Consider the following 132,849-nt stretch of genomic DNA (forward strand, 5'->3'; position numbering starts at 1 on the left):
AATGAGAAGACACTCAATTTTCAATTTTTTTTTTGGAATCACACAAACTTTTTAGTCAGTTTGGTGATTTCTGAGCCTGGCTCATTCTGCTGGAATGCTCAGAGCTGGAGGTCCACAGTTTTTCCCTTTTTCCTTTCACTTTCTGATTTACAGGGGCACTTTCTTCTCCTGAGACCTCTGTGACAGAACTTAAAATGGAGGTGGAAGCAAAACCATGTCCCTAAAATGTTGTGCTGCCTCCAGAGCAAGCATTGCTACCAGCCTCGCGCATGAGATCCAACCTGGACAAGAGAAAAGTCCAGAATTTACAGGACAGAGCATGGTAGTTCCTACCAGCAGAACATGGGCATGCACACAATCCTCCCCCACACTGGGAACACCCCTGCATGGAGATGTGTGTGCACACAAATGCCTTGTACACAAAAATGTGTGGTTTATGGGCATATTTCAGGGTACATAATTCAGCGTGTTACACCTGTAACATGTGCTTACACACACATACAAGGGTTTCACCTGGATGTAAGTGTGGAGTGAGCCACAGGCAGCAGGTGTGTGAGGGGAACGAGCAGTGTGTGTGCGTGAACGTCCTTGTGCATTAAATGCACATTTATGGCCATTTAATGGGGCACACCCAGCCAAGTGCCTGTGTTAAAGCTTGCCATGGGATGTGTGTGTGCCCTGTGGAGCCACCACCCATCACATCCCAATACAGACAGACACCTCTTAGAAGAAGGAATATCCCAAACTGCCTCGAAGGAGAACATCCCAAACTCTCAGGACTCCCATCACCACACAACAGTGAAAAAAGAAAAAAAGCCCAATTCAGGACACTGTTCTACAGCATCGCCAAAATGAGCTGCATGAAACACAGCAGTGGGTGGGTTCTCCTGCCCTTAGCTTTACTTTTCCCCACCTTTTTTTTGTGCGCACCTACAGCACAGCCACCACAAGCTCCAACCCCCAGCAGCTCCACACCGGGTCCTGTGCAGGGGGGACCTGCCCCTCCCAGCACCTCCCTGAGCTTGAACTACACATCAGGAAACCTGGATGCCAAAACCAAACTGAAAGCAAAAATTTCCCTTCCCAAAGTGCCTGGGCAAACTCCCAGGGAGAGCTCCAGCAGCACCTTACCGGCTGAGTCAGTGGATGAGCCATCTCCTTGTGCTGGGTGCCCCATCTGCCGAGTTTAGCCGCAGCTGAGATCTTCTGCTGGTAGACCCAGAAAGGGGAGGTGGGGGGAAAGAAAAAACCTTCCCGTAAGGATCCCAGAGCCAGAGAGAAAATCCCACAGGATATAGTGGGGGGTGGAAAGGTCCAGCCCCGGTGACAAGGCAGCGGTGCCACCACCCCCCAGCCCTCGCCGCAGCCGTGGCCATTGCCAGAGCTGCAGCGCGATGAGGCTCGGCGGGAGCCTCGCATCCCTCCGCATTGTCCCTCTCCAGTGTGAGCTCCGGCAATCTCATTTCATGGGAGACATCTGGTTTGATTCAAAGAGAAGAAAGGGGCGAGGGGAGAACGGCGCGCTCGCACACTCACCGCCCAGCCCGGCTGTCTGGGAGCTGGGGAGCGATTGTCAATGCTTCCCTCCTTCCTTCCGCGCTGAATCCTCCTCATTTCAATGAGAAAGGCCAGCCCGGGAGCAGGGCTGTCCCACGGCCCCCCCGGCATTCCCAGTCTGCAGGAGGGGGCTTTGCTGGGGCACAGAGCCAAGGGTGGGGAGCTGAGCCCCAGCAGCCTCCCCCAGCCTGGCTGTGCCTGGAGCCGCTGCAAGGCCTTGGGGGGCTGGGGGGCTCACCCTTCTTGTTTTCCATAATTCCCAGGCCTGGTGGGCATGCAGTATTGTCCATCAAATGCTTGTGGCTGTGTCAGGGGTCTGACCGTTTCAAGACTGAAGTCCTCATGTTTGTGGGGAAGCCTTTTGGAAGGCCATGTCCTCCTTGACAAGGACGAAGCAAAGAGCTCCTTGTCCATGGGAGGGGGGTCCTGCCTCATCGTGCCACCATTCACCCCGCTGACCCTGGTGCCCTGCTAGCCTGTACCCAAGGTGTCCCTGCTGAGCCACCACTCCTCCCAGGGACCCCTGTTGTGCCTGTGGGTCTCTGGATGGATCCCAGCCCTGGACACCTCTGCAGCACCCCTCATGAGTGGGCAGCAACAGGTCCCCACACAAACCCTCCTTCGTCCATGACCCCTCCACGGTGGGGGCACATGATGGGTCCCCACACAGACCCTTTCTACTCATGACTGTCCATGCTGGGTGCACCCAGTGGATTCTCTCACAGACCTTCCTTTCCTGTGACCCCTCTCTGCCAGGGTGTGCACAGTGGGTCACCCATGGAACCCAGAGTGGGTCTCCATACAGCCCCTACACCTGTGTCTCCGTGGGTCCCCACACAGCTCCCTCCACCCACCCACTGCATGGTGGGTCCCAAGGAACCCCCTCCACGTGTGACACAGGGAATCCCACGGCAGCCCACTCCACCCATTGCACAGTGGTGCCACCACAGTCCCTTCCACCCATGGCATGGCATGCCCGATCCCCTTGCACCATCCTCCAGCCGAGTCACAGTGGCTTCCCCAGCAGTCCTCTCCACCCGCTCACTGCACGGCTGGTGCCCTCGCACCTCCCTAACCCGTGTCACAGCAGGGACCCCCACCCCTCCCCCATGTCATGGCATGTCCCTCTGCAGCCCCTCCACCGGTGACATGGTGGATCCTCCTGCATCACCCTCCCCTGGTGGCACCGCGCGGTCCCCCTGCAGCCCCTACGCGAGTGACACAGCGTGTGCCCCTACAGCCCCTCCACCCTCTGCACGATGTGTCTCGCCACAGCAGCCCCCCCTCCGTGTCCCAGGTGGTCCCCACGCCACCCTCCACTCCTGTCACCGTGGGTGCCCGTGCAGCTTCTCCACTCGTGTCACCGCGGGTCCCCTGGAGCCCCCTCACCCTGTCCCGGCCGGCTCCCCACACCCCACATCCCACATCCACTCGTGTCACAGCGGGTCCCCACATCCCCCTCGCAGTGTCACAGCGGGTCCCTCTCCCCACACTGCCTGCCCCCGCGCCCTCCGGCCGCCGCCGCCCCGCTCCCGCCGCCCCGCTCCCCGCCGCCGCGGGCGGGGGTGTGCCGCCACCGGACTACATCCCCCATCAGCCCGCGGGCCGGGCCGCTCCCGCAGCGCCCAGCCGCCTTCAAACAAAAGAGTTTCCCCCCGCGGGGCCGCGCTCCGCTCCGCGCCCCCCGCACCCCCCGCACCCCCCGGCGGCGGCGGCCGGGGGCGGGGGCGTCGGCGGGGGGACCGCGGTGGAGGCGGCGGGCGCGGGGCTCGGGTTACACGGGAAAGGGGCTTGGCCAGGCGGGGGGCGGGGGGCGGAGGGTCCTTTTCTCTCTCTCGTTCTCTCTCTCTGCCTTTTTTTTTCCCTTCTCCCTCCCGAGCTCTTTGTGTCCCCCCCTCCCCTCCTCTCGCCCCCCCCCCCCCAGCCCCCAGCCCCCTCCCAAGCCTTTGTTAGCCATGCCTAGCCTGGTAGTCCCAGGGATAATGGAAAGGAACGGGGGTTTCGGCGATTTAGGCTGTTTCGGTGGGAGCGGCAAAGACAGAGCGCTGCTTGAGGATGACCGGGCGCTGCAGCTCGCCCTGGACCAGCTCTGCCTGCTGGGGCTAGGCGAGCCTTCCTCCTCCTCCTCCTCTTCGGCCGTGGTGCTGGTGGAGGACAGCAACAACAACAACAATAACCCGCCGCCGCCGCCGCCGCAGCAGCCCCCGCCGCCGCCGCCGCCGCCGCAGCAGCCGCCGCCGCCGCCGCCGCCGCCGCCCCCGGCGGCCCCGAAGGGCTCGGCGGCGCCCAGCGCCGGGGCGGCGGAACCCAAGTTGTGCGCGCTCTACAAGGAGGCCGAGCTGCGGCTCAAGAGCAGCTCCAACACCACCGAGTGCGTCCCGGTGCCCAGCTCCGAGCACGTGGCCGAGATCGTGGGACGGCAAGGTGAGCGCCGGGCCCCCGGTACCCCCGATCTCCCCCGGTGTCGCCGCTCGCCGGCCCCGGGACACTCCCCCGCTGCCGGGGGGCCCCGCCGCCGCCCCCGCCGCTCCATCCCGCCCATTGTTCGGGGCCGGGGCCGCTCGGCCCCGCCGGGGACAAAGACCGGGGCTCCCGGGCTGTGGGCGGGTGGCCGCGCTCCCGGCACGGAGGTTCTGGGGAAGGGTGGGATGGGGCTCTGTGGGAATGCTGCGGGGGCTTGTCCGGCGGCCGGCACCGGAGCCCCGCGCGCCGCTCTCCGGTTCTGCCGAAGAGCCGATCTCGACCGCGCTCTCCTTAAGAAAAAAAACTGGGAATAAGGCGGGGGAAGGGCGGGGGGTGCAGTCTGAGCCCGGCCCCGCGCCTCGGAGTCCCCCTTTGTTGGCCGGGCGGAGGGGGTGTGGTGGTGCCGGGCTCTGTCCGAGCGGCCGGTGAGCGGGTGGGAGCCGAGCTCCTCCCGCCGCCCCCGGGAGCGGGGGGACCCCGGAGCGAGAGGACCCCGGAGCGGGACCCGCCGTCCCGCGTGGGCCCCCCGCAGCCGCTGCCCGCGCGCCGCCACAGTGATGCTTTTGTTCTCACGGCTCCGTTCGGAGCGAGGTGGAATGGAGGAGGGCTTTAAAAAAAATTACATATATATATCTATCTATATATATAATATCCCCATACCACACCCACTCTTAAGTCACCCCTCGCCCACCCCCACCACTCCCGGGTGTGCGGTGCGGGGCCCCGCTCCTCCCGTGGGCACTGCGGGAGTCGGGGCACGGCGCTGCTGAGAGAAGTTTTGTGTCGCTACAGAGAAAAAAAAAATAATAATAGTGCGGCAAAGTGTTGGGCTTTTTTTTTTTCTTTCTTTCTTTTTCTGAACAAGTAACTTGACGCTCTGGAAGTGCGATGGGCAGAGCCTGCGGCTCCATGGGCAGATGCTCCCCCGTGGATTGGGATCGAAGGGCCCTGAGCAGGGGGTTTGTGGTGGGAGCCGGGGGGTGATGACCCCCAGTGCCCCGAGAAGGGCTGAGGTGGGCAAGGGGAAGCCACGGGGAGAGGGACACAAATGGCTCCTTGCTGGACATCTCTGACGCTAGGGCGTGCAGTTGGAACAATGGGGCCTGCGGAGGCTCTGCTTGCTCCCGGCCCTGGAGCAAGGGTCCGGTTCCACGGACCGGTCCCGGTTCTCCAGGATGGAGAGTGAGCAGGACTCCAGGGGTGCTGACCTCCCCAGAACTCGGGGCGTCTGCAGCTCTTGCTCTGGCATTCACACTGGGATGGGGGCCCCTCACTGGGGACCTGGGGAGACGGGCAGGAGGGGGTGAAGGTCTGGCCCGGGAGATCCCACTGGCTCCCATCCTGATCCTGATCCTCCCTGTGCTGCCTTCACATTGCCGGGAGGGGAGCGCGGGCAGGCCCGGTGGGGCTCAGCACCAACTCTGCACTAGTGCGTGTGAGGCCATGGAGAATCAGGCCCCCTTTGTTTAATAAAGTTGGGAAAGAGGATTCGGCAGGCGGAACCAAGGGGAAATGTGCCAGGGCTGTTTTCTTCCAGGATCTCAGCGCTGCCCCAGACTCCTGAGAAGGGGGTGTGTTTCATGTGCTCAGAACACAGCACGTGCCTGTTGTGTCCAGAGCGATGGAGAGGAACGTGGAGACCTGGATTTTTTCCACCATTTTTTGTGTGTTTGAAGGTTTTCCCACATGTGGGTAGCTGAAATGTCAGTGTGCTGGAGCTGTGGGGATGCTGTGCTCTGTGGCTGTGCTCCTTTGGCTGGTGGGGCAGATGGTGCAGTCTGTGCCCCACCATGGAGGTGGGTGGGATGGATCCTGTGCTGGGGATTCCTTCAGCACAGTCCCTGGAGCTATGGCTCTTCACTCCAGTACAGATCATGGCCCACACTTGTTTCTAAAGGCCTGCAGGAATGTCTCCACTGTCTCCTGTGCCTTGTTTTTGTGTAGAAGGCCGGATTAAGAGGGCCTGGAGCTGGGTGTGGGGCTACCAGGGGGATTGGCTCCTGGACTCTCATGGATGCCTGACCAGGAATCCCAGAATGCCAGAGTGTCATCTCTTGGTAGTACTGCTCCTGTTGCACATGGTTTTCTAGGAAAACAACTGTTTTTATGGGTACCTTTGAACGGGGTGGCAAACATCTTGAAAAAGGGAGGGGGGAAAAAAAGTAATAATGAAAAAAAAATTATTTCACAGCTTTACTTGGTAACAGGGTTTAGCTTTTTCTTCTACTTATTACTTTCTGAAGAAACACACTATCCCTTCAGATTATTTTATAATAATATCAGCCATCTATTAAAGTGTTCCTCACAGGCAGGTGAGGCATGAGAGGCCTGGGTCTGGGCTCAGGGGCCCTGGCCACAGGAATTCCACCTGCTATCAGGTCACCCCTCACTTTGCCAAAGGACTGAAAAGACACCTAAGTGTAAATAAGGCTCAAGCCTGATGTATTTTTATTGGAATGCCTGTAAGGGTGGTTTGTGAAGAGGTGTAATCGTGGCAGAGGGGGTGGCTTCACTCCAAGCAAGGATGCTGCAGGAACTCAACCTGAGCTTGGCAGCTCCTGTTTTCCCCAGGAGCTGTGAACGTGCCCTTGAGGAGCCAATGGCCTGCTGGAAGCCCTGCTCCAGTTTGTGCTGGGGCTGCTTTGTGCTCTGAATTTGAGCCACGAGCTGGCTGGGCTGGGGGACTGGCTGGGGTGAGGTGGTGGGTGGGCTGTGGAAAGGGGGATCGGTGGGAACTGGCCAGGCTGGCTGCTCCACCTGGTGCCCCAGGGTCCGTGGCAAAAAGCGGGGTGGCTGGTGGGATGTGCCAAGGGCTGCTTTGCAAACTGGAGGACAGGAAACTGGAAAAGGAAGAATGAGGGAATGAAGTCACAAGAATCCCTCAGACTGGTGCCCCTGGGCACGGCTGGTAGTGACACTCCTTCCCTGGCTGGAGGGGGAGCCATGACCTCCATGCCTATGGGACATGTCAGGGGCAGGGGCGAGTCTGCCTGAGTCAGGGCTCCTGCAGGTCATCCCCCATTGCCCTGGCACATGTATGAACTCCAGCTGGGCTGAGTTTGGGTGACCAAACCTCCTGGCGTGTGCCATGGCACGGACAGTTCTCCCTGGGGCCTGTGTAGCACATCAGGGAGCTTGGTGGCCCTTGTATTCCTCCTGGCCCCGCTCATTGTGGGTGTCCTGCCTGCAATAGCCTGTCCGTGGCTGTGCTGGCTCTCACGGCCATGCCGGTGAAATTGTAAAGACAAAGCACTGGAGGGGTTTGCAGCAGGTTTTTTTGGAGATGGTGGGACATGGAGGGATGTGGGTTGAGGTGGGGTGTGGGTGCTGGGAGCAATGGAGAGTGTCTGAAGGCCACTGTGTTTTGGTTGTGCAGACTGTGAAATTAGGAAGGGGCAGAAATCGTCAGGTGCTGCAGCTCTTCCCTAGAAGTGACCCGAGGTGGGTGTGGATTAGTCAGATCAAGATTTGTATCCAACTTTTCTGCCTGCTCCCACAGACAGGCTGGGCTGCTGTCGGTGGAGCCAGGGGAGAGGCTGAAGGGCACATTTAAGGCCAGATGTTGTGGTTAGGGAGACACGGTGCTGGTTCTTTGTGTGCCTGGTGTGTGCAGGTGTTGGGAGAAGCTGTGGGGTTGCTTTGGCTTCGTGCTGCGCCCACTCCCAGATAAGACTTTCCCTGTAAGGATTTTTGGACTCTCTAGGAATTTTTGGTCCTTCTAAGGGTTCTTGGTCTCATCACAGTAATAGCATCCATTGTCACCTGTACTCACAGACACCCTTTGATGCAGCATCTTCCAGCCTGCTCCAACCAGCCTGTTGTCACCAGGAATGAGATTATGCGAGAGAGGATCTTAACATAAATTGCTCTTTCTTGGCAAGGTGAAGTCAAATAACAAGAGGCTCCACTAAACCCAGGTGATTGGGTTCTTTGTGTAGCTCCAAACATGCTCCAATGCTTTCAGCATTTAAAAATAGTCCGAGGAAGCCTTTTCCATTGAGGAAGTCTGATGATGGCAGCTCCCCCACCCACCCTGTGGAGGTGGATGTATGTACAGCATCCGAGGAGCAGCGAGGGGGGCAGATCTTCTTGTCTCCTCGCTTCATGGAAATCTTGGATCGAAAGCCACCCGATCTGGTGGCGTCTGAAGGCACCCTCCGTTCACCGCTCCGGCGGCTCTGGGTGGGCCCGAACGGGAGAGAGAGATTGCAGTCGGTGTCGGGTTGTTACAAAGTGTTAATGAGAATTGGTCTGAATTTACACCGGGAAAAGTGCGGAGCGGGATCGACTTTGTGCCGTTTGAGCTGGAGGTGGGAGGAGAGAAGGGGTCTGGGGGAGAGACAAAGGGAATTTTCTCGGGAGACACGCACGCTCCCCGCGCCGGGCTCGGGCGGCCGGTGCCGCGCTGACCGAGTGAACCGCGCCGCAGCGCAGCCGCCCGGAATCTAGGGCAGTGGGAAAGCGTGCTGTCATTGGGTGGGGGCCCCCGCCTTTGTCTGGCAGCCCCCTCCCTCCCTCCCCGCGTCCCCCTGCGCTCGCCATGCCCCGCTTCCCCCTCTCTGCCCGGCCCCGGCTCGGCTCCGGCGCGGCGCAGGACCGAGCCGTGCCACGGGCACACCCACTCCGCGCCGGGCATCGCTGCCGGGGCCGGGGGCTTCGCTTCCCAACTTTCCTCCGCCGCACAAGGCGGGGATTGTCTGTGCCGCTGGGCTTGATTCTGTTGGGTGTTTCAGTGGGGTTTTTTCCCCTTTTTCTTTTTTTTTTTTGGTTTTTTTTTTTTTTTTTTTTTTTTTTTTTTTGGTTTTTTTTTTGTTTCATAAACAACTTTCATCACAATGTGAAAAAGCGTAAAATCGCCGCGCTGGAACGAGGCAGTGGCTGGTTTTCCTGGCATGGTGTGTTGGGTGGTGTTTTTCCCCTTCTTGTAAACACAACTTGCATCATCAGGACAATAAACCCTCCGTGCAAAGAGATTTAGTTGGTTGGTTGTGGTCCTTTTGTGTGCATTTGTGTTTTTTGACACCACTTTCATCGGGTTTTCAATGCAGCAAAACCTTACCCCACAGGCCGTCAGGAGGGTTTATTTGTGAAGTTCTTTGTGTGCTTGTCTTTTAACGAGGCTTTCATGTTAACGGGGAAAAGAACGCCCCACCTTACCCGAGGTAGCTGAGGGTTGTTTATTTTATGATCCTCTTCAATTTTATGACTACAATAGAAAAAAAGACCAAGTTCTAATTTGCCCTTAGACCCTCTTGCACCCCACTAGCAGTGCCAGAAGGGACTGCGTGGGGTATTTGCAGGTGTAATTTGTATCTGTGCAGTGTAACGTGCCTTGCCAGGAAGGAGAAGAGGGCTTAAAAAGCTTTTGTCTGTAGAGATTACTTTGTATCTGATGAAAACAAGAAATATCAGGACCTGGAGTGATTTGTGGGGAGTGTTTTCCAAAATAAAACCACAACGCAGTCAATCAAACAAAAAGATCCACCTTGGGGTTGGCTCCGAAGCTGTTTGCTGTGGCTGGTACAGCTCCTCTGGTGTTTCCAGGGTCAGGGTCGTGCTCCTGGGCTGGAGGTGCCAGTTGGTTGCAGGTGGGAGTCTCCAGACTGCATCAGTAGCAGAATATACCTGTGCAGGATCTGGCCTTGTCCCAGCACTGAGGAGAAGGTCATCAGCAGGTCTAACTCTGAATTTAGACCAAAGTGAAATTATTTGAGGGATCTGCTCCACAGGCAGAGCTGCGTGTGCCACTGCACTGTCCTGGTGGCATTGTCACCGTGGTGCTGTGCTGGGCACATCCCTCCCATGCTCTGATCATCCTCTGCCCACTGATGGAGCAGCACCTGGGAGCCTTGGGGTAAACCCTGCTGAGGTCCCTTGAAAACACACTGGTTCGGGGCTGCTCAGAGGGAGAACATTTGGGATGGGTTCATGCCAAGGAAACAACAGCTAGATCAGATGCATCCAGCACCCTGGTGTCCCTTGTGAGCAGCTGTCTTTGCTGGAGAGGTGAACCTAGCTCCTAGAGCCTTCTCTGTTAATTTTGATGGATTCGTTGCCCTGATGCAGGGGAAAGAGAGAGAGAAGGTGGCTGTGCATCCAGATCTCCCCCTGACCCCCACCACCCATCTTGGCAATGTCTAGACTCCATTTATTTCTCTGTTTTCAGCCAGAGATGGCTGCTCTGCGGATTAATTCCAGTTAGCTGACTGGTCTGGGCACCAGAGGCTCTCCACTCCTCCAGGGTTTGGTCCTGTGTGGGAATGTTTGTGATGTACTCAGGTAATTTGCAAACACGTTTACTTTGAGTCAATTGGTAATCAGTAAAATTAAAGAGAAAAAAGGGTGAGAGGAGGAACTGAGCTTATAGCCTCCTTCATGCAATGCTTTGGGATCTGCATTATTGACAAAACCAGGATAATAGAAGGTAGGCTGTGGAAACACAATGAGAAAGGGCTTAATTCTCTGTTTAATATAAAAATCTAAGTGGCAGGGGTCTGCCAGGGATCGACACGCTGATGTCTGTGTGCTGCCACAATGAGGAGAACATACACCAAGTTATGTATTAGTGCTGCTTTCACGAGTTCCTTTCTTCCCTTGGCTTCATTTTGACACCACTGCCAGGCCATTCCCTCCCTTCCACCTCCCTCCCCTTTGAATAATCCCTTGAGTAAAATGCTTTGTTACACGGTGTTTTCAAATTTCAGTTATCCATGAAGGGAAAGTGTCAAAAAACCACCTTGTGCAGGAGAAATTTTGTTTGGAAAAAGGACACTGGAGTGTGCTGCCCATCTGGCTGGGATGTCACGGGCCACATCCTGATCCAGCTGTGCTCCATCAGAGCAGGGTGATCTCAAAGGAGGCTCAGCCCCTTTTTAGTGTGCAAAGCAGTCAGGGATGGGGCTGAGATGGGCCCGGGGCCTTGGCACTAAGTGAGTAAATCAATTTAAGCCCAGCCTGGTTTCAGCTGATGTAAACCAGTGCAGCACCCCTGGAAGTTGTGGAGTTCTCTGGATGTGGGCTGCTGATGGTTTGGCCATTGTCTGTGCCAGTTCAGAGCTGCTGGAGGTCAGGGCCACTGAGCCTGCTGGGCTTGCTGGAGTTGGTCTAATTTCCTGGGAGGTGATTTTCTCCTGTTTTTAAGCACAGGATCCCCATCTGTCTGTCTCCACAAAGCTGGCTTTCCCGTCTGCAGGCCTGCACAGAGACCCTCCCTCCTCCCCCCCTTCTCACACCACCGACTGCACCACGCGTCCTTTTGTCCGTTCCACATCCTCCTTCCCCTCCCTCTCGCCGTGCTCTCTCCTTGCCCACCTTCCTTTTGCCCTTTTGGGGTGTCCTGGCTTTGCTCCCACACGCCTCATTCTCCTCCTCCTTTGGAGGGATCAGGGTGTGCCTCTCCCTCAATTTCCACCACCTTTGCTCCATCCCCAACTCCCTCCCACTCCTCCAGCTCGTGTAACGTGCTTACATTTGCCCTCATTCATGTGGATTCCTTGCCACTGCTCCCTTCCATCTGTCCCCAGCATGAAGCCCTGGTCCTTTGTCACAGCTCTGCCTGCCTGACCCTCCCTGTCGGCTCTGTGATTGTTTCCTGTCCTGCCGGGCTCAGATCCCTGTCCCCCACACGCTGTCATTGTCCCACAGCTGACAACAGCGTGGAGCCCAGTGCCAGCCCCAGTGCCAGCCCCAATGCCAGCCCCAATGCCAGCCCCAATGCTAGCCCTGCCACACGCCTGCCCGAGGTCTTTTCTGCACAGGAGAGTGAGCCTGGCCCCAGAGGCAGAGCGCGGGTCACTGCGGAATTCCACGGAGCTCCTGCAGCCCGGGGTGATGCACGGGGAGGCATTTTCAGCTCGATGCTTGCTGTGAACACCCCCTGTCTTTTCCATGTGATGCTCTGGTGATATCCCTGGGGAAATGGTGGCATCTCGGTTAATCTTCCTAAGATGGAATCTCCCTCTTTGGAGAGGGAGGGAGCAGCACAGGAGAGGGGCAGGGAAATGTCTGCCAGCAGTGGGTCAGGGACAGCCCACCCTGCCAGGGCTGCCAGAGGGCATGGGTGACCTCTTAGGGTTTTATCCAGCTCTCCTTGGGATGCACCTTTTTTATGGATTTTGCCTGCGTGGGTTTATCCTACAGTTGAGTTGTGCCTGGCTCCATCAGGTCCTGTTCTTTGAGTTTCCTGGGAGCTGATAGCACAAACTGGGTGACCACTGGTGTTTGGAAACTTTACTCAACAAAGCATCACAAATGTACCTCACGGTGCAAACTCCGGGGAGTAACCCGTGAGCTATGCTGCATTTGGCAGGGGGTGGATTTGGTTTGGATGTGGGGATTTTCCCAGATCCTTCTTTGTGCCAGATCTGGCATTTCCATTCCCCAGGAACATGGAATTCCTGTTTCAGAGATGGGTTGAATGCAGCAGTGCTGTGATGTGGAGCACTGAGAGGAAATTTTGCAGGAGCACAAGGCAGGAGACAGCGATTCCTGCTCCAGAAATGGGAAATGAGGCTCCGGGAGCTGAGGTGGCTCCGAGGAGTTAAAAATCACAGTGGGAGTTGACGGTGAAGTTCTGATTTACTAGCGTGTGTCCCCTGCTCCTGCCAAGACCCTCCGAGGGGCACTGGGCTCACAGCTGTGCCAGGGGCCGTGTGTGCCTGCGCTTGGCCAGGGCTGTGCCCGGTGCCCATGCTGTGCCATGCCTGCTGTCCCTGTGGTGCCGTGCCCATGCCGTGCCATGCCCAGTGCCCACGTGGTGCCATGCTGGGTGCCTCTGTGGTGCCATGCTCCTCCTGTGCCATGCCCGGTGCTCATGCGATGATATGCCTGGTGCCCACATGGTGCCGTGCCCCTAGCCCCTGTGGTGTTGTGCCCATGCCATGACCAGTGCCCACATGGTGCCATGCCCTGTGCCCCTGTGGTGTTGTGCCCATCCCATCCCCGATGCCCACACAGTGCCATGCCCCGTGCCTCTGTGGTGTTGTGCCTGTGCCATGCCCAGTACCCACACGGTGCCATGCCCCGTGCCCCTGTGATGTTGTGCCCATGCTGTGCTTGAAGCCCACATGATGCCAGGCCCCATGCCCCTGTGGTGTTGTGCCTGTGCCATGCCTGGTGTCCACACAATGCTCTGCCCCATGCCCCTGCTGTGCCGTGCCTGGTGCCCACACAATGCCATGCCCCATGCCTCTGTGGTGCCATGCCCAGTGCCCACACGGTGCTGTGCCCCATGCCCCTGCTGTGCCGTGCCTGGTGCCCACACAATGCCATGCCCCGTGCCCCTATGGTGTTGTGCCCAGTGCCCACATGATGCTGTGCCCCATGCCCCTGTGGTGTTGTGCCTGTGCCATGCCCAGTGCTCTCACAGTGCTGTACCCCATGCCCCTGCTGTGCCGTGCCCAGTGCCCACACGATGCTGTGCCCCATGTCCCTGCTGTGCCGTGCCTGGTACCCACACGATGCTGTGCCCCATGCCCCTGCTGTGCCGTGCCTGGTGCCCACACAGTGCCATGCCCCATGCCTCTGTGGTGCCATGCCCAGTGCCCACACGGTGCCATGCCCCTGCTGTGCTGTGCCCGGTGCCCACACGATGCTGTGCCCCATGCCCCTGCTGTGCCGTGCCTGGTGCCCACACGATGCTGTGCCCCATGCCCCTGCTGTGCAGTGCCCAGTGCCCACACAGTGCCAGCACTGTGGGCACGGCTGCCTGGGCTGAGCGTGCTCCACACCGGGCACTGCTGGATGCAGCGGCTGCCGCGGTGCCTGTGAGCCCAGGGAGCCGTTTGTGCCAGCTCTCGTGGCACCAGGCTCTTTCCAGTGCCACAGCTGTGGGCTTCAGTTCTTGCCAGCAATACGGGGTGCTGGCATTCCAGGGAGCACCCCGATGTCACCAGCCTGTGTCTCACCAGAGGGGCTGTGTGTGAGTGGCAGCCCTGAGCTCCCAGCCTGAGAGGGGCTGTTATTTATCAGGATCTGCATAAATAATAATGTCCCAGCCCAGGAGCTGAGGAATCTGCATCTGGTGGTTGCAGAGGCATTGTTCTCAGGTCATTGTGTGTTGAAGTGTGTGTCAGTGCAGTGTGTGGAGGAAAGCCTGCTGGTGTCAGGTAGTCAGAGGAAAAGTCTTTTCTGAGGAGGGACAGTGGGGTAGGAGGTGCTGGGGGGATCTCACAGAAGTCCCAGTGCTGTGTCCCTCTCCTCTGGTTCTGTGAGCCCTGCATCAGCCACCCAAATCCTTGGGAAACCGCATCAAAGTGCTCACCTCACTTCATCTGCACTGGAGAGTCACAGGTTTTAACTTTCCTTTGAGATCTGAGCTCAGAGCACACCTCCTGCAGAGGAGCCCCCAGGGCTTGGTGCCAGGCTTTAGAAATGTCTTGGGGCACCGAGTGAGGCTTTTTGAGAGAGGGTCTGAGGGGCAGGACAGCAGCACGGAGGGGTCCAGGAGCAATTTAGAGAACTGTGCCACATCTGTAAAAACTCTTAGTTGCTTGATGGTATCCTGGTGTCATCTGGGTACCTGAAGCCAACCAGCTGGGTCAAGACCCTCCAAAAGATCATTTAGAAGCCAAAACACACTGGAAAGTCCTTTGTCCTTTTTGGGAAAGCAGAAGGCTGTTTTCTGAGCTGTGAGGCGCTGGGGGAATGGGCTTGGCTGGTTCTAGGATTTGGGGAATGGGCTCAGTGTGCTCTGGGATGTGGATACTGGTACACAAAAGCACCACTTGGCCAGTGATCTCAGGAGAGGATCTGAGCACCTGGAGCAGGAGTCTTTGCACAGCCTGCTCTGGGGCTCACAGGAGGGCAGCCCTGCCCCATTTCTTGCTGTTTCAGCCCCACAGCAAATCCTGGCCTCCTGCTACCCCGGCCATCTAGTTCTGCTGGCATTTGCAGTACTGCCATAGCTGCAGTGGGGAGCCCCAAACTGCTGCATCTCTGCAACTCCCCTCCAAACTTGTCCCCCTGAAGTTCATGGTATTCACCCCAAAACCTCCTCAGTAGTACCAAAATCCTCTGTCTCTCTGGAGTCATGGCAGGCGACTCCCCAGGTGGCCAAGGGGCTCCCTGGGGCTCTGGGGACAGGCCTTGTCACAGAGACCACTGACACCTGGGGTGGATCCCCCATTGCTCCGTGGTGTTAGGGTGGGTGGAAGGGAGATCTTAGGGACTGCTGAGGGAAGGCAGCCGGGGGGGGGATGGTGTGGTGGGCTGCAGCACACAAAATGGGGATCCCCGTTTTGGGGGATGGGGGAGCATGGCACTCCTGAGGGTGTGCCATGCTCTGGGAATGGTGAGGGTGGACTCTCTGGGAATGGTGAGGGTGGACGTCCCTCTGGCATTTCCCCTCAGGGTTAGGGGGATAGAGCCTTTCCCTTGTTCCACGTCCTGCACGGTGTCTGCCAGGTGGCACAGGAGATTGTGGCCACTCAGCCCGGTGCCCTGCAGAGCAGGGTGAGTGGCGGGGCAGCCTCATTAACTGCTGTGCCTTCTTCTCTCTCTTCCCAAGGCTGCAAGATCAAAGCCCTGCGGGCAAAGACCAACACCTACATCAAGACCCCGGTGCGGGGTGAGGAGCCGGTCTTCATGGTGACGGGGCGGCGGGAGGACGTGGCCATGGCCCGGCGGGAGATCATCTCGGCGGCCGAGCACTTCTCCATGATCAGGGCCTCCCGCAACAAGGCGGGCACCACCTTCGGCAGCGCGCCCACCCTGCCGGGGCAGGTCACCATCCGCGTGCGCGTGCCCTACCGCGTGGTGGGGCTGGTGGTGGGCCCCAAGGGAGCCACCATCAAGAGGATCCAGCAGCAGACCAACACCTACATCATCACACCCAGCCGAGACCGGGACCCCGTCTTCGAGATCACCGGCGCGCCGGGCAACGTGGAGCGTGCGCGCGAGGAGATCGAGACGCACATCGCGGTGAGGACGGGCAAGATTCTGGAGTACAACAACGAGAACGACTTCCTCTCCAGCAGCCCCGACTCTGGCATGGAGAACCGCTACTCGGAGGCTTGGAGGGTGCACACGCCGGCACCGGGCTGCAAGCCCCTCTCCACCTTCCGCCAGAACAGCCTGGGCTGCATCGGCGACTGCTCCGTTGACCCCGTCTACGAGACCCCCCGGCTGAACGACCAAAACGACTTCAATTACGGTTACCTCTTCCCCAACTACGGTGTGAACAAGCAGGATTTGTACTACGGGGTGCCGGAGTCAGGGGCCCCGATGTGGGCCGGGCAGGAGAACACCAACCCCGTCTCGGTGCTCTTCTCGAAGCAGCAGCGCTCCAGCAGCACCGGCGCCATCCATCCCAACTCGCACCGCTCACCGTCCTCCTCCATCCCCGAGCCCGGCCTGTCCGGGCTGCCGCGGCGGTCGCAGGGGGAGCCGCTGCAGGGCTTCTCCAAGCTGGGCACGCCCGCCGCCGCCCGGACGTCGGTGGGCAGCAGCCGCGAGTGCATGGTGTGCTTCGAAAGCGAGGTGACGGCCGCGCTGGTGCCCTGTGGCCACAACCTCTTCTGCATGGAGTGTGCCGTGAGGATCTGCGAGAGGACTGATCCCGAGTGCCCCGTCTGCCACGCGGCAGCCACTCAGGCCATTAGAATATTTTCCTAAAGAGACAGAGCAGGGCATTGGGGGGGGTGGGGGTAGAAAGGGAGAGTGGGGAGGGGTCCGTGAGAGAAAAATGATGATGATGATAATAATAATAATGATAATAATAATAATAATAATAATGACATCTGAAGAACAAAAAAAAAAAAGAATGAAAGAATAAATTAATTTAAAGAAGAAAAGAAGAAAAAGAAGAAAAGAAAAGAAATTATTTTACGAGCAATGTATGTTATTTTTTAAAAAAATAATAAGTGAATAATAAAATTAAAATGAATAGCAAAGCCAGAAATTTTGAAGGGCGAACAATGCTCCAGCCTGCAATGTCTTTTGTAAACCAAGTACTCAGAACGCACACTCGGATCTCGCAAGCAAAGCAGTTTAGTTCAGTTTTTTTTGGTGGTGAGATTGGGACTTCTTGGTGATGACCAAGCCAGGCCACCCGGATCAACCGGGGAGGGAGCAGGGATGCAGGGAGGGCCCTGCCAGCCTTTCTCCAGCCACCTTCAACCTTTGTCTTGGCCTGAAGCCCCCACTCTCCTCCCCCCAGGGTTGTCGGCCCAACTGGGAGCTCAGAAAGAAACAACAGAAAGAAAGGAAAACGGATGACAGGGATTTGGAAGAACAAGAAAGAAACCATCAACCTCTGGGAACCTGTTAGAACGAGGGCACAACTGTATTACCTCAAAGATTTAAACAAAAAAAAAATCACAGCTAAAGAACTTTTATTGTTTTCCTTTTTTTCTAAAAAAAAACCGAACAAAAAACACAAAAAAAAGAAAATCAAAAAAAGAAGGTGAAGAAATAAAAACGACGCCAGTGAAACTGAAGAAGGTTTTGAAGAACCTACTGGGATCACACCAGGCGACGAGCATTTATTTTGTTATTCTGAGCCACCGTGGAGTCTGGAACTTTGTTCTTTTTTCCTTATCCAAGCAGGGATTTGTTCATCAGTCCAATCAGGAGTCACTAACAGGGTATTTCCAAAGCATTCCCGAGTTCCCGTCCATGGGGGGAGTGCATCGACTTCCACGTTTCCGTAGGTCACTCTTCATTCTTTCCTCCAAGTGATGCCAGCTGCAGCTACACACACCACACACACACACACAGAGAACATTGTGCTTTTCTTTTCTTAAAAAACATACCTATTGCACCAAAACCTAAGAGAGACGATCATGCAATACAGGCAAATGAGCCCATATGAAACCAACATGCATCCCAACAGAGAGCAAAAAAACCCCCGAGTTTATAGAGATAATTTTGTTGTCATTGTTTTTAAACTGGACCAAAACTTTTGTTACCCAAACCAAGTAGGGGAAAAAAACAAAAAAGAAGAAAAAGTATTTCTTTATGGACCAAAACCTCTTCAGCTGTCCTTTTCCTGGATCTTCCTGAGGTTGGCCTCTTTTATATATTATATTTTTTTCAGAACGAAACAAAACAGAAAAAAAATTGCCTTGTTGAACATCCTTTAATCATTTCAAGACTCCTGGTTTTGTTAAATGAGATACTTTAAAACCATTGGGAAGTGGGAGAGGATGGGCTTCAGATCTGGCTCCCGTGCCAACGCATGCAAGGTGCAGGCCAGCACCTTCACTCCATCAGGTTTGTTCAGCTGGTCTGTGGATGCCAAAATACTGTGATGTTAAAAATGTGTTGGATTGACCTATTGAGTACCAGTACACCCAGCTATAAATATATGTGTGTATATATATATATATAGGCACTTAATTAATCAAGCACCTATATATATATATGTGTATATAAACTCATATATATAATTTTTCTCCCACTATCACCACTTCCCCATTTCCTACCCCTCAACTTCTGCTCACAGATCCTGGACCCTGATTTAGAACTGAACTAACAAGTTTTACAACTTGGCAGAGACAGTTCTAACATCAAAAAAAAAAAAAAACCAACCAAAACCCAAACAAACAAGCAAAAAAAATCACCTGAGATTTTTTATTCCCTTCAGTTACAGGAGACTTTATTTTCATCGTGGTAATGTTCCTGGGAACATCCTCCCTTCTGCTTGGTTTGCTGCCTGTGCCCTGGCACAGCGGGCTCGGGCCAGCCGTGGCTGCAGTCACTGGAGGGCTGAGCTCACTGTGCTGGGGCAGGTGCTGCTGGTGCTCTGTGCTGACAAAGATCCACTTTTGATCTTCAGATAGCAGTTGAAGGGTTGGAAATGATGGTGGGATGATGGGATGCCTCCACTGTTTTGCATCGACAGTAATAGATTCCGTAGGGGCAGACTGGAGGGGTGCACAGTGTTCCCAGGCTGTGGTAGATGCTGATGTTTTGGAAACAGTAAAGACAAAAGTAACAATGCTGTGCAAAGGGGACACCATCAGGCAGGATTGGTTTTCCCCTCCTCCCCAAAGCTCCAGGAAATCCCTGGCCAGGCGATTGTCCCGGCCCTGCAGCACAGCCTTTCACACCAGCAGCGGGTTGGGACGCGAGCACTTCCCGGGGGAAGGCTCCGTGTTTTGCACCCTCTGGTGTGGGGCCTGTAGGGTGATGGGGGGCTGGGGTGCTCTGGATGAACCCCCAGAGCCCCCATGTCCCGAATTGTCCTGGGGCACAGCCGTCCCTGCCCGTGGCAGTGTGGGCTCAGCAAAGGAGCCCTGGCCAGCACCGGCCACATCCTTCCTAAAACTGACCCATTCTCATTCAAAATCTGGCCTCAGTTTGGTCCCAGTTAAGGGAAGGGAAGGGCAGGGAGAGGGGGACATTGCTGTTCTCCGGGAACCTCTCCCCTCCCCAGTGCCACCTCCTCCATCCTGCCCTGCCCTCCCCACCCCAGGGCTGTATTTTATCTGTTCATGGCGCAGAATTCTCCCGCTGATGTAGAGAGAGTGGTTGAAGCACGAGCTGGGGGGGGGGGGGTGGGGGGGGGGGTGGGCAGGGGGATCAGCCACCCTTCAGAGGGGCGTTCAGAAACGTTGGTGTTGGTGCTGGAGGGGCTGAGCTGGAGGCTTAGCCGCGGTGGCCGCTGTGTTAGTGAGTGAGTAGTCGTTCTTGGCCGAGTGGAGTCTGTTCGTGGTAATGTGAGCAAGTTCTTGATCAATGTCTTTATTTGATGCCAGGTTGTGAAGAGGTGGGTGGGAGTGGGGAGGGGGGAAGGAGACCCCTGTGTTGGGGACCTGGGGTGGGGGGACCTGTTCTAGCACTGACTGTAGGGGGTGGGGAATGGGGAAGGTACAGGGGGCTCACCTCTGCTCCTTGTACCTCCTTCCCTCACCTTAACAAGCGAAAACGATGTAAAAGCCTCCTGCATGCTGAAAAAATGTTAGAGAAAAAGACAAACCCCTTTCTTTAAAAAAAAAAAAAGAAAAAGAAAAAAAAAGAAGGGAAAAAAAAAAAAAAAAAAGAATCATGACCCAAACAAACGTGCAGTGCTTGCTGTTGGGAACCGGAGTGGGGCTGTCCTGCGGGGGCTGCCCCTCTCTGCAGATGAGGCTCCTACTCAAGTCTCCAAGTTGGCCTTTAATAAAATCTTCAGTTCCAATAACCTTTATATATATATATATATATATACACATATATATATACATATACATATATATTAAAAAAAAGCTTGATGTAGCAGTTCTAGTTTAAAATGAATAGAAGTATTTCGGCCCCTGTTTTATTTTGATTTTTCCCTGTCCCCTGCTTCCCGCTGTACCCCCCACCGACTCCATATTTTGATGTAGCAACTTTGGAAGAAAGAAAAAACAGGCGCTGTAAATGCACCGAGAGCTACCTCTGCCTCGAGTGGGGGCTGCAGGGAACTCGGGGGGCTCGGGCCTCTCCCTGGCCCCGTGGGGCACCCAGAGAGGGGCAGCCCGGGCCCTGCCTGTTGGCATCCATGAGGAGCCCGGTTGTGGGGCTTAAACAACAAATTTGCGTAATTTTTTTTCCTCTTTTTAAATATATGTATATATATAAAAATCTTTAAAAAAAAAAATAAAAACAAAAAACAAGAAAAATGCCCATGACCTTAACTATTTGCTCTGACTTGTATCTTCCTTGGTAGGTGACTAAAAATGGCTTGTTGGTCTAATTCACCAGCAATAATGATAACTAAATACAGCCCCCTCCTCCTGCACCCATCCCTTTTCTGCAGTGCCCACCGAGCCGGGTCCTGGCACTTCTCCCCTTCCTTCCCACCACGAGGATGCCCTTGGTGACCCCTTCTTGCAGTGTGAACCAACTGGCCTGAACCTCGCTGGCTTCAGCTGCCCCACGACCGCTCCCAGGCTTTTGGGATGCCCCCCTTCGGGTGCTGAAGTCGTGAGGACACCCCACTTGGGCTGGAGGGAGGCAAGTGGAACTGGGACCCCATATGCCAAACTGGGTCTTCTTCCCTCTGGATCAGGAGCAGCAAAACCCTTGTGGGAAGCCTGGGCCCCTGAGACCTCCACCCTGCAAAATCACCTCCCACCAAAGCAGGGTGGGCTCCTGGGAGTGATGACAGGGCACGGGCACCCCCGAGGGGGGCTGATGCCAGAGGGTGCTGCTGGTTTCCCCTCGGCCTGGCTGGGGAATGGGGAGATCCCCGGGGTTTGCATCAGCCCAAGGCGCCACTGGAGCCGGGGTGAGGACTGAGGTGACCCGTGCCATGCCATGCTGTGCCGTGCCTGTGGTGGTGGTGATCTTTGCAAAGCAGTGACATGAGGGCACAAGCAGTGGCATCCAGGCCAGGTGCCCAAAACCCAGGGCTGGGAGCAGAGAGGGCAGAGCTGTGCTGAAAGGCGCTGAGCTGCTGGCAGGACGTGTCCCGGTTTGGGCAGGACGTGTCCAGGTTTGTTCAGGATGTGTCCAGATTTGTTCAGGACATGTCCAGGTTTGTTCAGGATGTGTCCAGGTCTGGGCAGGACGTGTCCAGGTTTGTTCAGGACGTGTCCAGGTGTGGGCAGGACGTGTCCAGATTTGTTCAGGACGTGTCCAGGTGTGGGCAGGACGTGTCCAGATTTGTTCAGGATGTGTCCAGGTGTGGGCAGGACGTGTCCAGGTTGGTTCAGGACATGTCCAGGTTGGTTCAGGACGTGTCCAGGTGTGGGCAGGACCCGTCCAGGTTTGTTCAGGATGTGTCCAAGTTTGTTCAGGACGTGTCCAGGTTTGTTCAGGACGTGTCCAGGCCCAGGCAGGCTCAGCCCCACAGGGGGACAGAGGTAGCTGGGTGTGCTCCCAGTTCAGCGCTGGGATTTCCACTCGCGCTTTGCCAAACTGCCGCCAACTTTGGCACTGGCTGCACATAGGGAGCGGGGGCTTGGAGCTGTGCTGGGTTTGGGACTCATCCTGGGACTTTTCCTTGTGGATGTGACCTCCTGGGTCCTGGAAGGGAGCCGTGACAGGGCTGTGGGAGCGAGGGCTGCCCTGTGTCGGGGTCCTGCCGTGTCCCCAAACTCCGTTTTGAGAGCTGCCATGGGGGGACAGCACCTGCTGGACAAGGGATGGTGCAGGGGAGCAGGTGACAAAACATAACAAAGGGAAATGGAGGGATAAAGTAATATCATGCTGTGATGTCATCCTCATCAACATAAATTATATAGAGAATAGTGTGTATTATAATGCATAACAAAAGAAAGAAAAAAGAACCAAAATTGGATTTATAGTTAATGAGGAGATACTATAAAAATATCTTGTCCTAGCTCCCATTTGCAAAAGTATTTTTCAGCTGGAGGGATATCTATTATTTTTTTCTCTTTTCTTTCTTTCTTAAAAAAAAAAAAATCTTCATACATACAAAGGCTCAGACTGTTAATATTGTTAATCTCTGAAATCAAAATACTCCAACCTGTTTTGTTTGGTGTTTGAAGGGTTTATTTTGATGCATTTCCTGGTGTTTTTTAAAGAGAGAGAGAGGAGGGAAAAGATTAAGATTTTTAAATTAGAACATTTCTTTATAATTTAATATTCTATTTTAATAAATGCATTTATTACATGTAAATGTAGCAAGGAACTGGGCTAATAAAAATACTTTTTATTAGGTAATTTATTATAAGAAAAAAGGATATTTTATTTTATGATAAAGTGATCCTTAAAAGTTTAGAAGGTTTAGAATATATGTAGGTTAAAAAATACATTTGTATCCAGAGTATTGCTTAAAAAGTGTTTTTAATATATGTTTCATTTTTCGTGTGTGCGTGTGTGTATGTAAAGGTGATAGTTATGGTGCAGATAGCCCTTTCCACAAATAAGAAATTAACACAGTTGGATGTATTTAAACAAAACAAAACAAAAAAAGATTAAAAAAAGGTGATTAAAAACAGAGAAGTAGAAGAGAAAAAACCACTATAAATCCAAGCCTGTGCCCCTATCCTGGGCTGCTCCATCTGGGAACCCCCTTGGAAAGGGTCGAGGTCTGGGTGGGTTTTGGCTTGGGGCCGGCTCTGGGGCAGTCCTTGGGTGGCATCGCCCCACACTGGCCCTGGCCAGCCCTGGCCCTGCTGTGGCACAGAGGAGGCTGTGGCACAGCCCCTCCTGGGCACCCTGAGCATCCATCCCAGGCTCCCACCCCATCCACCCCCCGGGTTTGGGAGCAGGGTTTGCTCCTGCTCTGGTTCCCTGGGGCTTGTGGGGAGCTGGGCGCTCGCAGGGCAAAGCTGGCACTGCCAGCCCCCTTTCTCCTCCTCCTTGTTGCCAGCACTGCCAGCCTGATCCCATCCCAGGGAGCCAGAGGAGTTTTGTCCTTGCTCTGGTTGCAGAGAGCCCAGTGTGATGCCAGGATTTGTGGTCCTTTCCACAGCCTGGGCAGGACTGATGGTCACTGCTGGCACAGGCACCCTCTGGACACGCTCCTGGGGGCTCTGGGTGGTCTCTGGTGCCCCCCTTTAGGCTTTGGCTCCGTCTCTTCCTGTGCTGGGTGGGTTGCAGGGACAGGAGGGTTTGGTGCCAGTGTTCAGGCCAGGCAGGACCTGAGAACATCCGTGGTCATTCCTTTGGAGGTTGTGCCACTCCAGAGCTGTGCACTTGCTGTGCTGCTTTGACCAGCCAGGGCTGAGCTCACACAGAGCTCCTGGCCAGCTCCAGCCCATCCTAGGTGGGAACAGGTCACCCCATCTGCTCCCCAGTGGGGCAGTGTGGGCACAGCTCCTGCTGAACACCCGTGGCAGGGACAGCCAGAGCAGTGGGAGTGCCCCTGGCTGGGTTCTGAGCTTCCATGAATCCAGGAGAGCACTTCAGCATGGCTCCAGCATGTCCTGAAGTGTCTCACAGGACCTTGTCCCAGGGCTGCTTTAGGGATGTGCTGAGCAGCCAGCACCTCCTGTGGGCTGGGGGTCCCCCTGGCACCCCAAATCCAGCCCATGCCCTGCTCCCCCTCCCCAAGCAGCAGGATGACAGGGTGATGTTTCTGCTCTGTTGCCTTTCAAAGAAGCATTTTAAAATAAGATTTTTTTTTCTGTTTGTTTGTTTGTTTGTTTTTAACCAAAAATGAGAAAAAAAAAAGGTTTGCTTTGATGGGTATTAAAAAAATGTTAATAATAATAAACACTCAAATTTATTTCATATAATCCTAGAGTAAAGATTAAAAAAATTAACTAGTTCAAATAGTAGATGCTATCCATATTGTTTAATCTATAGTAGATCCAAGTGATCCCAGACAGAGCAGAATGTAAAATAAACTTGTGAACACGATCATTGTTAACTTCCCCAGGAATTCCATCTTTTTTTGGTACTATTTTTCTGAAGCAAACAAATATATGACCGAAAGCCTAACAAAATAACAACCACCAACTGGTACCTTCTGTCAATCAAAGTCCTGAAGTTATTTTTATAGAGGGGAAAAAAAAGACAAAAAAAAGGGATCTAATAATATGTATTTTTTTAAAAAGATACGTTTGGGTGTTTATGTTGCTTTTTTAATAAAAATAGACAGATTTGGCTAGTCATGGAACAAAATAAGGAAGTTTTAGGCCATTAATTTTTGCCTTATTCTGACTTCCAGCCTTGGGCTTGGAGCAGGAAATTGCAGAAAAATGTTCAAAGTTGCTGTTACTTTCCTTGGGCTGTTCTTGGTTTTTGAACTTCTCCAAGCACCAAAGGTGTGGGAAGCTCCTGGGCTGGGCAGGTGGGACCATCCCAGGTGGGAAGGAGAAGGAAAGGAAGATTGGGTGATCTCCCCTCTGTAAGGTGACAGACAGAGCTCGAGGGCAGCGAGGTGCCAGGAGGAGGCTCTGCCCTTGCACTGGGCAGTGTCAGGGCATTAGGGTTGGTTTGTTCCCTCTTTGTTTTCTTTCTTTTTCTTGGTTCTCTCTCACCCCGGTGGCGTTGCCCCGGGAGAGGCTGTGCACCTCGAGATGAGCTCGCTTGTTCAGCACGTGGCATCTTCCAGGAGATCTGGTTTGTTGGGTGTTTCTTTGCTTGACCTCCAAACATCAGCTTTGAGCACTGGAGCTGTGGGGGAGATGTTTGGAAAAGCCCCTGCTGGCCCCAGAGGGCCTTCTCACAGCCCTGAGGGGCCACGACATCCCTGATCCCCCAGCTTTGCTTCCTGGCAGCTGCCCTGGCACTGTCCTGCTCAGGGGACAGTGGCACTCGTGGCACACACCTGGGTTTTGGCTGCAGGAGCACAGAGGAGGCTGGAGGCTGTTCTTAGCCAGCACAGTGTGTTGGCTGTGGATGGATCTGAGTCCCTGCAGTGCCGAGGGCAGCAGCGAGGGCTCCTGGAGCTGGCAGCAGGCAGGGGGTGATGCGATGGCAGACCCACTCTGAGCACTGCAGGGCAGGGCAACGCAGTCCTGGCACCAGCACTGGGGCAGGACATGGCCCGTGCCCTTGCCAGCTGCTCCATCCATTCCAGAGAGAGGCCAGCACTTCTCTCTGGAGTACTGGTGATGCTTTCGCTGCTTAAAGGAGAGAACTCAGAAAGAAAAAATCTGCTTAAAGGAGAGAACTCAGAAAGAAACATCCAAGAGACAACGCTGTCATTAGCAAAGCCAAGTGCCGCAAAGAAAACGCCCTTGGAAGTTGCTTCCCTCTGGGTTTAGCCTTTGCTCCTCTCCTCTGAGCTGTGGCTCAGCTGTAGCAAACCCACGGATCTCCTGCAGCTTGGGAGCATCCTCACAGATGCCTTCGAGAAGCGCGGTGGGCGCCCCTTGTCCCCTGCCCGCCTCGGGGGGCCGGGGTGGCCTTTACCAGCATTCATCACTCAGCAAAGCCATGCAATAGGTCAGGACAGGAATGAAGACAGTTCTCATTCGGTTTCTGAGTATAAATAGCACTGTGAATCTGAGATCCCTCCCCGGGACCCTCCTTGGTGCTGGGGTGTTTTGGGCAGCAGGGCACGATGGCTCCTGCTCGGTGAATCAAGCGCCTGGTCCTGCCCTGCCGGGGTGGCGAGGCGGCCTGTTTGCTCTTTCAGTTTTGTTTTACCTCATTTTTTTTTTTTTTTGATTTGATACTTGAAGAAGCGTCAGTGACGGACATTGTGCAGTGGTGCCCTGGACTGGAGAGTGGTTGCACTTTATTGTCACTTGTGTGTCACAGTGGCTCCATCCCACCCATGCGAGCCCCAGCGAGGTGTCCTTGGTGGCAGCAGAGCCAGCACGGGCTGGTTCTTCCAAAACCCCTTCTAGGATGTTCGGGAGCAATCTCTGTGTTTTAGTGTGGGTTTTCACATCCTGTAGAAACTTGAAGTCATGTTCTGCTGTCAGCTGACCCAGTGAAAATTCAGCTGGCATTGTGCTAGGCAGACTGGGGTTTGCCCGTGCCATGCCAGCAGGAGACAGCAGAGGTTGGGCAGCTCCTGCCTCCCTCCTGTGTGACTCCCCTGTTCCAGTGGTTACTCTGCTGGAATCTGGAGTCACTGCAGCCCTGGCAGGCTGCAGCATCCCTGCTGGATCTGCTCCAGCATCGCTTCAGGGCTGCTAATGGAGCAAATTGAAAGTCACCCCCAGTAAAGTGACACTAATGTAAAATCTGGAGTAGTTCCACTACTGTCTATGTGAAAATGAAGTACCCCTCCAATGGTGGCACTGGGTTGCTGACAGCAGGATGTGCTTTCTGGGCTTATGATGATGCTTTTGAAACAACTTGCAGAGAAACGGAGCGGTGAGAGGTAGCAGTGTGGTGTGGCATTGAGAGCTGCTCTTGGCTCCTAGGAGCTGGGGCACAAGACGTGGTCACAGGCTGGTTTGCTTATCTGTGGAACCATCAGCATTCTTTTTCTCCTTTTTCTTTATGAATTCTGTTCAAGATAATCATAAAAAAAAAGGGTGGGGGGAGAAAGACCAGGGGCTGGATCCTGTTGTGCAGTATGGGATTTGCTCCTGAGTTAGAAAGCAGTGTTAAGCAAACATGAAAGGCAATGGGCACGAGGGCTGGCAGCTCTGGCAGAGCCGGCTCTGATCCCAGCCCCAGGCAAGCCAAGGAAATCCCCAGGGATGCCCAGAGCATCCCCCTGCTGCTGCAGAGGACTTCCTCTGGCTCTGCCCTGGTATCAAAGACACCCAGGCTCCAGATGCTGCCTCGGGACTCTGGCAGAGCAGCTCCAGTGGGATTCCCACTAAAATGAGCCCCAGGGCACGGGGTCCCTGCAGAGCTGATCTCCCCCAGGGCAGCACAGCCCTCCCCAGCCCTTCATGGCTTTGCTTGCACAGCACCACGTTGGCTTCCTTTCCTCAGACTGATGCACAAGTGGGTGTGTGCCCACTCTCCCTGGGCTCTGGGGCTGGCACAGCTCCTGCCCCACGCTTCTCCCACCTCATGCTGAGCCAGCTGGGCACGGAGTCCCCTGGCATTGCCACGCTGACTCCGCCGCCCTTCCATTCAAAGTCCATTCCCTAGGATTTTTATTTTGTGTTTGCCTTTTTTTTTTTTTCCCTCTTTTCTTTTAACATCATAGGAAACCTGTAGTCGGGATTGTTACTATTGGAAACCGATCACATGTTCCATCCAGGTATTTTCATCTCTCTGGCATTACACAAAAATAAAAGGCCTGAGAGAGAGATATAACCGAACATAGAAGTAGAGTTAGGCTTGTTGTCTGAGTTTTGAGGCATATAGTATAATGGGAGAAGGAAAAAAAAATTAAAATAAAATAAAATTAAAATAATGATGTTGCACAACTTGTAGAAAACAAAGAAGGGAAAGGGTTAATGTATTAAATGTGCTAAATTACATTAAGAACTTAATTTTATTAAAGTATTATTACTTAAGAAACTTGGTATCTGCTCTTGATTTGTGTCTCTTCACACTTTAGGAAGGGCCAGGAGCAGTGGTTGGGAACAAGGCTGAGCTCCAGGGCAGTGGGGCTGGACCTCCCTCTGCCACCCCTCCTGCATCTCCCACCAGTGCCACGCTTTTGGCAGCACTTCTTGGGGTTCATTAAAGCCCTTGTGAGATGAGGAGCCTCCCGAGGCAGCTGCTTCTCCCAGAGCTGGGACTAGCAGGTCCCACGCCTGTGAGCCACCCCTGTGCCACATTTCACCTTTCCCACTTCTTCATCCCAGCAGAAAACCCCAAAACTGCAAAGCCTGGAACAAAACTGAGTTGCCGAGACCAAAGGTGCCTCTGTGAGTCTAAATGAACTCACCAGCCCTGTGTCCCTGCCAGTGCCTGGCTGATGGCACATCCCATGGCAGCGGGGCCCGAGGGACACTTGGCACAGCCCTGTCTCTTTGTGGAGCAGCATCCCTCCCCCCCGTGCCCACCTCTCCAGCCCCCGGGGCTGACATCACCTCTTGGCACCGTGCTTTGCTGTGGGCAGATGGTGTGGGAGGAGGTGCTGCTTGGCACTTCCTGCACGTTCCCAGGGCTTTTCCAGCTGAGGTGGGCATGGGGTAAAGCACAGCCCGTGGGGCAGTGGCAACCATCCCCCTGGGGACAGCTCCCAGCTGCAGTCAGAGCCAGGGCGTTACACCAGAGCCAGCTCAGGGATCAGGCAGTGCCATGGGGTAGGGACATGGTGCCAGGGGGCTGGAGCCAAGGTCAAGGTGCTGCCAGGGCTGGGGTGGCTGCAGTGGGTGGATAAAAAGGGGCACCCATAGGGTGTGGTAGCTTCTGCCCCCTGTTTGTGTATCCCCCCACTGCCCCTGTGCTGGCAGCAGGATCGCACCTGTTCTAATCCTGAATTTCAAGCTCTCCCCTCTGGCCTCCCAGCAGGACACCCCCTTGCCCAGGCTACAGTCATATCTGCCTCCCAGCCCTCCTCCTCCTCACCCTCCATTGCCTGTCAATGGTTCCCAGCTGCCCCATCTGGGGCTGGCACTGCTCTTGCCTCAAGGAGAGACCTGGCAGAGAGAGAAAAGGTTTCAACAGCAGCTTTATTTGGGGATTTTGCCTCAGTTTCTGTTTCATTGACAAATCATGCCCCAGGGGGGAACCATGGCCCGGATCCTACTGGCACAGCCGAGAGAGATGCAGAGACTGGGGGCAGCTGTGGACCCAAAACCCCCCTGACAGGGGCCCCAAAACCCTACTGACAGGGGCCACACTCCCAGCACTGGGTCAATAGGGCAGGCCTTCCCACCTGCACCCCTTGATTGACACCTGCCAATCACCCCAACAGCAGCACAGGGCTCAGCAGAGCGTGTCCCAGTACCCTGGGGGATGGCTGCTGTCCCCCAGGCAGGGGACAATGCCACTGCCACCCTGCTGCTGCAGCAGGCACTCCATGCAGTGGTGGCCTGTCCCCAGGCTGGGCCACGCAGCCACCAGCCACAGTGGCCAGACATGGGAGCAAGGCAGGACCAAGCTATGCCAGGGGCACCTGAAAGGGGTCCCCAGTGCTGACCCTGGCTCCCCCCCAGGGAGCTGTGCACAGGGACCACGTGCCTACCCTCAACACCTCATCCCTGGAATCCCTGGTGTCCCCTGTCCCCTCCTTGGGGCTTCCCAAAGGCCAGGGCCCCCCAGCCCCTGCTCCCATCTCTTTCCATGGAAGAGTCACAGCTTTTCCCTGTGCTGGGGTCACAACACAGAAAGTGTCAGCCCCACACCCCTCCCTGGGTGCCCCAGCAGCGCTCAGAGGCACTCCCAGCTCTCGGTGCTGCAGGGACAGGGCTGGACACTACAGGACACATCACTGCTGGCTTCACCAGGCAGGAGAAGGATGCACCCAGTGTCCCCTCCACACCCACCCCACGGGACAGCACACGGGGTGTCACCAAACAGGGACTCACCATGTTTGGGCTTGTTCAGTGCCACCCAGTGACTGTGCCTGCAGACTGTGCCTGCAGGGCTAAAGGGAGCAGGGACACAGGATGGCATGCCCCAGCCTTGGGGACAGAGGGGAGACTCCCTGCTGCTCTGCCTCCCCTGTTTTTGCCAGTCCTGCCTAAAGCCAGGCAGAGCAGCACCAGGGCAGGGCGAGGGTGCACCCAGCAGCGGGCAGAGCTCACTGCCCTGCCCAGGGCTGCAGGCTGAGCGAGACACGGTGCCACCACGTGCTGGGGGGGCACGCTGGGGGCAGCCCAGGGGCTCAGATGTTCTGGCAGCAGGGTGCCTGCCGGCCCTCCTGCTGCGTGGGCAGCACCTGGATGGGTTCAATGGAGGTGGAGGGGCCGAACTCAGACTCTGGCTGTCCTGTGATCTGCCTCTGTGACACGATGCGGTAGATCTCTGCCAGAGAGAGGGGAAGGGGAACAGCTCTTTAGGTAAGTATTCCAGTGGGGGATCTGCTCCCTCCACAAACACACAGCTCCAGAGGTGCAAATGCCCATCTCTCCCCATGCAGGGGAGCAGATTCCAACCCAGATCCCACCCAGTACAGCCAGTCCCCCAGGGGTGTCCTGAGAGGACACAATGTCCAAAGCCATCTCTACCCCTGTCCCTCCCTTTCCTGGCTGCCCCTTACCCGAGAGGATGTTGTGGAAAGCTGTCTCCACATTGGTGGAATCCAGGGCAGACGTCTCAAGGAAGGACAGCCCATTCTTCTCTGCAAGAACACCATGAGTTCAGCAGTGGGTGCCGGGAAGGGACTGGAGCAGGGCAGGGCCAAGCTATGCCAGGGGCACCTGGAGGGGATCCCCAGTGCTGACCCTGGCTCCCCCCCAGGGAGCTGTGCACAGGGACCACGTGCCTACCCTCAACACCTCATCCCTGAAATCCCTGGTGTCCCCTGTCCCCTCCTCGGGGCTTCCCAAAGGCCAGGGCCCCCCAGCCCCTGCTCCCATCTCTTTCCATGGAAGAGTCACAGCTTTTCCCTGTGCTGGGGTCACAGGGAGGGGCTGCACAGGACGGGGGAAGATACCTGCAAAGCTCCTGGCCTCGTCGGTGGGCACAGCCCGCAGGTGCCTCAGGTCACTCTTGTTGCCCACCAGCATGATGACAATGTTGGCATCAGCGTGGTCCTGCAGCTCCTTCAGCCAGCGCTCTGCGTTCTCATACGTCAGGTACTTGGCAATGTCATAGACCAGCAGAGCTCCCACTGCGCCTCGGTAGTACCTGGGGACAGGGAGGGGACGGGGAGGGGACGGGGTCACGGCAGGGCTCGGGCAGGGCCCCGGGCTGGGAGAAGGAAACTCACGCGGAGGTGATGGCGCGGTAGCGCTCCTGCCCGGCCGTGTCCCAGATCTGAGCCTTCACTGTCTTGTTGTCCACCTGGATGCTCCTGGTGGCAAACTCCACCCCGATGGTGCTCTTGCTCTCCAGGTTGAACTCGTTGCGGGTGAAGCGGGACAGCAGGTTGCTCTTGCCCACCCCGGAGTCCCCGATGAGCACAACTGGGGGGGGCACAAACACGGTGTCAGCTCCCCCAGGCAGGGCACCCACCCACAGCCTGGCAGGGATGGGAACCCCCCATCTACCCCCCCACTTGCCAGACCCCACCTCCATCTCAGCCAGGAGGAGCTGACAGGTGAGGGGTGAAGGTGCCTCCACCCCTCCCAGCAGCACCACTGCTGCCTGGAAATACCCCTGGAGAAAATCCCTGCCATGGCTGGGAAGTGACCAGAAGTTTCTGTCCCTGGGGGATGGGAAGCACCATATGCACTGATGTACCTAAAATGGGCCAAAAAGCAGGGCCAGGACTGGGCAGGGAGAGCCAGGCCAGAGGCCAGGCAGAGCTGGGGCTCCTCTTGCCAAGCCTGTGTGCCCTGCAGCCCTGAGGGCACCCTGGAGGACTGAGAGACAGGGTTTGAAAGGAAGCATCCTCCTCCTCTGCTGCTGCTGCTCCAGCCCATGAGCTGGGAAGTCCCTGGGTGTGGGTTAAATGCATTTTGTGCCTGTCCCAGATCAGGCTGGTTCCTGTAAAACCTGGTGAAACAGGCTCTGGGGAGCTTTATCACACACCTCCCCAGTCAAGCCTGTTGAGTTTATGACTCAACAGGTTTTGGTTTTATTTTTTAAGTTATATTTAATTCCTTCACTGCCTATCCTGCTCCTTCCCCAGGTGCACTCAGACACTTCACCCACCAGTGGGAGTTGTCTCCCCAGCAGGGCTGAGATCACAACCACCCAGTGCCCAGGCTGGGGAGGGCACAGGAACAGCAGCACCAGTGAGGGCCCCGGGGATGCCCCACACTGCAGGAGCCTCAGCAAGGCACTGAGCCCAGGCTCAGCAGCCACCATCCTGCAAGGATGCTGTTGCAAAGCACAATGCACACTGCAGCTGTGCAAGGCCCCCCTGTGCTGCTGGAGGGGCTCAGGATGCCTGAGGAGCAGCTCTGGGCATGGCTGCTCCTCAGACCCTTCCTTGAGGCCCTGGGGGAGCTCCAGGCTGTTTCCATTCCTGCAGTGAGACTGGAGGATGGCAGTGAGGACAGAAAGTGCCAAATGCTTTTGTGCCTGGGCTAGGGGGTGCTGCTCCAGCTCCTGCAGCCATTCAAGCTCAGGGACAGGGGGCTCATCACCCCCACAGGCTGCAGCACCCACCCTGCAGCCCTGGTGTGGCCCAAAGCCCTCTGGAGCCTGCCTTGGAGCATGGCACTGCCAGGATGGGCATTGTGGCAGTTGGGGAAGCAGCTGCTCCATGGCCTGGGCAACTCCTTCCCTGCAGCTCATAGATGTGGCTCCCCTGCATGGTGCAAAGCCTCCACCAGTACAGCCTCTGACAAAACCCTCAGTGCAGGGCAGCCACCGAACAGGCTGGTGCCAGGAAACCCAGCAGGAAGTGGAGCAGCTCTCTGGGATCACTGGGGGAAGCTGGAAGAGCCCTGCAGGCAACCACTGTGTCAGGACAGCCAGTGAAGGAGGCAAGGGCAGCTCCTCCACACAATGGTTGGGGGTCTGGGACTGTAAAGCCCATCTTGTTCCACCCCTTGGTTCACCATCCCAGGCTGCTCCAAGCCCTGTCCAGCCTGGCCTTGGACACTTCCAGAGGTGGGGCAGTCACAGCTGCTCTGGGCACCTGTGCCAGGGCCTCACCTCCCTCACAGGGAAGAATTCCCTCCCAGAATCCCATCTAACCCTGCCCTCTGGCAATGGAAGGCCATTCCCCTGTCCTGGCACTACAGGCCCTTGTCCAAAGTCCCTCTTCAGCTCCCTTGGAGCCCCTTTAGGCCCTGGAAGGGGCTCTGAGGTTTTCCCAGAACCTTTTCTTCTGCAGGCTGAATATCCCCAGCTGCCCCAGCCTGGCTCCAGCCCTTCGAGCATCTCTGTGGCCTCCTCAACTTCTTCAAGGAGCTCCACACCTTTCCTGTGCTGGGGGGGGGGGTCTCACCAAAGTGGGGCAGAGGGGCAGAAACTCCCCCTCACCCTTTTCCCAGCTGCTGGGGAGAATTCTCAGCTGCTGCCCACTGCAGGGAGGTCTGAGAGGACCACAGCAGCCTGGACTACCCTGGCCAAGGCAGCAGGAAATGCAGGCCAGGTTCGTTGGCACTTTCCCAGCTTCGAAGTTTTGATCGGAGCTCGGTTTTTTTACCAACAGGAAATTGCTGCTTCCCCAGCCCAACTGCCACAATGCCCATCCTGGCAGTGCCATGCTCCAAGGCAGGCTCCAGAGGGCTTTGGGCCACACCAGGGCTGCAGGGTGGGTGCTGCAGCCTGTGGGGGCGATGAGCCCCCTGTCCCTGAGCTTGAATGGCTGCAGGAGCTGGAGCAGCACCCCCTAGCCCAGGCACAAAAGCATTTGGCACTTTCTGTCCTCACTGCCATCCTCCAGTCTCACTGCAGGAATGGAAACAGCCTGGAGCTCCTCCCAGGGCCCCAAGGAAGGGTCTGAGGAGCAGCCATGCCCAGAGCTGCTCCTCAGGCATCCTGAGCCCCTCCAGCAGCACAGGGGGGCCTTGCACAGCTGCAATGTGCATTGTGCTTTGCAACAGCTGATGCTCCCATTTCAGTGGATAATGCTGCTTCCAGCTGTGACAATCTCCCTTTTCTCATGGGGGACAGCTGCTGGACCCTGGGAGCACTGGCCCCTGAGCACTGCATTCCCCTTTGACTTTGCTCCTGCTTTGCAAGGGATGAGCTGCCCTTGCATTGAAATCTGAGCTCTCCTACTCTTTTAAGGACTCCAGAGACCACCCTGAGACCCAGGAGGGGAATGAAGAGTGTGTGGTGAGCTGCTCCCAGCCCTGGCTCCTGCAGAATGACAGGGCATGGACAGACACAGGAGCACCACGTGCTGAAGGCCCCTCAGAGCCAGGCAGCTCACACAGCACCACTGGGAAATGCAGAACAAAGCGTCTGGGAGAGCTCCTGCCTGGCCATCCCACTCCAGGCACCACTCAGCAGCAGTTTCCCCCACACCAGGTGCCAGAGTCACTCCAGGCAGGAGGATTTTCCTGGGCAGCAGCCAGAGGAGGTGAGCAAGGAGCCAGGGGCTACCAGAGCATGGCTGGCTGGAATTACGTCCTGTCGGTGGCTGGAATTACTCGGGGCCTTGCGGGCAGACCCGTGTGGGTAGGCTGACTCACAGCCACCCACTGGTGAGCTCACACCCTGGGTTTTACAGCTCAGGAGGCTGTGGAACTGCCAAGATGTCCCTTTGCTTCCCCAGCACCTGCTTTGGCCACAGCAGAGTGCAGGGAAGCCTGGCACACACAGGGATGGGGGTGCTCAGAAATGCCAACGTCGTGTCTCCAAGAGCCTGTCCCTGTCCCCCACCCTCCCCGGGCACAGCAGTGAGGTCAGAGCACAAACAGCACCAGAAAGGATCCCTGGATCCTCTCCCTGCACTGCAGCTGGGAAGCAGCACGGCTTTCTCTCCTGGGGGAGATCCCTCAGCTCTCAGCTTCACCCAGCACCACAGAGCTCTGTGGGTGCTCAGGGGCTGACACGGCACCCAGAGAGTCCCACAGGCCAGCTCTCCCCAGCACCCTGCCCTGCCCACAGTCACCCTGCCATGACCACAGCCACCCTGCCATGACCACGGCCACCCTGCCATGGCCACGGCCACCCTGCCATGGCCACGGCCACCCTGCCGTGGCCACGGTCACCCTGCCATGGCCACGGCCACCCTGCCCCGCCCACAGTCACCCTGCCATGGCCACCCTGCCGTGACCACAGCCAACCCGCCATGGTCACAGCTACACTGCCATGGCCACAGCCACCCTCCAGGGCGCTGCACACTCCGGCTGGGGCTGCAGCCCCTCCCTCAGGAGTCAAGAGCTGCTGTAATGAGCATCGGGACCACAAACCAGGAGCTCTAGCAAACCCTCCAACCACCTCAGCCTCATCAGCACCCACTCTCCTTCACAGCGCAGTGGAACACCACAACAAGCCCCCCATCCCATGCTGTGAATTGGGAGCTGAGTGCTCTATCCCAGTACAAGCCCCAGCTCTCTGTCCCATAAACTGGGAATTGAGTGTTCTATCCCAGTACAATCCCCTCTCCCCCATCCCCTGGATTGGGAATTGAGTGTTCTATCCCAGTACAACCCCCTCTCCCCCATCCATGAACTGGGAATTGAGTGTTCTATCCCAGTACAACCCCCACTCCCTCCATCCCCTGGACTGGGAGCTGAGTGTTCCATCCCAGTCCAAGCCCCAGCTCCCGGGGCTCAGACCGGGCACGGGCAGCAGACCCACCTTTGAAGAGATAATCGTACTCATCGTCCTTGGCCCGCATCTCGCCCAGCACGACAGCCCCGCTCCCACTGGGCCAACTGGGATTTCCGGCCCTTACCCAGCCCTGCCAGGGGCTGTCCCCAGCCACCCAGTGGTGGCCACAGCCTTTCCTGCTCCGCACCCATTGGCGGCCGGGGCTGCCCGTCACACTCAGGTGTGCTCACCTGGGCCAGGTAAGGGCGGCAGGGACACGCCACCACCTGCGTGCGCTCCTGATGGGGACAGTGCGCCCCCACAGAACCGTGGGTGTGACACGGAGCGGGGCTGGCACGCCGGCTGTGGTGCAAAGGGAAATCGGGTGAAGTCGCGGAGAATCCAGCGGGAATTATCCCGATCCCGAGGGGTTTCAGATAACCGGCAGAGGCTGCGTCATCCTTTGAACTAATAAAGTTCAAACAAGGGACCTAAACTGGGAAAGGCTGCATGGGGAGGGGGCACAGGGGGCATGGCTTTAGGGTGGGAGAGGGCACAGGGGGCATGGCTTTAGGGTGAGAAGGGGCACAGGGGGCATGGCTTTAGGGTGAGAGGGGGCACAGGGGGCATGGCTTTAGGGTGGGAGGGGCACAGGGGGCATGGCTTTAGGGTGAGAGAGGGCACAGGGGGCATGGCTTTAGGGTGAGAGGGGGCACAGGGGGCATGGCTTTAGGGTGGGAGGGGGCACGGGGGCATGGCTTTAGGGTGAGAGGGGGCACAGGGGGCATGGCTTTAGGGTGAGAGAGTGCACAGGGGGCATGGCTTTAGGGTGAGAGGGGGCACGGGGGCATGGCTTTAGGGTGAGAAGGGGCACGGGGGGCATGGCTATAGGGTGGGAGGGGGCACAGGATGAGCCCAGCCTCAGGGTGGGAGGGAGTGCAGGGTGGGAGGGAGTGCAGGGGGGCCATGGCATCGGGATAGGAAGGGGCACAGGGAAGCCGTGGCATCCTGCTGGGCTGCTTTGGAGGCCATGATCTTCAGCACATTATGAAGGTGGGGACCCAGGGCGTCGACCACAAACACGCAGGAATTCCAGCTCAGTAAATCTGCATTTCACAAGTCCTTTAATGATTGCGTCACGCCCCTGCTGGACACAGAGCTGCTCCCTGCCCCATGGCACCGGGCCCTGCTGGGACAGCCAAGGGCTGAGTGCTGCCACTTCACACCCGAGAGCAAGTCCCTGACGGGCCACACACCTGTAGTCAGCCTCATCCTCAGTGCACGGCACAGGGTGGCCCTACAGGAGCAACCCCAGGGCCAGAGGTACTCAGAGAGGCTCCTGTTGCTGGCATCATCCTTCCCAGAACCTACTGACTTCTTCCCCAGAGGTGCTTCAGGGGTGTCCTGGTCATTTTGCCCTGCAGGTCCAGAGGGGCTGAAACGGTGCGTGACAGTGGCGATGCTAATCAGGGCCCAGCAAAAAATGCAACAGAGAGAGAAGAGCTCTGGGAACTGGTGCTTCTCACTGTTTATGGCACAATTTGGCCCCTGTCCAGGCTGCTGGACCCCACTGCACCAGGACAGGGGTGGCACTGCAAGCAGGGTGACACCAGCTTGTGGTGGTGGCCACTGGTGTGTCCCGGGGTTGTGGGGTTCCCTGGGGACTTCCTGGGGTGCTCAGAGGGCCACGCAGCACGGGCGCCTCTCTGCCTGTGCTGGGGTTGTGCTTGCAGGGTTCTCACTTGCAAGTGACACCGTGTTGCTTTGGCTGCTCCTCTGCTTCTGCTTCTGCACTTTGTAGAAGATTTCTGCAAAAGAAGAAGTGCTGGGGTGTCTGTGTGTCAGCCAAAGCCCCCTGGGCATGCAGGGACAGCCTCAAGCCTACAGCCCCCACTGCTCAGTGTGCTGGTGGCTCTCCTTCACCTCTACACAGCACAGGGGTGACTTGAGGGTGGCAAGGTGTGGAGGGATAGAATGTAAGAGAAGGGTGCAGAAGGCAATCTCAGCCCTGAGAAGCTGTAGCTGTACTAATTACCAAAGATCAGGAGCAGGCCTGCCCTTAATAAGCCACAGCTGTGCCCAATAAGGAGGAGTGCTATAAAAGAGTGGGTTAGATGGTCAAGAAGACAGCTGGAGTTTGTTGGCCGTGCTCTGAGGAAGAAGGAGTCAGTGCTGTGAGTAGCTGCCCACGAGAAATCACCAAGAACGTATGGAACTTTTGCAATAAGATAAAAACAGCAAGGGACAAGGCGTGCATCCCTGCGGCGCTTGGGGAGCACCCTGTGCTTGGGCCATTTCCTCTTGCCCAACCTGGGATTAGTGCTTCACCCTGTGCTGGGGCTGGCAGCTCACAGGGCCAGGCTGGCTCGGCATGGCATGGCATGGAATGGCACTGCACAGCTTGGCATGGCACAGCATGGCATGGCACACCTCACTGCTCGGATGCTGCTGGCTGCCATTCCTGGAGAGCTGCTCTTGGACTCCATCCCTGGCCCCCCAGGTCCCCACAGCTGGTTTGGCAGGATGCTGGATACACTAAGTCATGAGCCCAGGACAACAGGAAGGAGACTGGAGATTACGGGGGAGAAGCAGCTCCTGGGGCTTCAGGGATGCCCAGGGGCCGTGAGAACAAAGCTTCGGGTGTGGGGAGTGAAACACCCAGCACCAAAGGCTGAAAACCAAAGCAGACAGAAAGACAACACCAAGTAGAGCAGGGAGAGAAGTGCTGCACATCATGTGCCCAGCCCTGCATCCTTGGGAAAGGGACCCCGCAATGCCCTGGGACATGGAGCACCATGGCACCAGTGCCTGTACCCTTCAGGATGGTCTCAAATGCCTCCTCAACATTGGTGGAGTCCAGCGCCGAGGTCTCAACGAACAGCAGCCCGTTGTTGTCTGCAAGGAGAGGAGACCCCTGAGATGATGCAGACCCCAGTGAGGATGTGGCTCCAATCTGGAGCACCTTTAGAAGTGTTCAGGTGCCTGCATTGGTGCAGTTCCATGCTGTTGGGGAGGTTCTCAAGCCCCCAGCCCCGTGGGGGGTGCCAGCCTGTACCTGCAAACATTTTTGCCTCCTCCATGGGCACCTCTCGAGCCTGTGCAAGGTCGGTCTTGTTCCCCACCAGCATGACAACGATGCTGGCCTCAGCATGGTCGTAGAGCTCCTTCAGCCAGCGGTCCACCACATCATACGTCTGGTGCTTGGTGATATCAAACACCACCAGGGCACCCACAGCCCCCCGGTAATACCTGTGACAGAACCCCACCATCATTCCCTGCTCCAGATCCTCCCCTGCATCCATCCTCACCCATGGGGCTGCAGCCCAGCCCCAGGGGAGGCAGGCTCAGAGTCCTTACGCGGAGGTGATGGCACGGTAGCGCTCCAGCCCGGCCGTGTCCCAGATCTGAGCCTTCACTGCGGCGTCCCCCACCAGGATGGTGCGCGTGGAGAACTCCACGCCGATGGTGGTGCGGCTGTCGTGGTTGAACTCGTTGCGGGTAAAACGAGACAGTAGGTTTGTTTTTCCCACCCCAGACTCCCCAATCAGCACAACTGTGGAAGGAAGGAGAAATCTCACTGCCCTGCCCCAGCTACCAGCACTGGTTGCATGGGCATTGCTCACTGTCCGGTGACCCTAGAGTGGTGGCAGAGGCTGGGCAGATGCATGCGTTTAACCCCTGGTGGGGTCACTCATTCAGCAAACAGGGTCCCTGTGGGAGCTCAGCTGTGCTCCCTAGTGCTGGTCGGGGGGGGTCATGGCTACTGGCCTCTGGACAGCAGGAGCAGGGCAAGGATATTGTGAGCCCTGGGTCACCCTGCTGCAGTGGGCACCCAGGACAGGTGGCACACCAGAGCCTGTCTGTCCCCACTTGCCCAAAGGGAGCACTGAGCCCCAGCAGAGTCCAGCCAATAGTACCTGGCAGTGACCAGGAGGGCCCAACGCACTCAGCATGGGAGGTGTGAGGCTGTGCCCCCATTTCTCCAGCTCAGCTTTGACCCCCATGTCCTCTGCATGTGCCACTGCTCAGGTCACTGCACTGAAATGACTTTTCAATACCCACTTCTCTTGGAGCTTGCAGGCTCTCGTGGCATTTGTCTCACACACTCAGCCCCTGCTTTCACAGCCCCCCTATCCCATAAGAGCAATTTTCCTGGCACTGCACACCTTCAGCCTTGGGGTGAGTGTGGATCTCCCCGGGTCTCTGCGGACCTTGCTGCCCTCACCAGCCCTGGCTGGCCTCGCTGCTGTCAGCAGACCGTGCCTGCCCCCAGTCCCCTGACCCTCCGTAGCTCCCGGTGCCCACCACAGCTGCGGGGATAGTCAACAATGCCCCAGCTCAGGACACAGCCGCCCTGCGGGAAGGGCACCCTCGTTCCCTCCCCGCAGCCCCTGGATTTCTGCTCCCCTCCTTCTGGGTAAGGAGGGCTCGCATGGAGCGCAGGACTCACCCTTGAAGACAAAGTTATAATCCTCCTCGGCGCTGCCCATGTCGCCCCGGCCGCCGCCCGCCCTGCAGGGCCGCCCTGCCTTTCCTCCTTCCCGCTGCCAAGCCCCGAGCACACGGCGGGGCGGGCCGGGCTCCCGGAGGCACCGAGGGAGGGCACGGAGCGACCGAAGGTTCCTCTCTGCCGGGAGCGAGGGGTGTCCGGGACAGCGGAGGGTCCGGGACAGCGGGGCGAGAGGCCGAGCTGGCGACAGCGCGGCCGCTTGACTCAAGGGGTGGGACTGGGTGTCGCAGCGCAGGTTGGGCAGGTAGTGTCACCCATGGGACCGTCACGGGGCGGCTGGAGGAGGAGCCAGGACACGATCCGGTGTGCGGGCAGGCTGGGGCGGCGAGGGCAGCACCGGCACCGGCAGCACGGGCAGAGTGGGCACGGAGGGTGCGAGGGCAGCACCCGCAGCACGGGCAGAGTGGGCACGGAGGGTGCGAGGGCAGCACCGGCAGAACGGGCAGAGTGGTCACGGTGGGTGCGAGGGCAGCACCGGCAGCACGGGCAGAGTGGGCACGGAGGGTGCGAGGGCAGCACCCACAGGACATGGAGGCATCACGGGCAGCGCTGCAGGGACGGTGTTGCCCTGATTTTTTAAGATTTTCTAAGCCTTCTGATGTTTACATTCTTGTAACAAACTTTCTCACACACTTTCTGTAAATAACTTATTGTTTTGCATTCTTTATGGAGGAGGAGAAATTTGATGGATTGTTGCATTGTCCAGTGTCATTGGAGAGGTGGCACTGTCACCCTCCAATCCACTGTCACTTTTGGAAATCTATAAATTTGAAGTCAGAAAATAAACGTCCCTTTTTTGCCTTGAGAACAGCGGTGTGTGCGTGTCGTGTTATTTGGTGTCCTATAGTGACAGGGAGGGTGCGAGGGCAGCACAGGCAGGGCACACGGGACACGGGGGGCATCACGGGCATCACAGGAGGGTGGCACAGCCGGGACGGCAGCATGGGGAGGGAACGGGTGCGATGGCATCGGGGGCAGCAATGGCAGCAAAGGCAGAGCAGGAGCGGGGGGCACTGCGGGGTGAGGTGGGATGGCAGCGAGGGCAGCTGTGCCAGGAGCAGAACCCCCGCTCAGCCCGGCTCCTGCCGCTCTGAACGTTCCCTCGCCTCTGCTGCCATCGTGTGAAAGCCAGGGAAATAGGGATGGGAAGGAGCCCCCACCACCCCCAGCTATCCCAACGTGACCAGCAGGGCTGTGCCAGGGCTCGGCTCCCTCTCCTTTAACAACAGCCCCTTGCAACTTCTTGTCTTTCCCCGGGGCAATGGGCACCCCCCAAACACTGCCCAGTCCAGCTGTGTTACGCCTCAGCTCCCCCAAACAGACACAATGGACACAAGCATCAAACACACTTTATTCACCCCAGCTTCTGCATTCCTGCCACCTCATTTTTCAGACCACACTGGAGCCCTGGGATGCCCGTGGGGCCACTCATGCCCAACCCACGGTGCTGATGGTGATGCTGTCAGAGCCCAGTGGCACCTCAGGGCCCTGCTCATGATGCAGCCACCTGTGTGAGCGGCTCCTCCAGGTACTGGACCAGAGCCTGTGCCTGTAAGCAGAGAATGGCGTGAGCCACGCTCAGGTGGGTTTTGCAACACATGTGCCCACTGCCCACTTGCTTATTGCAATTTATGTTTCAGTTTAGAACCTTAAAAAGGTGTCATGCAGTGCCTGGGCAGGCACGACGGACACAGGAGTCTCTGCAAGGTGCAAAGAGTGGCCCAGGCACCGCAGCTGCCTCCAGCCCTTCCATCCCAATGCTCCTCAACAGCTCCTCCCCACACCAAAGCAGAGATGCAGCCCTGCAGACTGCCCAGCCCTTACCTTGGCTTTCAGCATCCCAAATCCGACTGTCTCCTTGGCGTACATGCAGAGCAGCAGGTTTGCCACCCGTGTGATGGCCACTCGCCCCTCCTGCCCAGGGAGAAACAGCACCTTTGCACCCCAGCTTGGCCTGGAACCCAGCAGGGTCCTGGCACCACAGGCACGTCCCCAGGGAGGGCAGGGCTGGCTCCAGCCCCACATACCATGCAGTCCATGAGGATGAACTTGAGGTTGTCCTCATTGAACGCCTGGTGCCCGTTTTTGTCGTAGGCCACCCAGATGTTGCTGGCGATGGCCGCAGTGACCCTGGCATCAGTGTCCCCATAGCCCGAGTAGGCAAGCAAGGAGCCCTCGTTGTTCAGCAGCCTGGCAAGGATATGGTAGGGCAAACGGATGCCTCTAACACCAGACCTCCTTTCAGCACCAGGGGAAGAACAAACTCCCCCACGACCAGTCCCAACACACTCCCACTGTGCAGGGGTTTGGCAAGGGGTGGGGGGCTTCAAAGCCAGAAAGCTCTGCAGTGTCCCCAGGCCTGAGCAAGGCAGTGCAGGGCTGTGGTGGATCTGTCTGTTGAAGCAGTAGGACCTGCCACAGGCTGGCATGAGCCTTGGGAGACAAAGACTGTGCACAGCCCCAGTTCTGTGCATGGCCCTTGCATTCTGCACAAGGCATCCCAGCACCAGACATCAGGAGTCCCACACACTGGGCACAATGCCAGCAGCATCTGTAGCCCAGCTCCATGCAGGGTGCGTGGTCCTAGTCCCACACCTGCCTCTGGAAGGGCCCAGCCCCTCGCCTTCCTCAGGCAGGGACAGGGAGCATCCCTGGGCAGGGGCAGGGGCAAAGAGCATCCCCGGGCACGGGCAGGGGCAAGGAGCATCCCGGGGCAAGGAGCATCCCCGGGCAGGGGCAGGAGCAAGAAGCATCCCCAGGCAGGGGCAAGAGCAAGGAGCATCCCCCACCAGGCAGGGGCAGGAGCAAGGAGCATCCCCCCCCAGGCAGGGGCAGGAGCAAGGGAAACGAGCATCCCCAGGCAGGGGCAGGAGCAAGGAGCATCCCCAGGCAGGGGCAAGGGAAAGGAGCATCCCTGGGCAGGGGCAGGGGCAAGAAGCATCCCTGGGCAGGGGCAAGGGAAAGAAGCATCCCCGGGCAGGGACAGGGGCAAGGAGCACCCCCGGGCAGGAGGCAGGAGCAGAAGCAGGGGCTGGGGAAAGGCAGGCAGAATCCTTGGGCAGGGGCAGCATTCCCAGGGCAGGAGCAGGGAGCATCCACTGGTGCAGGGACAGGGGCAGCATGGCCGAGGCAGGTTCAGGGACATGGGCAGGAGCAGGAGCAGGGTCTGGAGCAGGAGCAGGGACGGGGGAATGGCACGCAGCATCTCCGGGCAGGGGCAGCATCCCCTGGGGCACGGAGAGCGGCAGTACCTGGTGGGTACTGCCTACCATCGGGGTAGGTACGAGGGAAACAGTCCCGAGCAGGGAAAGCATCTCCCCGCAGCGGCGTCACCCCGCATCACGGAGCGCCCGGTGCCCGCTCGGGGAAAGCCGCCCCCCACCCGGCCCCCCGCACTCACAGCGTGCTCTGGACGCCGCCGGTGTTGGCCTGGCTGAGCACCTGCGTCAGGGCCTTGGGCCGCAGCATGGCCGCCGCCGGCACCGCGGGGCGGGGGTGCGGCCGCGCCGGGCGGGGCCGTCACGGGCCGCGCCGGACCCGGAGCATTCTGGGGGCTGTAGTCCCGCCCGGGCCCCGCTGCTGTCCCCGCGGGCGCCGGGACTCCAGAGGGGCCTCGGCAGCAGCAGGGAGGGCGGGGCAGGCGCGGGCCCTCGGTGACCGCGGGGATCGGGGATGGGGCCGGTGAAAGAGGGGTCGGTGGAGGCACCGGCGGGGCCCTGCAGGCTGCACCCCCTCCCCAGGCTCTGGCCGCCTCTTTCCGCTCCCGTTCCGCCTTCGCGCTCCGCTCCGTCCGCCCGCCCCCGCGCTGCCGCTGTTCCTCCGGGCCGCCGGGAGGCGCTGTCTCGGGCCGAGGAGGCGCTGTGGCGCCGCTCCCGGCTCTCTGTGGTGGCGGTGGCCCGGGCTGGCGGCGGGCGGCGAAGATGGCGGAGCCGAGTGGCGGCGGCGGCGGCGGCGGCGGCGGCCCCGGCCCCGGGTCTGGCGGGGAGGGCCAGGCAGGGCCCGGCGGGGCGCTCATCCGCGTAACCGTGAAGACCCCCAAGGACAAGGAGGAGATCGTCATCGCGGATGGCGCCTCCGTGCGCGAGGTGGGGGCGGGGGCAGGCCGGGGAGGCGGAGAGGCCTGGGGGGCGCTGCCGCGGGTGCTGAGGGGCGGGGGCGGCTGGTCTGCGGGGGCTGAGGGATCGAGGGGTGCGCTGAAGGGTTTTTGAGAAGGGACCTGAGTTTGGGGCCGGGGAGGAATTTTGGGCGCGCGTGAGGAGCGGGGGGAAGGGTGCTGTGGGCTGGGGGGCGGTCAGAGGGTCCGAGGAGCCTCTTGGAGACCCGGATCAGGGCTGGGGCTGCGTTCGGGGGCTTTTCGGGGCAGCGCGGGCCTTTGGGCCTTGCTGGAGCCAGGGTGGGAGGGAGCGGGGAGATCTGAAGGAGGGCGGGTGCTAGAGGCCTTTGGAGGGGTCTGGAGGTGGTCTGGGGGGGCTCACCTGCGGGAGGAGTCGTAGGTGTCGAAACCACAATAGTTGAGGGACTCGGAGAGCGGCTTTGGGGATGGTGGCAGTGGGAGGGATGTGAAGGACCGGGTGGGGTCTGGGGGCGGGGGAGAGTGTTCCTTGAGCGGAGGGGTGGGAATAATGCTGGGATTGTGGGCAGAGGTGCGGGGGGGCTGCCGGGGGGACATCTAGGGGTCCTGGCGTACATCTGGACTTCTCTGGATGCAGATTCCGCGGGCGAGGGGCCGGGCAGATGTTTGGGGCCAACGTTGGATGAGGTGGAGGAAAGGAAACATCGGGTGGGCTGGGGTGGGGGGGTTGTGCACCTGCTAGGGAGCGGGAGAGGACTGGGATTGCCAAGAGCTGCGTTTAGCAAAGGCTGGGATTGGCAGGGGCGGGCTCTAGGGCTGGTCCTGGCATTGAGGAAGTGGCAATGCCCACTGGGACAAGGTGTCATGGGCTCTGCGTTTGTCTGGCTGCACACTTTGGTTGGGCGTAGGGCACGAGGTCGGTGTGTGAAGGGCCTGGCAGGGATCTCTGGGCAGCAGTTCATGCTGTGGGCAGGGGCTGTGCACGTGGGGCCCTCCTGATCCTTTCCCTCGGGGAGTCCCTTGGTAAGGGGGGTGTGGAGTGATGGCTTTGTGGAGGGAGGGCACAGACAGGGTGATCTGGGGCCAGGGCTGTCTGTGTCCTGCCTTACTTTTAGAGTTCTGCTGCAAAGACTGCGAGCTCTGAAACCAGCATGTGTTTCACTCTCCATCCTGGCCTTCCCCTCTGAATTCCCTTTAGTTTGTGTTTTCCAAGTGCAGGGCTTTATTTCCTCCAAATCAATCTGGGAATGCCCCAGCAGGGCCAGCAGTGAGAGTCTTGCTTGCAGGTGTAAATCCCAGCACAGCACTCAGTAAGAAAGAGGTGTCCATGCCCTGTGGCATGCTCACAGGGAATTCAGTTGCAGAAATAGGAATTGGAGAAGACCTAGTTTATTTCCATTGGCTGATAAAGGATTATTGCCTTTTCCATAGAGCTCTGTCCTGTATTAAATCAGAGTTTGGCTTTCCTTAGGTAGAAAAAGAGCTCAAATGAGCAGATGAAACCAGTTCAGTCATTCAGCATAAACGGTGTGTTTGGGTTAGGCCTGGAGCACAACTGGTCTGGCTTTGGAAGCCTTCAGCTCTTCTAAAGGAATGGCTCTGTTTTTTCTGAGATTACACAATAGTTTGTGATTTCAGAGCTTGTCTTTGCTTTGGTTTGGTTTTCATTAACAGCTCAGACATCATCAGCACCTGGTGACTGTGTGGTACCTTCATGGGCTCTGAGGGCTGGCCAGTTCCTTGGCCTGCTCCCAGAGTGGATGTGAGCCCTGGAGCTTTATGCTGCTGGTACCAGTCCTTTGCCTGAAAAATGCTGTTTCTTTTTCAGTTCAAAGAAGAGATTTCTAGACGGTTTAAAGCTAAACAGGATCAGCTGGTTCTGATCTTTGCTGGGAAGATCCTGAAGGATGGAGACACGTTGAATCAACATGGGATCAAAGATGGGCTCACTGTTCACTTGGTCATTAAGACTCCGCAGAAGTAAGAGCTTGGTCTTGGGGAGGCTGGGGTCAAATGGGGGTGGGAATAACTGATTGTGATGATCCTGGTGAGCTTTCCCTGCCCCAGCTGTGGCACACAGCAGTGGGGTTTGTCACTAACCTGTCCATGGATGACACAGCTGTAATGGTGTATGGCAGGTACCTGGAGGGGCTGTTCCTTCAACATACTCGTGTGTGTGTGTGTGTGTGTGTGTGTGTGTGTGTCTGCCTTGGAAGAACCCATCAGAAATGGATGCTGGTTCTAGCAAACCAGCAAAAGTTCTAGGAAAAGTTGCTGATACGAGAAATCACTTTCCCAGTGAATTTGTGTTAATACCTGGGTTTTCTGTCACCTCCTCAGGCTCTCTGAGGTGTTACAGGAGGCACACATGCCCTGTGTGGCCCCTGCAGGCACAGCTGCCTAGGCTGGGGCAGGCAGTGGATGCTGTGCAGGCACAGGGTACTATGGGGTTCACTCGTGGGTACACCTGGGCAATTCCCTGTAGGGATGTTGCTCAGGAGCACCACAGACCTCAGGATCCTGCAGGTTTAGCTCTTCCCAGCACTTTCCAGAAGGGTGGTGGGCATGGAAGGCTTTTGGGAACAGCTGCTGTGCTTTAGTTGCAGCCACATTTCATTGATCTTGGAAGGCCCTTCTCAGCCGTGCCTCAGGCTCTGGGCACAGTGAGCCCCAGCTCCCAGGAGCTCCAGGGCTGTGTCTCTGTGCAGTTCTGCTGTCCCTGGAGGAGCTGCATTAATCAAGAGAGGTTCCCCCCCCTTTTTTTTTTCCCACCTGTTCTTTTACAACCACAAGGAAGTTTGCTGCCAGGTTTTGCAGCCTCTCCTTGGATTCTGCCTCTCCAGGTAGCCTGAGAGCCTGGTGCTGTTTCTGCTGTCTCCACTATAAATGTGGTATTGGTGAACCATTTCAAAGAGGGAGTCATAGCTGTCCTGGGCTGCTCATTTTTCTCCTGCTAATAGTCCTAGAAGAGTGTTTACTGAAGACATTACATTCCTGTGGGAAGAGGCTGAGTGAAACCAAGTGCCCTTTCTCTGGCTTCCTTCTTCCTTTCTTGTTCAGCTTCCCATTTGCTTTGTTTCCCTACTCTTTGCTTCTCTCAGTGGCCAGTGATTTTCAGCAGCAGTCAGGTTAGTCTGGACAGTGGACAGGGGCCTTCAGGGTTGATTTTTCAGGTTCTAGAAGAGTGAAAAAGGAAAGGGAGATAGAGAAAAAGAACAATTATTGGTTTGGGAAAAAAAAATCAGGAAATAATTGTTCTTACTGTCAGAGGTATAATAGCATTATTGAGGTGAGTAAAGTGAATTTTGTGGTCTAATTTAATGAAAGCTCTTCAGCACTAGTCCAGGGCTCACTGTCATGACTGCAGAGGCTTCAGAAAATCTTTAAATGTACTCCTCCAAATTCCTGTAACACTCTTGAGGAGTAACTGTGGTAAGAAGGTACTAACCTGGGTTGGTGCATTCAGCAAAGCTGATGTCCAGCACCTCCTGCGTGGTGGCTTACAGCACAGTGTCTGTGTGGGTGGGTTAAAAGAAACTCCAGACAACTTGTGCTGGAGCAGGAGCCTTGCATCAAGGTGCAGCCAGTGGCAGAGCTGGGAATTTGGAGTCAAGCTGGCCAGAAACTTTCCATGGCTTTGTGAGACAGGTGCTGGCTGCCTCGTGCCTCAGTTTCCCTCTTTGTACAGTAATGCTGATGCTTCTTTTTGCCCCAGAAGCACTGATAGGAATATTCAGAAGTGAACATTGTTGTTTACCCCAAGCACTAGCCCTGCTGTAACCTCCTGTGGTTTCTGTGGGAGCAGCAGAAGGATTTTGCTGTTTGAAGCACACTCATTGTTAAGGATATGGCTGCAGTAAATAGTTCAGTGGGATTCAAGGAAGAGCTGGATACAACTCAGGGTAAGACCCGTCCAGGCGCTCTGCGTGGGCCAGGACATGTCAGGGGCTGCAGTGCTTCAGGATGGGAGGCAGATTCCAGCAAATGGAAGGCATCTGGGAGCACAGCTGTGCATCAGTGCAGGCAGACGTGGGGTGGAAGCTGGGCTGGCTGCTGTGCTGGGAGCCCGGTCACCGTAGGGTGCACATCCAGTGTCCCTGCAGAGAGCTCCCCTTGCCCTTCCCCAGGACCAGGAGTTTAATACTTTTTATGCTTTGCAGGGTCCAAGATTCAACATCTGCTTCTTCTGCCCCCAATGCTGCTTCTGCCCCCACTGCAAGCCCTTCTTCTCCTGCTGCCCCATCTCAGCCCTCCACATCCAGCAGTGCTGGTCCGGACGCAGGGAGCGGCAGCAGACGGAGCAGTGGGTCGGGGAGCGTGGGAGGTCCTGGAGATGGAGGCCCCAACAGTGCTGCATCCATCCTGTGTAAGTGGGCACTGGGAGAAGGAAGAATTTTCTGGGATTAGACCAAGGAGTTGGGGTTCTTGACCCCTGCTGTTGTCTCTGCCTGCCATGGGCTTTGCATGAGTCACTCCCATGGCACACCTCTGTGTCCCTGCTCAAGGTAGTGCCACTTGGTGAAGAGTGTGTGTGTAGGGATGTCCTTACTCAGAGCTCATACAGGGTACCTCATACAGGGTACCCCTGCATTTGTGGGGATGCAGTTCAGCTGCTGTGCCTGTCCTCTTCTGCAGTTGCTGACAGTTACTGACTCATTCTTCCCGTGTGTTGTTCCCTCTCCAGCTGGCTTCGGTGGCATCACTGGGCTGGGCAACCTTGGCATGGGCTCTGCCAACTTCATGGAGCTCCAGCAGCAGATGCAGCGGCAGCTGATGTCCAACCCGGAGATGCTTTCCCAGATCATGGAGAATCCCTTGGTGCAGAACATGATGTCTAACCCTGACCTCATGAGGCAGATGATCATGGCCAATCCCCAGATGCAGCAGCTCATGGAGCGAAATCCAGAGATAAGCCACATGCTCAATAACCCAGAGCTCATGAGGCAGGTGAGTCACACCAGGGCTCAGTAAAGAGTGTTGAGGAGAGTCTTTGTGGACCAACATCAGTGTCTGCACTGCAGAGGAGGAGTGGGAATGCCAGAGCAGTGGTTTTGGAGATCTTTTCCTTCCTGCTGTGAGCTCCCCACAAACAGATGGTGGTCTTGAGTTATGTGAATACTAAATACTCAACCCACATCCTTGCAACTCTTTTCTTCCTTCCAGAGCTATTGAATTCATGGTGTATTGGGAAAAAAAGGGATGCTGGGATTTTCCTAGCAAGGCTACTGTGTTGTGATTCAGGAATGGGAGTAAAAACAGTGCTGGAGAAGTGAAGCTACTGCAAAAGCTCTTTGTTTCTCTCTAGTCCTCTTGACAGATTATGTAGAGACTCCAGAGCTGTACAGTGAATGTTTCACTACCTGTATCAGTGGGGAGCATTAGTGTAGGCTGGGATCCCAGAGGGCTGTCATTTTTCCCTGAGCAGAGAGTACCCATGTCCAAGAGGACTGACTGTCAGGAAGACCAAAAGTTCATGGTAAGGGAATCCTAAGGTGTCAGTGAGAATCTGGGTGTTAATAGCCATTAACAGGACTCTGCTCTTTACTGGGAAGGCTTGTCAAGAGGGCTGTGCTGAACAGGCCTCGTTTGCATCTGCTTCTCAGTCCTTCTGCTTTCAGCTGTGTTGGCCATACATGAAATTCCAGAGCTGCAGGACTAAATTGTGATTAATCTGTACTTGAGCAGTTTCTCAAATGAGACCTGGATATTTTTTGTTCAGGGGAGACCCATCAAAAGTCTGGAGAGGGTGGAAGGATCCACCTTCCTAGTTGTTGTATGTAGTCCATCCAGTCTGAGTGGGAACATATGGGTGTTGGGTGTTTGGATGTCCTGATAGTGCTTAGGAACAGAACAGTCTCGTCGAGCTGAACTGAGGCTGAGAAGGAAGAGAGCTGAGCAAGGCTGGGGAGGAGCCTGGATCCCTGGTCTCTCTTTGCTTGGACAAATGATCTCTTTGCTCTCTGCCTGTGAATTGGGTTTAATTATCCTCTCTCTCTCCTGGGAGAGGAGCTTGAGCTTTCCACCTTTTCGTTCTTCTCCCAGACGATGGAATTGGCTCGTAACCCTGCCATGATGCAGGAGATGATGCGGAACCAGGACCGTGCTTTGAGTAACCTCGAGAGCATTCCAGGAGGATACAATGCCCTGCGCCGGATGTACACGGACATCCAGGAGCCCATGTTTAGTGCAGCCAGGGAGCAGGTATGGCTGTGTTCTGTGAGTGGGGTGTAGTGTGGGAAGGGGGTCTTTCCCTGTCCCCTCTGCTGATGGGGCAGTTTTCCTACAGCATGGCTCCACTCCAGGCAGGCATTGGCCAGAGAACATGGTGCAGTGCCTCTTGTGACATGGGTTGAGATGTCAGAGGAGAGACCTGCTCTGGCTCCTCCAGTCCCCCAGCAGGCTGGATGCCAGCCCTCACTGATAGGCAGGCCCTGTCACTGTTAGCCCAGCCCTCTGCTCACTGGATTAGCTGGAGCCTGACGCCTTCAGAATGGAGCTGGCTCAGGTCCAGCTGGCTGGTAGTGCAGGAGGAGGGAGCACAGGCCTGGCTGCAGAGGGCTGTGCAGACATACTCCAGTCCAGCATTACCTACTGCTATGTCAGGGTGCTGGTTTTACAAGGGCATTTTGAAGCCCTGCATTTGGGAGCTGAATCTGGGGCTGTGGCCACTCCTGAGCCTGGTCTTTTTCTGAGTGAGGTGTGTTGTGGATTGCAGATTTCTCAGGAGGCGGATCATGGCGCATGTTTAGCAAATTCTGGACTTGGCTGAATATGATCGGCTGTTCCCCGGCTTGCTCAGTGCTGGGGTTGGTCTGCTGGGACTAACTGATTCCATCTGTTTCTTTTTTTTTTTTTTTTTTCTTCTCCCTAGTTTGGCAGCAATCCTTTTTCTTCCTTGACGGGGAATTCTGACAGCTCAAGCTCTCAGCCTTTGCGGACGGAGAACAGAGAGCCATTGCCCAACCCCTGGAGCCCCACCCCCCCTGCTTCCCAGAGTCAGGCACCCAGCAGTGAAGGGAGCACGGGCTCAGCAACCACCCAGGGCACCCCAACTGTGTCCAACCCCTTTGGGCTGAATGCTGCCAGCATCGGCGCTGGTACGTAAGGGAGGGAGGAGCTGGAGGGTGCTGCTGGCTGAGCAGGTCACCTAGGCTTCTTGGAGGGCTGGTTCCTCTGGCATTTGAGCCCTGTCTGTGGCTGTTATCCAGAGGAATGGGTCTAGCCTACTTGCAGACACCAATTAATTATTCTGATGCACTTGTTGGATGGTTCCTTTGGGAACTCTGCTGTCCCTGAAGCTCTCAGGAGCAGGAGAATGGCCAGCCGAGCGCTGCCATGGCTGTCCACAGCCCTCTTTTGCTGCTGGCCAGGAGTACAGGCAGTGCTGTCGCCTGTCACATTGTGTTCCCGGCAATGCAGTGGTGCTCAGGCTCATCAGAGGTTTTCCTTTGTCTTCCCTTCCCCTTGCAGGCATGTTCAACAGCCCAGAGATGCAAGGACTCCTGCAGCAGATTTCTGAAAACCCTCAGTTGATGCAGAATATGATCTCTGCCCCCTACATGCGGAGCATGATGCAAACTCTTGCCCAGAACCCGGACTTTGCAGCACAGGTAAAAGTGTTGCAGTTATCTGCTGTTGCCAGGCAGGCCATGAGCTCAGTGTGAGGTGTCAGTCTGCTGCTGGGGTCCAACTGGTTCCTCCTGCAGATGCTGGAGCAGAGTGAATACACAGTTTGGTTGTATTTCTCAATAGCCAGAAGGCAGCCCCAGCTCTGAGCCCAGTGTGTTTTGCAGAGCCCCTAACACAAGAGGTGGCTCTCAGAGGGACATTGGAATGGCCCTTCTCTTTGCCTGTGGCCAAGTGGCCCGTGTTCAACGCTGCTGTCAGGAATTGAGCTGTCCCATTTTGATTCCTCCATAGCAGGGGAGCATGTTGAAAGCCCAGGGAGGGAGTCAGGGGCCCCATGAGTGACCTGTTCTTCATGGCTTAGTTGCATAGGGTTTAACAGCAAGTGGCAGCAACCCTCTGACCCTACCTACATGTGCTGTCTCTTGCTAGATCATGGTAAATGTCCCCCTCTTTGCTGGGAATCCACAGCTTCAAGAACAGCTCCGCCTTCAGCTCCCTGTCTTCTTGCAGCAGGTAAAGGCCTCTGGCTGGCCCTGTGCTGCCCTCAGCCCCTGGCTCCAGAGCTTCTCCCCACTGTGGGACAGGCAGGGTCTCAGCTGCTTGGTTCAATGCACTAGGAAGCATGTGGGCTTGGGGGGCTGGGCTGAGGAAGGAAGGGGGTTGCACAGGGGAGACAAAGAGGAAGAACATGGTTAGAAAAGGTGGTCTGAATTAACTCATCTGAGTTACTGAAAGGTGGACTCCAGATTAGGCTTGTTAAGCTACTTGGAACCCCTGTGTAGACAGTCTCTCACTGTGTTGAGTTTACAAAAATGACACAGTTAATTGCACTAGAGCAGCTGGTTCTTAGGTAAATCAGAATGCAAAGGCACGTGTCCCCAGTTCTAATCTGATTCAGCCAATTCATTTAGGAAACCTGATGTGAGCTCTGTGAGTGTCCCTGCAGGTGAGCCCTGCAGTCTGGAGCCTCGGAGGAGGATCCAGACACGAAGGGCAGCGCTGGCTGCGGGCAAGAGGCGCAGCTTGGCGCCCGCCCGGGTGTGACAGTGCTGGAGCTCTGGCTGCCTGAGCTCTCACTGGTTGGTACCGTGGTGTGTCTCTGCCTTGGTCCCCAGATGCAGAACCCGGACTCGCTGTCCATCCTCACCAACCCCCGCGCCATGCAGGCCCTGCTCCAGATCCAGCAGGGACTCCAGACGCTGCAGACGGAGGCCCCCGGATTAGTGCCAAGGTACGGAGCGCTCCAGAGCAGAACTGCCGTGCCCAGCACCAGCAGGCAGAACTGGCTCTGCATTCATCCAGGAGATCTGCTTAGGGCGGTCTGTCATGGGGACTTGTGCTGGTGTGTGCCTGCAGGCCCCTCTGAGCCAGCTAATTGGCACTTGCTGCTTGCTTGTCCTTCACTGGGAAGTCCTTGACCCTTTGTTTTTGGAGAAAAGGTTTGGAATGCACTTGGTCCTTCCCCCATCCTTTGTTTGCTGCATTTAGTGTGGACTGAACTCAAGAGCTTTATCTCTGGAGAGCAGTATGAGATGGACAGACACACACAAGGCTGGGTGGGTGTGCTGGGGCAGGCTGATCTACCGGCAGTCCTCAGCTCTCTGCTTACTGTCACCACGGGTCATGCTCCATCACAGCAGTTCTCTGCAGGCTTCTGTTAGTTCTGTTCACTCCCAGTGCCATGTGTGACCAGAACATGGATGCAGCTGGTTCAGTTTGCAGAGCTGCCCTGTAGCAGGGCCCTCAGTGAGGGCCAGCCTGGTCATGCCTGCTGGCTGCCCTGCTGCCCCACTCTGGGGGGAAGCCCAATGCCAGCATCCCCCTGAGCATGCTCTGCCTTCCTCTACAGCCTTGGCTCCTTCGGCATGCCCCGGATGCCCCCGTCCTCCACAGGAGGAAGCACAATCCCGGAGAACCCCGTTCCCTCTGCTTCGACGCCGGCCAGTGCCTCTCCAGCTGGGGGTGGTAACCCTCAACAGCAGCTCATGCAGCAGATGATCCAGCTGCTGGCCGGAGGAAGCTCTCAAGTACGTAACACCCAGGGGGTGCTGGCATGGGCAGGGAGGTCTCCAGGGGGGTCCCCACCTCACCCCACTCAGGGTTGTGGTCCCCAACAGTCTCTTGTGGCTGTGGTGCTCTAGGCCAGGTTTGGTGTTGGGGTCTGGCTGACCCTTTGGGGTGTTGAACCCTTCAAGAGGTTTAAGCTCAGTGTGCTGGGGATCCTTCTGCCTGCACTGCTGCCACTGTTCGTACTAAACCAGGACTGACTCTGGTGTGGCTGCTGTGCCACATCCCAGGGGGACATGGAGACTGTCCCCACATGACCTTGAAGCTGAGCTCAGGGTTCCTGCTTGGACTGCTGGCAGTGTTCTCTGACCCCAGGCTCTGTGTGTGCTCTCTGTGTGCTCTCTGACTCCAGGCTCTGTGTGTGTGCTAACTCCAGGCTCTGTGTGTGTGCTCTGTGACTCCAGGCTCTGTGTCCTCTCTGACTCCAGGCTCTCTTTGTGTTCTCTCTGACTCCAGGCTCTCTGTGTGTGCTCTATCTCCAGGCTCTGTGTCCTCTTTGACTCCAGGCTCTCGGGGTGTGCTGACTCCAGGCTCTCTGGGTGTGCCAACTCCAGGCTCTCTGTGTGTGCTCTGTGACTCCAGGCTCTGTGTGTGCTCTCTAACTACAGGCTCTGTGTGCTCTCTGACTCCAGGCTCTCTGGGTGTGCCAACTCCAGGCTCTCTGTGTGTGCTCTGTGACTCCAGGCTCTGTGTGTGCTCTCTAACTACAGGCTCTGTGTGCTCTCTGACTCCAGGCTCTCTGGGTGTGCTAACTCCAGGCTCTCTGTGTGTGCTGACCCCAGGCTCTGCGTGTGCTTTCTAACTCCAGGCTCCGTGTCCTTCCCCTCACAGGCGCAGAGTCCCGAAGTGCGATTCCAACAGCAGCTGGAGCAGCTCAATGCCATGGGCTTCATCAACCGTGAGGCCAATCTGCAGGCACTCATCGCCACCGGTGGGGACATCAACGCAGCTATCGAGAGACTGCTGGGCTCCCAGCCTTCCTAAACTCTGTCCTGCTGCCCCACAGACGTCAGCACATGCATCCATACACATGCACAGGGGATCTTTCCGGAAAGCCCGCCATCATTTTCATATCTGACAGCTGTCCATGTATTTAAAACAAAAAGATACAGCTTAACCCTGACCTTCCTACTAAGTTAAGATTTCATGTTGAAATGCTCTTTAACTGGCTTGTATGTGGATTCCAGTTCTCATCGTGGCCACAGAGACTTCAGATGTGTATTTTTTCCTAAATATGCCCTGTCTCAGACACTCTTCTCTCTCTCTCTAGATGGTAGAGGCGATACTTCTAGTTACTTACCTGAATGATTGTGTTTTGAGTAGCTTGATTTTAACTGTACATGATTCCTTCCCCTAGCCCTCCTTTAAGGCAAATATTTAAAAAATTGAGCCAAGTTTGGGGATTGGTTATTTCTCTCAGTGTCTTATTGGGAATGGATCAAAAGAAAAATTGAAATTACCTGAGAATTTCTGATGTCATTTGTCTTAATGTTTCCTGGGATGAACCGAGCCCGTGTCCCTCACTCACAGGTGCCTCCAATCTCCTGGTAGAGGGTTAGTGGGTGAGAAACCTCCATTTGAAGTGTGGCCTCTTTACACTTTGGGGGTGGTGTAGTGGAACCCGGGGCTGTGCAGCGACCAGGTGTGCTGTTCTTGAGCTTGAGTTGAAGGTGCTGTGCAGAGGAAGGTGTTTGGAAGGTGTGTTTCTGCCCAAGTTGTGTGGTTCCTTGTCAGAGGTGTCCAGGGGCATTGACTCCTGTGCTCAGTGGGCTCAGTTGTACAAGTGTGAAAACTAAAAAGGAAATGGAAAAATGAGCTAACGGTCTTTTCGCTTCACTGGAAAATGTTGAAGTTCATGTTCTTCCCAGTTTAGATCCATCCTCCGCCCCCCCCTTCCATTCTGGTGTGTTTGAATGTTCAGGCTGTCCAAGAGCCTCCCCAGGACCAGCAGGGTGGTATTTCCCAGGAGCCTCCATGGCTGTGTAATTTGCATACACCATTTTTATCAAAAGAAAATAAATGCGCACAACCATCTGTCTCCCTGCATCCCTGTCTCATCCTTGCCTGGGCCACTTCCCAGTTACTTGGGATGAATCTGTGCTGTCCTGTTCCCCGAGCTCAGCTCAGTGCAGGCACGGGGTGTCCCTCCCTCCCTCCTGGCCAGGAAACCTCTGACACTTGAGGAATGCTGCCGTAGCTTCCCAAACACCGGCCCTAAAGTGCCTGGTTGGGAGCTCCCTTTGAACTAGAATTGGCAATTAGCAGCTGTTGGAACTGTTGAGAGCTGGGAGTCAGTGTTATTTGAGTGTTTTGAGTTTCTTTCAGTGTGGGAGGATTGGGCAGAGAGGGAACAGGAGGTTTGCTGCATACCTGTAAAACCTGCTGCACCCAGCTGGAACTGGGATGGATGGGCGTTGGTGTTGCTGAGAGTGTAGGTGGTGGTGGTGGAGAAAACATGGGGCTGGAAACACTCCTGCCTCTGTGTGTACATCCTAATGAGACTGCAATCCCTTGGAGGAGGATTTAGAAAGCAGCTTTAGCCTCTTCTGGAGGCTGTGCACAAATGTGTGCAGTGCTTTGTGCAGCGTCTGCTCACATGTGGGAAGTTTGCACAGAGCTGGGTAGGGATGGGACTGGAGCTCCCCATTGGCACTGGCGAGGTCAGAGCTCTTCCCAAATCTACTGATTGGCCCCTTTGCAGCTCAAAAGAGGCTCCTGAAAGTGCCTGTATGAGCCTTGGGATCTCCTCAGGGTCCCTTGTTGGCACTAAAGTCTGCACAAGCCAGCTCTTGTAAGGAATGTGCTTGTGGGATGGATGGATGGATGGATGGATGGATGGATGGATGGATGGATGGATGGATGGATGGATGGATGGATGGATGGATGGATGGATGGATGGATGGATGGATGGATGGATGGATGGATGGATGGATGGATGGATGGATGGATGGATGGATGGATGGATGGATGGATGGATGGATGGATGGATGGATGGATGGATGGAAGGTGCAAGCAGGGAAGGGAGGGTGTACAGGGTCACAGGGAGTGGGGGTATAGCCCCATGGTGAGTTTGAATCCCTGAGGAGCAAAATTAGTCCCAGCAGTGTTTCTGGCCAGGCAGAAATGGTCCTTGCACCCCCTCAGTGTGTCAGCAAGTGTGACGTGGTGGTGCCAGTCACCACAGTGCAAGGGATCTGTATGTGTGCTGGAACAGGGCCTTGGAGGGATGGAGCAGGTTGGTGACTCCAAAGCTGGCTGGAAATAAGTCCCTGCAAGGGGGAGGGATCCTGCTGCAGTGTGTGCAGATGGCTGTGAAGCACTGAGGGGAGTCCACAGGAGTCTGAGAATCCCAGAAAGGTTCGGGTGGGAAAAGCCCTCATAGCTCATCTCATCCCACACCCCTGCCATAGGCAGGGACTCTTTCCACTATCCCAGGTCGCTGCAAGCCCCATGCAACCCAGCCTTGGACACTGCCAGGGGTGGGGCAGCCACAGCTGCTCTGGGCACCTGTGCCAGGGCCTCCCCATCTTCACAGGGAAAAATTTCTTCCCAATATCCAGTGTAAGTCTTTTGGTTTAAAACCCTCTTTTTGGTTTAAAACCATTTCCCCTTAAGTCATCCTTAACTATCCATATAAAAAGACTTTGTCTATCATTTTAGCAAGTTCTCTTTAACTCCTGAAAGGCCATGATGAGCCCTCAAAGGCCATCCAGGTCTTGGTGTCTCTTGCTTGGTTAAGTGGGAAAATAAATTTATCCTGTCTCTCCATGTTGTAGCATCTGCTCTTGTGCCACTTTGGGATGGTTCCTCCCCTGCTGCCAGCCCAGCAGCCAAGATGCTGAAATAGAGACACAGGGCAGGCTGCAGCCTCTGGTGCCTATCCAGTGCCACCTCCCCCTGCAGCTGGTAGAGCTGCCCATTCCACACCGCTCCAAAGGGCTTTGCTGCACTGCTCTGTACAGGAAGGAGAGTTGGAATCCCAAACCTTTCTGGGATTCTCAAACCTTTCTGGGCCTGCAGCCTCCTCAGGGGTGGGACAGCGAGCCTGGGATCACTGGCACAGGGCTGGGAGGTGGATGCAGCTGGGTCTGGTCTTTGGTACCCACGGGGTGCAGATCCTTCCCAGGCTCTGGAGGAAAAGGAGCTTTGAAGGCTGGTGGGAAGGAGCCTTTGAGTGAGATGTTAATCCCCTCCAGAGCTTTCCCTAATCCCTGGTAATGTGCTGTTCAAAGGCCCACTTCCAAAGGAACCACTGCACTTTCTCACTCCCATATCTCTCCTTCCCCAGGGAATTGCCCAAAGGTGTTCTCACCAACTGTTTCCTCTCATTTTCCTCTGATAAGTAGAATTAATTCTTTTAAAGCATAATGAATGAAGCAATTTCTGGAGCAAGTAGTGGGAAATCCAGCTGATTGATTGGGAGAGATTTCTGCTGTCAAGGATATATTTGTACTTCATTCCTCCCTCTTCCCCTGGAGGGGATCCACAGCCTTTCCCCTCAGTGTCCCAGTGCAACACTTCCAACTTCAAAATCAAACCTCAAAAATGTGGAGGAGAGAACAGTGGCAGGAAGCCAACACCTACATTCCTTTCAATAAACTGGGTTTTTGTTACCAAGTCCCATGGTAGGGGCAGCTTCCTGTGGCCACAGCCCTGACTGTGGAGGGGCAAGTTCAAAGCGACTCAAGAGAACGTCAGTAGGGAAAAACCCTGGGGTTAGGAGGTCATGGGCTAGGGCAGCTTGGAAAATGTGTGTCTGTCTGTCTGTCTGTGTACAGGTCAGCTTTGTGTGTGTCTGTCTGTCTGTCTGTGCACAGGTCAGCTTTCTGTGTGTGTGTGTCTGTCTGTCTGTCTGTCTGTCTGTCTGTGTACAGGTCAGCTCTGTGTGTCTGTCTGTGTGTGCACAGGTCAGCTCTGTGTGTGTGTGTGTCTGTCTGTCTGTCTGTGTACAGGTCAGGTTTCTGTGTGTGTGTCTGTCTGTGCACAGGTCAGCTCTGTGTGTCTGTCTGTCTGTGTACAGGTCAGCTCTGTGTGTCTGTCTGTGCACAGGTCAGCTCTGCGTGTCTGTTTGTGGCACACCCAGCAGGGTTGTGTGCAGGGCTCAGCAGGTGAGGAGGGTGGGAGTAGGAGGTGTGTAGGAGGGGTGGGTGTAGGGTGTGTTACATTCACACACACAAGTGTGCCTGAGTGTGCCCACGTGCCTGTGTGTGACACGGCTGCAGCTGTGGGTACAGGTATGTGTGCACACGTGTGTGCACGGTTTTGTTCGTGTGAGCACACCGACGTGTGTCCGGTGTCCGTGTGTCCCCACGCCTGTGTATCCCACGCCTCCATGTTCATGGGTCGCATGTCACCATGTCCCCTATGTCCCCGCGTTTCCCCTGTCCCCATGTCCCTATTCCTGTCCCCATGTCCGTGTGTCCCCCTGTACCTCTCGCTGTCCCCACGTCCCTATCCCCGTGCCCCGCCCAGCTTTCGGCGCATACTCGGCCCCGCCCCTCGCGCATGCGCACAGCCCTCCCCGGGCGGCCCAGCCGTGACTCCGCCCCGGCCTCGTGTGGCGGTGCCGGGACACGCCGGGACCATCCCCGGGACACAGCGGGACACGCCGGGACCCTCCGGGCCATGAGCGCCCCGGAGCCGCCGGGCCGCGGGATGCTGTTCGCCGAGACCCAGCTGAGGCGGCACGGCTGGCGCCGAGGTGGGGCCGGGCGGGGATCCCGGCCTGTCCCGCCCCATCCCGGCCCCCCCTGAACGCCCCTGGCTGCCCCCAGCCTCCGATCCCCCCGAAAGCCCCCTGTCCCTCCGTGCTCCCCAAGCCCCATCTTCCCCAGCTCCCTCCAGGCCCCAGTTACTCCAAGCCCCAGGACCCTGCAACCCCCCGGTCCCCACCCGAGACCCCAGTGGTTCCAGAGCCCCGGGACCCTGCAGCTCCCCGGTCCCCACCCCAGACCCCAGTGGTTCCAGAGCCCCGAGACCCTGCAGCCCCCCGCTCCCCACCCCAGACCCCAGGGGTTCCAGAGCCCCAGGACCCTGCAGCCCCCCGGTCCCCACCTCAGACCCCAGTGGTTTCAGAGCCCCGAGACCCTGCAGCCCCCCGGTCCCCACCCCAGACCCCAATGGTTCCAGAGCCTGCCCCTCGGCCCCCGCCTTCCTGCAGGATCCGGTCTGGACCTCTCGCCCCCCTCGGGGTCCTACAGCCCCCCAGGCCCTGGTGCCCCGGGCCGTGCAGAGGTGACGGTGCCTTGTGTGCAGGGCAGGGGCTGGGCAGGCGGGAGGACGGCATTGCCGAGGCCATCCGGGTGAAGGTGAAGTGCGACACGGCGGGGGTGAGTCCCGATCCCCACCCGGCCCTGGCCCGGTGCCCGCTGCCCTCCGCAGCCATCCCGGCAGCTCCTCTGCACCCCGCAGGTGGGACACGACGCGGCGGAGCCCTTCACCTTCCACTGGTGGGACCACGTCTTCAACAAGGCGGCTGCAAACATTGCTGTGGAGGCCGGGCAGGTTGGAGGGCTGGGAGGACAGGGACGGGGGTTGAAGGCAGGGAGGGTGTTTGGGTTCCTTCGGTGACTCCTGTAGTGCCACCATATCCCCCAGGCCCTGTCAGGAAGCAGCACCTTGCACAGGGGCTGTGGTGGTGGAAAGGTGCTGCTGGAGGGGTGAAACCCCTTGGACGGATCATTTTCAAGCCTTTGCCTTTTCTTGCCTAGGATGGCATCTCTGTGAAGGCACTTTCTGAGCAGGGAGGCAGCATCAGCAATAAGAAGCCGCACAAGGCTGGCAGCAGCGGGAGCCTGCTGTACGGCCGCTTCGTGAAGGTGACTGGCCCCAGGAGCCTGGGGGCTGCCTGGCCCCCAGCTCGTTGCTGCTGTGGCCCCCAGTTCTCCTTGTTCCCCTTTCTCACAGTCCCTCTGTGTCTGTGCTGCAGTCAGCCACGCTCACAGCCTGTGGGGAGGAGTCTGTAACAGCCAGCTCTGAGAGCAGTCAGGAGGAGGAGGAGGAGCTGGACCTCTCTTCGGTCAGGAGGTGAGGCTGAGCCCCATCCCTTGGCAGGGAGGGACGAGGGCTGAAAGGAGCCCTGCTCCACACCGTGTTCCCCCCACGGATGGTGACGGGTCTTGTCTGTGTCCCCAGGCTGACGGACGAGGAGCTGGTGCAGGCATGCGGGGGCCGCACGGCACACAAGTGAGTGCCCGGGGGGTCAGGGCTGCCCCTCCGCACAGGGGCTGTTGGGCAGGCTGGGCTGGGGAACCAGTGCCAGTCCTCGCTGCCTGGGGTCATTGCAGGGGTGCTCGTCACGGCCTGACCATGAGTGCCAAGCTGGCGCGCCTGGAGGAGCAGGAACGAGCCTTCCTGGCCACGTACCGGCCACGGGAGCAGCAGCAGGAGCCCCCAGAGAGCAGCCAGGGCAAAAAGAAGAAAAGGAAACAGTCCAGGGATGGAGCTGAGGTGCCACAGAGCCAGGAACCAAACACAGAACAGGAGGAGGTGTTGGAAGAAGAAAAGGTTGTGAAGAAGAAGAAGAAAAAGAAGAAAAAGAAGCAGGGGCCAAGCAGAGAAGAGGAGCTGACAGGAGAGGAAGAGGTCATGAGGAAGAAGAAGAGGAAGGTGATCATGGAGCCATGTGGAGAAGAGGGATCAGGAGAGGAGGGGAAGGTCATGAAGAGGAGGAAGAAGCCAGAGCTAAGCGCAGAAGAGGAGGTGGTGGACGAGGATGGGAAGGCTGCAAAGAGGAGAAAGAAGAAAAAGAAGAAGCAGGAAGAGGAGGATGAAGAGCCAGCTGAAACAGATGTACCTCTACAAGATACAGATGAGCCAAACTTGGGACACAGCCCTACAAAGAAGAGGAAGAAGAAGAGGAGGAAGAGGGAGCCAGAGTGAGCAAGTGACATGGCTGCCATGCTGTGCAGCTGCCAGTCCCACCTGGCTGGAAGGGTTGCGATCCTGGTGCTGGTGGGTGCCATGGGCTGCTCTGAGCTTGTTCCAGAAGGAGCCCAGCACTGTGACCCAGGTGCCTGGGAATGCTGAGCTAGGAAAAGTTGGTCTGGAGCTGGATCAAGCTTTACTTTACCACCTGAACTTTCAGCAGTGACCCTGGTTCCCCTCAGGCCCTGGGGCAGGGACCCATTTGCCATGGGCCTGTCACAGGACACAAGGACACACCCTGCAGAGTAAATAAAAAAAAGTATTTTTCCAAGGGCATGAATAAATCTTTATTGTGATCAGATTATCCCATGTGAGTGGTGCCATAAGTGGCAGAACCCCAGATCACCTTTACACCTGTAACACCTGCATTAGGCAGCAACCCCAAAGCGAGCTCCCCCTGCAGCCCCTCACTATTCCCACCTCCTGGGCCTTTCCATCCTGCAGGCTCACACCGAAGCCCAGTGAGGTGCTGAGCACCCTCCTAGCAGAGGCTTGGGCAGAATTTGGCCCTGGTGTGCAGTGCTGAAGCCGGGCCTGGCCCCCCCAGCCCCTCTGGCCCCAGTTCTAGGTGAGCTGCAGGACACAGTCTGTGCCGGGGTACGCTGGCAGGTTCAGGGCATATTTCTCCTGGAGGGCTGGGGGCACAAACCTGCCCCCAAGAAAGTGGTACCGGCCCGTGAAATGCATCGCTGCCTTCTTGGGTGCCGTCAGGGAGATGAGCATGTCAGGCTGGAGGCCATCTGCCTTCCCCTTCTCCACGTCCCAGCCTGCAACGAGCCATGGCCAGGCTGGAGCTGGGAGCACCCTGGCCGGGCACCTTCCTGCGGCAGGTGCAGCCACAACTCACCTGAGGGGATGTCGATGCTGGCGATGGGCACCGTGACACGCTCCAGAGTGCTCAGGATGCTGCCAAAGGGCTCCCGCACTGCTCCCGTGAAGCTGAAGCCGAAAATGGCATCCACCACCAGGCCGTAGAGCTCGTCAATGAACTCAGCCTGCGTTGGAGATGGTGGCAGGTAAAGGGCAGTCCTGGCCACAGCTCCAGGGGCAGGTGCTGCCAAGCTGGGGGCTGCTCCTCACCTCAGTTGGGAACTCGGGGAGGAAGGGAATATCCATCTTTTTGCATTGGGTGGTCAAACCTTCAAAGAGGGGCTTGCTGGAGGGCTTGGGGTAATACACGGTTGGCTGGTAGCCCTGCAAGAGCAGAAGGAACCTGAACTAATCCCAGTCTGGCATCAGCAGCAGTCTGAGGAGTGGGACCCTGGAGCCCACAGGGGTACAGGGGTGCACAGGGACCAGCACCCTCACAGGGACCCAGTGGCTGCCTGTGCAAGACTCACAAACATCTTCAGGTGCCGGGCGCAGACCAGCCCATCACCGCCGTTGTTCCCTGGCCCACAGACCACCAGCACAGCAGGCTGGCTCGTGGTGAAGGAGCTGGGTGGGTAGGCCTGATAGAGGGCAAGAGGCACGGGGTTATGATGGGGAAGTCGGCCCACACCATAGGGCCAGGATTCGCAAGACCCCCAACTTGGGACTGGTATGCTCATGGGACTGAGACGATTCCCAGGATCACCATCTGCCTCCCTGGTGCCCATCCTTGGTGGTAGCATAGCTTGATACACTCTGCTAGAACCCCCAGGACCCTCCCTTGGCTCCCAGGGTCCCCAGCTTGTCGATGGTGGGGATAGCACTGCCTGTAGTGCTGGAACTCTCCCTCAGACCTCCACCCACCTCCCAGGCACCCAGCCTGGCAGTGGCACAGCTCAGCCCACAGTGCCAGGACCCCCACCTTGGCAATGGCAGTGGCACAGCTCAGCCCCGCCAGCTCCATCAGCTGATCCACGCTGAACTTGTACTCAGTGAAGAGCTCCTGGTCGATAGCCTGGGCCTCCGCCTGCCTAGGGTGGGACATGGCAGCCCTGGGTACTCCAAAGCCCAGCCAGGCCCAGCCCGGGGGCTGTGATCTCCTCTTTGCATGAGCCGGGTGGGGGGGACACACAGAGCCGAGCCCCGTGTACATCCGCAGCCCATCCCCGACCCCTCCGCACCCCTCAGGCCGCCCGTACCCGGCCCGGTGCCCCCTCGGCCCCTGCGGGCCGCCCGCCTCCTCTCCCGCCTCCCTCCTTCCTCCTACCCGAGGAAGCGGAGGCCCGTCGGGCCGGCCCCCGCGCTGGGGACGTGCATGGCGCGGCGGGGAAGGCACCGGCACCGCTCCCGCTCCCAGCCCCAGCTCCAGCCGCGGTCCCGGCACCGCCCGCCCGCCCGCGCCGCCGCCACCAGCAGCCCCAAGCCCAGCAGCGCCCGCGGGCCCGGCATGCGGCGGGCACGGCCCGGTACGGCACCGGAGCGGGCACGGCCCGGTACAGCCGGAGCTCCACGGAGCAGGCGCGGGGCCGCCCCGGGGCGGAGCGCCCTTCACCGCCCGGGGAGGAGCCACGCAGAGGCCACGGTCCTTGCGGGCCCCGCCGGCACTCCGCCGTCACTCCAGCCCCTTCATTTCCTCCCCAGCACCCCGACATAGAAAGGATGGCGGAAACGGAGCGGGGTCACAACCGTGTTGGCTGAATGGCCCACCCCCCCTCCGGTTTGGGCCTGCACAGGTCCCCCGAGAAGCGGCGTTTCCCCGGTGTCCTCCTGGTCACACGAGGCTGCAGACGAGGGACAGAGTCCTGGTGCCCGTGCGGGGTCCCCGGCGGGACCAGCAGCCGGCAGCAGTGGCAGTGGGGTCATTGTCATGGCTGCAAGGTCACGGAGGTGTCATGGCGAGTGAGGGTGTCCAGCAGAATGAAAAATGGAATAATCAAATCACGGAGTCACTGACTGGTTGGGGTGGGAAGGGATCTTAAAGCCCATCTCATCCCACCCCCTGCCACGGGCAGGGACACCTTCCACTATCCCAGGTTGCTCCGAGCTCTGGCCAAACTGACCTTGGACACTGCCAGGGATGGGGCAGCCACAGCTTCTCTGGGCACCTGTGCCAGGGCCTCACCTCCCTCACAGGGAAGAATTCCTTCCCAATATCCCATCTTTCCCTGCCCTCCGGCAGTGGGAAGCCATCCCCCTTGTCCTGTCCCTTCAGGCCCTTGTCCAAAGTCCCTGTCTATCTCTGTTGGAGCCCCTTTAAGCACTGGAAGGCAGAAGTGGGCAGGAGGTTCATACCAGTGGACTGGAAACCACCCTTGGATCTGCTGCCCCATCCCTAGGGCACGGTTTTGGTGTTGGCTATCAGGTACCAAAATCCCCAGCCCCTGTGACTTTTGGCTTGTGGTCATGTCCATTCCAAGAAACAGCCCTGCTGGGGTGTCCACTCATGAGCCCTCCCCTCAGAGGACACTCTGGAGCCCAAACCTCCCTTGCCCAGTCCCCCAAGGCATCACCTACCTCTCTGGAGGCCTCTGATGGAGGGCTTGGTGGGTTTGGGGCCCTGTGGGATGCAGTGTGAGACCCTCAGGCCTGGGCTCACTGCAGAAGCGATGCTCTGGTTGTCTGTGGTACTTATGGAGCTGGAGGCTGGCATGGGGCAGCTTGGCCAGGGGCAGGGGGCTGGTGGTCCTCGTGCTGAGAAACAAGTGAACCTTGTGTGGGGCTTCTGGACAGCTCCCTTGTCACATCGTGGCTGGACCCTCCCTAGGATCCAGCTGGAATGATCCCAAACACACTCCCAGAATTATGTATCTTTAAAAATCTCTGGATTTTCACCATTAAACAGGAGAGGTCCCTTGTGCTGCAGATGTATTTGGGTGCCAGGGGCTGTACTGAGGTGCCCTTGCCCACCCACCTGTTAGCCTGGGGCTCACTGTGATACCCTGGAGCTGAGCTGGGACCATCGTCATCCTCCCCAGAAGTGCCCAGGAGGCCACTTGGGTCGCAAGGCTCCAGTGTGAGACCATCAGTCAGGGCCACTCTTGTGCCTCCAGGACAAACAAGCAAGAACACAGTATCAGACTGTGCCAAAGACTCAGCTCCACCAGGAATTGCCTGATGGCTCAACCCCACATTAATTTGCAGCCTCTCACCTGAATACCTGGGTTGTGCTCCTGGGGTACACCAATACAGCTCATCCTCAGTCTGGGCTTTCTCCCTGAAGGACATGGAGTGAAGGAAGCCTTGTCTCCTGGTTGATCTGGAACCTCATTCCAGAGAAAGGAGAGGATGGCAGCTTTCCTACTCACACCTCTCTCCCCTGGAGCTGTGTTCTACTGGCTCGGGGCAGTGTGGAGCAAAACCGCAGCTGGCTGGGCTCCTGATGGGATTAACATGTGTTAATCTGCCCCGCAAAGCCCTACTGGGGTCCCAGTTCCCAGCCCTCCAGAGTGTGCCATGCCGTGGGTGATGCTCACCAGGGCTGGGCTGGGTGCCCAGCTCCCCTGGTAAGAGAGGTGGCTGAGGTGGAGTTGGTGCTGGATGGCATCTGTGAGCTTGTGCACGACCCGTTTGTGGGCAGCTCTGGGGCTGTCCTGTGGTGGAGAGAACCTGTATGTGTGATGGGCTAAGTGGGTGTGCCCCTGGGCTGAGGCCAGTGCCCCATGATGCACGGGAGGGTCGGGCCCTGGGGGTGCCCCTCATGCCTTACCTGACAGCGGGAAAGCAAAATCAGGGCCTCCTGATAGTGCCCGATGGCTTTCTGGGGGTCTCCCAGGTGCAAGCACACTGCACCCAGCCCCTCGCACGCTTGCCACTGCCCCTGTAAGTCCCCTGGGAGGCAAAGGGCTTCGTCGGTCCCTGCACTGCTCAGCCGAGATCCCCGGCAGGCAGGGTTACCCATCCTGAGCCCGCTTGGCTGCGGGATGCTGCGGGGGCACCTGTGCCTCCCCTCACCCGAGTCGCGGAAGGCTTGCAGGGCGTGCAGGTAGCTCTCGGCAGCAGCCCCGTGCTTCCCGAGCTGGCTGCAGGCGTGCGCCAGGTTCCCAAAGCTCTGCCCCTGAGCCCTGCGGTTCCCCAGAGCACCTGGAATTGGGAACAGGGGCTCCATGCCGAGCTGGCCCATGCGGCACAGCCGAGGGCAGGGACGGCGGGTGCGGTACCGTGCAGCGCGGCCGCCCGCCGGTGCCAGCCCAGGGCGGCGCCGAAGCGGCGCAGGGCGTTGAGGGCAGCGCCCAGGTTCTGCAGCAGCGCAGCCTCCCGCTGCCGGTCCTGCTCCCCACCGCACAGCCCCAGGGCCCGCTCGAAGCTCTCGGCAGCCAGGGAGAAGATGTGGAGCTGCGAGTAGCCGAGGCCGATGTCGTTGTAGAGTTTCCCTGGGGCCAGAGAGGAAAAGTAGGCGTGGGAGCTGCTCCGCAGGGCCCTGCGAGGGGAGGGCGCGGCGCGGCGTTACCTCGCAGGGCTGGGTCGGGGATGGATTCGCAGAGTGAGTGGCACCGGGCGAGGACCCCGGCGATCTCTTCGTTCCGGAACCGCCGGCTCTGCAGCATGGAGCCGCTCGCCCTGCTCAGAGCCACGGCCGCGGCCCCGGGGCTCTCCGCCGCCGCGTAGGCCTGCGCTGCGTCCAAGAAGCACCGCGCGGCCCGCGCCGGCTCCCGCATCCCCAGGTAGCAGCAGCCCATCTGCACGCAGGTCCCCGCTCGGCTGCCAGCCTGTGCAGCAGCAGCGTGGCCGGAGACTTTCTCAAAACACTCCAGAGCCTTTGGGAAATCCTGGAGCCCTTCGTGAGCCGCCCCGACGCTGAAATAAAGGCTCCCCGAGTGGTCCCCGCTCTCCGCCTCTGAGGGCTGGGACTGGAGGAGGAACTCAAAGCCCTTTCTGGGCTTCCCAGTCTCCACGTAGGCAACCCCCAGGTTGAAGGCACAAGCCCTGTGGAGCTGAGGGCTCACTGAGTCCCTGGAGAGGAGCAGGGCCTTCCTGAAGCACCCCACTGCCTCCCGCCCGGCACCCAGGGCCAGCGCCCGGTGTCCGGCTCGTGTGAGGCCCGCGATCGCACCCACCCGCCCTGCCGCCTCATCCCCTCCCTCCTGAGCAGCTGCCCTGGCCTCAGCCTTCTTCTTCATCCGGCTCTTCTTGCAGCTGAAGGGGGCTGTGGAGGCTGCGGAGGTGGTGGCGAGGGTGGCGGCAGAGGGGGCAGTGGGGTGTGTGGGGGCAGTGGGGGCAGAGGGGGCAGAGGGTTGTGTGGGGGCAGTGGGGTGTGTGGGGGCAGAGGGTTGTGTGGGGGCAGTGGGGTGTGGGGGGGCAGTGGGGTTTGTGGGGACAGAGGGGTGTGTGGGGGCAGTGGGGTGTGTGGGGGCAGTGGGGGCAGAGGGGGCAGTGGGGTGTGTGGGGGCAGAGGGGTGTGTGGGGGCAGTGGGGTTTGTGGGAGTAGTGGGGTGTGTGGGAGCAAAGGGGGCAGTGGGGTGTGTGGGGGCAGTGGGGTGTGTGGGGACAGAGGGGTGTGTGGGGGCAGTGGGTGTTTGGGGACAGAGGGGTGTGTGGGGGCAGTGGGGTGTGTGGGGGCAGAGGGGTGTGTGGGGGCAGAGGAGTGTGTGGGAGCAGGGGGGCAGTGGGGTGTGTGGGAGTAGTGGGGGCAGAGGGGGCAGTGGGGTGTGTGGGGGCAGAGGGGTGTGTGGGGGCAGAGGGGTGTGTGGGGGCAGTGGGGACAGAGGGGGCAGTGGGGTGTGTGGGGGCAGAGGGTTGTGTGGGGGCAGTGGGGTTTGTGGGGGCAGTGGGGGCAGAGGGGGCAGTGGGGTGTGTGGGGGCAGAGGGGTGTGTGGGGGCAGTGGGGTTTGTGGGAGTAGTGGGGTGTGTGGGAGCAAAGGGGGCAGTGGGGTGTGTGGGGGCAGTGGGGTGTGTGGGGACAGAGGGGTGTGTGGGGGCAGTGGGGTGTGTGGGGGCAGTGGGGATAGAGGGGGCAGTGGGGTGTGTAGGGGCAGTGGGGACAGAGGGGGCAGTGGGGTGTGTGTGGGCAGTGGGGTGTGTCAGGGCAGTGGGGGCAGAGGGGGCAGTGGGGGCAGTGGGGTGTGTGGGGCAGTGGGGGCAGAGGGGGCAGTGGGGCAGTGGGGTGTGTGGGGCAGTGGGACAGAGGGGCAGTGGGTGTGTGGGGCAGAGGGGTGTTGGGGGCAGTGGGGCAGAGGGGGCAGTGGGGTGTGTGTGGGCATGGGGTGTGTCAGGGCAGTGGGGGCAGAGGGGGCAGTGGGGGCAGTGGGGTGTGTGGGGGCAGTGGGGGCAGTGGGGTGTGTGGGGGCAGTGGGGACAGAGGGGGCAGAGGGGTGTGTGGGGGTGGTGGGCTGCCCTCCCAGGTCAGCAGCCTCTTCCAAATCCATGGGCAGGGACTGCAGCCTGCCTGCAAGAAAGAGAGGTGCTTAGGCAGCCAAGGCAGCGTGACCCAGCCAGCGAACACTTCAAACGAGCAGCATTATTTTATATTATTTAGGAAAATTAGGGATGTCTTGTAGCCTGCTTGCTATTAAGTTTCAGGAAGGAAAAAGGTCTTTCCACGGAGGACTCCACAAGCCTTGGTGGCCACGAGAGAGGAAAGAGGTCACTGGGGGAAAAGGAGAGACACCACTGCCTGGAGTGGGATGTTGCTGGGGTGCCTTTTTGGGTGGCAGGATAATGGGTTGCACACACTTACTGTTTGCTCTTCAGGTGCAGAGGGTGCCGAGAGCTGGGAGCAGAGAGATGAGGCATCCCTGCTGCTGCAGCCGCGTTGCTGCCGCAAGCCAGGGCTCTGCTGCGGGGATGGAGAATGTCTGAGGCACCTCCGAGCTTGGGCTGCCTCGAAAGGTGCCTGGAGCAGGTCACAGCCCCTGGTGATGGACGGCCGGGTTCTGAGACAGGAGCGTGGCAGGCGGTGGCACAGGCTGGGACAAAGCCAGGCCTGTTCCTGGGAAAGCACATCCCACAATGGCCCCGCTGGCTCCTGTTTCATCACTGTCACCAGGGCAGTGTGCAGTGCCATGGCAACCAAGTGCAGCAGTGCCAGTGTGAGCCCTGTGAGGGAAGGATGGATGATGGATGGGAAAACTGTGTGGTGGACAGGACAGCCGTATAATGGATGGCACAACCGGCTTCTTCATGTCTCAACAGCTCGTGGCAGGTGCTGGGGACTTGTTCCGTGCAGGGGCAGGTTCATGCTTTGGACTGGGTTGATGGATGGGCTCAGAGCAGTGAGGGTACAGGGCACCCTGGGGCTGGGTGGCACGTCCTTGGTGTGGCACAGAGCCCGTGGAGTTCTCCAGCACCTCTCACTCGGCCCTGCACCCATGAGTTCCCCCTGCACCCTGGTGTTTGCCCAGCCCCTGCGCCTCAAGGCTCTCCCTGCAACCCGCGGCTCCCCTCGCTCTCTCGGTGTGTGTCACCTCCCGCACCCCCGTGCTCCCTGAGCTCCCCAGTGTGTGTCCCACGCTCTCCCCCGCGGTGTCCCGGTGCCGCCGTGTCCCGGGGTCCCGGTGTGTCACTCTAGGACACTAAATAACACGATGTGGACACGCTGCTCTTTTCAAGATAAAAATGAATTTTTTAATTTCTGACTCTAACATTTATAGCTTTCTAAAAGTGACAGCGGATTGGAGGGTGACAGTGCCAACTCTCCAATGACACTGGACAAAACAGCAGTCCATCAAATTTCTCCTCCATGACAGAATGCAAAACAATAAGTTTTTTACAGAAAGTGTGTGAGAAAGTTCGTTACAAGAATGTAAACATCAGAAGGCTCAGAAAATCTTAAAAAAGCAGGGCGACGTTGGTGTCCCGGGGTCCCGCGTCCCGCTTCCTCGGGTTCGGAGTCCCTGTGTCCCACTGCCGCCGCTCCCCAGTGACCCGCTGTTCCGGTGTCCCGCTGTCCCGGTATCCCGTGTCCCGCTGTCCCGCCCGGCAGCCCCCGCGCGGAGCCACGTGGGCGGCGGGAGATTCAAACCTCGGGCGGAGCCACCGGAGCCACCGCGGCCATGGAGGGAGCGGGGCCGGGGCGCTGTGAGTGACCGGCACCGGCACCGGGGGGCTGCGGGCGGGGCTGCGGGCACCTCTGGTGGGGCAGAAGGGTGAGGGGAGCAGGAATGTCCGGGGTGCGGGGGACGGGAGGGGGACAAGTCTGGGGTGCAGCGAGCTAGGGGAGGACAGGTAAGGCTGGGGGGCAGGGGGATGTGATGGGACAGGTATGGCTGGGGTGGCAGGGGGATGTGAAGGGACAGGTAAGGCTGGGGTGGCAGGGGGATGTGAGGGGACAGGTAAGGCTGGGGGGCAGGAGGATGTGATGGGACAGGTAAGGCTGGGTGGCAGGGGGATGTGAGGGGACAGGTAAGGCTGGGGTGGCAGGGGGATGTGAAGGGACAGGTAAGGCTGGGGGGGGCAGGAGGATGTGAGGGGACAGGTAAGGCTGGGGGGCAGGGGGATGTGGGGACAGGTGTGGGGTGCACATGGGGACAGGGACTCTGGGTATGCAGTGGGATGGGGGTAGCCGTCAGATTTAGGGGTGCAGGGCATTGAGGGGGAACAGGCAGGTCTGCATGTGGGTAGAGGGAAAGTAGTGGCAAGGTGCCAGGCCCTGGGGACAAACTGGGGGGACATATTTGAGGAATTGTTTGTTGGGAGGCAGCCGGCTGCCCCCCAGAGGTTGTGAGTGCCTCCAGCATCAGCAGCCCTGTAAAAGGACCCCAAACCTGTAGCTGTGTTCCCCACCTCTTCCCCGGATACTTGCTCTGTGCCCTCCCCCACTCCAGTGCCAGCTCTGATGGCCGTTATTTGGGAAAAAGGGAAATTGGAAATTTTCCTCCCACTGCCAGAAGGGCTGGGAACTGTGACCTCGGTGCCACTCCCACGACGGCTGTGGGAGGCTACTGCACCCAAAGCCTGGCTCCCTTTCCCAAATCTTAGTTTCAGTGGCCATGGGGTCTTTGAAAAGCCTCCCTGAGCAGGGGGCTCTGACAGGAGGTCCCCTTCCTGCCCAGGTGAGCGCCCGACTGCCGATGAGATGGACGAACAGAGGAGGCAGAACGTTGCCTACCAATACCTGTGCCACCTGGAGGAAGCCAAGCGGTGGGGCTGCACTTGGGGAGATCCTCGAGCTCACATCTGGGGGGGAAAAGGGGTGCTAAGGGGGGGGACAGGGGGAGTGGGTGGGGAGTGGCTAGAGTGCTGCAGAATGCTGCTGTGGCTTTATGACTCCTCAAAGCTGGTTGGGAGGTTGTGTTTTTTGTGGGGGGATACTCAGCCCTCCATCCAAACTAAAAACCACCCAGCAGCAAAAGCATGAGGGCTGAGCTCCCCTGCCAGGGAGGATTTATTGGAATGTGGCTGGGAGGGGGATGTCCTTTGGGTGCTTTTCTCTGGGGGTCTGTGATGTGCTCTGCCTCTGCCCTGCCAGCTGGATGGAAGCCTGTCTGGGTGAGGGGCTGCCCCCTCCCACGGAGCTGGAGGAGACCCTGCGCAATGGGGTCCTCCTGGCCAAGCTGGGCCACTGCTTTGCCCCTGCTGTTGTCCCGCTGAAGAAGATCTACGACCCTGAACAGACACGGTACAAGGTAAGGCTGTGGCACCAGAGGGAAGGTGTAGTATCCCTTAGGGTGTAGCCCCAAACCTTTCCCTTGCTGGTGAGTGCAGAGTGAGGAGGGACTCACTGACAGCACACTGTTCTGTAGCAGGTGGCTGCAATGGGGTCCCTGAGCTGGGGATCACAGGCATTGCCTCTGTCTTTGACCTCCTGCCTTGGCTGGGCTGCTCTGGGGGCAAGGGGGGCCCCAGGGATGGGAGAAAGTGGGGTTCAGCCTGATCTCAGCTCCTCTCTTCCAGACAGCTGGGCTTCACTTTCGGCACACGGATAACATCAACTACTGGCGTGATGCCATGAGCCACGTGGGGCTTCCCTCGGTAACACCTCCCCTCTGCTCTCCCCAGCCAAGGGGCACACTGGCCTTTGCCTTGTGGCACTGCTGGGGGGTGCTGGTATGGCAGGGGGGCTTTGTCTTTGCCTCCCACTCTTTGACATCAGCCAGCCTTGGGGACTGTCTCGATGCCATTGCCCCTGATGTGTCTCTGTCTTGCTGGCAGATCTTCCACCCAGAGACCACTGACATCTATGACAAGAAGAACATGCCCCGGGTGGTCTACTGCATCCATGCACTCAGGTGGGTGCCCTGGCCTGGCTCTCATGGAATGTGTTCATGCTTATCAGCCCTTTGGTGGTGTCACCCGTCAGCCTCAGGTGACACAGAAGTGTCAGGAGGGAGAAGCAGGTGATGTCACCGTGTGGGTTTGTATTTCAGCTTCTACCTCTTCAAGCTGGGGCTGGCTCCTCCGATCCAGGACTTGTATGGGAAAGTGAACTTCACAGGTATGTGCAGGGAGACCTGGGCTGGGACTTGCCAAGGGGGGTTGCCACCAGCGCTCTAGGGTCCTGTGGCAGGAGGGATGTGTGAAGTGAAAGTCTTGGATGTGTTTTGCCAAAACTGTCTCAGTTTTGGCAAAAGCCCCAGTGTGGGCCTGCCTCTCTGCTGGCTGCCCCTGCTCCAGTACTGGGCTAGGGGCCTGGTGCTGAGTAGTGCTGCCTCTGCTCTGCTCCAGAGGAGGAGATCAACAACATGAAGCGGGAGCTGGAGAAGTATGGGCTGCAGCTGCCTGCCTTCAGCAAGATTGGAGGCATTTTGGCCAACGAGCTCTCAGTGGATGAAGCAGCAGGTGATGGGTGGGGAGAGGGGATGGGTGTCAGTCTGTAGCAGGATCTTGGCTCAGCTACTCAATCTTGTATTTGCGGGGTTCCCAGATGAAGGGAGGAATGATGAATCTGACTCCGTGTTCTTAGGAGGCTAATTTATTATTTTATGATACTATATTATATTAAAGAACACTATACTAAACTATACTGAAGAATATAGAAAGGATACTTACAGAAGGCTAGAAAGATAATAATGAAAACTTGTGACTCCTTCCAGAATCCTGACACAGCTTGACTGTAATTGGTCATTGAGTCAAAACAATTCACATGAAACCAATGAAACAATGACCTGTTGGATAAACCATCTCCAAACACATTCCAAAGCAGCAAAACACGGGAGAAGCAAATGAGATAAATATTGTTTTCCTTTTTCTCTGAGGCTTCTCAGCTTTCCAGGAGAAAAATCCTGGGCAAGGGGATTTTTCCAGAAAATATGACATTGACCACTGAACGCCAAATTTGGGGCCAGCAAACTGGGAGGGGGTGCCCTGGGAGGTGATGGTGGTCTGGGATGCAGTGGGAGGCACCTGGTTGTTCTCTTTGAGCCCGGCACAAGGCTGCAGGTGCTGGCACAGCCATTGCCAGGCAGCAGCAGCTGGGGTTCTGCATTCCCTGGGCTTGCTGTGAGACTCCCCAGGTGCTGGGGACTGCAGCTGGCCTTCTGAACAGGGCGGGTTCACACCATCGCCCATGGAATGTCTTGTCCCACTGCATGCAGGGATAAAGCAGATGGTCCATCCTGCCCCTCTGTGTCCCCTCTCACTCACCCTCTCCCTGCCTCACCTGCAGTCCACGCCGCGGTGCTGGCCATCAATGAGGCGGTGGAGCGGGGGGTGGTGGCCCAGACCATGGAGACCCTGCAGAACCCCCACGCCATGCTGGTGGGACTGCGCCAGGAGCTGGCAGGTGCCTACCAGGAAGTGCTGAACCAGGCCAAGCTGGAGAAGGGCAGCAGTGCTAGAAGCAGGGTGAGGAGGGCACAGGGTGCTCTGGGGTGGCTTGGAGAGGAGCAGTCCCTTTGCTGATGGGGAGGTGGAGGGGTCCCTTGGCCAGAGACCATAGGGGGCTTGCTGGCTGAAACAGGGCCTGAGAGCCCTTGTGCTGAGCAAAAGATGGGGGAGATGATTCCTCTTTGGGGGCTAGTTCACCCAGGGGTTGGGAAATGAGCCCAGGCATCTGCAGGGGACCCTACTGTGCATGGTGGGGTGTGCTTGGGCAGAGAGCTCAAGTTGGAGAGTCCCTGTCCAGTGCCCACAGGTGATCCTCGAAGGAGAGGATGTCTACGACTGGTGTCTGACCCAGGCTGAAATCCAAGGGAACATCAACAAAGTGAATGGTGAGCAAAGCTGGGCCTTCCCTCTCCAGGGCTTGTGGTGGGACCATGGTAGCCCTGGGCATGGGGAGAGTGGTGGGCATAGCAGAAAGAAGTCTGCTCAGGCCAGCCTCAGACCTAGTGGGAAGAAGGGCTGGGAGTACATTTCCAAGGAGAAATTCAAGTGATGGGTATGCAGGCTTTAGCTGTAGCTGCCTTTGCTCCCTGGAGCTGGGGGATGATTTTCCTGCTCACCTCTGGGGTGAATTGGCCTCTTGTAGTGCGTGGAGCTCTGGAAGAGGTGGACAATGCCCTGGAGAGACAGGATGTGCTGGCACTGCACTGTGCACTGCAGGACCCCAGCCTGGCCCTGCGCTGCATCCAGCGTGACAACCTCGAGCTCTACTTGGAGCAGCTGAGCACAGACCGGGAGGAGAAGGCCCTGGTAGGGGCTGGCAGGAGCCTGGGGTGCCGGGTGCTGGTGCTGGGGGCCAGCCCATGGTCCCCAGGAAGAAGGAGGTCCCGTGGGCTGGGGAGTTGTCAGCTTTCTGCCAGGGGTCTGAGCACAGCTGCTCTGTCAGCACAAGCATGGTGAGCTGTGAGAGCTGACACCCCTCTCTGCCTGTTGCAGGAACTGGGCTACCTGGAGCTGCTGGAGCAGGAGGAGGTGCAGGCAGGGATCCTCACAGCGAACCGGCGGGACGAGAAGGAGCGAGCCAGTGAGTGCCTGGGTGAACTCCTATTGCAGGTTCTGCTGCCCAGGGCATCCCAGGAGCTGGTAGGCCTGCTGGCAGCCTGGCCCTGAGACAGGGCACGGCCACCTCCTGCAGCACCCCTGTGCCAGCCCCCTGTCTGTCCCTCAGTGCTGCAGGCCGTCGGCCAGATCAATGCTGCTGTCCGCCAAGGGATGCCAGCCAAAACCTTGGAAGCTCTGATGGACCCTGCAGCCCAGCTGCCTGATGTGCACCCCCCTGCTGCCCCCCTGTATCAGCAGCAGCTGGCCCTGCTGCAGAGCCAGCACCCACGGGTGAGAGACTCCAGGGATGGGCCATGGGTGCCCTTGACAGTGGGTGGGGTGGTCCCACTGCTAGGACTGGGGTGCTTCCTTTGCTGCTGCTCCCCTGGGGAAGCTGGGCCTGGAGGAGGAGGTTATGGGGGTTCAGTGTCTCTGCCTGCTCTGTGCAGGGCGAGTTGACACAGGAGGAGTTGTTTGTGGCTGTGGAGATGCTCTCAGCTGTGGCACTGGTTAACCAAGCCCTGGATGCCAGGAACCCCAGCAGGCTCTGGAGCAGCCTGGTCAGTCCCACCCTGGGCCTCTCAGGAGCTGAGGACGCAAATGCACAGCGGTGAGTTGGGCTCTGCGTTAGGGGTTGGTGTGAAGAAATCTTGTGGCAAGGGCTGGTCAGGGGGCCTGGGCTTTCTGTGGGTTTGTTCCAGCAGCCTCCCTGTCCTGTGCCTTCCCTCTCTGAAGAGCTGGGTAGCTGGCTCTGGCAGGTGCCCTCCTGCTCAGAATGCACCAAACCCTCCTTGGAACCCACCAAGCCCTGCATGGAATGCCTCAGGTTATTGCCTTGTTTCTCTCCTGCAGGTACTTTGATGACTTGTTGCAGCTGAAAGTCCAGTTGAGGAAAGCAGGAGCTGAGTTCCTGAGCTGGAATGACATTCAGGACAGCATCAACAACACCAATTCATCAGTGCAGGATGAAAATGACCGTGAGTCCTGCCCACACGAGTTTGGGTGTGCAGGGGGTCGCAGATATCCTGGGAGGGAGGTTACACTGGGGGCACCGGAGAATCTCACAGTACCCTGGGCTGTGACTCCCTTGGTGCCCAAGATTGGAGGGGTTGAAAAGCGTGTCCTCCCTTCCCTGCCCTGCAGGAGCCCGTGCTCTCCGGCTGCTGAATGAGGCGCTGCTGCAGGAGGACCCTGAGAAGACGCTGGCGGCGCTGCTGCTGCTGCCCGCCCTGCCCGACATCGCCCTTCCCACCGCCCCGCGCTACCACTGTGTCCTGTCCCGGGCACAGAGGCAGAAATTCCAGGTGGGGTGGGGGTCGTCAGCTGTGGAGACCCTCCATGGCAGCATGGGATCCCCCCTGGTACCCTGCCTTGGTCACAAGACTGTGAAATAACCCCCCCTCCCCACCCTAGCAATGCAGTGCTCAAAGGGGGCTGCCCAGCTCACTAGTGCCCATCTTCCCCATCTCACAGGCCACGCAGGACAATGCAGCTGCTCTTGGGTGGGAAGAAATCCAGGAAGGGGTGTGCCAGGCCAACCAGGACACAGTGGCAGCCAGGAGGAGTGAGTGCTCTCCCCATGTGGGTGCTGCTGGAGGCTGGGGGACAAGCAGGGGCTGATGTGAGCCCCTCTGCTCCTGCAGTGGCTCTGGGCATAGCTGCCATCAACCAGGCCATCAAGGAAGGGAAGGCATCACAGACCCTGAGAGTGCTGTGCAATCCTGATGTGGCCCTGTGTGGGGTGGTGAATGCCTGTGCTGACACCTACCAGAAGCAGCTGGCGGCTCTAATGGCCACCAAGAGACCAGCAGGTAAAACCTTGGGGGCTGCAAAACCTCCCCTGCCCTGGGAGCCTGGGGTGCACCCCTGGCCAGGGTGTTCAGGGGGAGCAGCACTCTGCAGCAGTTCACATCCATCCCGGCATGCAGGGAGCACGAAGCCATGCTGGGTCCAGCACAGGCTGCTGGACGGTGCCGAGTACTTCCTGAACCTGCAGACCTTGGAGGGCAGCTGGCAGTGCCCACGCCACGGCAGCTTCAACAGCACGCATCTGAGCCGGGAGGAGATGCAGGTATGGGCAGGATGGGCTGGGTGGGCACCGCTGGCACTGCTGGGGCTGAGCTGGGGCTGTCCTTGCAGTCTGTCATCAGCCGAGTGACGCTGGCCCATGAGCGGGAGCGCCTGTGGGCATCAAGGGAGGCCCTGGTGGTCAGGCTGCAGGCGCGGCTCCGCGGCTTCCTCGTTCGCCGGCAGCTCGCGGCATGGCGGCACGTCCTGCAGGAGCAGAGGCCAGCTGCCATCAGGATCCAGGTGACACAGCCAGGACCTGTCCCTCCTCTGAGCACAGCCACACAAACCAAGGGTAGCTGCTTGCAGAACTTTCTGGCAGGCCCTGGAAGGGGCAGCGCTTGCTGCTCTGTAGTTTTACTGCCAGGACCCCTGAGATGCTGCAGAGAGCAGTGAGGGGCTTGTTTCCCTCACAGTGGCTGCTTTGGGTCCTGGTTTCCTCTCTCCCCATGCTGTGTTGTTCTCTTTCTCCATGTGCTCCCTGAAAAACCAATGGAGTCACAGTGACCTCACTCAGGTCTCTCTACCTGGTGTCTTCTTGTGCCCAGGCTTGCTGGAGGGGGTACAGGCAGCGCAGAGCTTACCTGGACAGGCTGCACTACCTGAAATCCAACACAGAGGCTGCAATCAAGGTTTGGAAGATTCTTTCTTCAGCCTTTGTTCTCATGTTGGCCATTGTCACCTGCTTGTTCAGCTTGTGCGGGTGGCATCTACCCCTGCCCAGCACAGAGGAGCCAGGGGGGATTGTGGCAGCTGGGCCAGGGCAGTGTGTGATTGGACAGGGGAGAAAAAATCATAGAATAGAATTGTTACCATGGGCTCACTGAGGCTGGAAAAGCCCTTGAAGATCACTGAGTCCATCTGTTCCCTCAGCACTGCCAAGGCCACCACTAACTGTGTCCCCAAGTGCCACATCCCTATGGGTGTTAAATCCCCCCCCAGGATGGTGAACCACCACTTTGTTGGGCAGCCTGTGCCAATGCCTGACCACCCCTTCTATGAAGAAATTTTCCTTAATATCCAACCTAAACCTCCCCTGGAAGTCCTCATGATTTTTCCCCTCCACCCATTTCCTTTGGCCAAGCCAGTCCTTCCAGAATCCAAATGTTTGAACATCTCTCCCAGATCCAGGCAGCTGTGAGGATGTGGCAGGCACAGAGGAAGTACCAGGAGAGGCTGCGCTACTTCAGGCAGAATGTAAGGGATGGGATGGGAGTCAAACAGCTCCTGGGACCGTGTTGGTGGGGATGCAGGGGATGATCTGGAGCAGTTGGGTCCCTGTCCCTGAGTGCTCACAGTGCAGCTGGAAGAACTGATTCATCCTGGCAGGGGGACAGATGGGAAGGAATAGGTACCTGGTGGGTCTGGAAGCCAAACTCTCAGGTTTTGTGAAGTGTGAGGAGAGAAAAACCACTCCAGTTCCAGCAAAAAATAACAATGACTTCAAGATGCCCATTAAAAGGGGAAGGAATTTTGGGGGGAGAAAAGGGGGTGTGTCAGCTGTGGGAAGTGAAGTTGCACCCCTTGAGTTGCTGCAGCTTCTGATATCCAGTGAGTGGAGGGAAATGACCACTGAGAAGGGCAGAATCCCAAAATCTCTCCTGTTTCGTAGAGACCCTCATCCCAGGCCTTCACACATTCCTGGCAGTGGGACCAGGCAGCGATGTGCTCGTCCAGCACTCCTTCACTCCCCACGTGTGTTAGGGACACTGTGGAAAAGCATCTCCCACCCCCTTGTTTGTCTTGGCAGATTAAAGCTGTAATTAAAATCCAGGCTTTTGTGCGAGCCAACAAGGCCTGTGGGGATTACAGGATGCTGGGTAAGTGCCTGCTCGCTGCTGCTCTGAAGTGTGATGGCTAATTGGGAAGGGGACTCTGTCTCCTCCCTTGCTGGCCCTGCACAGTGGGGAAGCAGTTATGGGCAGGCCCCTTGGCAAGGACGGGAGTGACAGAGCCTTGGTGGTCCTTGGTCACCAGCCCTGGTGCTGCCCCTCTGCCCCCAAATCCTCCTGGAGGCTGTTGCACGGTGTGGCCTTGTGTTGTCCCTTGTCTTGGTGCAGCAACAAGATGCTTTTTGGGCAGGAGGATGGGGTGTCTGAGTGACTGCTGGGGGTCTGAGGGTCTGTGGTGGGGGAAATGATTCATGGCCTTACTGGGCATTGCTGCAGTCCACACCAAGAGTCCACCCCTCAGCGTCGTCCGGCGCTTCATCCACCTGCTGGAGCAGAGCCAGCGCGACTTCTGGGAGGAGTCGGAGGTGCTGCGGCTGCAGGAGGAGGTGGTGAAGAGGATCCGTGCCAGCCAACAGCTGGAGAGCGACCTGGACCTCATGGACATCAAGATTGGGCTGCTGGTCAAGAACAGGATCACTCTGCAGGTAGAGAGAGAGGGGGAGGACTTGGCTGCCTCAAGCCATCCTGCCCTCCATGGCATCACAGCTTGGACTTGTCTCTGCTTCACTTTTTAAGCAGCTGGAGGAGTTGGGGAGCACTAGGGTGCCTCTGGCTCTCCCAGAAACTGGTCAGAATGCCAGAGCCTCAGGTAGACCCCAGTGCTTCTCTCCCACCACAGGAGGTGGTGTCCCACTGCAAGAAGCTGACCAAGAAGAACAAGGAGCAGCTCTCAGAGATGATGTCCATGGACAAGCAGAAGGGGCTCAAGATGCTCAGCAAGGAGAAGAGGCAGAAGCTGGAGGCCTATCAGCACCTCTTCTACCTGCTGCAGGTGGGGCTGGGGGGCTCTGCTGTGTCCCTCACAGCTGAGGGGGGCAGTGCAGGGACCTGGCCCCTGGCTACCCCACGACACCTGAGCTAGCTTGGTGTCCCTCCTCCCTGCAGACACAGCCAGTGTACTTGGCCAGGCTGATCTTCCAGATGCCCCAGAACAAGTCCACCAAATTCATGGAGTCGGTGATCTTTACGCTTTACAACTATGCTTCCAGCCCACGGGAGGCTTATCTGCTGCTGCAGCTCTTCAAAGTGGCACTGCAGGAGGAGATCAAGTGGGTGTCCTGCTGTGGCAGCAGGTCCAGGGAAAGGCTGAACTGCACCAGCTTGGATGCTGTTATCTCTGCTGCCTCCTGCTTGGAGAACACAGCGGTCCATCCCCTCATCCCATCGTCCCCATCTCTGTCCCCAGCTCCAAGGTGGACCACGTCCACGACATCCTGACGGGCAATGCCACAGTGATCCGGCTGCTGGTCAGCTTCTACCGCACCACGCGTGGGCAGAGCGCCCTGCGGCACATCCTGGCTGGCCCCGTGCAGGAGGTGCTGCAGGACAAGACCCTCAGCATCAACACGGACCCCGTGGACATCTACAAGGCGTGGATCAACCAGACTGAGTCTCAGAGTGGGCACAGGAGGTCAGAGCCGGGGTAAGAAGGCTTGGCTTGGCCACAGGGTGATGGGCATTGAGATGGTGATGGGGTCCTGTGCTCCCTTCACAGCAAGCTGCCCTATGAGGTCAGCCCTGAGCAGGCTCTCAGCCACCCCGAGGTCCAGAGGAGGCTGGACATTGCCATCCGCAATCTCCTGGCAGTAACAGACAAGTTTGTCTCTGCCATCACCTCTTCTGTGGACAAGATCCCGTGAGTATCCCTGTGGTTTCTGTGCACATCCCAGGAGTGCTCTTGGCTCTAAGGTGTCTCCAGAAAGGCCTTAGAAAAGAGGTTGGATTATGGGGGGGCTTCCTGGCCCCTTTGCTGCTGCAGGACTGAGTTACAGCACTGCCAGCAAGGGGAACCCCAAATATCAGCAGCACCTCATGGGTTGGCTTGTTTGTCTGCTCTGTTTCTGGGCAGTTTACTGCTGACATTGAGATGCATGCCAGCTTTGTGGTCATCTCAGAGGATGAAGGCCTCCTCCAGAGATGCCTGGGTTGGCATCAGGGTGGGGGCAGGGAACTGAGGGGTGCTGTAGCTGCCAATCCTACCTGTGGGCTTCTCCATCACCCCAGGACTGGGGGCTTGCTGCTTCTTGGTCATGGGTAGTAAGACTGGGTCATCAGGGTGGACCCACATGCTGATGGTCCTCTCCCTACCTCTCCTCAGCTATGGGATGCGCTACATGGCCAAAATCCTGAGGATGTCCTTGGTTGAGAAATTCCCCAAGGCCCCAGCAGAGGAGGTTGATAAGGTACTGGGGGGCTGGGGCACCTGCACAGTTTGGTGGGGTTCAGCTGTGGCTGTACATGAAGGGCCACAAAAGGTCAAGTCCTCTCAACTTAAAAGCACCTCCAAGTCAACATTTTCCTTGAGCCACTAAGGAAATGCCAAGGCTGAGCTTTTCCCCTGCACTGCCATCTCTTTCACGAGGGTCCCACCATGCAGAGCAAGGATGAAACATCCTTCCCTGCTGAGGTGTCACCTCCTTGGGCCCTAACCCAAATGCTCCCCAGCCTGTCTCATGTCCTAGGTCGTGGGGAACCTGCTCTACTACCGCTTCATGAACCCAGCAGTGGTGGCCCCTGATGGCTTTGACATCGTGGACCTGTCTGCCGGGGTGGCCCTGCGCCCCGAGCAGCGCCGCAGCCTGGCCTCCATCGCCAAGGTGCTGCAGCACGCCGCCGCCCACAAGGCCTTCCAGGGGGACAGTGCCTACCTCTGCGGGCTCAATCAGTACCTGGAGCACACCCACAACAAGTTCAGGTGAGCCCCAGGATGGTGACGGGGTGGGAGGGTGGCTTGGAGCCCGTGGCAGGGGTTTGGGGCTGAGCAGAGGGGTCCCTCCCTGCAGGAGGTTCATCTCTGCTGCCTGCTGCGTCCCTGAGCCTGAGGAGAGGTTTGACATGGATGAGTACTCAGAGATGGTGGCAGTGGCCAAACCAGTCATCTACATCACTGTGGGGGAGCTCATCACCACGCACAAGGTCAGGGCATAAAGCTCATGGCTAGCTCTGTTTCCTCTGCTCCCATCCCCTGGGCTTTCTGCTGAGTTTCCTCCCATTCTTCTGTATTCCACCCCTGGCACAGCTTCCCTCTTCCTGACCCTTTTTTCCCCTTCTAAGCTAGGAAATAACCTGGATTTTGCAGGTTTGTCCTTTTGCAAACCTCTTATCTTCTCCATCCCCTCTTGGGTGGCCCTCCCTCACTCTCCATTTGCATCTCCCATTGCCCCTGGTTCATCCCTTGCACTGTCCAGCTCCTGCTCGAGCACCAGGACTCCATCACATCACACCACAGTGACCCCCTGAACGAGCTCCTGGAGGATCTTGATGAGCTTCCTACAGTCCAGTCCCTGGTTGGTAGGTTGGATTCTGGGACCTGATGGGAGGAGGGTGGATGTGGGCACACTTTCCTTGCACAAAGCTTGAGCTGGATTGCTTTGGGCGTGGGAAGCCAGCCCTCTGGAGCCCAGCACAGCTAGCAGGGCTCTCTGTGCCCTCACAGGGGAGAGTGTTGCCAGCCTGGGAAACAGCAGTGCTGAGCAGCTCTCCCAGCTCAGCAGAACAGAAATCTCCCTCACCCTCACCAACAAGCTGGTGCCAGTGGCCAGCAGCGAGGAGAGCGACACAAGGAGCCTGCTGCTGAGGTGAGGATGGCTCTGTGGGCATCAGGAGGGTTCTGGGGGTGTTGGAAGGGTACTGGGGGCTGGGATGTTCAAAGAGGGCAAGAAACCCTTGGGTAGCAACTGAATATTGGATGGAGGGTGATGGTCTGGAGCGGATGCCTGACATCTCCCTCTGGTCTCTAGCACCAAGCAGATGCTGGTGGATTTGATCCAGTGCCAACCAGGAGATTCCCTCCCAGACATCCTGTGGACACCAGCCTCAGAGCATGAGGTGGGATGTGTGAGGCTGCTGCTAGGGATGAACTGAAAAACTTTGTGGGCAAAGGGTGAAAAAGTTATCAGCAAAAAGCTGCCCTGCTCCTCTCAGAGGTTTGGCCACTGCTCTTGTGATCCAGCAGTGCCTGGACTCTGGTTTTCAGAAAAATCACCTGTTCTGGGCCAGGAGAGACCCACATCAAAGAGTGGGTGAAGGAGTTTTATAGTAAATTCAAGGTGACCCCCGTGGAGGGAGAAATGATGCACCTGACTCCATGATATCAGAAGGCTAATTAATTACTTCATTATACTATATTATTCTATACTATATGACACTACCTCTAAGCTGAAACTGCACAAGCACTCAACTGCACAAAATCTTGTGACTGTCTGCTGATCGACCATCAGGACACAGTTTGCAGAGCTTGGTCAAGAGAACAAAACACCATCACTTTGGGTAAACAATCTCCATATTGCATTCCACTTTGGCACAACACAGACACAGCAAATGAGATAAGAATTGTTTTGATCATTCTTTTCTCTGCTTCTCTCAGGTTCAGAGAATGTGAATCCCACAGAGTTTGGTTGTTCCGTCTCTGTATCCCATTCCAGCTGTGTTCCAGGCTGACCCCTTCTCATCCCTAGGAAGCTGCCCACGAGCACCTAGTGTGCCAGCGAGCTCTGCAGGATGCCCAGCCCTCTGCCCAGCAGCTGAAGCACCGCCCCTCCCTGGCTGCCAACAGCCAGCTCTCCATGGAGGAGAAGAAGCGCAAGGTCATCCGCAACCTGCGGCGCCTGGAGAGCCTGGGGCTGGTGGACTCTGCCAACCAGTACCAGCAGCTCGTTGATGAGCTGGCCAAGGTGTGCTGGGGGATGCTGAGTTGGGGATCACCCCTAAACCCCCAGAGCTCCCGCTCTGGTAAAGCTCCTGGTGACATCCGTTGGTTTTCTGTTTCCTCCAGGACATCCGGAACCAGCGGCGGCACCGGCAGCAGCGCCGCAGGGAGCTCCTGAAGCTGAGGCAGACCCTGGAGGGCCTCGATGCCAAGACTCTGTTTTATGAGGAGCAAATTGATTATTACAACCAGTACATCAAGACCTGTCTTGACAACTTGGCAGCCAGCAACAAGTGCGGTTCCTTACCAAAAATCAGTAATTTAAAAAAAAAAAGTTATTTGTTTTCATTGCTCTCTGGTTGTTGTGAGTCCTGGAGATGTTGGGAATCCAAGGGGTCACGGATGGCCAGAGATGAGCTCTCAACATGTGATCCCTTCTCTTCCAGGGGCAGTGGGAAGAGCAAGAAGCTGCCATCTCTGCACTACACAGCAGCCCAGCTGTGGGAGAAGGGGGTGCTGCTGGAGATCCAGGACCTGCCACCCAGCCAGTGGGTAACCCTGCTCCAGGGGAGAGCTTCTGCTGGGGTTATTCAGTGCAGGGCCAGGAGCTGGACTTAATGCACTCAGTGATCCTTGTGGATCTCTTCTGATTCAGGATATTCCGTGATTCTATGAAAACTTGGGCAGGTAGAGGAAAATAACCAAGGAGGAGGATGCATGTGGGCCACTGTTGTCCTGCCATGTTGTTTTGTGTAGGAGAATGCAGGAAAGTTGGGATTTGCAGTGGTGTGGGTCTGGTCTGGCTGCTGTGCTCAGGGGGTGCACTGGGTGGGTGACCTGGTCCCTGGCTGTGTTAAAGCTTTTGGTAGTGAGTGGCTCTGTCTTCTCAGGCTCAGGAACGTGGTTTTTGACATCATCCCCTGTGAGGAATCAGGGAGGTTCCAGGTGAAAGCCAAATTCATGGGGATCGACATGGAGCACTTCCAGCTGCACTACCAGGTGGGGAGCCTGTCCTGAAGCTGCTGGGGCTCAGAGAGATGGGGACAGCCAGGGCATGGGGGGCTGGCTGGTGCCCCCACACCTGCAGCTGGAGCCCGTGTGGAGCCCTGAGCTGTGCAGCTCCTCCTGCAAACCCAGCTCCCTGTGCTGGGCTGGGCACCCAGGAGGGCTTCCCTGGCTGGGCACAGTGGCAGAGACAGGCCCCTCTCCCACAGGACCTGCTGCAGCTGCAGTACGAGGGTGTAGCAGTCATGAAGATGTTCCATAAGGCCAAGGTCAATGTCAACCTGCTCATCTTCCTCCTCAACAAGAAGTTCTTCAAGAAGTAACAGGGTCAGGGGTGGGGCTGGAGGGAAGGGGGGCAGTGGAAACCTGCCAAAGAGAGCTCAGGCTTGGTGATCCCAGGGCAGGGGAGCTGCTGCTGGCCATGGAGCTTTCCTGCATGGGTGCAGTGTGCTTGAGCATCTGCAGCCAGCAGTGCCTGACTGGGGGAGCACAGGGCCCAGCCCAGCCCTGGGCACCCCGAGCTTGGTACTAAACCAGTGCCCAACCTCCCAGCAGGAGGATGCAGCTGCCAAAGCTTTTGCAGCACATGTTGCTTTTAAAATCTATTTCATCTGGGTACTCTGGCTGTTTAATTCCTGTGTTGCCAACAGCCAGCTGCCCACTCTGTATTTCTGGACACTACACAGGTTTAACTGATATAATAAAGGTATCTAATTTATCTATATCTATCTATCTATATCTATATGTATGTATATAATTCTTCCTCACACTAAGGCTTGGGAAATGTCAGAATCAGTCTTTATGTGGGGGGGCAGTGAGAGCTCAGAACAGAGAGGCAATAACTGCCTGTGAAGACACCTGTGAGCTCTTCCTTAGTACATTGAGGTGCAAGAGGAAAATTTTAATTTTAAAGATGAATTTCACTGCTCTTCAGCCAGGCTGTGAAACACAAGAGAGAGGCTCAGTGTCACTGGTGTCCTGTGGGTGCTCTGAGGGACTGGAGCAGGGACCACATCTCTGGACCACACTGGTGCCTGGCATCTGCTGTGGAACAAGCCCACAGCAGCATCTCAGCAGGGATGGGGTGTCTGTCCCCTCTTGGTTTGCTCTGCTGCTGAACCAGTTTCCAAGTGTGGGACAGTGACAGTGTTTGGCCATGGCTGCATTTAAAGCACTTTCTCTCCATGTGAGCTCCTTCTCCAGCCCCTTCCATGGGATAGGAAGGGAGCTGCTGGCAGTTCCAACCTCCTCCCACCCCATATCCTTCAGGTATGGCAGCAGCAGGTCCCAAAGCTGCTCTGCAAAGGAAGATTTTTGGGGGATTGGAGTAGGAATCTCCCTCACTGCTCAGCAACTGCTTTGGGACCTCGAGGCAGCTCAGGGGTACCTGATGTATTGGCATCTCAGGCTCTGTCTTGTCTCTGGAAAGTGATGTTTGTTTATGAGGTTTTTATGTGTTTTTTCTTTGCCTCTTCTCATGAAATGCCGCAAACTATGCCTCATTCTATCCCCATCCATGCTGCATTCCTACTGTGCTGCCTCTGCTTGTTTACTCCAAATAAAGATGTATCAGAAATAAAATAAAGATGGATCAGAAAATGCAGAATTTCTCTGGATGATCATTTCCCTGTGCTCCTCACCTGCCTCTCTCTTTGTTTACCAGGGTGTTTGGGGCTGGTGACATTCCTCCAGCCCCCTGGTCCCAAAGCAAGGAGCCCCCTCAGCTCCTCACGGCAGTGCAGAGTCAGGTGCTGAGGCACCAACTCAGCTCTTGCACAGGGAATTTAGGCCACTTTCAGACACACTTAATTCTTAAATAAATACTATGATTACGTCTCCTAAAGACTATGATTATATCTCTACAGGAATGAAGTGGGATCAAGCTGCAGCACTTTTCTTTGTTTAAAATAGGACCAGGCTGCCATTAACCTGTTGGATGCTGCACCATCTGCAGGGACAGGATCCCGGGGAAGTTGCTGCTGCACATTACCCATTACCACACGGGTTTTTATCTTCTGGTTACCATATTTGTTTATTTTTCCCCCTCCTTGCCCTTAGAGGAGGATCCAGCACGTCTCTGGCTGTGGCTCAGGGTGGTTTGCTGCTGCCAGCCACTGGCTTTGCACCAGCAGCACTTGGCACGCTGAAACTCCTTGTCTGGGGTGCTTTGGGGATGGAGGGGAAGTAAGGAGCTCCACCTAATAGTACCAGTCCCAGCTACTCACAGTTGCAGCATGGGCTGGAGGGGACTCGGTGTTGCTGTGGAAAAGCTGATTTTTTTTTTGGCTCCCGGGAAGTCGTGCTGTGGCCAGCCGTGACTCAGACACAGGGTGCCAGCTCCTGCCTGCTGCCCACACGCTTTGGAGAGGAGGTCGGAGGGGAAAAGGAAAGCCTGGGAGAGCTGGAGGAGGCCTGGCTGGCTGAGCTCCTCCCGAGGCAGCTCCACTAGATGTCATTGCAAGCTGGGGAGAGGCACTCGGTGCCGGGCCAGCGCAGCCCCGCCGAGGGCTCCTCCGGCGGCTGCAGAGGTTCGGGCGGCCCCAGCTCCAAGGATGGATCCCCCAGAGCAATCCCAGCACGTCCCAGGGCTGGGGCTTGCAGAGGGCAGGAGCTCCAGCCCAGTCTCTGCTGAGCCCTGGGGCTTTCCCTGGGGCTGGCTCTGCTTGCCCGGGCTGAGGCACAGAGAGGGACCCGTGAGGGAAAGCAGGTCCTGCCCCACCTACCACCATCCTGAGAGGTGTTTGTGGGGAAGGGGGAGAAAAGGAGCAAACTGGGCTCCCTCGGGTTCGTATTTCACACCAGAGAATCCCACAATGGTTTGGTTCAAAGGGACCTTAAAGCCCACCCAGTCCCACCAGGGACTCCTTCCACCATCCCAGGGTGCTCCAAGCCCCGTCCAACCTGGCCTTGGACACTTCCAAGGATGCCACAGCTGCTGTGGGCACCTGTGCCAGGGCCTCCCAAACCTCAGAAGGAAGAATTTCCTCCCAATATCCCAGCTAGCCCTGCCTGCTGGCAGTGGGAAGCCATCGCCCTGTCCTGTCACTCTGTCGGCGCAGGGAGGTTTTGTTTCACCTTGCCCAGCCCCAGCACGTCCTGTCCAGCACCCAGGCACCACCAGCACTCCCTGCAGGCACAGGGCATCACCGTGCTTCCCCTGCACTCCCAGCTGGGACACAGCATCCCCAGGGCTGTCCTGAAGGTGCCACAGGCTCCCTCAGCAACTCGAGCCTTGCTCTTGCTCCCTCCTCGCTGCCATAATTGCCCCAGGAGCACAAAGGAGCTGCCAGATGGGTGGGCTTTGGGAAAAAAATATAAAGTAAAAAAAAAAAGGAATGAGGGAGGATTAAAAACCTCTGTGTGTAAGCACGTGCATGTGTAGAGGTGTGTGAGAGGGAGAGGAAACTTGCACCAGGGTTCAGCAAAGGCATTCAGCTCTTCACATCTCACCAGGCTGCTTTGGTTTAGGTCCTGCAGCCTGTGGCACTCAGCACGTGCAGGAAAGTGTGATCTGTGCAGAAAGGTCCCACACTGGGGCTGTGCCCTGGTCCAGGGTGGGAAAGGGGCTGCAGGGACCTCCCTGGCTTTGGGAGGGGGAGGTGAGATGGAGACGAGGAGCTGGAGTGAGATGGAGTGGAGGAGCTGGAGTGAGATGGAGTGGAGGAGTTGGAGTGAGATGGAGTGGAGGAGCTGGAGTGAGATGGAGAGGAGGAGTTGGAGTGAGATGGAGTGGAGGAGCTGGAGTGAGATGGAGAGGAGGAGTTGGAGTGAGATGAGTGGAGGGACTTGGAGTGAGATGGAGAGGAGGAGCTGGAGTGAGATGGAGTGGAGGAGTTGGAGTGAGATGGAGTGGAGGAGTTGGAGTGAGATGGAGTGGAGGAGCTGGAGTGAGATGGAGTGGAGGAGCTGGAGTGAGATGGAGTGGAGGAGTGGAGTGAGATGGAGTGGAGGAGATGGAGTGAGATGGAGAGGAGGAGTTGGAGTGAGATGGAGTGGAGGAGCTGGAGTGAGATGGAGAGGAGGAGTTGGAGTGAGATGGAGTGGAGGAGATGGAGTGAGATGGAGTGGAGGAGCTGGAGTGAGATGGAGTGGAGGAGCTGGAGTGAGATGGAGTGGAGGAGCTGGAGTGAGATGGAGAGGAGGAGCTGGAGTGAGATGGAGTGGAGGAGTTGGAGTGAGATGGAGAGGAGGAGCTGGAGTGAGATGGAGTGGAGGAGCTGGAGTGAGATGGAGAGGAGGAGCTGGAGTGAGATGGAGAGGAGGAGCTGGAGTGAGATGGAGTGGAGGAGCTGGAGTGAGATGGAGAGGAGGAGCTGGAGTGAGATGGAGAGGAGGAGATGGAGTGAGATGGAGTGGAGGAGATGGAGTGAGATGGAGTAGAGGAGTGTTGGGATAGTCACAGCTGGGAGCTCACTGTCCCTGTTCCAGCCTGGTTTTGAGAATCCCAAAAGGGATGAAAAATTGTTAAACTGGCCTCAGAAAGGTCCTGATCCCAGCAGCTCCGGGCTGCTTGGCCTGCTCAGAAGCTGCTGGGAGCTGGTGCTGGGTGCTGGGTGCTGGGCAGGCCAGCTCCTGCAGAGCCACTGTCCCCACTATCACGTGCCAGTGCTGCTAATCCCATCTGGAAGGGCCGTGCCCCAGGCTGTGCCCACTAATCCCCCTTGGTGCCATGGCTGCAGGGCTCAGGGGCTGCCTGGCCAACACCAGAGTGTCCCGGCAAACCCCAGGGTGTCCCTGCAAGGTGTCCCTGCAGGCCTCAGGGTGCCCCTGAAAACCCCAGAGTGTCCCCCCCAAACCCCAGAGGGTCCCTGCAAACCCCAGGGTGTCCCTGCAAGGTGTCCCTGCAGGCCTCAGGGTGTCCCCCTCACAAGCCAAAGTGTCTCTGCAAACCCCAGGGTGCCCCCCCAAACCCCAGATTGTCCCTGAAAGTCTCAGGGTGTCCCTGCAAGGTGACCCTGCAAACCCCCCAGGGTGTCCCTACAAACCCCAGGGTGTCCCTGCAAACCCCCCAGGGTGTCCCTACAAACCCCAGGGTGTCCCTGCAAACCCCAGATTGTCCCTGCAAGCCTCAGGGTGTTCCTGCAAACCCCAGAGTGTCCCCCCCACACCCCAAAGTGTCTCTGCAAACCCCAGAGTGTTCCTGCAAACTCCAGGGTGTCCCCCCACACCCCAGGGTGTCTCCCAAGCCCCAGGGTGTCCCTGTCCCCAGCTCCTCTCCAGGCACACCTGGACGTGCCCACGTTCCTGCTCCTGCTGCATCCCGAGCTCTGAGCCCTGGGCAGCCCCAGCCCCGCTGGGCAGGGCTGGGCTGTGCCTCCAGCCCCACCCCGGGGCTCTGGGCAGGAGCTGCCCTGCCCAGGTGGGGATCCCCTGCTTGGCCAGCCCTGGGCACCCGGCAGCACGGAGGGGGCAGGTGAGCAGCTCCAGGTGCCCGTGGCACAGCCAGGGCTCGGCTCAGCCGTGCCAGGCTCCTCCCTGGCACTGCCAGGGGCTCTGAGGAATAACACTGCTGCTCCCTTCTGATGGCAGCAGCTTCCTTGTGGGAGAGGGGAAAAAGCACAAAGCAAACCAGGGAGAAAATAAGAGGGGAATGTTTGCCGACTGTCTGCCGTGTGTTGTTGCTGTTTGTTGTGTTTCTGCCGTTGCCATGGCAACCCCGGGAAGAGATGCCAGGCTGCAGCATGGTGGGTACCAGCACGGCGTGCTGAGGAGCTGGGGCATGGACTGGCAGCCATGGGAGCCCGGGCAGGGCATTGCTGGGGGCACATTTGGGGCCCAGCTCAGCTCCTGCCCCCCTGGAGAGCCCGGGGTGGGCGGTGGGTCACACCCAGGGCCCTCCAGGGGGTACCTGGCTTGGGGATGAGTGAAGGAAGATTGGCTGAAGGGTCCTTGGGGACAGCAGCCAGCCCTGCTGCTCCCCAGGAGCCCGGGAGGACCTGGGCTCATCCTCTCTCCTCTTGTCTGGAGGCAAGAGAGGGGAGCAGTGGTGGTGTGGGGGGGGCAGCTGCTGCCAGGCAGGGCTCACCTGAGGGGCTGTGAGGGTCAGGAGGGGCTGTGAGAGGGTCAGGAGGGGCTGTGGGGGCCAGAAGGGGCTATGAGAGGGTCAGGAGGGGCTGTGAGAGGGTCAGGAGGGGCTGTGAGAGGGTCAGGAGGGGCTGTGAGAGGGTCAGGAGGGGCTGTGAGGGGGTCTGGAGGGGCTGTGAGAGGGTCAGGAGGGGCTGTGAGAGGGTCAGAAGGGGCTGTGGGGGCCAGGAGGGGCTATGAGAGGGTCAGGAGGGGCTATGAGAGGGCCAGGAGGGGCTGTGAGGGTGTCAGAAGGGGCTGTGGGGGCCAGGAGGGGCTATGAGAGGGTCAGGAGGGGCTATGAGAGGGCCAGGAGGGGCTGTGAGGGGGTCAGGAGGGGCTGTGAGGGGGTCAGAAGGGGCTGTGAGGTTCTGGAGGGGTTGTGAGGCTCAGGAGGGGCTGTGGGGCTCAGGAATGCTCTGGGGGCAGCTGCCTCTGCCCAGGACAGGGCCACTCCTCAGAGCTGCTTTAATGTGGGCAGGGTCACACTCTGGCCCCTGCAGGGCTACTCCCGTGTGGAACCAGGGTGCCAAGGATGGCCCTGGGGACAGCAGGGCAGGGGAGGGGACAGCTCGGGGGGGATGGGGCTGCTCCCAGAGCCCCTCTCTCTCTGCAGCCCCCGGAGCTGTGCAGGCTGTCAGAGCAGGAGCCTGCAGCACCCCCGGGGCAGAGCAGGCAGGGCTGGGTGAGAGCTGTGCCCCTGGGAGCCAGAAGGTTCTGTGCAGCTCCAGAGATGAGGGTTAACTCTTTGGGGGCTGCAGGGAGGGCTGCAGCAGCTCCTGGGGCTGTGGGCATTGCCATCCACCCAGAGCCTGCAGATCCTGGGGTCTGGGGAGAGATTCCAGTGTTTTGGGGGCTCTGCTGCTTCCCATCCTGCCTGGCATGAGAAGTGTGGAAAGGTTTCACTGGTCAGAAGTGCCAGTTTAATTGAATTGTTTAATTGCTGCATCTCCAAATGGTGATTTTTTGATAGAGAGGCCTGATGAGGAATCCTGCCCTGAACTGGAAGCTGACTCATTCTCCTCGAAGTCCTGGGGTCATTGTTTTATTGCAAACAAACACACCAAATTCCCACTGCTGGGTTCTGGGAACGTGCTCCTGCCCTGCATGGAGGCCAGGGACCCAGGAAGGGTCTGGGTGTCTGCCTGCCTCCCTCTGCCTCCTCCCACCCTCTGAGCAGGGGGGCTTTGGTGGCACCTGGAGCTGTCTGGGGTGGGGGGAAACACAACTTTAACATTGGTGGGGGTCTGGAAAACCCCAAAGTGCAGAGATTTGCTGTTTCCTCTTTGAAAAGGCAAGAGCAAGAATCAGGCCCCAGGTCTCTCCTCCCTGCTGTGGCCACCAGGCAATTCCCATTTCTTTGCTTGCAGCATCTCTGGGTGCAGCTTCAGCCCCGATCCGGGGAGCAAAGGAAAACTGAAGAAAGAAAAACTCAGAGCTGGGACTTGAATCCACATCCCAGCATGGGGGGTGAGGGGAGGGCAGTGCTTTCCACCCCAAAAACCTCTCCACACGGGGCTGAGCAGAAGCTGGAGCCAGCATGAGTCACCCTGAGCAGCTGCTGCCAAGGCAGGAGCGACCTTGTGCTGCTGAGCCAGCGTGGGCTGAGCCACGGGAAAGGGAAGCTTTAGCTCAGGCCGGATGCTCCAGGGGAAAGAATGAGCTCTGGGGCTGAAAGTGCTGGCCAAAGAGAGCTGTGGTCAGGGAGGCTCTGGGGTCTGCCCTTCTCTGCAGGGAGAGCAGCAGGGGCTGCTGGAGAGGGGAGCAGGGTTTGGGCACTCCCAGAATTCCGGGGCTTGCTGAGAGGTATCCGTGAGCACCCGGGGATGGGATCCACTTTCCATGAAACTTCAGGGAAAATCAGATAAATCTCCCCTCTGCTCCTGCCACCCTGTCCTCAGCCTTGGGATCCTTCCAGGCTGGCACTGCTGGATGTTTTCCCCCATCAGCTTCTCTCTCTTGACTCAGCGGACGTGACTCACGGGGAGGGAAGAGAGGGCTGGGTGACAGCTCTGTCCCTGCAGGAGCGGGGCTGGGGCTGTGGACACCAGGGGAGCAGCACCCCGACCCCCTCCCTGCCAGGAGCCAGGCTCAGGGCTGACATTCCCCTTGTCCCATGCTGTCCCTCCCCGTGCCCAGCCCAGTGGGTGCAGCAGAGGGGGAACTGGTTGAGCCGGTGCACCCCGTCCCGGCAGAGAGGGGACATTCCTCGGGCAGGGGGGTGACCCGGGGGCCTTTGTCACCAGGGTGCCACCACACCCCGAGTGCTGGGGACATGCATCACCCTTCCCAAGGGAAGCAGGCAAAGAAGCCCCTCCGTGGTGGGTGGGGAAAGGCTCGGGGGTCAGTGCTGGTGGCACTGGGTCAGGGGAGCAGAGCCAGGGGTGCCCAACCTTGGCTGGATTAGTTAAAGAGATCAAGAGCTGAGGGATTAGGGAGTCAAGAGAGCCAGGCCACCTGTGGGGGAGGAGAAGGATGGGAGAGGTGTGCAGGGCCTGGGCTTTGGAGCAATTAGATAAGTGAATCGGGGCCTTGGAGCGATTAGAGAAAGAAATCAGGTTTTACACCAATTAGGTAAAGTCCCCAGGCGATTAGACAGAGGTGGCTGCAAGAGGAGGGCTCCCAGCAGTCCCTGGAACTGATAGGGCTGGCCATTGATTAAAGGAGCATCAGAGGCTGAGAGCAATTTGATAAGAAAACAAAACAGTGGATCAATTAGACTGGGAAAAAGGAGGTGGCTGAGGTGATAATGGGAATGGGGAAGTGGGGCCAGTCCAAACAAGCCCAAGAGCTCTGAGTGTGGGGCTGGTGGAGCTGCAGGAAAGGGGTGGAAAGAGGGAAAATGGTCCCAGCTGGAGCCTCCAAGGGGCACTGGGGTGAGGTTGGTGGGCAATTTCAGTTTGGCCTCAGGGAATTCACAGCTGGCCCGAAGATGGGTTTGCTGTTGGTGGTGGCTGGTGTGAGCCCACAGCTCCTTGTGGGCTGCACTGCAGCATCACCAGGCAGCTGCTCCTCCCACCAAGGGAAGCAGAGAGTTCTGCATCTCACAGAACCTCAGAATCCTGGAGTGGTTTGGCTTGGAAGGGACCTAAGAGTCCATCTACCTCCAATGGCCCTGCCATGGGCAGGGACACCTCCCACCATCCCAGCGGATCCCACTGTCCCAGTCTGTCCCTGAACACTCCCAGGATGGGGCAGCCACAGCTGCTCTGGGCAACCTGAGTGGGTCAATTCCGAAATATTTTATTTTTTTCCCAGCAGGTTTTGCTCTGGGCTCACACTGTCACACACCTGGAGCAATTTTATCCCCTGGGAAGGCAGTGACAGCAGGATAACTCAGCCCTGTGCCCTGTCTCAGATGCTCTGGGAGTTTCCAGATCCGGGTGCCAGACGAATAAGCAATTAAGTAACTCAACGGAGCCTAGAAATAATTAGACCAAGGAATGCAGCTCCAGCAGATGAGTTTAGTGAAGAAATGGGAGTGTTGGAGAGATGGAGATGAGAAGGGTGATCAGGTCTCAGCACAATTATCTAGAGAAAGTCTGCTCCAGACTGATTAGAGGAAGGGAAAAGAGCTTTCTGGGCAATTAGGTGAGGGAAATCAACTCTGGGCAGGAAGAAAATAGACTGTGAAAGAGATTGGGGTGGGAGATGCTGAGTTTTCTCTGGCCCTGACTTAGATAAGGGAGCTGGATAAGGGCTTTCCGAGGCAGAGGCAGAAACGAGGATGAGGAGGATTAAGGAGCAGAGGTGGGTGTGCAGCTGATGCCTGGGGCTGGGGAAGAGGCAGTGAGGAGTGAGGAGAAACTGAGCCCTGCCCCTAAGGGACAGGAGGGCCAAACTCTGGGGATCAGAGCTAACAAACAGGGGTAAAACAGAGCGAACCAGGGGTGCTGCAGCTGGAATGGCCGAGGGCTGGAGCAGGGAAGGGAGCTGGGCACTGTTTCCAACCCAGCACGTGGCAGGATCCTTCCTTAATCTGTAAAACAGGATTAGTCCCTCGTGCCCAGCAAAGCTGAGAGCCAGCAGAGCCTTTCTGCACCAGTGACTTTGACTTCAGGACAGAGGAACCTGCAGGGTGGGAGCGTGACCAGGGATGAGCATGGGCTGGGATGTGCCAGCCCTGGGTGTGCCCTGTGGCACCCAGCGGCCCCTGACTGAGCCAGGGGGAGGGGGGCAGGCAGGGCAGCCTGGGGTGACCACAGCAGGGGGCTTTAGCCAGGTTTTGGGGTGCTGAGCTGCCGTGAGAGGGGTGGCAGTGTCAGCTGCAGCCCAAGGTTGCAGCACGGGTCAGCAGCAGCTGCAGCTGGAGAGTGCTGGATCCTTTGGGAATGGCTTCATTTGCTCTTTAATTAGCCCTGACGGCTGCTGGAGCAGATTTTGCTGGTCCTTTCCTCTCTGAGGCTGGCCCTGGCTTGAAGGGGCAGGGTTCAGTGAGGTCAGGCTCCTCTTTCCTTCTTTGCCATTTTCCTTTCTTCCATCCCTGCGGAGCACATGATGCTGACTCTGGTACTGTGGGAAGGGGAAGCTGTGGTTTGGCTGCCAGGCCATAGTTTGGCCTCTGGAAATGACCCTTTGGAAAGGGAAGCAGGGCCTTGCAGCCCCCCAGGAAATGTGGCAGGGAGGCACTGAGGGACCTCAGCAGCAGCCAAGGGCAATGCTCAGCTCCTGGGAAACCAGCCCAGGTTAAACCAAGCACCTGTGGAGGTCATGGAGGGTTTTCACATTTGAAATTTCTTCTTTTAATTATTTACTTTCATGTTTAGCTGAGTGCTTTTCACCCCAGCTGCTGGTGAGTGACAGAGAGCAGTGCCAGGGCCATCCAGGGAAGCTCTCCTGGACACTTGGCCCTTCTGGGCACCACAGCCCTGCTGTTCCCAGCAGGAGGGTGCCTCTGACATATCTCCTTCACCCCCTGGCCTCTGCTGAGCTGGCTGGGACGAGCCTGGTTTCTGTGGCTTGACAGCATTATCTGGGACACAGGCAGAGCCAGGCTCCACTGTGGTCCCTGCTCCTGGCCTGCTGTGGATATCCTCAGGAGATAGCACAGCCAGCTGTCCCCGGGACTCCAGCAGCCTCTCCTCCTCCATCACAGCATGGAAAAGGGGATTTACAGAGCCCCAGAGGCACGGGGATCCATCCTGGGGCCCACGGGTGTGTCCTCCTCCCAGTGCTCAGACACTGCTTTTGTTCAAGCCCTATTGTGGATTTCAGTGTTTTCATGGCTTTTAAATTTTTTTCCCCCTTTCCAATTCTGATGAAAAAATATATTTGGGGAAAATAGAAATATTTAGACATTTCCCTGACAGGCAGCAGAGCTGGAAGAGCTGTGGTACAGCACTGCTCACGTGTGCTGGTGAAAGCTCAGCACAAAGAATCAGGCTGGGGAATGCAGCACCCTCAGCAGCAGGAGACCCACGGGGTGAAGTGTCAGTGCTCACCCCTCTTGCCAGCTGCCTTCAAAATCTGGATAAGAAGATGGTTTTGAGCTGGTTTTGGGGAGATTTTTAATGTGTGTGAATATCTATATACATATCTATATATATCTACATACACAGATAAATCTTGTGTACACAAAAATATAGGTACTACATTAAAATAATCTTTACAGCATATTAAACCTCACTATAGTAGGAGTTTTGTATTAAATAAGTAGCAGGAAATGGGTTACAAATCTGGATTTGGTGACTCTGGAAAATCTGGATTTGGTCAGGGCTGGAAAGGGGGGCTGGTGGTTGTGGTCCACACCAGCCCCCCACATTCCCATCAGGAGGTGTCTGGGCCAGATGTGCCTTCAAAGGGCCGGTGCAAACCCCCTCTGGAGCTGCAGGATGCTCTGGGGACCTTAGGCAGGGCAGTGAGGAGCAGAGCTGCTCTCCTCCGTGCAGGTGGCTCTGGGATGAGCCCAGACCTCCCTTTCCAGGAGGCAGAGGAATCCCCAGCCCCCCAGTCTGCCTTCCCCACCCCATTTTTGTCCTGCTCACGCCCTGGGGCGGGCACCACACCTGTGCTGGGGAGGTGTCAGTCCCCATCCTGCACCCCACTCCCTTTGTCCCAGCCCTTCAGGCTCCAGCCCATGGCTCTGCCTCATTCCAGGGGGTGCAGGATGGGGACTGCCACCTCCTCCCACCCACCCCCAGCAGGGCTGTGCCTGCCCAGGCTGGCCCCTGGCCCCCTCTCCCTGCTGGGTCCCCACTGTGGGAGCTCCCTGGATGCCTGTCCTTGCTGAGATGGTCACAACACAAAGCAACACTCTGCATTTTCAGGAGGCTTCAAACTGTTTTTATTCTAGCGTGCGTGCGTGCTTTTTATACATTCTTACAAAACTCAGAAGTTTATATTTACTCATTGGTCAGGAAAGACAAACAAAGTGCTCATAGTTGCAGGTTTCTCTTATTTCTCCTTCTTTCTTTCTTGGTTTCTATGTCAACAACCTTGGTAGGAAATTCTTTCAGGGGTAAACATGGATCTTCTTCTCAAACTCCTCTCTGGCTCACAGGAGTTGCTGTAAAACTTCTTCCCTAGGGGTGGATGCCCCAAGCACAGGGCAGCTCTGCAGAACTGGGTGTGTGGAGCTACTGAGCTGCTCCTGGGGAGTGACAGGAACTGGAGGCCATAAACTCACAGAATCATGGAATAGTTTGGCTTGGAAGGCCCTTAAACCTCCTCTCATTCCACTATCCCAGGCTGCTCCAACCTGGCCTTGGACACTTCCAGGGATAGGGCAGCTGCAGCTGCTCTGGCAACCTGTGCCAAGGCCTCAGCACCCTCCTTGTCAAACACTTCTTCCTTATATCAAACCACAATCAACCTCTTTTCGTTTAAAAATGTTCCTCCTTGTCCCATCCACCCTTCTACTTGGGCTTAGGAAGAGAAGCTCAAGGCCCCAGTGCCCAGAGATCTTGCAAAGTCATTTTCCTGCTGGAATTTTGGGGAGTTTCCTTGCAGATCTGTTTGGCTGCCCTCTCCCTTCCCTCCCTTTTCTAACTTGATGCTGGTGTGGGGGTAAAGAAATACTCTTAAAGAATTTTGTGGCTGCAAAACCTCTGGATCACACCCAGCCCTGGCACTGCCAGGCTGGAGAATGCTGGGGCAGGGCAGCAGCCGTGGCACGAGCTGCCTCCATCCCTGCCCAGCCCAGCCTGCTGGAAAGGACGAGGCAGCTGATCTGAAACCACCTGAAAACCACCTTGGTGTCCTCATGTCCCCTTGGGAGGTGTCCTGATGTCCCTCTGGGAGGTGTCCTGATGTCCCTTTAGGAGATGTCCCGATGTCCCTTTGGGAGGTGTCCTGATATCCCTTTGGGACATGTCCTGATGTCCTTTTGGGAGGTGTCCTGATGTCCCTTTGGGAGAGGTGGTGCAGGAGGGGCAGTTTTTGCCCTACAGTTTTTATCAGTTCTGCCTGGGCCACCCTTGGTTTGGGTGTTCACGGGTGGGGGGAGGGACCAGAGACCCAGAGAGAGCCAGGGGGGATGGGGAAGTTGGAGAGGGGAGTGATGAAGCCATGGGATGGGTTCTGTGAGCTGCCCCGTGAGTGAGCCAGGCTGGCACAGAGCACAGCCATGCCCACACCGAGGGATGGAGGCAGAGCTGCTACCTCTGACAGGGAAGCAGCGCTGCCTTTCCCACCTGTCAGGGCTGTTCCGGGGGCTGGGGAGCAGCGTGGGGCCATGGCTGCTGGGAGCTGGGGCTGGCTGCCTCTTCCCACAGCCCCCACACATCCTGGCTCCATCGTCAGCCTGACCCCTGATTCCACTCCTCGGGCTCTGCATCGCTGCCGTTGCCCCAGCAACGTGTCGTCGCCACGGCAACCGTGACAACCTTCTGCTCATTAATTTAAAAAGGTTCGCAGTGTAACAAATGAAATAGTTATAAGCTTGTCAGGGTGTTAAGGAGCAGGGGCTGACAACTTGCCCCCCTTGCCTGTGCTGCCAGAGCAGCCTGGCTCTGCCACGAGGTCCCCACCCAGAGCTGGCTCCATCCCACCCCCTCTGAGTGCAGAAATTCCTTCAGGGCAGTCCTCGGAGCATCCTGGCAGGGCGGCATCACTTGGTGACCACCCCAGGGGACAGATGCATGTGGGGGCCGTGGCAGAGGTGGCTTTGGGGGGTTTGAACCAGTGACACTTCTGTTGGGCCATTCCTGATGTCCTGCCACTCCATCCTGATGTCTGGGATGGAGTCAGAGTTACCCCAGGGTCTGTCCTGGAGGATAATTATTTTTCATGCAACATGTAGCACCTCTGTATCTGCACTATTAAAATGAATATCTTTACCTTTGTACCTAATAGGATTGAGAGGGGGAGGATGAGCAGATCAAACACATGGCTGTACACACAGATATTCCTTAGGAAACCTGGACAGATCACAGATAGCCTGGATATCCCCAGCTGGGGGAAGTTAATCCCAGCTGGCTAAGCCTGGCAGCTGAGGTAAATCAATGTTTCCCTTGAAGTCCTGGGCCAGGTTGCTGACAGGTACAAAGAGGTATTGGAAAGCTGAAGCTGCTGAAGCCAGGGCAAAGGACACCAGTTGAGGATTTGGCTCTTGCTTCATTATATACCATTTTGCTGAAATCTCAGCGGATTTCAAGTTGACCAAACCCCTTTGATCTCTAAGAAAGGCCATTCTCTGGCTTTTTGTAAGTGGAAACACGAAAGGAACTGGTTTAAAAAAAAATTCCTGCCATTGCAATTCTGCTTGGCAAGCTGAGAATAAGGTCATTTTCCAGCAAGAAGTGTCCATTCAGTTAAAAATAAAAATGGTGAGTTCTGGGCCACTTTCGTTCCTAGTGGAAGCTGGTGCTGGGATTGCACTGGATTTTGTTAGCTGGGACCCAGCATTTCCCAGCTCTGCCACAGCCCCTTGTGCCAGACAATGTTGGTTTGGGAACAGGGTTTGTCCCTTGTTTTGACTCTGGAACCTCTCTCCTCATGATCACCCAGTAGTTCCAAAGCCCTGACCTACTGCCTCCATTCCTGCATCCATCCCTGCCTCCATCCCTGCCTCCATCCCTGCCTCCATCCCTGCCTCCATCCCTGCATCCATCCCTGCATCCATCCCTGCCTCCATCCCTGCCTCCATCCCTGCCTCCATCCCTGCATCCATCCCTGCATCCATCCCTGCCTCCATCCCTGCCTCCAGCCCTGCATCCATCCCTGCCTCCATCCCTGCCTCCATCCCTGCATCCATCCCTGCCTCCAGCCCTGCCTCCATCCCTGCATCCAGCCCTGCCTCCATCCCTGCATCCCACACTCCAGGCTGGAGCTGCTGTCAGGTTTCTGTGCCCAAGGGGAGCTGCAGCTGCTCTCTGCCCCGAGCTTCAGGAAGGGAAATCCAGGGAGTGCTCCAGGGCCTTGTTTCCTTGCCTTCAAGAGATCCTTCAAAACCTTTCTCAATAATTAAACAAGTGAGGCCTAAAAATAGCCCCAATATCTATTAGATGTGGCAGAATAATTGAAGGGGAGAGCAGGGAAAAAAGTGTCCTCAGTGTCCCAAACTTCCCCCCAGCCCGGCCTCAGTGGGCTCCTGAGGAGTGCAGGGAGGCTGCAGGATGTCAGGAGCCCAGGGGCTGCTGGCAGGTGGCTGGGATGTCTCCTTCCAAAGCAGCCAGCTTTGGGGATGGTTCATTCCCTAGAAGAGGCTTTTTGGCAGCTTTTGATGCCATGGTGGGGTTTGGAAGGGCACAGCAGCCTCAGCTGTGGCTGCAGCAAGGAAGGCCTGGGACCTACACCCATGGCTGGAAGCATCTTGCCCACCCTGGGCACTGGCAGCAGGCACCCTAAATCTACCCCAAAACAAGCTGGTGGCACAGTTGGCTCTTGGAAATTGGGCTGCTCCCACCCAGCTCATGGTGCAAATGCTACTGTGAGTGGCAGCCCAGAACAGCACCCCTGGAAGCAGCAGCTGGAGCCTTAAATCTGCTCTCTCCTGAGCTCCTGCTTATCTCCAAAGCTCCCAGCACTGAAGTGGGGCTGTGGTGGAGCAGATAAACCCTTGGCTGGGAAGGGGCTGCTGAAGCCTTGGCTCCAGGGAAAGGCAGCGAGGGGAGGCCCTGCCCTGGGGGAACTTGGCCCTGGGGGTGCTGAATTTGGGGCTGTGCCTCGTGGTCCTGGGAGGGGGCTCACAGTGCTCTGAATCCTGGGGAGAATCAAAGTGAGACTCAGTGCCAGCAGCACCATGGCACTGCAGTGTGACATGGCACTGCCACATCGAGGGGGGGTGAAATGGCACTGCCACGCTGTGACATGGCACTGCCACACTGTGACATGGCATTGCCACACTGAGGGGGCGTGAAATGGCACTGCCACGCTGTGAAATGGCACTGCCACACTGTGACATGGCACTGCCACACTGAGGGGGCGTGAAATGGCACTGCCACGCTGTGACCTGGCACTGCCACGCTGCGAAATGGCATTGCCACTCTGTGACATGGCACTGCCACATTGAGGGGGCGTGAAATGGCACTGCCACGCTGCGAAATGGCACTGCCACACTGTGACATGGCACTGCCACACTGAGGGGGGTGAAATGGCACTGCCATGCTGTGAAATGGCACTGCCACACTGTGACATGGCATTGCCACACTGTGAAATGGCACTGCCACACTGTGACATGGCATTGCCACGCTGTGAAATGGCACTGCCACACTGGGGGGAGTGAAAAGGCACTGCCACACTGTGACATGGCACTGCCACGCTGTGAAATGGCACTGCCACACTGAGGGGGGGGGGTGAAATGGCACTGCCACATTGTGACATGGCACTGCCACACTGTGACATGGCATTACCACATCGAGGGGGGCTGAAATGGCACTGCCACGCTGTGACATGGCACTGCCACGCTGTGAAATGGCACTGCCACACTGAGGGGGGGGGGTGAAATGGCACGGCCACACTGTGACATGGCACTGCCACACTGTGACCTGGCACTGCCACACTGTGAAATGCCACTGCCACACTGGGGGGAGTGAAAAGGCACTGCCACACTCCGAAATGGCACTGCCACACATGGTGGGTGATGATCCCAGCTGGGAGCTGGCAGGGGCAACTGGGATGGCAGAATTAGCCAGGATGGTGTGCCAGGAGTAGCCAGGATGCCATGGCAGGGTTAGTTAGGATGCTGCTGCAGGGTTAGCTGGGTTGCCTTGGCAGGGTTCACTGGGATGCTGTGGCAGCATTCAGTGGGATGCAGGATTGACTGGGATCTATGACAGGGCTCACTGGGATGCTGGGCTCACTGGGATCTGTGGCAGGGCTCACTGAGATCTGTGGCAGGGCTCACTGGGATCTGTGGCAGGGCTCACTGGGATGCTGGTATCACTGGGATCTGTGGCAGGGCTCACTGAGATCTGTGGCAGGGCTCACTGGGATGCTGGGCTCACTGGGATCTGTGGCAGGGCTCACTGGGATGCTGGTATCACTGGGATCTGTGGCAGGGCTCACTGAGATCTGTGGCAGGGCTCACTGGGATGCTGGGCTCACTGGGATCTGTGGCAGGGCTCACTGGGATGCTGGGCCAGGCACACCATGAGCTTGAGGAAAGTTCTTGCAGCATGGAAAGGCCATGTGGAAAGGGAACAGGGCTGAACCCTGGGGGATAGCTGGGAAGAGGAGAAGAGGAATGCAGTAGGAACGGACAACAGCCCCTGGGACAGAGGGGTAGGGACCAGCACAGCTTCTCGATCCCCATTTGGGGCAGTCCAGGACCTGCCCATTGCCCGGACAGGGGAGCCAGCCCAGCCTCCCAAAACTTCTCACGGAGAAAGGCAAACAGCTCAGCCGTGCGTTGCATAACCAGGAAAAAAGGCGTCCTCGTCCTCGGAGCCGAGTGGCTGCCGGCCAACTCTGGCATTAAAGTGGAGCAGAGGATACCGGGAGGGGAGCGCGGATTAGGCGGGGAGGAGACGGGATCAAGTGAGCAGCAGCGAGGGCAGGCTGGCCGCAGCCTCACCGAGGGTCACGCTGCCCAGGAGGGATCCAGGCTCCCTTCCCTGGGCTGGGCAGAGCTCCGGGGCCAGGGGGAATCCAGCCTGGAGGGATCCAGTCAGGAGGGATCCAGCCAGGGGGGATCCAGCCAGGGGGGATCCAGCCTCCCTTCCCTGGGCTGGGCAGAGCCCCGCGGCCAGGGGGGATCCAGCCAGGGGGGATCCAGCCAGGGGGGATCCAGCTAGGAGGGATCCAGTCACGGGGGATCCAGCTAGGGGGGATCCAGGCTCCCTTCCCTGGGCTGTGCAGAGCTCCGGGGCAAGGGGGGATCCAGCCTCCCTTCAGAGCCCCCGGGCCAGGAGGAATCGAGCCAGGAGGGATCCAGGCTCCCTTCCCTGTGCAGAGCCCCGGGCGGGTCCCATCCGTGCCAAGGAGGGGTCGCACCCGCGGCAGCGAGGCTGCCTTGACTCACGGGCGATAAGAACTCCCCCAGGAGAGGCTTTTTGTGTGCGATGGGCTCAGTTTGTGCAGGTTTAACTGGCTGGGCGATGGGGAGGCGCCGGGCCCTTTCATTAGGGCCAGGTGTGTGTGCAGGAATCACAGAGAGCATCTCGAGGAGGAGGGGATGAGATTCTCGCGTTCAGCACTGAGGTTGGGGCTGCAGAGACCAGGAGCTTTGCTTTCTCTGAGCTGCTGAGCGTGGAGCTGTTCTGGATCTCGCACTGATTCAGCAAGACTCGAAGGCTTGTAACTTTTGGGAGTTCTTGGAAATTGTGCTGCTCCCAGTCAGCAGCTACTCCTACACACAGAGGAGATACACTTGCTTGGGGAGCTTCTGGAGCTCTACCCACTGGCTGCCTGCACCAGAACAGGGCTGCAGTTTTATGCTGGGAAGAAAAAGGAGAGATCAAGTGAATTTAAAATTGCAAGGTGCTCCAAAGTCTCCATTAGCTGATAAGCATTGTGCTGGGCTTAAGACTCTGGGGTGCTAAAAGACACTTACCTAGCTGATAAACCCCCAGCAGCAGAGATGGGGGGTTCTGCTGTGCCTGTTCTGCCCCAGGAACTGCTGCTGTCCCAGCTGGAAAGCTCCAACACAGACCAGCAAAGCTGCTGCCAGCTTGGGCTGAGCTAAACCCCATCTGGGTTTGCTGCCTGCAGAATCACAGAATTAGAGGCTCCTTTGGTCTGGAAGGGTCCTTAAAGCTCATCTCATCCCACCCCCCTGCCATTGGCAGGGACACCTCCCACTATCCCAGGTTGCTCCAAGCCCCGTCCATGCTGACCTTGGACACTTCCAGGGATGGGCAGCCACAGCTTCTCTGGGTAACCTGTGCCAGGGCCTCAGCAACCTCCACAGAGAAGAATTTCCTTCTAATATCTCATCCTCTGGACTCGCTCCAGCAGCTCCATGTCCTTCCTGTGCTGGGGGCCCCAGAGCTGGAGGCAGCACTGCAGGTGGGGTCTCACAAGAGCCCAGCAGAGGAGCAGAATCCCCCCTGTTGGGTGCTGCCCAGGCTGTGGGATGAGCCTCACGTAGGTGGGCCAGCATTGCTTGTGTTGGCTGCCAGTTTGTATTGCCAGGTCACATCGAGCTTCTCATTCCCCAGCAGCTCCAAGTCCTTCTCTTCTGGGCATTTCCCAGCAGGGTTTGGCCCCGGTGGTTACCCCACAGTGTCAGCCCTGGCGAGCAGATCCCACGCCCTGCAGCAGGGTGAAGGATCACCATCAGCAGTAGATGAGTAGATGAGTGTGTTGGGGGTGTTGAGGCAACACTGATGCCTTGCAACAGCAGCGGGGTCCTCCCCCACCCCCTTGAATTTATCAGGTGTTCTCCAAACCCAGCAGCCACGGCAGCCCAGCTCAGGACTGGTAAGTGTGCCCTTGGCTCGGTGCCCTGAGTGTGTGCCAGGGAGGATGAGGATGGTCTGTCCCCAGTGAGTGTGCTGCTGGCCCGGGGATGCTCTGCCTCTTGCCTGCAAGGGGTGGCCCCCACTCAGGGTGGCCGCTTTCTGCAACATGAGTTATTTTAATTTTCCCCCTCTCTCGCGGTGGCTCCTGTTGGAGGGCTCACCACGATGGCTCCCACTCACCCATCTGTCTGAGCTGAGCATTCCACAGCCCGGGTGCGAGCGTGGCACTGCTGGCGCTGCTGGAGGCACGGGGCGGGGGCTGGGGATGCTCCAGGGGAGGAGATTCAGGGCTGCTCCGTGGGGAGCTGAAGGGCAGCGTGTTTGCTCTCAGGTTTGCATCAAAACCAGGGTCAGAGCCAGGAATCTCTGTCCCCCAAGAGCCTTGCAGTGCCAGCGCCCGTGGCATGCTGCCCGGGCTTCCCGGCCTTGGGTCCAGGATCAGGGCGAATCCCGTTTTAAGGCAAAAGGTTATGGGCGGGAAGGAAGCAATCACAAAGCAAACACCACAGCCTTCTCCAACCGCACACGGCTCCGGCACAATAAATAGAAGGAAAGGGACAAAAATAGCCCCCCGTGTCGCAGCGTGGACACAGCGAGGAAGCGGGGCTGTGCTCAGGGGTGGCGGCGTGTTCCCCTGCCCACCCCGACACCGCAGGCACGGCCAAGGGGATGTCCTGCAGAGCTGCGGCTACCAGGCAACGTCCCGGAGCAGAAATGACGAGTGGGCTTCAGGGCGGGTACCTGAGCCCTTGCAAAAGTCACTGCACCCCGCACCTGAGCCCTTGCAAAACTCGCTGCGTGCCACGGCCTGGCAGAGCTGCGGCACTGCTCCTGCGTGCAAAGGCTGCTCCCAGCCCCCAGGAGCCAGCTGAGCCGCAACTCGGGCAGAGGCAAAGCCCAGATGTGGAGGCACAGGCACTGGCTGGGGGCCCGGCAGCCGGGAAAGAAACGCTGCGAGTCTGGCTCTGGCTTTGGGAGCGCGTTCGGGGAGCTCGCACGGCCAATGCAAGCTGCCTTCCCCGGCTAACGGAGCTGCCCGTCCCCATCTGGGGTGGGTTTGGAGCACGGCAGGGAGCATGCAAAATGTTCACGGTCCCGTGCAAGCCTTGTGAGAGGGGTGACAAAAAGGCTCATCCTCCCCCAGCCCGCGCCGGTTCCCGGCGGGGCGAGCCAGGAAACACCGCCCGGAGGCACCGGGAGCGGGTCCCGTTTGGGTGGGGGGTTCGGGGGTGCCCCTCCCCAGCCGGCCCCGCTGCTGGGGGTGCGCAGCTGGAGCCCTCCCAGGGTCCTGCCGCTTTAACCTGCCTCTCCCACGTGCTGTCTGGTTGTGCTGGAGACGGTGACGCAGGCAGGACGTCAATGGACGCTGTGGGAGAATTTAGACTTGGAGAGGAAGGGGGGCAGGGAGGAAGGCAGCATTTGCAGGGGCGGGGGCCGGCGGGGGTGCACGGCCGGGCCAGGAGGGACCCCGCCCGCAGCCTGGCAGGGTCGCCCCGGAGCATCGCCGGCAGCTGCGTCCGTGCCACACTGTCCCCCCTCCCCGGCACAGGCTGGGACCTCGGCCAGCTGCGAGGGCAATAATCCTCCTCCCTCGCCCAAGCCGGGTGGGCGGCGGGGGGGCCCCAGGGGCCACGTGAAGGCGACGCTTCCTCCCTGCCCGCTGCCCCCCCGCATTGTCACCACACGTGTGCCACTCTTGTCCCCGCGCGGGTCGGGCAGGCAGCGGCCGTGCCGTGCTGTGCCCTGGGCGTGCCAGCCCAGCGCAGGCAGGAGGGGCGGGTGGCCTCGCAACGGGGCTGGCAGAGACCCTGGCGGTCACCGGGACTGTCCCTGGGCTGGGGACACTGGGGCTGTCCCTCGTCTCGGGGTAGGGAGCTGGGAATGACCCCGGTCACGGGTGGGGCAGGGACGGGGCTGGCAGAGACCCTGGCGGTCACCGGGACTGTCCCTGGGGACAGTCCCATGCCCCTCCGTGTAGGGCTCTGCTCCTTTCCCCATCCCGAGATGGGCTGTGGGGGCATCACTCCAAGCGCATCACACCCAGCCCGGGCCAGGTGCAGCCGATGTGGCACGGCAGGACCCCTATCCCCCTCCCTCTTCCAGAGCTTTCAGCCCTCCATACCCATGGCTCCGGCACTGCCAGGGACAAGCTGGAGCAGCACTTCCACTCCAGGGAGGGATGAGATGAGCCACGAACTGTGATTCTTCCCTGCATCCAACCCCAATCTTTAAGAGCTACACTGCTCTCCCCAAAACTCGTGTGGAACTCTGCTCCCACTTGGTTCAGAGGGAGGAGTGGCAGAGAGAGACAAAAAGTCGTGGCAAGGAGGCTAGAGATGCTGCTCTGCAGTACAAGACTCTGCTCTCGGCCTCCTGGCTTTTGCCCCCAGCCCTCACCCCACTCCCCTCCCTGAGCTCTGTGCAGGAGAGGAACAAATATCTTTCCCACTTTAGGTTTTTGGGAGCCTTTTTTTTGTGTTGTTTTTGTTTTAATAGCCTGAGGGTGTAGGTGGCTGCATATCTTGGAGGACCCAGGAGTCCTGCCTCCTTCCTGCTGGCATAGGGCAAGGGAAAGCAGTTTCCACTGTCAAGAGGCTGCACACCAGCTGTACAAAGCAGCAGCCTGGTGTGGGAAGGGAGTTACTCAGCATTTGGTTCCCAAGAGACCAAAAAAAAAAAAAAAAAAAAAAAAGGCAGCTCAAACTGACTTTCCAAAATACTTTGAGGTTCATAGTAATGTTCTCGTCTTTGTCTCATAAATATCCTGGGTTGGATCCTTCCCTCGTTTTCATCCTGTAACTCATGGAGAGGCACCAGAGCGCGGCTGCTGCATGTTATTCTGACTATTTTTATTTTTTATATCTTTGGATACATGATCTCAGTTGATTGGAAAACAAACCCCAGAGAATCCTTGAGGAGAGACTGCAAACAGCTCTTGGTGAGATGACTAATCCCATCTCTATCTAAACCAACAGCGTCCTAAAAATAGCCTTATTTCTAACAATAAATATAATAAAATAGCTAACTGACAACAAACAGCCCCAAAAAGCCAAACACATTGAAAAGTCCACTAGAAATACATATTGAGATGGGGGAAGGAGCCAGCAGGAAACTGTGTCACTGAGTCAGAGGGGTGGCCATGCCACCAGTGATGCTCGGTCAGATCCGGCCTCTCTCCTGAGACCACAGTGGCCTCTCACCCTTGTGCCTTTGCTGTCCTTGTCCCAGATCAATGTGAGGAAGGCACCGGACCCAGGGAAAGCTGATCCCAGAGTTACCACCCGGCCTCCAGCACCCACTGAAAGCCCTGCAGTGGGACCCCTGCCCCAGCTCGGGGTGCAGGTCCATCACCCCCAGGGCTGCTCCGTGCCCACCAGGCCCTGAGCTCACCACACACCTTGGATCATTTGGATCATTTGCCACCTACTTTCCACACACCAGGAGCCTCCCACACCCAGCGTGTTGCAAAACAACCCCCTCAGCTGAGTCACCGGCATCGGGGAACTTCTCCCTGCCCTCCTGGCCTGGCATGGGGCTCAGGGCAGAGCCGGCCCTGGCAGTTGTGGTGGGAGCACACCCCAGCCCCATCCCGGGTCACCCCAGGCCTCTGGGGAGGAAATTGGGTGTTTTGGGACTGTGCAGTGCCCTGTGTTTTGGAGGCCAGCGCACCACGTGCTGCTGCATTACTGGCTATGGGCATCATCTGGGTGAAAACACGACTCTGTCCCCATGCCTGGCACATTCTCAGTGATCCAGCTGAATGTGACCCAACAGGGCTGGGACATCCCTGTCACTGCCCTCTAGCCCCCCGTGAGCTGGGACAGTGGCTTTGTACGTGACAGAACCATCGCTCAGTGTTTTTATGGAGCACTGGAGCCGCACCAGAGTCATGCTGGCTCCGTGTCACCAGTATGGAAGGTGGGCTGCATTCTGCCAGTCAGGGGAACCCATGAAACATTTACTGTGAAGGCTCTGACCTCTGGCACCGGTCATTTTCTTCCAGAAACAGTTCCACACTGGCCTGATTTTTATTTTTACTGCTTTGTGTGGCACGTGGGAGCCTGCCCAGGCCCGCCATGCCTGGGAAAGGACAGCCTGTGCCCCACGCCGACCCCCAGCCCTGCCATATGGCACTCCTCCAGCATTCCCAGCAGTGGGAGAGCTCAGCCAGTGGGATCACCAGCTCTCACCAGTGCAGACCTGGGGTGTAGGTGGGTGGTCTGCATCCCCCCAGCCTCAAGGATGCTTGTGCCCACCACCGACACTGCTCTGAGGCTGTGGATAAGCAGCACTGGACATGGTGGCGAGACAGGAACAGAACGAGTTACCCAACCCCCAAAAAACCAGGTTCCTGCCCAAATTCACAGCCCCAGACTGTCCTGGCCCAGAGGGGGGAGTCTTTGTTTGACCTGTTGGGTTTCTTGCGGGTAGCACAGAGCGGTTTATCTGGCTTGCAGCTACTTTAGGAGCTGGGCACGTTCTGCTCCGGCTTGGAGCAGGGTCTGGGCTGCCGAGGAGCACAGGGAGCCCGTGCTATGTGCTCGGCTGAGGGTCTGGCGCTGCGGGAAGGGCCGGGTGAGGGCTGGGAGGAACCCAGTGCAGTGAGGATACCAGAGGCAGGAGCAGCCCTGGGCTGTGTCCGGGCACAGCGGACAGCATCATACCCACGAGGTCTCCGTGCCGGTGCCGGACACACAGCTGGCACCTTCCACTGCCTCTGAGCGCTGTATCCAGCATGCTGCGGCACAGCTGGCACCTTCACGGGCAGCTGATGGCACCTGTGTAGCTTCAGGGACACCTGGACCCCACCGACCCGCTGTCCTGAGCCCAATCCCCCACGAGAGCTGGTGCAGAGCCCACCGTGCCCCCATCACCCCGGGGCAGCCGCTGTGGCCGCAGGGCTAGGCCGGACGCTCCTGCCCAGCCCGGGAAACACGAGTGGGGCCAGGCCAGCCCCTGAGGGCGGCCGAGGGGAGCTCCGGGCCCAGCACACCCCGCCGCCGGCTGCGATTCCCCGTGCCCGGCTCAGCGCACCGTCGGGCTGACTCGGCCCCGGCCCGGCCCCGCTAGGCCTCGGTTCCCCCCCGGCTCAGCCCCCCTCGGCCCCGGTCCCACCCCGTCCCCCCCGGCCCCGCTCGCTCCCCCCCGCCGCGGCCATTGGCCGCCCGCGCCGCCGCCGCCGCCCCTGACGCTGGGCCGGGCCCGGCCATGGTCGCTCCCCGCCGGCTCCGCCGCAGCCCCGGCAGCGGCCGGTCCGCGCCCCGCTCAGGTGGGTTCCTCCCGCTCTCGCGCTTCTTCGCCGTCGGCTTTTTTTTTTTCCTCTCCTCCTTCTAATTGTTATTTTAAATTATTTTTTATTTCTTTTCACGTTTCGCGATTTCTGGCGCTTACTTCCGAGAACGGCCCCCCCCCCCCCCTCCTTCCCCGGGCGGCCTTGGGGGGGCGCGGAGCCCCGCTCCGCCCGGCGCTGTTTGGGGTGGGGGGAGCGGAGCGGAGGGACCCCCCCGACCCCCGCGCCGCACGGAGCCGCCCCGAGGCGCGGGGATGGGCGGGGGCGGGAGCAGCGGCGGCGGCGGCGGCGGCGGCGGCAGCGGCACATCCTTCCCCCGCGCCCCCCTCCTCCCTCCTCCCCCCTCGGCTTCAAAACAAACCGTCACCAAAATGGTGCAGAGGTGAAGGAGGGAGCGGGAGGAAGAGGTGGCGGCTCGGCCTGGGCGCTGCGGGGACAGGTGAGGGCGGCGCGGGACGCGGAGGGACGCGGGACACGCGGGGGTGCGGGACACGGGGGGATGCGGGTGCCGGGTGCGGCAGACGGGGATGGTCCCGCTGGGTGCTGCCGGTGGGGTGGGGGCAGCGCTGGGGGTCCCCACCCCGCTGCGGGGCGCTGGGCAATGTCCCCGTGGGACCCCCGCGGTGACAGAGCACGAGCCCACCCGCGACACTGCGTCCACCCCGAGTGGGACCCGCTGCGGCCTGGCAGGACGCAGGGAGAAGCAGGGCCCGGCGGATTTCGGGGGTTGGGGGGTGCCGTCCCTGGCAGGACATAGGGTGATGACACAGGAACTGTGGGGGGACCCGCCGGCTCGGCTCCGGGTGCTGGTGGGGGCTGCGGTTTGATTGGCAAGAGCAGATTTTGGGAGAGCCGGCGGTAAATCGAGTCCTGGAGCGTCCATGCCTTGGCCGTGCGCCGGCTCCGGAGCCGACAGCTGGGATTGTTTGTCCGGGGGGGCTCAGCGCCTCGGCTCCATCCCACAGCGGCCCGAGCAGGGTGTCGTGTGGGGCCGAACCGCGTCACTGCTGCCGCGGCCTCCCCGCGGTGCCGAGCGCTTCCTTGGCCGGAGGGACCGGCGATGCTGAGCGGGGATGCGCTGACAGGGCGTCCGGCATCTGCGGCTGTTCGGCATCTGTGACGCCGTTCGACTGCAGCTTATCCCTTCCCTGCAGCTCCCAAACCCCTTTGGCTTTGTCGTTGGTTTTTATTCTTTTATTTATTTGCCTTTCCTCTTCTCAAGCAAAAGAGCAGCATGATCAGTTGTACCACACACACAGCTTTTACCCCTGCACCCGTGGAGCCCCATGGCACCCCCCGCTCTGCACGGCCACCAGCTGGGCTGTCCCCTCCTCCTAATCCTCCACAAGTGTCGGAGCTGCCACGCGGTTTTGGCTAGTGACTCCCCCTTGCTGTGTGCAGGGGTCTGGGCAGGGACAGTGACACCTGTGCTGCTGCAAATTCCCCTGGCACTTCAGCTCTGCCTGCCCCCACCCCGGGAAGGCCTGATCCTGTCCCTCCAAAGCCCCTTCTCCCGCACTGCGTGGCCGTGTATGGGTTTTTGGGCTGGCATTGCTTTGCCAAAGTGGGTGTTTTCAAAACCACTGTCCCAGGACATCCAGCCTGAAGTCCTGCTGCTGATGGGGAAGGGGCTGTGCCAGCCTCAGTGTGACAGGGACACTCACCAGGCCAGGGGTGCAGGTTTTGGGTGTAGGTGGGGGTTATTCTCATTATGTCCTTTCCTTCCCTGAGCTGATTCGGTGCAGGTGGCCCTGGCATAGGAGCACTGAGCTGCCCCTGTCTCTTTGGAGCTCCAAAGCAAGCTGCTCGCCCTGCCCTCAGGATCACTGGAACGGGCTCCGGAAGGTCACAGACCTGTGGATGGGCCTCATGGATCCTCTTTTCCACTCCCACCTTGCCCTTCAGCCCCTGCAGTTGTCGCGGCTCTGCCGAGCTGAGGCATCTGCACTTGTGCTGGCTCCGAGCAGGTGGCCGATGTCCCCGCAGCAGCAGCAGCGGTGGGGGCACCGCTCGGGTTTCGCTGGTGCCTCCGCCACAGCAGGGATTTAACGTGCTCATGTTGAAGGGGCATTAGCTCTGAAGGGACATTAGTTCTCGTGTCAGGTGGCTCAGGGGTTTCGACTCCTGCCCAGGCTCTCCCCCAGCACAAACCGGCTCGGGGGCTCCTCGTGCTGAGTGGTCACATCCCTGTGTGTGAGTCCTGATTAGGGGCTCTTGGGACCTTGGGAAGTGGTGGCTTTGGCAGTAGGTGACCTTGGGCACGTCCCTTTGCTTCCCCATGCTTTGGTGGTGTTCTTGGAAGGGGGAGGTGGTTAAGGTGTTTAATTCCCCCCTCCTCAGTGGTATGGGGCTCCTGGCTCCTCTTGGGAAGTGCAACTGCAGAGCTGGAAAGGGCTGTTGCTATTTTGTGCTGTCCCCAAGTGGGCAGGGCGGAGGCATGGACGGTGCTGGAGTCACCCGGGGTGGATTTTTCCCAGGCTGCCAAGTGAAACAAGTGGGGTCTGAGTCTCATTTAATGCTGCAGCCCTTTACTGTGACTCTGGCAACATAAAGGAGCCTAAATATGGTCATAAACTGCATCCACTTCAAGGTCCCTTCGTGCTGCCAGGGCAGTCTCACTGCGGCTTTGTGAGAAGGAGAACAAAGCCGAAAGTGTCGGACGAAAAGTACGGGAGCGGGACCCAGCTGCCGTGTGCTGGAGCTGCCCGGCAGGGAGGTGTCACTGCTGGTGCAGGCCCTGGCTCACCAGGGAAGGATGGCTGTGTGGGTGGGGGGAGATGCTGCTTGGCACATCCCGAAGGAGCAGGAGGGCTTCAGCTAGGTGTGGAGGGCTCAGCTATGAGCTATGCATCTAACACCCTGGGCGAGTCATTTGAACCTAAAAAAGCCTCTGTGGTGAGGGGCAGAAATTGGTTTTCCCTTTTTTTTTCCAAGCCAGAGTGCATGCCAGGGTCAGGTTGGCATCGCCTGGAGTGTGCTGGGAGGAACCCACCATGGGGTGCTGCGTGGCATCTCCTCTGTGATGGATTGCAGGGATGTGGCCTTTTTGGGAGTGAAGGGGAAAGAGGCAGCGGGGTGTGGGTTGGTTGCTGACATTGACTCCGCTGCCCCGGATCACCTCTGCCCCACTGGGTGCCCCCAGCAGTGGTGGTGAGATGCCATGTGGAGCTGTGATGGTGTGAGCTGGCCTGTAAGGTGGTGCCTGAGGCTCAGGAAGTGAGCAGGCAGCATCCCATTAAATCCTGTTAATGCCCGGGAGTGCACATGGAGGTGACCCAAGGCACGGTGAGCTGCACAGGCGGCGGTGGGGCTGCCGTGTCGATGCTGTGCCGGACTTCCCCATCTGCAAGCAGAGCTAAAAATATCACCCTGCCTCACCCCGCCGCCGTCCCATCTGTTCGGAGGGTGAACTCCTCAGGCCAGGGGCTCTTTCTTATTTTTATCGCTATTTTGGCAGTTCCTGGCGGCTGAGCCGTCCCGGGTTCAGAGGTGACTCTATTGTAGATGACAGTGCTGCTCCCGGGAAGGTTCGGCTCTGCTGCTGAGCAGAGAGCAGAGTGAGGAGGAGGAAGGGGAGGAGGAGGAAGGCTGGGGAGGCACAGCACCGTGTGGCACGGGGTGAGCGCTGGGTGCCCCTGGCTGTGCTTGCCTTCCCCTTGTGCCAGCAGGACTGTGGGGTGCATCACCCCCTCACCTCCCCCCAGCACTGTCTGGGACTTCACTCGATGTGACTCTCAGAGGTTTGGTTTTGTTTTTTCCTTTCCTTTTTTCCTCTAATCAGAGAAGCTTTCAATAAAAAGCTGAGATTTGTTAATCACTTTGTTTGATCAGAGCTCAGGCAGTGCTGAAGACCTCTAGGTTTTTCCCTCTGCCTGTGTGAGCAGCAGTTTGCTTTTGCTTTCAAGATGGATCTCGCCGTCTGCCTGCCAGCAGCTCTGCCTCCCCGGATCTGTCGGTTTGCATCTTGCACTCCACTTTGCTTTGCTTGTGGTTCTTCTTTAATTTTTCTTTTCCCCTCACTCTTGGTGTCTCCCCACTGTAGCTCCCCACTGCTTGCAAAACAGACAAGAGCCCGCATCCTTTAAAAAATCCTAAAAAAGTGCCCATGTGAAGAGCAAAGGTTTGATAAATACTCCAGTTTGGAGTGATTTATTTTGGGGAGGTGGATCTAGGTCTGCTTTCTCTTAAATGGGGACTCAGAAGATGGGGGACTTGGGTCTCTGAGCTGCATGGGAACATTTTTTTGGGGAAACTTGGCCTGTTTTTGTGTGGCTGGAGAGACACGGCAGCTGCTCCGTGATTCCCAGGCTGCTTCTTAGCCATAGGTGAGCACCTTCCTCTATAGAAAAGAAGGCAATGACACGAGGTGGGCATCAGTGTCAACCAGAGGGCTCTGCTCATGGTGAGATGCCCTGGTTGTGGTTGACTGCTGGAATGCTGGAGCAGCTGCTGGGGCCTGTTCCCAGTGCTGGGTACTGCCATGTTGCCTAGTGGGACTTCAGATGGCTCCGTGCCCCTCCAGTCCCCAGCAGAGCAGGTGTGTGCTGCTGCTCTTGTGCTGTGTGTCCTGCTGCATGGTGAGGACAAGCTGGAAGGACAGGATGGTGCCTGTGCTGGGATGTGCCAGGCTCCAGCCACCACCCAGGAGCCACCGTGGTGTCCCACACCGAGGCAGCCGGACTGGGCCGTGCTGGGGCTGAGCAGGACATGTAGGATTTCCCAGATTGCCATCAGCCCTTGGTTCTCCTGGAGACAGCAACGGCCCTGCCCGTGGCTGTGTGTGAAGGGGGTGAGCAGCACCCCAGCCTGACCCTCCTTGCTGTGAGTGACCAGCAGGAGTTGGAATGCAGAGGTGGGCAGCTGAGCCCCTGCCATCTGTGCTGGCTGTGCCCTGTCAGCCCAGTGCTGCTGGCACAATGACTCAAGGTCAAAGCCGAGCACGGTGGCTCTGGGCTGCTGCTGGCGCTCCCACCTCCTGTCCTGAGTCAGTGGTGGTTGGGGTTGGAAAGGGGGTAATTAAGTGACCTATTTCTGGGCAGGGAGGAAGAGGAGGAGGAGAAGGAATGGTTTCTCTTTCCAGAGCTTCAAACAGCTTGCTGCAAGCGTCCGGCACAAACCCCAAACCGCTTCCAGGAGGAGGTGCCTGCAGCCCCCCCAGCTGGGGTGCTTGGGGCATGGGTTGGGAGCTGGGGGCTCTGGGGAAGGGTGACCTCCCACTGCAGCACTGCTGTTGCATCAGCCTTTTTTTTTTTTTTGGAAGGAGGCAGGACAAATCCGTGGCTCCCAAATTATTTTTTTACCTTTTTTTCCATCCCCAAAAAGTAGTAATGAGATTTGGGAAGTGGCACCTGCCTGTGGGGCCAGGTCCTTGATCCGAGCCCACCCCAGGGCTGCCAAAGGATCTTCTTAGGATTTCTAGTGGGATTTCTCCTTCTCCTCTCTTCCTCCTTCTGCCATAGGGGGATTATCAGCATCTACTGTGTGATGGATCCTGCAGCTCATGGCCCCGGGGGAGCTGGGACTGTTGGCCTGGGGGTACCTGCTCTGGAGCTTCAGGTGCAAGGTTTTATTGATGGATATAAGCAGTGGTTATAAATAGCCCTGCTTGGAAGTTTTCATCTTTTTTAAATGGAAGTGCCTTTTGGAACAAAGTGACTTTCCTCCATCCTTTTCGAAAGCATCTTTTTTCTCTTCTTATTTTGAAGATGAAATTTTTCTTTTTACTCTTAAATTTTTCCTTTCTGATTTTTGGAAGGCTTCGGGGAAAAATTGCTAGGCGCCATACCCAGGAACACATCCCATGTCGTGCAGGTGGGGAAAATATGTGGGGTCAGATTCATCTGGTTTGGTTTTCCTTAAAAAGGAAATTGAGAATTGGAAATGTTCATGGCATCAGTGAGAATTTTCTATCGAAACAGACAAAATCTGAGGGGCAGGAGTTTGCTTAAACCTGCTACATCAAGTGTAAAAAAAAATAGAAGTTAAGTAAATTAATTGGATAAAGAACTTCTGTTCAGTAAAAGACTGGCAACATTTCTGGGTTTCTGTCTGGAATTTTTCAGTTGTAAAACCTGAAATCCTCCCCCACCCCTAGCAGTAACCTTGAGACATGGTGCCGGAGCAGGAGTTTCCACTGGCAGGGAAGAAAAAAATTACAATAAAGAATGTGGACAAATTATTTTGACTGACCAGGCTTTTTTTATTTTGCACAGGCAGTCACCAAGACTGTCCTGCCCTGCAGCTGCTGTGCTCAGTGCTGGGAGCAGGAGATAACTGAGGGTCTGGGGCAGGGAATGGCAGGGATTGGGCTCCAGGCATGGGTGCTTGGTGGCATCCATGGGGAAGGACCTTCTGGGACAGCCAGAAATGAGTGGTTTTCACCCATTTTGGGTATACAGAGGCAGAGTGGCTGTGTGTTTGTGTAACTACAGGTGAGGGCTGAGCTGTCGTGCTTTGTCCAAATATCGTGACAAATGTCCCCATGGAGCTGGTACCCACCCAGGCTTCTTGCTGGCATCTGAGTGAGCTGCCAGCCCTGGGGGGAGCAGCCACTTTGTCTGAATGCCAGTGGCTGGGCATGGTGTCCATCCCTGGGCTACAGTGTCCTGTGGCACCCGTGACACCTCCTCTGGGTGGGCACCCTGGAGCTGCTCGGCTCGATGATGGGTGGCAGGTTGGGGTGGCTGAAGACCTCACAGTTTGTGAAAATCCTGGTGTTGCTGCAGCCTGGCTCTGCCACAAGCACCCTCCTCCTGCTGGGAATTCCTGCAGGAGCTCTGGCTTTGGCTCTGTCGGACACAGAGCCTGACATGTGGTGCTTGGACTGGTTCAGAATTTGCTGGAAGAGCCATGGGGGAAAGGAAGGTGTTTGTGTGTCACCACGTGTTTCTGGTGCTGGCACCACTGGGGAGGTCATGGAGGTGAGGAGGTGCCTCTAGGCACAGTTATCACAGACTCATGGAATGGTTTAGGTGGGAAGGGACCTTAAAAATCATCTCATTCCAACCCTTGGGTTTGTCCCAGGGGGTAAACCACTTGTTCCCTGGAGACTTGTCTCTGCCGCTAGGAAAACCCTGTGATAGCAGCAAATTTATTTCAATAACTGGAACAGGATGTGGAAGGGTTGGGTGAAGGCAGGGCTTACCTGGGTGTGGGGCAGTTTTCCATGGAGTATTTCAGTGAGGAGCAGCATGTGGGATCTCATGGACAGCGTGTGCATGCCAGCTCTCCTCTGAGAGCATGCACCAGCGTGGGGGCTCTGGGAAGGGCTCAGGGGGTCGGGATGCAGCCAAACTCAGGCCTTATCTCAGCCTCATCCCTTGGGTGATGCTCTCCCAGAGAGCTCCATGTGCCACTGGACGTCTGGCTTTGCATGAGATGAGGAGGATTTGACGCCCCATCTCCAGGCTTTGAAGCACAGGGATCAATCACGTATCCATCCTCAACCTTCCCTGACTCCACGGCCGTCCTTCCCACGCGCCGGCAACGAGCCACCGGGAAAACTCGCACCTCTCGGCTCGCTCGCTCAAAAATATCCCCAGTCCTGCATGGATGCTCTGCCAAGATGGGGAGTGGAGCCTGCGCTGCCTCTTAGCAGAAATCTGTCACCTTGCTCGGCGGTGGGGAGGCTGGGAGGGAGGCTGGGATCTGCCGAGCGCTGAGCCCCGGCGCTTTCGAAAATAGAAGCAGAACAAATGGTTGGAGCAAGATGCTGGTGGTGAAGGCAGCCAAGGCCTCTTCCTGCGGCAGCTGGTGGCTGCTTCTTGCTCCTCCATCAATCCTCTCCCCAGAGCTGGCATTTCCTTGTGGGGGGAGAGGTGAACATCTGGCTCTTGGAGCGGCCTGGGGTGCAGCGATGCTTTCTTGGGTTCGGTGTGGCGCCCTGGGGTTTGGCACAGATGAGCTTTGAGTGAGCTGTGAGGATGACAGGGCAGGAGGGGATTCAGTCGGTGTGAGATAAGGAGATGGTCGGGTGGCGCCAGTTCCTGGAGGGACTTTGTCCCAAAACAGCGGGACAGGTGCTGGGTTGAGCTGCGGGCACGCCGGCACGGCGTGACAGCAGGTGCTGACCTGGTGTCCGACAGCTGAGCACGGAGCTGCTGTGCCTGCTCCCGTGGGAGGGGTGGGGGTCCTGGTGGGGTGAGTTCCTCGGGGCTCCTCGGGGCTCCCGGGGGTCGTGGGAGCTGCTGGAGAAAGGCCAAAGGCTGGGATCCTCCTGCTTCCCATGGGCTTTGCTCTGGAGGGGACAAAGCCGCCTGTCCTCGTGCCAGCCACTGGCACCCAGGAGAGGAAAATGGTGAGCCCAGCTCTCAGCACAGACTGAGAGAATTTGGAAAAGTCCTGGTAGTTGCCCTCAGGTCTTTCAGCTTTAGGGCCAGATGTGAGTGTGTCCTTTAGCGAGCAGGATTTCACAGCTGCCTTTGTACTGGAGAGAGCTGCTCCAACTGGACGAGGTGGAAGTGGGAAGGTTAGGAAGATGCTTTCCTTATGGGAAGATGCTCTTGCCTTGTCCTTTCCAGGGGAGAGGACCAGCCACGGTGAGCTCAGCATCTGCCTGGGTGACCTTCAGCGCCTTTGCTTGGAGAGAGAGGCTGCTTTGCATGTCCTCTGCCCTGCCAGCAGCACTTGCACCGAGCATCGGGGTCTTTTTGTTATGCAAATGAAGCTTTGGTTTTAGCTTCTCAGAGATAAATACCTCTGAGGCTAAATTTGGAGCTCGGGGCACTGCTGAAAGTGCCCTGATGGCCCAAGGCCTGACAGGTCAGATGCTGAAGGTGGTAGTTTGGGTGTTTGGCTCCTCTTCGGGCACGGAAACAAAACAGTTGCGATATTTTTTCCACCGAGGTTCTACAAGATTTTTTGCAGCAAGGAACAAGCACCTTGAGTCCTGCTGGGAGGTCCTTGGCACCTGCTGTGCACCTTGAGTCCTGCTGGGGGGTCCTTGGCACCTGCTGTGCACCTTGAGTCCTGCTGGGGGGTCCTTGGCACCTGCTGTCCCCCCGCACTGGAGTTCCCACTTTTGCAGTGATGGGCTGTGGTTTTATTTAGGCTTTTGGAGCTCAGGAGACCCTTTTGTCCCAGCCTCACGCTGCCCTTCGAGGATCCTCACTGAGCTGTGCCCAGGCACCAGGGCTCAGTGCAGGACTGAGGCAGTGATATCTCAGTGTCCCTGACACTGGCCACCTGGGTTTTGTGGTCAGGATCTCTCCCCCACCTCTCAGAGAGGCTGAGGGATGCAGGCTACATGGCCAGAGGATGCAGTGCCAAGTGCCATGCCCCAGACCAGAGCTTTTTCTCACCTCCCCACTGGTGTGTGGTGTGGACCTGGCATCCCCAGGGGCAGTGTGGCTTCCTTTGGGACCCCATGAGTCCCTGGCAGCTCGTCTCTCTTGTGATGGGGTCATGGGCCGTTGGTCGGGGTTTGGGCAGAGGTGTTTGTGTATGGTTTTATTTTTATTTGTGCTTCTTTCGGAAATTTTTCGTCACAGCAGGTGCCGGTTCAGTGCCTGGCAGTGGGGCTGCCAGCGGGGTGGAAACGTGGCTAAAACTGGTTGGGCTTCTGTTCATACAGTTTTGCTATTTCTGGGCCACAGGAGAGCTCGAGCTCCCTGGGGTCTGCGGGGGGCTGAAGCCATCAGGTTCCTGGTTCATCCCTCCTGTGGGGTCACAGGTCACCTAGCAGCCTGAAAACTCACAGACATCAGCCCAGGGGCTCTCTAGGGCTGAACCAAGGTGGTGTGACCTTAAGAGCACCCAGAGGTGTCTCATGGCCTGTCAAAAACACGGGCAGTGGTGGGTTTTATTCCAACAGAGCGCTGGACAGGAGCACAGGGTCTCCCGCGTGCTGCTCACAATGGGATACCTTGGGACCTGCAGGTGGAAAGGAAAAGTGGTAGGAAATAGAGGTAAAAAGGGAGGGCAGCTCTTTTGGAGCTGCTGCTTTGCAAAGTTTTGGCATTGGCTGCGTGCTGAGCTGTGGAGGGCTGGGCTAAGGCCCCCCCCCAACAGGGTGGTCCTGCTCAGGGGCACCTTGGGTTCCACAAGGTTTTCTGGGACATTTAGGACTTGTCACTGCCTCCTGGCAGGGTGGCAGCCTGCATCCCCCAAAGCCCTGTGGGGTCTGGAGTGCCCATGCCCAGGGAAGCTCTGTGTCAGCAATGCCCCAAAGTGGGTACTCTGGCCAAGGCACAGGAGCAGGTCCCCATTCCAGGGAAGAGAAGGCTCCAAGTGAACCTTAGGGCCCTTTCCAGTGCCTAAAGGGCTTCAAGTGAGCTGGAGATGACTTTGGACAAGGGCATGGAGTGACAGGACAAGGGGATAATGGATTCACACTGACAGAAGGCAGGGTTAGGTGGGATATGGGGAAGAATTTCCTCCCTCTGAGGGTGGTAAGACCCTGGCAGAGGTTGCCTAGGTTACCCCATCCCTGGAAGTTCCAAAGGCCAGGTTAGACAAGGCTTGGAGCGACCTGGTCTAGTGGAAGGTGTCCCTGACCGTGGCAGGGGTTGGAATGAGAACATCTTTATGGTCCTTTCCCACCCAAACCATTCCATGATTCCATGATCCCCTGCATCCCTTCAGCTGTGACATGGCGCTGCTCCTCCAGCCTCTGCTGCCCAAGCAAAGGTGCTGTCTTGGTTCTTTTCTTTTTTTTTAAATTCTTTTTTTCCCTAAAAATGCATTACCAGTGCAGCTCATCCATATTTCCACCACCTTCTCCCTCCTGTTCTCGCGCTGAAGTCTATAATGCTGAAATTATAGCATCCCCCTCGTCACCATGGCAACGCTCAGGGATGTATTTAAAAAAAAAAAAAGACCAGAAGCCCTCCAAGGATTATGACTTCAGTGAGGGATCAGGCTGGAGGGGAATCTGGGTCACGGCTGGAGCAGGCTTTTCTTCCAGCCTGTCTTCAGTAATTCCCCTCAGAGCGCCCGGGGCTGCGTCAGGGCAGGGCAGGGCAGAGCTGCCACTGGCACCCATGGGTGCCCTCCAGGGGGTCCAGCTGCTCTGGGGGGTGCTGCCTCCCTCTCTGTGAGCCTGCTTATTGCCCACATACACTCTGGGAATGAGCATCCTCTGCAAGCTCAGGGTTCCCACCCAGTACTGAGGTGTTTCAACCAAACCTTTTTGATTCCCAACGCGTGGTGCCTGCAGGAGTGCCAGAGCCTCGCTCCCCCTCCACCCTGCTTTGTGCAGTGCAAGCTTTCTCTCTCATCCCCCAAAATAAACCGGACTTTTTATATATATATTTTTTTTTACTCCTCTTCTTCTTTTTATTTTTTTTTTCCTCCCTTTTTCCACACCCCCAGAGCCGCTGTTGCTGGTGGCAGGGAGCCCAGACTCTGTAGGAACTCAGAAATGCTGCGAATCCAAGCCCTGGCTGCCCTCTCAGTTTCGCAATCCTTTGGAAGGGGGGAGAGAGAAGGAATAAAACGGGAGGGGATTTTTTTTTCTTTATTAGAGATTTATAGACTTTCCCACCAGTAGGGACAAGGAGCTGGAGCCGAGCGGTCAATTTCCTGCAGTAAGTTTCCAACACTGCTCCTCTCTGGCCACTGCAAAACCCTCTGCAGCCTCTCCTCTGGTGGGTTGGGTTGGTTAAATTTTTGGAAAACCATTGGAAATGCTGGCCTTTCCAGTGCTGGGGGGGTTGGCAGGGTTAGGGGCTGCTGATGTGGGGGGTGGTGGTGCAGCTCAGTGGGCCAGCACCTCCCATGGGCTAGGTGATGCTAAGGGCCAGGAAAAATCAGCTCAGGTGGTGCTTTTTGAGCAATTAAAGCCTTTTTTCTACCTGTTTTTTGGTTGCATGTGAACCCTTTGGCTTGGGCTTCGTGGTGGTGCCTGAGAGCTGCTCATGGCTGCTGCTCCCTCCAGCCAGCTCGGTGCTGCTAGGGCACGTTCCCTGCTGTCCTCATCCCCCGCAGCCATTTGGCCTCTTGAGGTTTGTGGTCCATTTATTTTTAGGTAATTGCAGTGTCCGGGCGTGGAGAGGCCGGTCGGTACCACGCAGCCGGACAAGGGAGGGGTTTGTTGGCCAGTTATATTTTAAGCAGTTGGTTTCTTACAGGCGTGAGCTTGTGCAGCTCCTTGCTCTGGTGTGGAGGGGCCCAGCCAGTGCCACGGTGGCTCCTGTCCCCACAGATGCCACTTAATCCGTGCCTGGTGCTGGGCATGGGGCAGGGTGTGAGGGTTCGGGTCCTGGCCCCTCTCTGCACCCTCATGCAGGATCTGACCCTCTGCCAGTGCTCTTGCTGGAGGAAAATATCCTCCCTTAAGCTGTGCCTGGATGAGATCTGAGTGCTGGCAGCTCTGCTCCCAGTATCCAATGATTAATGGGATTAAATTGGTGCCCCTAGTGAGGTTGTTTTATTTTGCATCTGGTTTTCTCAAGACTTTTTCAGCAGGGGGAGGCCGGGGCCATGTCGCGCTGAGATCTGATTAGATAAGGGAGAGCTGCCTGTGAACAAAATTCCTACCGGATAATTATTTATACCTCCATGTGCGTCACTAATAAACATCTGGACCTGCTCCAAACATCTTCATTTGATTTGTTTTGTAGTCTCTCAACAGGGATGTTTCTCAGCTCCCCACCTCCCTCTTGTCGCATGGCTTTTGAGGACTTGGCTGAAATGAGGGGTGGGTTTGAGCAGTTGCCCCCCTGCTCGTGGGACAGGGCTGTCCCCCAGCACCAGCCTTGCTCACCCATTTCCCCCTGGGCATTAGCACTCTTGGGACTGGCTTAGCAAATTCCCACTCCTAGGTGCCTGTGATGGGGCGACAGTCACGTTGCCCTTTCTCAGAAGGAGAAAATATGTGGTGTTGGTGGTTGAAGAAAAAAATATGAGTGGTCAAAACAAGCCAAAAAGCAACCCCAGATGTGTTGCCTTCTATTTTAAACATCCTCGTTTGATTTGGGGGCGAACCAGACTCCTGACCTTTCGGAGCACGTGGGGCTGGCAGTCACGCCAAGCTCTCCCAGGCCAGGGCTGACTTCTTGCTCTGTTTGTGCAGAGCCAAGAAATTACTATTAATAACTTTCCCTGAATGAGAGCTGAGTACCTGCTTCCCCGGGGCTCCTTGGAAGGCTCCGGCTTGGGCGGATAACATCAAGAGTCATTATGAACGGGACTGAGAGCATCGGGCGCAGCTGGGATGCAGATGGGAAGGGACTGATGTGGGAGGGGAGAGATGAAGGAAGCCTCTGGCTGGATGTGAAGCGCCTTGGGCAGGGCTTGCAGGCGCCACGAGCCGTTTTTTGTGCGTTCCTCCATCCTTTTTACAGCCCTGGCCCCTCTTTGCATGAATGCGATGCGAAAACCATCCCGAGTGGCTGGAGCCAGCGGCGAATGCCAGCTCCATCCGTGTCGGCTGTAATCTGTGTCTCACCTCTGCTGGGCTCTCAGGAGAAAAAATAAATAAATAAAAAAGTTTCAGTGCTGCACCCAGCCTTAATCTCTTTAAACTGTATTTCGCTAATCCTTCATTAGGATCTCATTGTGAGCTTGTTATCCCGTTAGGGCTGAGCCGTGCGTGGTGGCGCCCGCCGAGCTGGGTGGGAAGGGGCTGCCTTGGCCCTGCCGAGGCCACGTGCTCCACCAGGATGTGCCAGCAGCACCAGCCAGGTGGGCTCAGCTCCGTGGGGATGGGTGCCTGTGCTCTGTGCTGCTGCTGAGGTGGGGTGGGTGCTGGGTGGTGCCGGGCGCTGGTCTTTGGTGTGAGCTTTGTTTCTGCTTCTGTTTGCCTTCCCATCCGTTCCTTGATGTGCCCATCAGGAGTCTTGGAGCTGGGGAGGGGGGGTGTCATGTAGAAAGTGCTGCTTTTGGTTTGTACCAAGGCTTTGTCAGTCTGTAGTTGTTTCTGGGAGCACCTGCAGTGCTGGGACCGGGCACCAAGGGCAGGGTTTTAGCTGGGGTTGTTATCCTGGAAGCTGGCAGGAGGTGATTCCAAGGGATCACCAGGAGCAGGGTGTGCACTGATTCCCCCTTCCCACTGCCACGGCAGTGTTAGAGAAGGGCATCAGTTGGACCCAGCATGGGCAGGCAGATTCCTTCCTTCAGTGAGAGCTGCTCTCCTGCTGGCAGGCTGCGCTGGTGCTGTCCCCTGTCTCAGCCTTGGCACCTTCCCCTCCACACAGGGACCGTCTCAGGGTGGCTGGCAATGACAACAGCCCTGCAGCACCCTGAGGGCTGGGATACCTGCAGGCCATGTGTCGTGGTTTGAGAGGAAATGAAGTTTTTTTGTGATGGTGTGGTCAAGCCAATCGGTGTTCAGATTTCTGGAAGTCCTTGGAGGAGGAGAGTAGCTGGAGAAGTGGGATGTCCACCCTGCTGGGTGATGGAGCTGGGCTGAGCCGTGCAGGCTGCGCTGGCCCAGAGCAGGAGATGGTCTGCAGAGCGGTGCAGAAAGCAAAACAAAACCCACACACCCACACATTCCCACAAGCACACAGGCAGTGAGCAGGCAGGAGGGGATCTGCCGGCAGCCAGAGTCGAGGCTCGAGTTAATTTGGTGGAAAATGAAAACCATTGCGGCGAGCGAGAAGGTTCCTGCCTTTTCTTTTTCCTTCCTCAAAGAAAACATTAGGTGGGATTTTTACCTTCCCCAGGTTTTGTTTCGTGCAGAAATGTGGCTCTGAAGAGGAGCCTGGTGGTTAAAAGAGTTGCTGCCTGTTTTGTACTTTGCTGCCCGGCCTCCTCCCTGCTGGAAGGTCTCGTGGGCACGTGTGTCACCACGTCCTTGTCCACTTCTGCTGTGGGTCGAGGGAGGGAGGTGGCTCCTGTGACATTGCTCAGTGAGTGACAGTGAACTTGGCTCTAAGCCTGCACGTGGCTTTGCCCGAGAGCCTTGGCTGATGTAAATTAATGCACGTTTATTTGCCTCCACATTGGGGAGCAGCTCTGCAGGCCGTGTTTTGGGCAGTGCTGGGGCACGAGGGCACAGTGAGGGGCTTGTGGCATCGTTCACCTTCAGGAGATGGGGTCTGTGCAGGGAACCCTGCTGCTCAGATTCTGGGTGTGGGACTGACAGACTGGTTCTGGCTGGGGCTGGGGTGGTGCTGTACCTGTCCTGCTCCCCCTGAGGGGCTTCCCCTCTCCACCAGAGCGCCTTGGAATTGTGAAGTATTGTGAGATAAGATTTATGCTGGCTTTCATCTTCCCATCATCTTTCTATCTTTCCTCACCTTTCCAGAGAATGAGGATAGTGAAGTCCAGGAGGACTGGATCCCTGGGATTCACTCTCCTTGCCTGGGTTTTGCAGCCCTTTGGGGTGCTCCTGTCAGGGCTTGGCTGTGGCTGTGCTGCCCCACTCCCTGTGGCTGGGAAGGTAGAGCTTTTCCAAATGCCTCTCTCCCCTTTTCCTGTGCCTATAATTAGCCCTGGCTCCCCGCCACCATATACTGTACAATCCTGGAAAGAGGTCATGGCTTTGCTGAAATTCTTGGGAACAGAGCTGCCTTTGCAGCTGGGAAAGCAGTGCAATTTCCAAGCAGATAAGAAATAGGGCAAATGCAACTGTTCCCTGCTGTAATTTATGGGCTCTGGGGATGGCATCCAACGGCCTCCTCCCTCCTCTGGCTCTCCACGTGCTTGGGAGAGTCTGGGTGGGTGAAGAGGTTCCAGCTGGTTCCCAGCTCCAGTGTCCTGTCCAGTAGTGGTGGATGAGGAGGGTCCTGTCTTCTCCTGGACTGCTGGGTCTGGTTTTCCCCTTCTGCTGGATCCTGTGGAGGTCTTGCCCAGGACTGGAGAAGGAAACAAACACATTTTTGGGTGTGTGTGGTCCTTTTCAGTTCTAAAACTTCTCATTTTTGTGAACTTCCCCAGAATGGAACTTCCTTTGCAGCAGGAAAAGGATCATCTTCTTGACCTTAAAGGTCTTTTCCAACTGAAATGATTCTGTAATTCTGTGATTACACGATCTCTGGGCAGGTGAGGAGTAGGACTTGGCTTTTCTTCCAAGGAGAGCAAAGCCCACAGAAGCAGAAGGGCCTGCATTGGCATGGAAGGGTTTTCCCACCTCCAAATCCTCCTGTGCAAACTGGTGAAAAACTCAAAGTGAAAAGAGTATTTTGAAAAGAGAAAACTGCCCTCTTCAGAAAAGAGACAGAAACACAGCAAAATCCCCTGGTCAGAAGTTTCCCAAAGTTTTGCTGTTGTTTCATTGCCCCTGTACAGTTGTTCTGCGAAAAAAACAGGATAAATCCACCCCAAAAGGGCAGGATTGGAGAGCAAGGACTTGAGTTTCCATACCAGCTGGGACTCCACATGTGCTGTATCCCCCTGGCAGCATCCTGCTGCTGAGCCAATTGTCCCTTTCCAAAGGAGAGATTAGCTAAAAAAATCAGGAGATTAAAAAGCAAAACACTTTCCATTTGTTGTAATTGGCTTCTGGGCCAGTGAGCTGCTTCCCTTCCCTTCCCTTCCCTTCCCTTCCCTTCCCTTCCCTTCCCTTCCCTTCCCTTCCCTTCCCTTCCCTTCCCTTCCCTTCCCTTCCCTTCCTTCCCTTCCTTCCTCCTTCCCTGTCCCTTCCTTCCCTTCCTTCCTCTTCCCTTCCCTTCCCTTCCTTCCCTTCCCTTCCCTTCCTTCCCTTCCTTCCCTTCCTTCCCTTCCCTTCCCTTCCCTTCCTTCCTTCCCTTCCCTTCCTTCCCTTCCCTTCCCTTCCCTTCCTTCCCTCCTTCCCTTCCCTTCCCGTCCCTGTCTCCCTTTTCCCTTCCCTTCCCTTCCCTTCCCTTCCCTCCGTCCTTCCCTTCCCTTCCCTTCCCGTCCCTTCCCTTCCCTTCCCTTCCGCTGCCTTCCCTTCCCTTCCCGTTCCCTTCCCCATTCCCTTCCTTCCCTTCCCTTCCCTCCCTTCTCCCTTCCCTTCTTCCTTCCCTCCCTTCCCCGTCCCTTCTCCCCTTCCCTTACCCCTTCCCTTCCCCTTCCCTTCCCTTCCCCTTCCCTGGGGAAGAAGCAAAACCGAGGGTGCTGGGGGTCCTGGTCCCCTTTGACAGCCCCATGAGTTTTTCTGTGATTCCAAGACAAGACTTGATAAACCCTTTATTAACTTGTTAATTTATCTTATTTTATTGTATTTTCATTTTCTTTATTTATTTTATTTTATTTTATTTTTCTATTTATTTTATTTTAATTTTCGTATCTTTTATTTTATTTTTATTTTATTTTATTTTATTTCCTATGTTATATTTTCTTTTACTTTTATTTTTATTTGTATTTTGCATTTGCTGTTACCAGTATGCTCAAACTGCTCAAACTGGGAACAGGATTTGGGATTTGGAACTGTCAGAGGAAGGTGATGCTCGCACTGGCCATGGAGGTTTTATTGCCCCATGGGGGGAGCACAGGACATTCTCCTGTGGATCCATGCTGCTCAGTTGCCTGATTAACCAAATTAGGCAGAAATCTCATTTATTTTTTCAGTGTAGGTGCCTGTGAACCCCCTTCTGCTCCCCCCTTGCAGTGGAGTACGTGGGGGGTGGTGTAGGAGTTGCTGACGACGGCACCGAATGTGTGTTTCTCTGCACCTCGCTGGGGAGAAATATTTTAATCTTTTTTTGTTGTTGTTTTTTAGGGTTTTTTGTGGGTTTTTGTTTTTTATTTAAGTAGTGGATCTGAAGTTTGGGGAGTAAGCACCTTCCCCACAGAGATTTGCCAAGGATGTGAAGGGAGCTGGGGCTTGAACTGGGAGATTTGGGTAACCCTGAGGATGATTTTGTCTCTGGCTCAGGGTTTTTCCCTGCTGGGTTTTCAGAGGCAGCTGGGTGGCAAAGCCTTGCTCCACCAGGATGTGACACCTGCTCTTCTGGATGCAGCCCTGCAAAGATCTGTGCTCAGCCATGGGACTGTGAGTGTGTGTGAGGCGTCAGGGTTGCACGCTGCCTGGGGGTGAGCACCCTTTCTGCTCCCCAAGGCTGAGCAGCCCTGGCTCTGGCTCAAATGGGGTCTGTGCCAGGTGATTTTCCAGCTGCTTGCAGGGCTTTCTCTGCTGCAGCTGCTGCCCATGGCTGGCACTGCTGGCAGGGTGCAGGAGGGGCTGTTAAGGGGTGCTGGAGGCAGAGCCCTGGCCATGGCTGGCTCCACTCTGGACACACCAGAGGGGCTGCAGCACAGCCCAGGATGGAGTGTGAGCCTGCCAGTGCTGGTGTTTGACAGCAGCCCCTCTCCTCCCCACAAGGAGCTCTCTTCAGTGGTTTGCAGGTTGCCCTTACAGACAGCTTACAAAAAGCTCTCAGCCTCCAGCAAGGCTGCAGGGCTGGGTTGGGATGGGGAACAGCAGCAAGGGATAGGTGGAGGTTTTTCTGGTTCCCCCTACCTCACATGTGCCCACCTCCTCCTTCTGCCTTTGCAGTGCTGTTGGAAGGGATTTGGGGGCTCATCTGGCAGCCCAGGCTGGGAAAGCCCTCTGCCAGCCCAGCATGTCAGCCAGTTGCAGCTGAGAGGTGTCTCAGGAGCTGCTACCACCTGTCAGAGCAGGGAGGTGGATGGGCTGGAAGTTTTGGACACGGGTGCTCGTGTTTGTTTGGTTTCCATGGGGAGAGGCCAGGCCGAGTGACCGCTGGTACCCTGAGCCACCTGCCCAGGCTGTGGCAATGAAGAAGGTCCCCATGGTTGGTGGCTCCTGACTCAGGTGATGGCAGAGCGAGGCCATGAGGGGCCTGGGCTTTGCTCTTAGTGGTGGTGATTGTCTCCCCCACCTGGCTCAGCCCACACTGCTCGGCCACACCTCACCCCGTGGCCCTGGAGTTTGGACCTGTCTGGCAGAGCCAGAGCTGGGGCTGAGCTGGCCTCGACACCGGCGAGGTTGGAGACACCCAGAGAGAGCCAGGTTCCCATGCTCTGGGAGGGAGAAGTGCTGGGTCTGCCTGGGCCAGCTCCTGTGGGGTCCTTGGAGACCTGTCCCATGCAGGATCTTCCCAAAGTGGGAGGTGAGAGGAGCTGGCACCTGCTTGCCAGGGCTCAGTGTGCTTTGCCCATGCTGGGCATGCACAGAGCAGCTCCTGGTGCCTTCCACGAGCTGCTCACGTGGATGCACATCAGTGCTGCAGACATGTGAGCCCTGCCTGTGATGAGGCCATTGGTGCTGGTGTGTGCACAGGTGTGCTGGGCTGAGATTGTGGGTGGGGTCCCTTCCAGCGTCACCCACCTGCTCCTTGTGCCGAGGGCGTCCCAGACCTGCTGCCCTCTGGGGACAGTGGCTCTCCATGTCTGTTGAGAGCCACACTCTGTGTTGATTTTCCTCCAGCACTGATTGTGTAACCCATGGAGGGCCGTGTTAGTCAGTAGCCACAGAGTGTCAGGGATGAATTGTTGGTGTGTGTCAGGCGTGTGCAGGTGGGATTTCCACTCCCCATGCCTTGGGTGGGGTTTGTGGGGATGAGGGATGTGGATGGCTACAGAGCAGTGGCAGAGGATCTGTTCCCCCCATGGGACAGGAGGAAGAGTATGGCCTGAGAGACAGGTGGGAATTGGATCTGTGGCCTCTGGGGAGAGGCAGCAGCACACAGGAGAGATTGTTGGGGCATCAGGAAGGTTTGCAGGGAGTCTGGGTGGCAAAACAGTTGATGGTGCCATCTCTGCTTTACCTCTGCCTTGGAGATGCCAGCAGGAGCTGGAACTGCAGTTCTGGAGCAGCTTTCCCTGCTGCTGTGAAGTCTCCTGTGCTCCTGGAGCAGCACTTTCACTGGAGCTCAGGAGAGTGCAGGGAATGTGAGCAGGGTGGGAGCACCCACAGCCCCTCTCAGCACCTCTGGGATGGGTTTGGGTTGCACATGGACTGTCCCAGCTTGCCATAAAGTTGGATAAAACGAGTTCAGGAAAGTGAGGAGGGGCTGCTCCAGCTGGGTATGGCAGTGGCTCTTGTACCCAAACATGGACATGGGCCCAGACCTGATACCCAGCACAGAGCCACTTGCTGTCCCCATCAGGGAAGGTGCCAGCGCTCTCAGCCCCCAGGGCTGGTGCCAGCAGGTGGCAATGTGGCCTGAAGTATTGTCACTGTCACCGGGGTGAGGGCAAGCCCTCACCCGTGGGGTATGGGGCACCCACATCTTGCTGTCCCTATCCTCTTATAGGAGCCCCCATGATGTCCCTGGGGGTTCTGGGGTCAGTTTTGGGGTCTTCCTTGTGCTGCTGTGTCAGCAGGCTGGGACAAGGAGGTGAGCATCTTGCTCAGGGGGAGGAAATTGGGGTTTGGGAGATGCTCGTGTATCCAGCTCTGTGGTTCACATCCCCTCTCTGTGCCTCAGTTTCCCTGCATTAGGAGGTGCTGCTGGTGCTGCGACCACTCCATGTTGCCCAGTACTTGCCCAGTGGACTGGGATTGCACTGTCCTGCAGCAGTGTCAGCCCCTGGCAGGCTCCTGGAGCAGGGACATGGCAGCTGGAGCCTGCCCAGCTGCGGGTACCTGCACGCCCAGGGTATTTCTGCTCCCCTCAGATGTGCCAGCTGCAGGGAGCTGAGTGGCCCAGCTGTGCAGAGAGGGCAGGAGCAAGAAGGGCGCTGTGAGCCAGAGAAACCCCTGTCTGCCTCTGGTGTCCTGCTGGCCCTGGTCCCCAGCAGCCTTTGGTCACTGGCGTGGCGGCGCGTGGCCCTGCCCCGGGTGCCGTGCCGGTCCCCAGCCCCGCTGCACCTCCGGCCGCCCCCACGGCCACACAGCTGCAGGTTTCAGTTCTGCATCTCTGCTGCCCAAGGGGAACTCAGCCAGCCAGAGCGAAACTCGGTGGCTCCAACGGCTGCACTTGTGCCACCCCCCCGACGCCCCCTCATGTCCCCGTGGTCCTTGCAGGGCCAGCAGCCGCTGTTGCAACACTTGCAGTGACAGCTGTGCTGCTCTGACCTTCCCCTGCCCGCATCCAGGGCTGCATTTGCTGCCATGCTGGGACCCTGTTGGTGCCATGCAGAGTGACCTGGTGGAGCAGGGGTGGGATCCTCGACAATTCCTACCCTGCCTTGATCTGGGGTGCCCTCATGCCATCCCTCATGGGGTTTGGAGGAGCTCAGTGGAGGTGGTCGTGCTCTGCATGTGCCCCTGGCACAGCTGGCTGGTGCCATCGTTCTTGGTCGCTGCTCATCTCTGCAGTGTCCTGCTGGGCACCTCCGTGCCACTGGAGGTGGATTTCCTCCTCCTGTCCCCCTTTCCAGAGCCCCTGGTGCTGTGCTGCTGGGACTCTGGCACCACTGGATGGTTGGGAGCTGGGGCTCCTCACTGTGCTTATCTGTCCTGCCTGGTGCTCCTGCTTGGAGTGAGATCTCTCCCAGTTTGTTCCTTCACACCTCTTGGTGTCAAGCCAGAGGAAAGGAAAACTGGAACTGGAAAAGGCTCAACAGGTCTAATTAAACCTTGGGGATATTCCCAGTGGCTGCTGCAAACTGAAGGCTGGGCCCTGGCTGGGTGCTTTAGTTTCGTGGACTGGAGAAATGGAGAAAAATGGAGAAAGTCCTTTTTCTTCTTGTTTCTCTTTCTTTTTTTTTCATTTTGCCTGCTCTTTGCTGTTGTTGGGACTCCCTGAGACTGACACGGCACAGCTCTGGGAAATGGGGTCTAGGGTCTCCCTACTTTGGGGTGGGAGTCCATGAGCACCTGGCACAGGAGCAGCGGGCTGGGTTGGGAGCCCGAGGTGGGGAAGTTCAGGTTTGGCATCCAAATGTTTGCAGCCCCGAGCCCGTTGCTAGAGGAAACATGAAAAAAGGGGAAGGAGAGATTGCGGTCAGGGCTCTTCCCCTCCGCAATCTGCGCCTCCCTCTTGGCCCCTCCAGCCCCAAGGCTGATTCTTCTGCCCATCCATCTCCCCTGGGCTTCCCAGCTGTGTGCTGGGCAGTGGCCATGGTTATTTATTTGGGGGTATTTTATGGATGTATGATGTAGGCAGGGGTTGTATGTATTTGGGGTTTATATACATGGGAATAAATATGTATTTGGGGATTTATCTGTACATGTGGGAATATATATATATATTATATATATATATATCTATATATATATATATATATTTGGTGGGTTACATATATGGGAATATGTGTATTTGGAGAGGGCTATGTGTATGGGAATATGTATATTTTTTGGAGTTATATATGTGGGCATATATATGTGTTTGAGGGTTTAAGCAAAGCCTGGCTGTGGCACAGCGGCTGCTGAGCATCAGCTGAGCAGATATCCAGGGAAGTCACCAAAGCCATCCTGCACATCCTCCAGGATCCTGACGGGCAGGTTGGAGCTGCTCCCTGCTGCCTTTGCGTGGCAGGTTGTGCCAGCCCACCTGCATCAGCTAAAAATGGGGATACAGGGGGTTCCCCTAGTTCTCCTGCCCTGAGGAATTTTGGTTTGTTACCTGGTGAAACCAAAGCTTTGGTTTTCAAATAGGGGCAGTGTTAGCACCTGCTCAGCATTTCTGCCCCAAAGCTGGGCATAAAGATTGTCTTGTCTTTACCCTTTCTCTCCCCTTTTTTCACTCAGAAATGGGAATTCTCTTGCCTTTGCCACCTCCATCCCTCCCCTATGTTTTTTTTCCCCCTCAGCTTATAAAATAACAGCATTTTGAAAACATGATACCTTCCCCCTTCCCTGGGCAGCATTTTTCTGTCTATAATGAGAAGGTTTGGAAGGCACGTGTGTGGTGGGGTGAGCCTGGGAGTGGCC

The 132,849-nt window shown here is 57.4% G+C and overlaps 10 protein-coding genes across 25 annotated transcripts in view; 5 read left to right on the top strand and 5 right to left on the bottom strand.

The window, feature by feature from the left end:
- Positions 1-3,489: 3,489 nt before the first annotated feature.
- MEX3A (mex-3 RNA binding family member A) lies at positions 3,490-18,818 on the top strand. Its single transcript, XM_030232299.2, has 2 exons — positions 3,490-3,981; positions 15,527-18,818. Exons 1-2 carry the CDS (start codon positions 3,513-3,515, stop codon positions 16,630-16,632), a joined length of 1,575 nt encoding a protein of 524 aa, XP_030088159.2. The 5' UTR covers positions 3,490-3,512; the 3' UTR covers positions 16,633-18,818.
- A 10,046-nt stretch (positions 18,819-28,864) lies between these two features.
- On the bottom strand, positions 28,865-35,673 carry LOC103823974 (ras-related protein Rab-11A-like). The gene is made up of 5 exons (XM_018924341.2): positions 35,530-35,673; positions 31,088-31,283; positions 30,812-31,005; positions 30,416-30,496; positions 28,865-30,180 (listed from the first exon to the last, which is right to left on the bottom strand). Exons 1-5 carry the CDS (start codon positions 35,567-35,569, stop codon positions 30,041-30,043), a joined length of 651 nt encoding a protein of 216 aa, XP_018779886.1. The 5' UTR covers positions 35,570-35,673; the 3' UTR covers positions 28,865-30,040.
- A 915-nt stretch (positions 35,674-36,588) lies between these two features.
- RAB25 (RAB25, member RAS oncogene family) lies at positions 36,589-40,610 on the bottom strand. The gene is made up of 5 exons (XM_009099178.4): positions 39,932-40,610; positions 38,839-39,034; positions 38,537-38,730; positions 38,296-38,376; positions 36,589-37,289 (listed from the first exon to the last, which is right to left on the bottom strand). Exons 1-5 carry the CDS (start codon positions 39,969-39,971, stop codon positions 37,159-37,161), a joined length of 642 nt encoding a protein of 213 aa, XP_009097426.2. The 5' UTR covers positions 39,972-40,610; the 3' UTR covers positions 36,589-37,158.
- A 712-nt stretch (positions 40,611-41,322) lies between these two features.
- LAMTOR2 (late endosomal/lysosomal adaptor, MAPK and MTOR activator 2) lies at positions 41,323-44,777 on the bottom strand. Of its 2 annotated transcripts, none has more exons than XM_009099263.4 (4): positions 44,467-44,777; positions 42,019-42,181; positions 41,816-41,905; positions 41,323-41,540 (listed from the first exon to the last, which is right to left on the bottom strand). In XM_009099263.4, exons 1-4 carry the CDS (start codon positions 44,658-44,660, stop codon positions 41,484-41,486), a joined length of 504 nt encoding a protein of 167 aa, XP_009097511.1. In that variant the 5' UTR covers positions 44,661-44,777; the 3' UTR covers positions 41,323-41,483. The 2 variants fall into 2 exon arrangements, with proteins under 2 accessions (XP_009097511.1, XP_030087444.1); XM_030231584.2 differs by lacking the exon at positions 44,467-44,777 and adding an exon at positions 43,392-43,540.
- On the top strand, positions 43,889-55,797 carry UBQLN4 (ubiquilin 4). 2 transcript variants are annotated; one of them, XM_030230356.2, is made up of 11 exons: positions 43,889-44,076; positions 45,892-46,043; positions 48,224-48,429; positions 48,748-49,010; positions 50,106-50,264; positions 50,935-51,160; positions 51,534-51,673; positions 52,122-52,205; positions 52,808-52,923; positions 53,542-53,719; positions 54,591-55,797. In XM_030230356.2, exons 1-11 carry the CDS (start codon positions 43,912-43,914, stop codon positions 54,741-54,743), a joined length of 1,842 nt encoding a protein of 613 aa, XP_030086216.2. In that variant the 5' UTR covers positions 43,889-43,911; the 3' UTR covers positions 54,744-55,797. The 2 variants fall into 2 exon arrangements, with proteins under 2 accessions (XP_030086216.2, XP_050840662.1); XM_050984705.1 differs by lacking the exon at positions 52,122-52,205.
- A 3,515-nt stretch (positions 55,798-59,312) lies between these two features.
- Positions 59,313-61,989, top strand: GPATCH4 (G-patch domain containing 4). 2 transcript variants are annotated; one of them, XM_050984747.1, is made up of 7 exons: positions 59,313-59,460; positions 60,015-60,088; positions 60,171-60,263; positions 60,470-60,577; positions 60,688-60,785; positions 60,894-60,944; positions 61,046-61,989. In XM_050984747.1, exons 1-7 carry the CDS (start codon positions 59,385-59,387, stop codon positions 61,638-61,640), a joined length of 1,095 nt encoding a protein of 364 aa, XP_050840704.1. In that variant the 5' UTR covers positions 59,313-59,384; the 3' UTR covers positions 61,641-61,989. The 2 variants fall into 2 exon arrangements, with proteins under 2 accessions (XP_050840704.1, XP_018779759.2); XM_018924214.3 differs by lacking the exon at positions 59,313-59,460 and having other exon boundaries at positions 59,549-60,088.
- NAXE (NAD(P)HX epimerase) lies at positions 61,948-64,055 on the bottom strand. Of its 2 annotated transcripts, XM_030233476.2 has the most exons (6): positions 63,823-64,054; positions 63,478-63,586; positions 63,026-63,136; positions 62,766-62,879; positions 62,533-62,680; positions 61,948-62,452 (listed from the first exon to the last, which is right to left on the bottom strand). In XM_030233476.2, exons 1-6 carry the CDS (start codon positions 64,002-64,004, stop codon positions 62,250-62,252), a joined length of 867 nt encoding a protein of 288 aa, XP_030089336.1. In that variant the 5' UTR covers positions 64,005-64,054; the 3' UTR covers positions 61,948-62,249. The 2 variants fall into 2 exon arrangements, with proteins under 2 accessions (XP_030089336.1, XP_030089337.1); XM_030233477.2 differs by lacking the exon at positions 63,026-63,136 and having other exon boundaries at positions 63,823-64,055.
- A 5-nt stretch (positions 64,056-64,060) lies between these two features.
- Positions 64,061-67,714, bottom strand: TTC24 (tetratricopeptide repeat domain 24). The gene is made up of 10 exons (XM_030230688.2): positions 67,003-67,714; positions 66,713-66,925; positions 66,507-66,635; positions 66,262-66,383; positions 66,029-66,145; positions 65,861-65,931; positions 65,705-65,769; positions 65,467-65,599; positions 65,070-65,246; positions 64,061-64,426 (listed from the first exon to the last, which is right to left on the bottom strand). Exons 1-10 carry the CDS (start codon positions 67,670-67,672, stop codon positions 64,327-64,329), a joined length of 1,797 nt encoding a protein of 598 aa, XP_030086548.2. The 5' UTR covers positions 67,673-67,714; the 3' UTR covers positions 64,061-64,326.
- Positions 67,694-86,631, top strand: IQGAP3 (IQ motif containing GTPase activating protein 3). 5 transcript variants are annotated; one of them, XM_050984668.1, is made up of 39 exons: positions 67,694-67,715; positions 69,243-70,568; positions 71,543-71,630; positions 71,959-72,115; positions 72,384-72,461; positions 72,642-72,718; positions 72,857-72,924; positions 73,155-73,268; positions 74,095-74,273; positions 74,554-74,641; positions 74,899-75,062; positions 75,249-75,336; positions 75,481-75,644; positions 75,803-75,963; positions 76,206-76,330; positions 76,497-76,657; positions 76,827-76,917; positions 76,997-77,164; positions 77,282-77,424; positions 77,493-77,663; positions 77,969-78,052; positions 78,546-78,617; positions 79,171-79,240; positions 79,589-79,797; positions 79,992-80,144; positions 80,258-80,421; positions 80,559-80,783; positions 80,868-81,008; positions 81,471-81,555; positions 81,835-82,067; positions 82,156-82,288; positions 82,561-82,663; positions 82,809-82,950; positions 83,113-83,200; positions 83,830-84,045; positions 84,147-84,313; positions 84,467-84,568; positions 84,911-85,019; positions 85,235-86,631. In XM_050984668.1, the coding sequence occupies exons 2-39, from the start codon at positions 70,544-70,546 to the stop codon at positions 85,346-85,348; spliced, it is 4,920 nt and encodes a 1,639-aa protein (XP_050840625.1). In that variant the 5' UTR covers positions 67,694-67,715; positions 69,243-70,543; the 3' UTR covers positions 85,349-86,631. The 5 variants fall into 5 exon arrangements, 4 of the variants coding, with proteins under 4 accessions (XP_050840625.1, XP_050840624.1, XP_009097517.2 ...); XM_050984667.1 differs by lacking the exon at positions 67,694-67,715 and adding an exon at positions 68,825-69,134; XR_007779936.1 differs by lacking the exon at positions 67,694-67,715 and having other exon boundaries at positions 68,825-70,568; positions 84,467-84,572; positions 85,235-85,360.
- Positions 86,632-110,121: 23,490 nt separating this feature from the next.
- Positions 110,122-132,849, top strand: part of MEF2D (myocyte enhancer factor 2D) — an 83,580-nt gene continuing 60,852 nt past the window's right edge. For 3 of the 8 annotated variants that reach the window (XR_007780014.1, XM_050984710.1, XM_050984721.1), the window contains exon 1: positions 110,524-110,658. The gene's annotated coding sequence lies outside the window, so the exon portion shown is untranslated. Of the gene's footprint in view, positions 110,199-110,522; positions 110,659-121,601; positions 121,745-122,012; positions 122,162-132,849 lie in introns of those variants that run through there. The other 5 variants (XM_050984711.1, XM_050984722.1, XM_050984719.1 and 2 more) reach the window with 5 other exon arrangements.

Source organism: Serinus canaria, chromosome 25 (assembly GCF_022539315.1).
Source record: "Serinus canaria isolate serCan28SL12 chromosome 25, serCan2020, whole genome shotgun sequence".
Lineage (NCBI taxonomy): Eukaryota > Metazoa > Chordata > Aves > Passeriformes > Fringillidae > Serinus > Serinus canaria.

What these genes read in the sequence shown, in the direction of transcription:
- MEX3A (XM_030232299.2), top strand. Translation starts at nt 3,513, where the DNA reads ATGCCTAGCCTGGTAGTCCCAGGGATAATGGAAAGGAACGGGGGTTTC. An exon ending in CGAGATCGTGGGACGGCAAG is followed by an intron (nt 3,982 to 15,526) that starts GTGAGCGCCGGG and finishes TCTCTTCCCAAG; the next exon opens with GCTGCAAGATCAAAGCCCTG.
- LOC103823974 (XM_018924341.2), bottom strand. Translation starts at nt 35,569, where the DNA reads ATGCGGGCCAAGGACGATGAGTACGATTATCTCTTCAAAG. An exon ending in GTACGATTATCTCTTCAAAG is followed by an intron (nt 31,284 to 35,529) that starts GTGGGTCTGCTG and finishes TGCCCCCCCCAG; the next exon opens with TTGTGCTCATCGGGGACTCC. An exon ending in TACCGCGCCATCACCTCCGC is followed by an intron (nt 31,006 to 31,087) that starts GTGAGTTTCCTT and finishes CCCTGTCCCCAG; the next exon opens with GTACTACCGAGGCGCAGTGG.
- RAB25 (XM_009099178.4), bottom strand. Translation starts at nt 39,971, where the DNA reads ATGGGCAGCGCCGAGGAGGATTATAACTTTGTCTTCAAGG. An exon ending in GGAGGCAAAAATGTTTGCAG is followed by an intron (nt 38,377 to 38,536) that starts GTACAGGCTGGC and finishes CTCTCCTTGCAG; the next exon opens with ACAACAACGGGCTGCTGTTC. An exon ending in ATTTGAGACCATCCTGAAGG is followed by an intron (nt 37,290 to 38,295) that starts GTACAGGCACTG and finishes CTTCTTTTGCAG; the next exon opens with AAATCTTCTACAAAGTGCAG.
- UBQLN4 (XM_030230356.2), top strand. Translation starts at nt 43,912, where the DNA reads ATGGCGGAGCCGAGTGGCGGCGGCGGCGGCGGCGGCGGCGGCCCCGGC. An exon ending in ATGGCGCCTCCGTGCGCGAG is followed by an intron (nt 44,077 to 45,891) that starts GTGGGGGCGGGG and finishes TTTCTTTTTCAG; the next exon opens with TTCAAAGAAGAGATTTCTAG. An exon ending in TGGCCGGAGGAAGCTCTCAA is followed by an intron (nt 53,720 to 54,590) that starts GTACGTAACACC and finishes TTCCCCTCACAG; the next exon opens with GCGCAGAGTCCCGAAGTGCG.
- LAMTOR2 (XM_009099263.4), bottom strand. Translation starts at nt 44,660, where the DNA reads ATGTCCCCCCGGCAGCCCCCCCGCACCTCTGCCCACAATCCCAGCATT. An exon ending in TCATCCTCATGGACTGCATG is followed by an intron (nt 41,906 to 42,018) that starts GTATGTGGGGCT and finishes CTCCCTGGGCAG; the next exon opens with GAGGGGCGAGTGGCCATCAC. An exon ending in TTGGGATGCTGAAAGCCAAG is followed by an intron (nt 41,541 to 41,815) that starts GTAAGGGCTGGG and finishes CTCTGCTTACAG; the next exon opens with GCACAGGCTCTGGTCCAGTA.
- GPATCH4 (XM_018924214.3), top strand. Translation starts at nt 59,879, where the DNA reads ATGGTTCCAGAGCCTGCCCCTCGGCCCCCGCCTTCCTGCAGGATCCGG. An exon ending in TTGCTGTGGAGGCCGGGCAG is followed by an intron (nt 60,264 to 60,469) that starts GTTGGAGGGCTG and finishes TTTCTTGCCTAG; the next exon opens with GATGGCATCTCTGTGAAGGC. An exon ending in TGTACGGCCGCTTCGTGAAG is followed by an intron (nt 60,578 to 60,687) that starts GTGACTGGCCCC and finishes TCTGTGCTGCAG; the next exon opens with TCAGCCACGCTCACAGCCTG.
- NAXE (XM_030233476.2), bottom strand. Translation starts at nt 64,004, where the DNA reads ATGCCGGGCCCGCGGGCGCTGCTGGGCTTGGGGCTGCTGGTGGCGGCG. An exon ending in ACGGGCCTCCGCTTCCTCGG is followed by an intron (nt 63,587 to 63,822) that starts GTAGGAGGAAGG and finishes GTCCCACCCTAG; the next exon opens with GCAGGCGGAGGCCCAGGCTA. An exon ending in TCCCCGAGTTCCCAACTGAG is followed by an intron (nt 62,681 to 62,765) that starts GTGAGGAGCAGC and finishes TCTCCAACGCAG; the next exon opens with GCTGAGTTCATTGACGAGCT.
- TTC24 (XM_030230688.2), bottom strand. Translation starts at nt 67,672, where the DNA reads ATGAAGAAGAAGGCTGAGGCCAGGGCAGCTGCTCAGGAGGGAGGGGAT. An exon ending in GGGCACCCAGCCCAGCCCTG is followed by an intron (nt 65,932 to 66,028) that starts GTGAGCATCACC and finishes TAATCCCATCAG; the next exon opens with GAGCCCAGCCAGCTGCGGTT. An exon ending in AGTGAGCCCCAGGCTAACAG is followed by an intron (nt 65,247 to 65,466) that starts GTGGGTGGGCAA and finishes CTTGTTTCTCAG; the next exon opens with CACGAGGACCACCAGCCCCC.
- IQGAP3 (XM_050984668.1), top strand. Translation starts at nt 70,544, where the DNA reads ATGGAGGGAGCGGGGCCGGGGCGCT. An exon ending in GAGGACGCAAATGCACAGCG is followed by an intron (nt 75,964 to 76,205) that starts GTGAGTTGGGCT and finishes TCTCTCCTGCAG; the next exon opens with GTACTTTGATGACTTGTTGC. An exon ending in ACACAGAGGCTGCAATCAAG is followed by an intron (nt 78,053 to 78,545) that starts GTTTGGAAGATT and finishes CATCTCTCCCAG; the next exon opens with ATCCAGGCAGCTGTGAGGAT.